General features: G+C 40.8%; 2 protein-coding genes across 4 annotated transcripts; one reads left to right on the top strand and one right to left on the bottom strand.

Moving 5' to 3' along the window:
- Window positions 1–1,014: 1,014 nt before the first annotated feature.
- Window positions 1,015–37,958, top strand: TXLNB (taxilin beta). 2 transcript variants are annotated; one of them, XM_030853326.2, is made up of 10 exons: window positions 1,016–1,110; window positions 3,340–3,792; window positions 10,336–10,427; window positions 15,711–15,881; window positions 19,858–20,052; window positions 21,870–21,989; window positions 25,725–25,799; window positions 32,973–33,065; window positions 35,196–35,291; window positions 36,529–37,958. In XM_030853326.2, exons 2-10 carry the CDS (start codon window positions 3,354–3,356, stop codon window positions 37,483–37,485), a joined length of 2,238 nt encoding a protein of 745 aa, XP_030709186.2. In that variant the 5' UTR covers window positions 1,016–1,110; window positions 3,340–3,353; the 3' UTR covers window positions 37,486–37,958. The 2 variants fall into 2 exon arrangements, with proteins under 2 accessions (XP_060139580.1, XP_030709186.2); XM_060283597.1 differs by lacking the exon at window positions 3,340–3,792 and having other exon boundaries at window positions 1,015–1,110.
- A 36,094-nt stretch (window positions 37,959–74,052) lies between these two features.
- HECA (hdc homolog, cell cycle regulator) lies at window positions 74,053–115,689 on the bottom strand. Of its 2 annotated transcripts, none has more exons than XM_060283689.1 (4): window positions 115,280–115,689; window positions 85,694–86,734; window positions 78,965–79,119; window positions 74,053–76,196 (listed from the first exon to the last, which is right to left on the bottom strand). In XM_060283689.1, exons 1-4 carry the CDS (start codon window positions 115,548–115,550, stop codon window positions 76,032–76,034), a joined length of 1,632 nt encoding a protein of 543 aa, XP_060139672.1. In that variant the 5' UTR covers window positions 115,551–115,689; the 3' UTR covers window positions 74,053–76,031. The 2 variants fall into 2 exon arrangements, with proteins under 2 accessions (XP_060139672.1, XP_060139673.1); XM_060283690.1 differs by lacking the exon at window positions 115,280–115,689 and adding an exon at window positions 113,063–113,105.
- Window positions 115,690–144,179: the final 28,490 nt, after the last annotated feature.

Raw genomic sequence — 144,179 nt, 5'->3', positions numbered from 1 at the left:
TAATTCTGGATAGTGTGTCTATCTCAAGATCCTCAACTTGATCACATCTGCAAAGTCTGTTTCACCATGTAACATAGCATATTCACAGGTTCCTGGGACTAGGATGTGGAAGTCTTTCTGGTGGCATGATTCTGCCTAACACAGTGGCTATCAATATGCCCAGCCAGTCCGAAGAGCAGAAACTCTGATGGGGGAACCCAACTTGGAAAAGTGTGGGAACACATTCTCCAGAAAGAGAAGAAAAGGGGAATGGACGTAGGTTAAGAGAAAGAGGCATTATATGGTGAATGAAGAGGAGGTTATTTTTCTGAGGAGGATTAAGGAACAGGTTGAAGGCTTGAGATGGTGGGAAAGACTTGGAAAAGTCACTGTGGAAGGTGGGAAAGCCTGCAACTAAAGAAAAAGCAACTGCTTCCCCAGGGCTTACCTGAGTAAAGGCAGTTACCTGAGTAAGACGTGGTGTCTGAGGTCACGCCAATTAGCATGTACATGAAGATGGCACTAAACCCAGTGCCAAAAGAGCTGTCTAAATTTTTATTTCAAATTTTAGGACAAAACCAAACAATGACATAAGAATTAAAGTGTTTCTACCATCTCCTTTTTGTTATGCCATGTTTCTTCTTTTTCCTTGATTCCTATAAGAAACTTGACACTAATTAAGCTAGCATAAGAAGGTGGTAAAAAAAGAAGATGAATCATAGACCACACTGGAAATAAACCAAGAAATAAGAAAAACTGATCTCTGCCCCGAAGAACAACAATGGTGAAAAACTGCGCTAGCAAAGGGGCTATGTACTGAGAGTTTAAATATTTTTTAAAGGACAAAACATGGAGTCTGATAAGATGTACCAGCTGCTTCTCTTTTCTAAGACATTTGCCCAGGAGACAGCTACTAAAGCTTGAGTGTATTTCTCTCTTGCTGTGTCACAGGATGTTCCTCTCCCCTCCCCACCCCCTCCCTGCTCTCCTGCTGCGTGTGTGTGTGTGTGTTTGGTTTCTCTCTCCCTGGTAAGAACTCAGCCCCCGCCTGTCTCCTGCTGTTGCTGCTGCTTGACTAGCTTGCTGCCTCTTGCCTCTCCTTTCTCTCTCTGCTTAGCACCTTGCCTTCTGGTAAGTATGAAAAACACTCCCCCAAGCCCTGTGAGATGATGTAGGGTGCGGTTTGTGGTGTTCAAAACTTGCAACTTTGAGACTGCCAGTGAACTGTTGAAGAACTTTCCATTGTTTTATTTACAATTAAAATGTGTTGCTCAGGAAGGGATGTGTGTGTGGTAATCTGTTGGGACTGCCAGGACAAGTGAAAAATTCTCTCTCAGAGGAGGCAAAAGATGGGCAATGAAGTTTATAGAAAATAAAACAGAAATAATTCCTTGCTGTAAAACTGATTGATATAGAAAGAGAATTTAAAAGTAACAGAGTTCTTTGTTTTTTTCCTCTTGTGGATTTGTCTTGAGGCTACTTTTAGGAATTGAGTTGTCCTGTGGTTTACAACAACTCAGTTATTCTGTTTTAAAGTAAATGTGGAGCATGAGTTTAAAGGAGATCCATGGACTTAATATTAAAAAAATCAATGATTATGGCCTCTGATGAATGAAGAATAAATCAAATACAAACAAAACGCTTGCATTTAGACTAACCACACTAAAATTCCTATGGACAATCAGTTTTAAATTCATTGCTTTAAAGTTTGGTTTACTTTAGATTTTATTTCATCCTCAGGAGGCTCCCTAACACTTTAAAACCCACATATGGATTTAAACCAATAAATGTTTACTGTTTTCAATTTGATTTAAAAAGTATTCTCTTCCCTTGATTTCCAAAGACGAAGTGCTAAAGGCCAGGGCTCCTTTTAGAAGAGCTTAAAATAACTTCTGGCTGGACAGCAGGTGCCACGTGTCTTTCTCCAAGTTCAGGGGAAGCACAAGTTATATATAGATGTGTGTGCCCAACAAGCAGGGGTCAGGATAAAGAATTCCAGTGATGAAGACAATGAAGCTGTTTACTGCATCGTTTGATAATAAAGATGGTGAATTAAAATAAATGAGAGAAAAAAGTACTTCCTTCAAAGTTAATGAGTATTTGGTGAGGGCCACAGGTAGGTGGCAATGTCTGTACATTGAATTTTCTGTTCTTGTTTGCATTCGAGCATTTGACATTGCCTGCCCTAAGAACCAGAGGAGGAAGCTGCATAGTACATGGAGCAGTATGTTTTAGTTTTCGCTTTCATGCCACCACAACAGCAAAACCTGTGTGTTATTAGGACCCTGTCGTAATTGTATGCTGCTAATTAGCAGCATCACCATTAAATATTATTTACAAATAAAGCGCACCATAACTTAAAGGTCTAAGCCAAAGGTACTGCAACACTAGAAATGGTGATAGCCAGAAACCCTCAGCCCATTCCTCACCCCCTATTTCCAAAGAGCCCATATTACACCTGGATTATTCCCCTAATTCATTCCCTCCCTGCTTTTTAGACATTTCTACTTCTTAAAAAGTATTGTTATCCTAGAGCTCCTTGACTGAGACAAGAAAGTTGCAATCTGTTTTTTTCCTAAAAGAAAGTCAGTTTTTATATCAGAACAAAAAGGTATAGAAACTCAAGGAATTGTTATTATGAGCATCACCATGTTTCCATACAAGTTCATTAGTTAATTTATACCTTTCCTCATTCTCTCTTATTCCAAAAATGAGGCTGGTTTGAACCTCAGAAAATAAAAAGTGTTTTTCTGATTGATAATTACATGTTGCTCATTTGGGAAAAGGAAAATACCAGACAAGCAAGTATCTCCTGTATCCAATATAATAATTCATTTATATTAATGGACTCATACTAATCAATATGGATTAAAATAGAGTTTAGAATGTTATCATTATGAATGATTTTAGTAAGGTCAATGGCTCTTGCATTCAATGTTTTAACTTTGGGGAAAAAAGCACCAATTTAAATTTAAACGTTAAATGTATATATCTATGTATTTATAACGACTGTAAATCTACATAGAATTATATAAGAGAATGGTAACACAAACTGGCTATTCTAAGCAAAATGACAAATATGACCATGAAAAACGGTATCTTGAATTACTCTGTTAACATCAGTAATAGGAGATACTATCGGAATTTAAAGACCAAAACCAAAAATATGCTAATTGTATGACTCGATTTGGAAAGATGCTTCTCACTGTTCCTACTCAACTAATTGCAATATTGACGGTTTGTGGAAGTACATTCATTCTATGTTAGAAACTGTAATTAGTAGGTGCCCATGTGGGAATAGCCTTACCATTTACCTGTAACTGGGTTAACCACATCAACGCTGGCTGTGCTTACCACCAGATACCACTCCCAGTATGGAGACCAATCAGTCTGTACAGCTGTCGGGGGAGCCACAGTCAACACCTGTGGGGGACAGTTCAGTATTGCCCAGTCAAAATGGCCTTGAGAAGCAAGATGATCAGGATTCCTCAACCCCACTCCTAGCACCTGAGGAGGAGGCAGATGTGCAGCCTGAACGGGGAGCCCATGATATCTCTGAAGAACTGAACCGACAACTGGAAGACATCATTAACACGTACGGGTCTGCTGTCAGCACGGCAGGGAAAGAGGGTCCCACCACGGCCAAGGAGCAGCCTGAGAACACAGCACCACCTGACAATGAGGACAGGGCCTGCGAGGAGGCCGCTGAAGAGACGGAGAGAGAACCTCCGGCCTCTGGAGAGCCGCCCACGTCCAAAGAGCCTGTCAGCAATAAAGAGCAAAAACTGGAGAAGAAAATTCTAAAAGGATTAGGCAAGTAGTTACATTCTAATGTATGACTTTTCTTTGAATTATTCCTAAAAAGGGGCACTTCCTCCAATCTTGCTAAGAGCCACATCTCATATCTGGATTTTACCACAATAGCTTCCTTCAGGATCACCAGTACCTTACTGTACATATCCTCAGCCCCTTAGTAGTGTGTTCCATTACTACATATATAAAATATTTTTTAATTTAACAAAGCTCTTCAGAAATGTATTAATTATAGAATGTTGAAAATCTCAGAAAACAATTTTACTCTCATTAGTTCACTGGTTCAGCAAATATTTACTAATGCCTAGTCTTTATGAGGTACACAAAGATAAAAAAGTCTTTGGTTAAGGAGCTCTAGGTCTGGAGAGAAAAATAAACATGTACACTAATTGTTATATAGGATAAGTGCTACAACAGGCACAGGAAAATTGTTAGGAGAGCACGGAGGATTGGTAACACCAAAAATGGCTGTGAAAGAAGGATGAGAGAGTTAATTTTTTAGCTATAAGTGAGAGCATGTTACTGCACATAGGAGCGTCCCTCTGCTTGTCTTGGTGAATTTCACTGAACCACTCACTGCAATCACCACCTCCTATGTGATACATTCCCTGACATGCCCAGGTAGAGTTAGCATCACCTTCCGTCTTTCTCCATGAAATTTTCGGCAGCAATCATTTGTTTATATACCTGCCTCCCAAGCTGGAGGGAAAATCTATTGAGACAGTGGTCCCATCTTACTCGTTTCTGGAAGACAGTGCGGGAGAGTAAAAGATCATGGGCACTGGAGTCAGACTCCAGTGGACAAGTTACGTGTAAACCCCAAAGTATGTCTATGCTGTCATAGGACCTCACTTTGGCACGTGAAACCACTGCTGGCAATGCTTTCAAGAAGGGCTAAAGGACACATTCAGACAGCTACTTTACCTACTTAACATAAAGATGAACCCAGATAACACCAAGTTCTAAAGTGCAAGATTAGAATCACTTTAGTGTTTTGGAACTCTGGGAAACAGAATAAAGTTGCTCTGTGTTACAGAGCTATTTTTTCTTCCCTATCCAAGGCATCTCAGAAATAACCTTTTACATTAGTCATTGTTAAACTTTCTGTAAGATAAAACAAAATCACATCGCAGAGGTGAATGATTTTAAGTATTCCTAACCAGGAAAGTTCTTTGGCTTTATCACTTTGAAACTACTTCTACATAGGAATTCCTATGTGTTATAATGGGGGGATAGGTATGAAGAAAGCAGGGGTGAAGTTAAACATGACCAATTTTGGTTTCTATTCTGTCTTCCATAAGTTATTTCAAAGTCTGTATTAACCGCATACTTACCAAATAATCAAAAAAATTCTTAAAGAAAGAAAAAATTTCACAACTAATTCTGCCACTTTCAATAAGTTACCAAAGTTCAACTGAATGTTTATCAGAACGAATGTTTGTGATCAGAGTGCCCAGGTGGGTCCACTCTAATTACATGTGTATAAGCTGCTGACACTTTCATGCTGTTCCTCTGAACACTATCAGTATATTCTTCTAAACATTGTACTATTTCAGCTATATTATGGGTTAAAACAATTTTTTTTAATTAATTAATTATTTTTGGCTGTGTTGGGTCTTCGTTTCTGTGCAAGGGCTTTCTCTAGTTGCGGCGAGCGGGGGCCACTCTTCATCGCGGTGCGCGGGCCTCTCACCATCGCAGCCTCTCTTGTTGCGGAGCACAGGCTCCAGACACGCAGGCTCAGTAGTTGTGGCTCACGGGCCCAGTTGCTCCGCGGCATGTGGGATCCTCCCAGACCAGGGCCCGAACCCATGTCCCCTGCATTGGCAGGCAGATTCTCAACCACTGCGCCACCAGGGAAGCCCAAAACCATATTTTTAAGCTAATTTAAATATTTTTAAATCATTTCAATTATCTGCAAGTGGTTTTAACAGGTTTCTTGGCTATTTTTCAATTAAATGATACTACACTATGGTCTAGACCAATGATTTCAAACTTACTGTGCATTGGAATCAAATGCAGAATTTGTCAAAAATGCTGTTGCTGAGCAGAGAGATTCAGAATTGGTAGGTCTGGACTGGGGCCAAGGCACCCTGGGTAATTTTGACACAAACAGATTGCGGAAGCAATGGTTCTGATGCTTCAGAAAGTTCTTCCTCCACCCATGTGGAGAAAATATAAAGTGCCGGCTGTGGTCTTCTTTTAGAAACTATTTGAAGCTTTTATAGAATATTAGTATGTCATTCAATCCATACCTGAAGATATATCTTTAGTCTTTGCTTACATATTTGATCAAAGATGAGTCTTTAATTATTGTATGTTTATCAGATAACATTTGCTTTATTGATACATTTGAGATGTATCAATGTTCTCACTCAATAACCCCAAATTTTCCAAAGTATATACTTTGGGATATTTGAGATTTCAGACCAAGCTTGTCTCCTAACTGCCAGAATTCTCTGACCTCTAATATATACAATAGTGAAAAATCTCCAATAGTGATGGGCACAGTTTACAACATTTCCTAAATTTATTGGACCAAAAACACCCATCTTTCACAGAACACCTCTGAATATCTGGGAAATGTCTCTACAACCCAAGCACTCAAGACTTGTTTTTCCTTTACAGGCTGCATATACTCCCACAGTTAACATATTATACACTGGAGCAGCTGGGGGAACACTTTAAAATCTCTTTAGTTGGTGGAGTCACTTTCTCCTTGGCATTGACCAAAACAAAAAACAGACTCCACATTAGACAGCACCATGACATGTCCTCTTAACATCTAAGTGTCCCCCTTCCTTCCCCCACCCCATCTTCCAGCTCACAAGTGTCTTATTAATCTCTTCTCTGTCAGCGTTACGTGGGCTGCACAAGTCCCACGTAGTAAGAAGCATAAAACAATGATAAAATGTAATATCCCTTCTGATATTTAGATCGATAACTGATTGAGTAGGAATTCATAGGTTTGAAGCATAAACCCACGAGAAAAACAAAGCTGATCCACAGGTCCATTCTGAGCTCAGAATCTATCTAGTCAACTCACTGATTTACTGAGAGGGAAATTAAAGCCTAGAGAGTTTTAAAGTCTGCCAAAAAAAAATTATTCAACTAATTGATGTGGTTGTGAGACTAGTCATAAAGAAAGCAAGGTGCAGACCTGAAGTCACTAATAGTACAGGGCCAAAGATATATAAAAATAATTGATACGTTGGTTGAGGAGCATTTAATTGAGCTACAGTTCAGTTAATTGGTTTCATCTTTCCAGTGACAGGTGAGTTTCAGTTCTACCTTCTGAGTAGCATCTTGACTAGGACATTGATTTTCTAAAATCTTTTTGGCCACTGACTTACTCTGCCTTAGAATGGTCACCTTCCCAGGCAGTCTATTTTATAAGATTTTAGCTTGATTTTTTTTCTAGTTTCACTCTGAGAAGGAAATAAACTGTTGCTTTGATATAAATACTAAATTTTCTGGAAGAAATGGTAGAAAACCAGAAGAATTTAGGAGAGAGAGGAATCCACAGAGACTGAAGGGTCTATGAGTAGATTCATAGAGAAGCTCAAACTTAGGCCAGATCCTGAAAGGAAAGGAGGGTTTGGAGGAGTAAGTGAAGTAAGAGAAAAGAAAAATTTGTCTTGGGAAAAATGATGAGTACTTTCTTCTGACCCAAGTTGGGAATGGATGTATTTATTTCTTACTGCTTTTTCTGATATTATTCTTTTTTATTGTAAGGTTTTGCTTTATTTTGTTTTCCCTGGAATAATCTCATTATTAGGCTCAAAGTTGTTTTCTTTTTAAGAAAGTTTTCTTTAGTTATAGCTAAGAAACTGCTAGCACCTTAAACACATAAAGCCGATTTTTCCTCTTGTGTCAGACACTGTCACCAAATGACCCCATTTCCTAAAATTGTAAATTATAGACTTCCTTAGAAGATGAGTGGGTCTCTGTCTATCCCCCTCAACATAATCCCACACAGCACTCTAGTCCAGTGAAACCAATGGAAGTTTACAAATTAAGCTCTCTGACATTACAAAGTTACGTATTCCATACATGCTTGTCTCCAGTTTCTTGGATTTTTTTGTTGAAATCATTTTTGAAGGGCAGACTGATTCATCTGAATGTTAAACTTCTATACAAAATAAGAGAATATGAGAGCAGAAAGACACCTCAGTGAGTGTGACAATTAAAAACAAAAAACACCTGTTCTCATCATTAAAGAAAACAAAAGGGGGAGAAGATACTGAATGTGGAGAGAAAAAGAGGCCCACTGGACTCACTCAAGACACGATAGGGTTTTCTACGTCGATACTCACGCTGAGAGGTATGCTAAGCATACATTAAATGTCACAGGGGAGGGGAAGACCTGCCTTTCCTCTAGCTGATCACAGAGCTGTCTTCTGGACAGCGTTTACCTGACTTACATGATATTAGTGCACAGGTTGGCTTTGTTCCATCATTACCAAGATTTACTAAACACTTGCCGTGGGCCAAACACTGTGTGGGGTCCTGGGCCGAATCTGGCCAACAGTGCAGGCTCTTGCCTTTAGTGGATGATCCTCCAACTCAGGACAGCAGTCAGCATGTGAGCACAAACTGAAGACAGGGTGAGGGGATGGCCTGACCGACACAAGTCTGTCCCTGCTGCTACAGAAATCACTCAAGGCCACGCCTGGTGGCGGCGGAGCGCAGAGCTTACCAGTTTAAAGGCAGCGTTATGCCACAGGCCATATTGGATTGCTGGTGGGGCACCACTCACCCCCACCTTCTCCCCTGTCTCAGACTGTGTCTCTAATCTGAGCTGATTCACTGGGCAAATATAGATGAAACCAGCTGTTAGGAATGAGGTCACTTTCTTCAAAAAAAGTTTCCTTTAATTTCTCTAGGTTTCCCTGGCATCAAAATTCCACATGGGAGTGGAGTGATTTAGAGCAAGTAGACAAACCTTGGATTCAAGCCTTGGCTCTGCCAGTACTGATTATGTAACTTTGGACTTCTCTGGGCTTTCGATTCTTAATCTATAAAATTAACCAGTTGTCTGGGTGCTCTTTGAAGTTCCTTCTAGACCTAAAATTCTTTGATGCAGTTAGAGTTATCAGTTTTAGCAAATGAAAATACAAGCTGCCCAGGGAACTTTGAATTTCAGATAAACAAACCATTATTTTTTACTACGAGTGTGTCCCATGTCCTGTATTTCATCTGGCAATCCTAATTCCATGATATATCTGCCTCTCCAGGATGAAAGCAAAAATTCCAGCGAAGGAGACATGGCTGTTCTTGGGGGAGAGGTTGTCAAAGTTGTTAATATTCTTAAGCAGATTTATATCAGGAAACTTGGGCTCCACTGTATGGTCTGACCTCCCAACCCTGATTAGAAAGGGTGGCTCTCACAGCCACCCTTTCCAAGGGTGGAAAGGGCCAGGTGGAGCCCTGCTCCACCTTGGCCCTACTGTTTGCAAAGATACATTCAGTGGTACATACACGTAGGCCTCAGGGTCTGGCTCCTGCCTACAATGCTCAGCCCAGTGGGCACTGAAAGACAAGATTTCCAGGCATCACAGAAAGGCTAACCAGGCAGTGTGAGCTGAAGAGGACAAAAGGAAGAACAATGGGGAAAGCAAAGAAAGAATCTGAGGCTCACTGTCAAATAATCAGGAACAGATGAGTTTTTAAATGTAGCATAAACTCCAGCTGGAAACAAAATGAAACTGCCAACAGAGATTAAGGCCTGGGTGAGAGAAGGGAAGACCCAGGGAGGCTAAATCTGCAGCCAGAGAGACACAAAAAGGCCTATGAAAAAGGCCCTGCATGTCTTGGGTCCATTTTCTCCATATTTTGACTTTATTCCCCACTTGTTAGGAAATACAATCAGAGTCATTCCACCCAGACGTCATGGAGCAGGCTCCTGCACAGAAACAAGAGAATTGGTTCCCCCCCCCCAACAAAAGAGCAAAGAGGTACTAAAGGAACAAAACCAAAAAAAGGGGCAGCCTAAACTGTCATGTTTCTCTGCTTTGGGCTGGAATTTTAACAGCTCCATGTATTAATGCTGGCTGTTTCACAGTAGTCAGATATTTGGATAGGCTGGTTTGCTTCTTTTCTTAGATAATTAACATGGGGAAGTGGATGATTTATTCTTTCATAAAGTCAGTGTTTTTTATTCTTTTGAATATTTTCAGAATGTTCAAAATCCCTTGGAATATTTAGAACATGGGGGAAGTAACAAGAATGGATTCTGGGGATGAAAATTTGGGGACTACCCTTATAGCAGACATTTATTGAGAATCTACCAGGAGCCTGACACTGTACCACACATTTTTACAAACTTCTCATCTAATCACTTATTCTGCAAAATAGGTATCATTCCTTCATACAGGGGAAAAAAAACAAAATTACATCTGCGGCTCAGACAAGTGAAGTGGCTTGGCCAAGGTTGGATAGCAGCTAACAAGCAGACAACCTGAGATTCTGACTCTTATCATTTGACATCAAGTTCAACACTTATTTTTTAAAATGTCTTTATGGTCTTTGTTTTCTTTTAAGGCAAAGAAGCCAATCTGCTAATGCAAAATCTGAACAAGTTGCAAACTCCTGAGGAAAAGCTTGATTTTTTATTCAAGAAGTATGCTGAATTGGTAAGTTCTTTGATTAGCCCTTTTTGTCAGAAAGATTCAAGCTCTGGTTAGAGCTGAGAAAAGGATGCTGTTAGTTTTTCAGGTATATCATTATAGCTGGTTACCTCAGACAAATCAAAGCCAGAATTCATAAAGGCAGAATTTTTAAAAAAGAAAGAAAGAAATAAAAAGAAACAGGAAAACTGAGGAATAACAGCAAAAGGAAGAAAGAGGATACAGTTGGAGTCTACTCCACCTTCAATTATGTGCATAATTTGGGAGATGGAAGAATCATAATTAAAAATTGTGAATATTTAAAAGTTCTTTTTGCCTTTGCAATAAAACAGAAATACACTAGAATAAAGGCAAACTTTCATCCGGTTCTTGTACACAGATTTTTTGAGGGGGTGGTCCCCTCAAGAAGGCAGAGGGTTAATCCCACCCCTCAGTTTGTGACACATTCTCATTTATTCTTGATGACTTTATTGATTGATTCATTCACTCATTCTCTTTGATCTACATTCTTCTCCTTGTCCCCCACGATGGCAAAGCATTTGACATGGATTGTTTTGTTTCCAGTTATAGGTCCTCCCATGCAGTCTCCCTCTCTATAAGGTAGGACCACTGGCAGGAAGGGAAGCCACTCCCAGACTTCAGAGAATCTGTGAAGTGGATGGTCTCCTCACCAGTACTCTTATAATAGGCCAGTTGGAAGAGAGAGGAGGGTTTAGTGAAGCCAGCCCCCCTAGTTTCAGTGAACCCTCACAAAAACTGGCTAAAGGAGTGGCACCTGAGCTCCGTGCACCACCCCTGAGGTGTACGAGACCCACTGAGGAGATGTGGTGTCCTCTCAAGTGAGGCTGGGCAATGTACCTCTCTCTCATTTCTGCTTCTTTCCCTCATTTTTTTTCCACTTTCTTATTTCTTTTGGAGAAGCAGTGACAGGAAAATGAAACTTAAGCCCCTACACACAACAAAACAATTCCTCCAGGCAGTAGATTGAACTGCCCCTGAAGGCAGATTTACCTTACAGCAAAGAAGCTTAAAGAGTCAGTGCCTCTCACTTGTATGGGCCCCTCTGAGGCCCTGAACATAATTCTCTTTTTTAAATTTTTTCCTTTTTTTTTTTTTTAAAGAAGGTCTCCAAAACTGAGACCCACAAACCCCTCAGGTCTCTGGCTGCATCTTATCCCTACTGATGGAGTAGAGTTTAGTGAGTGACTTGTTTTCCTTCTTTTTTTACTCTAATTTTAGCACTGTGATCCCTATTTATTCTTTCCTTTCTTCCTTGTACCTCGATGCGTCCTGTTATGCTGAATTGTCACGCAACAGACCCAGAGAAATTCTGAAACCCTGAATGACTACTGATTGCTTAACTCTACCAACAATACTTTTATTTTTTAATCACATAAACCACATCACAATAATATAAGGAAAATGCTGAATATACAAGTAAAAATATCTCTAATCCTACAATCTAAAACACAATCGTTGATTTATCTGTCTTCCTTTCCAGTTCTGCCATACATTCAGAGATACCTTTTGTATAACTACCATCATAAGGTGCATATAATTTAGTATCTGTTTTTTTGGCTCATATGACAGACATTTTCCCATGTACTTTGTAGTCTTCATAATTATATTTTGTCAAAGCTATGTAATTTTCCATTAATTGACTTTATCTACTGGTTCTCTAATTTGGGGACATTTAGACTCCTTCCAGTGTTTGTTTTACCAAACATTCATGCAGTGAACATCATCATGCATGAGATCTGTTCGTTCTCTTTTATGATCCCAGGAAAAAGTTTCAGAATTGGGATTACTAAATCAAGCAGTATAAATGCTTTTTTTAATGGCCATATTGTTTTCCAAAAGAATGGCAGAAATTTATAAACCAAGTATTAGTGTATCAATTTTATTGCAACTTGTTTAACATTGGCTGTTAACCACTCATGAGCAATTTCAGTGCCATAAAATGGTAGGTGTCAAATTTAATATTTTTCCCCAAAATCTGGCCCCATCCTCACCTGTCCGTCCTTGCTCTTTTCAATAATTACTACATTGATTTCCCTTTGCCCTTCAATTTACTCACTCATACCAAGGCCATTCATATTTAGTTCCTAGTGCCATGTTCCATACTTGGATGAACCGGGCATCTTTCTAGACTACTACTCTTTATGGTGCTGTAGCCCCACAGCAGATTATCGGGAAAAAACCACTTACCCAGTCTTTCCAAGATTTTCTTCATGAGCCAGGGCTGTTCACCCTGGTCTCCAGGAACTCCCCAAGCCCACTCACTCTCCTAGCCAAGAAGTCAACCCCACAGAGGTTATTTTTCCAGAAATTCTACTCAATTCAAGTCTTACTATACTTTGGCATTTGTATCATACCCTATAGTAAACTGTTAAACTCAAAATATCATTCTAGAAAAAATGAATAGGAGAAAATTGACCCCCAAACACCGTCACATATCCTTTTCAGAAAGGAAAAATTATGAAGAATTTCAATCTTTTACTTGGACACTTAAAAGCTATTTTCCCTGCTCACTGATTCAGATATTAATACGGAGAGTGTCTGAAATACAAGTGTTAACATAGAATAAATCATTAAATTCAAGGCTGTGAATCAAACTGTCACCCTAGCTCACTCATCCTTACAGATTCTAAATCCTGTAATATCATCAACTATTGTATTTACTAATAAATAAGGATAAGTTCATTAATAAATAAGGACACCTCATGACTAAATTAAGAAATGACCTGGAAGAAATATTTTTTGCAAATTTCCTCCATTTAAAAGTAGTTACAACGTTACTACTTGGCATTAATTTTACTTTTTTAACTTAATAGTAAAAAAAAGAGAGAACAAGAGAAATTCCAGATAAAAATCTTATATGCCTGTTAGAATTGTACAGAAGACACATGTCTAAGGGTATTATTAAATCACAAGGCCAGCATTTGACTGAAGTTGACCCAGCTGCAATACGTTTGCTTTCATTCATTAAGAAACCCCATATGCATTCACATAAATCTGAAGTATGGAACAAAATTAGCCACACTCTAAAAAAAAATCGTCAGCAAGTTAAGGGGTTCTATTTAGAGCAAAGCAAGACAGACCTAGCTATATTTCAGATGTGTATGATCCTGCCTTAAAACTGGAACATTTAAATGGCCAGTGAGGTATAGCACAAATCCTCTCTTCCAACTTATGAAACACATGCAAGGTATCCTCCTCCTGATGCTCAGATAAATCCACACATAGGGCAGTGTTCCCCCAAACAGGGGAAGTTTTGCCAACCGTGGGCCAGTAGGCAATGTCTCTGGAGATACTCTGGATGTCACAGTTCGGGGTGCCACTGGCATCCGGTGGGTAGGGGCCGGGGATGCGGCTAAACAGCCTACAATGCTAGGGGACAGCCTCCACAGCAAAGGATGATCTGTCCCCAAATGTCAACAGTGCTAAGGTTGAGAAACCCTGACAAATGGTTTAATCTTCCAAAGGTAAAGTCTGAACCAAAATGGCAATAACAATAATAACAACATATAAATGTCAAGAAAGGACAATAGGTCATGTAAAGTATGAACACAAGTATGAGAAGTTTCACCCCTGTCTAATAACTATGGTGCAACATGAGGTTAGCACGAGAAATATATAATAAAATATAATTGGTTTTCCAACTGAACCTCAAGAAGGATACCAATTTCAATCGATATTTATAGTAATACGGACTTAGTTTTTCCTGATGCTAATTCTCACTAATAAGTAAAAAATGTCCTGAAGTATGAAGACAGAACATCATGTATGAATAGCCCCAGCTTAATCTGGCAAGGGTTTATCACGGACATTTCAGGCTGATGGGAGGGAGGGAGGAAAGGATTAAAATAAGATGTAAACTGAAGAAAGTGTGACAGTCCTGTTCATCTAGTTCAGAAAGAACAAATGCTTTTTCAAGACAGGGTAAGTGAGACATGTATCAGGGCTCACGCTGTGTGTGTATCCATTTGCATCTGGCTCTGCGAGGTACCAGGAGCACCTAGGGTCCAGAAGCACCCAGAGGCTCCCAGGCCTTTTCCTCTTCATTAGCCAAGAAGGTCATTATTAGGATGAGTACCCTCCTGGCCTATGCACCATTCAGGTTCTAAGGGAACTAAGTGCAGCAGAGGAAATGGGTCTGGAAAAAGGCTCCAGCTTGTTCGTGGCCACACTGATCATCAATCTGGGATCCACACTCCTACTACGCTAGTCTCTGGAGGCTGAACCCCCAACTCCCCCCATTCCAACAAGATTTCCATAAAAATGTGTTGCCAAATTTACCAGACAAAAATACAGAACGCCCAGTTAACTTTGCATTTCAGGTAAACCAACAACATTTTTTTTTTAAGTAAAAGTACCTTCCATGCAATACTTTGGATATACTTTTACTAAAAACTTATTCACTATTTATTTGAAATTCAGATTTAACTGGGTGTCCTACATCTTACCTGGCAGCCCTACCTCAGAACTTTAGCATCCCGAGATGCAAAGCCCAGGGGTTCATTGGTTTCATTCTCCATGCCGCCCTTGATTTCGATACTTTAGCTGTGGCTGCTGGAGAAGTGAGAGAAGAGGCCCCACCTGTGCTCAGCAGATACAAGTGTCATGGTTTATTCACCATAAGTACAGAGGGTGAGGGAGATGGGCAGGGAGCAAGGCTTGTTAAGGACACCTGCCATGTGTGCTGTTGGGTTGTGCAGTGGCTATTTCTGAAACTTTGGTGACAGATCATCAATCCTTAAGTAGTCGAGGGGTACATTCTCCGCTCCCCCTTTCTCATAACCACAGACTTCATCTTCTGTCTGCTAGGAAGCTGCTTTTCACTTTCCTTTTAAAAATAGTTACTAAAGCTTGTCTTGAGAAAGAATTGTGAAAACTAAATGTAAACCAAGCAGACACACCACTGACTATCCTCCTAACGCAAGGCATTATCATGAATTCTGAGACATGCTTCTATACTGACTGACTTCATTAGACTCAAGAAAGATAAAACTGTTTCTAGACCACCAAGAAGATCAAAGCAAAAGAGATCAATAATAAGAATGATGAAGGAACAAAACCCATAAATGTTATGCTCTTAAAACCATATCTACAAGTACTGCCAACTTAACATTTATGAAGTTCTTTTGATTCCAGAGGGACAGTGATAATAGCAAAACATTTTCCAAACAACCATACAGCCGTCTTTAGGCGTTTCCTCTTTGGGTCCTTTTCTATCAACTCAACAGAGATCCCTGCCGTTTTCTTTCACATTTGCATCCCCACATCCAGCTGGATGAGCATCGCTCTGAGCAAAGGAAGTTAAAACTCCTACAGAAGAAACAGGCACAGATCCAAAAAGAAAAGGACCAGTTACAAGGTGAACACAGCAAAGCTATCCTTGCACGAAGCAAACTGGAGGGTCTGTGCCGGGAGCTGCAGAGACACAACAAGACACTGAAGGTATGTGTCACCGAGGCCCCACATAACACACCTTCTTGCATGCTCTGTAGGCACAAGCTTCTGCTACTTACGGTAAGGGTGTGAGTTTTAGAATCAGAGAGAATTGGGTTCAAATACTAGCCCTGCCACTTGCTCACCTGTAACTTGCAATAAATTATTTTACCTCCCAAGCCTGTTACCTCATCCATAAAATGAAGATTATACCAACTTTGCTGCGTGGTCAGGGAAAAATTAAATGAGGCCACACATGTAAGGTGCTCACATAGTACCTGATGTGGAGCAGACCTTTAGTAAAATGTGTGCCATTCCTCTTCCTTATGTTGAGTTTGTTTTGTTTTGTTTTTTAAGGTAGGCCTTAGTTCTACTCTTTAAAATACAAATTTATAAAAATTCAACATTTTTTGTACAATAATGAAATCTGCATGACATGAAATAAATTGACACAAAGCTAACTGACAGAATAAGGCAAGATTCAGAGCTAAAATGTCAATGGTCACCTGAAAAAAGAAGCTACTCGAAAAAACAGTGAAGCTCTTCAAGCTTAATTATTCAATCTAAAAATAATAGACTGATCACTTCAGTCAGTCTGCATGGGTTTCATTAATTACAGCGTAAGCCTCTAGCAGTGCGGTTAATTTGATTACACACAGACACTAGCTCCATCCAGTGAAGCAAGATGCAGGGCTCTCCAAGATAATACTGCATGCATCCACAATCCCCTTTCCAGCTGAAGATCCTAAAGCTTTTGACAAACAAGAATTAATTAGATAGCAATATTCTTGTGAGATAGTTATTATTACACGTGTTTAAAAGAAGATACTTTAAGAAACAGAGAGATTAAGATCATCGCTAAGTTTTTACAATGGAGTTAGGAAGAAAAATGGAAGAGGATAATGGCTCCTCATATCCCAAAACTGTTTTCCGATATCTGGGAAATGAGAGGCCAGTGTGATGAACTCTAACTCTCAAATTACGAGTTGTAGGAGATGGGCTTCTGACATCTCTTTAATCATTGCACTGGGACAATCGAAACCCAGGTTATATGGGAATGGGGTCATCATCCTCAACTTCAGATATGTAATCAAGTAATAGCACTCTGTGCTTACATAAATCTCCTGGCTTTCAGTAGCGTTGTATAGTAAGGAGATAAAAGTTAAATTTCCTTTAATGATGTGGATGGAATGATGTGGCTTGATCTCTTTGGACAGCATTCAAAGACAGAATGACGCAAGTGGCAGGAGATCCTGTAGCTATACCCACACACCCTCAGTAATGGCTTCCAGTTATGGAAATGGAATTAATTAGCATTATTATGCCAGGACTTGTGCTGAGTGCTTTTACATACACATTAGGTGTAATGTTCCATAAGTAACAATTAGCTCTAGATCATTTATGTCTTTACTGAATTTTTGTCTTGTTGCTCTATCAATTGCTGAGGGATGGGTGTAAAAAATCTCCTACTATAATTGTGAAATTGCCTACTTCTTTCTTTTAATTACATCAATTTTTGACTATAGGAATCTTCTAGTTCAAGCTATTCATATGTCTATATGTAAATTAATAATTTATTGATTCATTAAATAAACATATACTGAATACCCATGGATTGTGTCCCAGGCACAGCACTGGTTCTAAGATGCACAGTGATGCTTGAAAAGTTTTCTTAGTTATTTCAGATTTTGTCCCTCAATTTTCTTTGCATTATTAATTTTCACTTTGAATTTTGTGCATGATAAAGAAAATTTTATCTCAGACATTGTCCAAATGATTGCATTTTCTTTACCAGTGGACTCAAATTTTATGACTGCAGTACATTTATTTTTCTCTCATTGAAAAACAATGTAATGTAAAATGCAAGACGCCATTCTGTGGGCCAGGATTGGGTGCTATGATGGCTTGACATGTGTTTAATGCCATATTAACAGCCATACCTTCTTTCTCTAGCCAGTGGCCAGTGAAAAACTCAGACTTGCTGGGTAGCATGGGGTGGTCCTTTCATTTACTCATTCATTCATGGATGGAATAGTTATAAATGCAAATGACATTCAGATCATGGAGTATAATTCTACGACTAGGAGGTTGTAGGCTTCTAAACTAATCGGGAACAATAAGGAGACAATCACTATCACATGTATATTCAACTGCTCTTAACAGACGCCAAAATCACTTTTAGTGAAATACATATAGTAAGTGTTAGCATTCAAAGTTCAGGGAAATAACATCTCCAATAGTTAATTTCTTCAGATTAGGAAGTGTAGATTTCTTCTACAATATCCCTAAGAAATTTCCACTCAATAAATGTTTATACTATGAATAAATTATGATTCTGATATCAGGAGTCATATTAGAGTTAGAAAATATGCAAATATTGAAGAAAGGGGATACGTAATGATAAATTAAAATATTTCCAGAGCATGTATTTTCAGCATCAACTTTTATTTTGATCACATTATTCTACTGTAATAATAAAGATTTGCACAATTACTTCTGTTTCAATCGGCATTTCTTTTTAAAAATCCTGTTACATAATTTGATCATGGTAGGCAACTAAATGCAGTATAATTTTACTTGCCAACAATGAAGCAAGCTTTCATAATAACAATTAATCAGAACTAAAGGAATCCTAAAATGTCTGTAACACTTGTCAGCAGTGTCTCTATCTTCGGTATGATGTAGCAAGATTAAGCCCTTTTATTTTAAAAGAATGGGAGGAATAAGTACAACGCAAATAATTCTCAATATAGATATGGGGAAAATTTGGGTACATTGTCAGCAGTTAGCAATGAAGGGGGACTTCTGATTTAGGAGAAAAGAGAACAGCAATGATATAAAAGTTAATTTTCAATTCTTAAATGTTAACAAAGTAGAAGAGGAGAATATTAGATATTTCATTTTAGAGTTAAAGAAGATTTGAAACATAATATTGCTTTCAAATTCAAAATTTACACTGAACATTTCCATTACCCTATGAGACACATGGATGATTGTTCCTTCAAAAAATATCCAGCATAGGGGACTTCCCTGGTGGCGCAGTGGTTAGGAGTCCGCCTGACAATGCAGGGGGTATGGGTTGCGCTCTGGTCTGGGAGGATGCCACATGCCATGGAGCAAGTAAGCCCGTGTGCCAGAACTACTGAGCCTACTGAGCTCTGGAGCCCGCGAGCCACACTACTGAAGCCTGCGCGCCTGGAGCCTGTGCTCCGCAACAAGGGAGGTCACCACAAAGCCCATGCACCGCAACGAAAAGTGGCCCCCGCTCGCCGCAACTAGAGGGAGACCACGTGCAGCCACAGGGAGCCAACACAGCCAAAAATAAATACATAAATTTATATAGATAAAAAAAATATGCAGCATATTTTCTAAGATTTCCTTTTACATTCTTGAATTGCTGTAATTCATCTATGGTTATCTTAGTTTCCTTTTCAAGCTTTTTGATGAAAGTTTTTTTTTTTTAACTAAAAAAAATTTATACTGTGATCACTTATATTTAAAAAACTTGGGCAATACAATTATGTGATTAATATGCCATCATTTTTATAGAGGCATAAGATCTATTGTTCTTCTTTCTATACCAAACCAAAGGAACACATGATAAGTCCCATCAATCAGTAAAACCAAGTGGCCTTTTTTTCCAGGCTACAGCCAAGAGATCAGAACCTTAGGGCTGCATGTCTGTTAGAAATCCCTGCAGTTTATTCACTCAACAGGGGACCCGTTGTCTTTAAAACAAGTCTACTCATCACCAACTATCAAATTCAAGGCCCTTGCTGCACCTGCTCTGAGTGACCGTGTATTCACAGCTAAAACCTTTGCTCAAGCATTTATTTTGGGGCTGAGCAATGTTACCTCTAGAGAGCTGAGGAAAAAACATCCTTCTTACCCTGCACACTAATCTCCTTTCATTGACCAAACCCTGAGTTCTGTAAACCCTGGTGCGTGTAAACCAGCATAACAAGAGTTTGCTTTCTATCCACAGGAGGAAACCCTTCAGAGGGCACGTGAGGAAGAAGAGAAAAGGAAGGAGATCACAAGTCATTTCCAGAGCACACTCACAGATATCCAGGCCCAGATCGAGCAGCAGAGTGAGCGAAATATGAAGCTCTGTCAGGAGAACACTGAGCTCGCAGAGAAACTAAAAAGCATCATTGATCAGTATGAGCTCAGAGAGGAGGTGAGAACCACATCAAACAACTTAGAAGCACTGCATATAAAACCGGATCTGGGTTGTGAAGGTGGGGAACTTGGTTAATGACAAAGTTATGGCCAGCCCTCTCGATTGATTAATATTTAGGATTGGATTTCTTTTACTAGCCAAAATAAAAACAGACGGTATTACAAAGTACCTGGCTGAAAGTCATACAGGATTTCTTCAAAACTGGAATCACTGCAAAGCAAAGGTAACAAATAGAAAGTGGTGGGCCGTGAACACAGTTATTCTTGAAAATAGTATTTCTCAGCCTTTTTGAAACTCTCTACAGAACCAAGAAATACCTCACACACTCCCTCTTAAGAATTACTATGTCACCTTAATTAAAAGTCTGCATTGTATATACCCCACAATCAAATAATATATAAAATATTACTATATAGTAATTATAGTAATAATGGCATTATTATTTATGCTTAGCTTGTGCCAGGCAATGTGCTAAGTATTATACTTTACATACAATATGTCATTTAATTGTCTCAACGATCTTATGCACCAGATGATAACATATTATCCACATTTTATAGATGGGAAGCAGAGGCTACGAGATTCAATCACTTATCCATAGACACAAAAGCCAAAGAGTTTTGTTGTCAATGGTTTACATTAGGGGGACTATAAGGATCTTTTATTATTCCAAAATTAAACTTTAATATTCAATATGTTTTTAAGACTCCAGATGCCCCCTCAGGATTTTGATATATCATATCCCTTTTCCCATCCCACCCAAATTTTAAATATCTGCCTTAAAATGTAATATAACATAGTCAAAGTAGCCCTGTTGGCAACATGCTAAGGTTTTATCAAGAAAAAACCTGAGCCAATAGAAGGTGGTAATAGCAGTCAGGTAAATCAAGAAACTCCTCACAGTAAGCCATAATGCCATGCTACCATTTTATCTTGTCACGAAGACCAATCCTGCTCCGAAGTGGAGGTCCAGGAGAAAACAAAAGGGAAGGAGCTAAAAAGAAAATGTCCATACTCTTCAGAGAGATCTCATATGGGAATGGCCTGGTAGACTAGTTGTATATTCCAAGGATTGGTTCTAGGTAAGGCCCAAGGATGGAATTCCACATGTCCTCTTGCCAGTGGGACCTCCTAATGACCAAGAAATTCTCCACACTGAGGTAAAGTTGGAAGTTTCTCTTCAAGAGGTCAAAAGGCATGGAGGAGGCAGTAGCACATCTGCGTGTCAATTCACCTGTGACCCTCAGCCTCGTCTTGCCCACCAGAGAAACAGAGCTGATGTCAGGGGTTCCTGTTTCAGTCCCAGACCCAAGGCCACAGGCTGTTACCTCAGGGCTTCCTCACCACCCTTTGAGGCAAGCATGTAGAGGAGAATTCACCATGATAAAGTGAATTAATGTTGTGATTAAAAGTGGTTTTATATTCACAGAAAGCACCAAAATACCAAGTGATAGTGCTGTAGCCCTTGCAACATACATCATTGTCTGTGCTGCCTAGCATAATTACTAGCGCCATATCTAATATTTACCAAATTTAGAAAAATACTGTTCGGACCTTTTGGAGTTAGCACTGCTGAACTCTGGCACCTCCACCTTTTGCAGCCACTTTTGTGTAGTGCAAAATGCAGGGGACTCCACCAATTTATGACTTTCATATAAAACCATAAGCGATGCCAATGCATTTATTCTCCTCTTTTTTTTTTAAATCTTAAAACCCAGCGAACACGTGTTTATGTCAACATTACTTTTTTTTTTACATTGTTTTCAGCACCAATAATAAGTCAAGCTTGATAATGTGCACTTTCTTTTTCTTAGCACCTGGACAAAATATTTAAACACAGAGAACTGCAGCAGAAGCTGGTGGATGCAAAACTCGAGCAGGCGCAAGAAATGATGAAGGAAGCAGAGGAGCAACACAAACGTGAAAAGGAATATGTACTTATCACCTGAGTCTGTGTGCTTGTCTGGTCTGCCTTGGGGTCAGAGAACCCCTGAGAATGTTGTTTTTGACAACAGTCATAGAGCACTAGACTGATGGAGAAAGAGCCTAAGCTTCCCTGGAGAATGAAATTGGCTAGCCCAGTAGGAAACACTGTACTACACTGTTTTTTACCTAAAACAGTCATGCATCCATTCACCAAACCTTTTTCAAACACCTTTCATGAGCTATGCACCCTTCTAGGTGCTGGGGTGTAGCGGTGAACAAGAAGGAGAAGGCCACACTCCAGCATGAATCTAACTGGGAAGAGACGCAATAAACAACAAAACAAATAAGGAAGGATAATTTCATATAATAGTAAGTGCTACTAGGGAAATAAGGAGGAACCTCGAATGGGGCAGAAGGAGAGGACCTACTTTAGACTGGGTGATTAGGAAGGCCTACCGAGAGGAGGACGCTTGAGCTGCGCCCTGCCTGATAAGAGGGAGTCAGAGAGGAGGTCTCCAGCAGCAGTGTCTGCAGAAGAGACAAAAATCCTAATGCTGGAACCGGCATGGCATCCTCCAGAAATTGGAAAAGGTCAGGGTGGCAAGAGCAGGCCGACCCATGGGAGAAAATTTCAAAATAAAATTGCAGACGTAAACAGGGGCCAAATTGTATAGCTCTGTAAGCTTGAAATGTAGTTTGGATTTTATTCTAAATGTAATAGGAAAGTACTGGGTAGTTTTAGCAAAGGAAGTGACATGATCTGCTTTGCATCTGTAAAAGCTGAATTTGGCTCGTAGGTGGAGAGTGAACTAAAGAGGGACAAGAAAGCAAGAAGAGAGCTAGGCAGCAATCTGGGCAAGATCTGACGACGGCTTGGACTGGGGAGGTGGCAGTGGAGAAGGAGAGCTGGATGTGGATAAAAGTTATGTTTTTAATGTAAAACCAACAGGCAATGCTTTGAACAGGAAGATGGTGACAGTGAGGAAAGGAAGGAGTCAAGGATGACTCCTGAGTTTTTGGTTTAAGAAACTGAGTGGTGGCTTTTACTGACAACTCATTAACCCCAAACACTCCAAAACAGGTGAGAGAATTGAGGCTCAAAAAGGATATGTGACTTGTTTAAGGTCACACACTACTAAGTGACCGAGATGTGTTGGTCACGTCTCCAGTGTATCTGTCCCCAAAGCCCAAGCTCTGTGATAGTACATCACACTCAGAGATGTGTTTCAGAGGCATGAGTTAAAGCAGTGTCTGTTGCTGGGGAGAGAGAGATTTGACACAGTCAATGGACCAGTTGTTCAAATGTAGCCATTTAACAATTGATCACAAGCTCTGCATTTGCCTAAAATCAGACTATAATCATTTCAATTTGTTAGAATAGGAATTTTTTTAAAACTTCGGTTTTCAAACTTGGCAACAAAAGGATAAATTCTGGAGAACATAACCTGGTGGACGTTGCATAATTTCAAATCAGATGTCCATGTGCTCTTAATAAAAAGATTAATTGATTAAATCCATCTACAACCTAGCTCTCAAAGTAAGAAGTAAAGCATTTATTTATTATTCAGAATCCAAGAAAACGGATACTCCACTGTTGATGTAATTACTCTCAGGTAAGATATGCTTCCTACAGAATATCAGTACCTTTGGTATTTAATATATGAGGCATGAGAGAGGAACAACTAGGCAAAGATTCATGTGAGAGAGACTGGGGGGCAGACACAGAGTGACTCAACCTTAGCAAGAAACTAGCATGCTGCCCTCTTTTCCTTCCCTGATTTAGCAAAACAGCAGGTACAAGTCAAAGAAAGGTAGTCTCCCTCAGTTCTTCAAAGCTAGCGGCTACCTTCCTGGGTTCCAGCTCTGACACTTCTTTTTGAAAGTGATGAAATATCAAGTCAGAGCTGCAGGGGAGGGGAGGGGCCGTTCTTCATTTCAAGAACAGGCAGCCTCCTTCTTCCTTCTTCATCGGGAACCACCCATCACAACAGGGCCCCTGTGGTCAAGCAGGGGCCGGCCATGTACATTGCAGCCACACAGCTCAGATGGCCAGAGGCGGCGCTGCAGGTCTTCCACTCCGCGGCTGCCTCAGACCTCTCTTACAGTGAGTCAATTGCACTTCTATAATAATTGATCCTCACTGCTCACTGGGAGGCATGGAGGGACATATACAACCCCCTTTTACAAATGGAGAGGTCAAGACTAACTTGGATAAGAAAAAAGATGCCTCCAAGTTTTTACAAATAATGATTTTATTATTTTTGGTTCTGATACCAAAAATGAACATTATTTTTTACAACATGAATAAACAAAAAGAAATTTATATCAGCCTATCTTGAAATAAAATAGAAACTTCTTAACTGACAGCCACCTGACTGACTAACCAGGTTATCCATGATGTTCACCGTTCTCTGGAAGCACACTGACAGGTGGCCACAGCATGCTGAATCCTGGGGCTAGTTAGCCACTCTGGAATATCTACCCGTGGTTGCCCATGTTAAGTAAGATAGAGCTTACTAAGAATCGGGTCTTTGCTCCCAAACCTTTTCTTCCCAGTTATCCTTGGTTTTGTATTATGTAAATCAACAGAATGATACATAAACTGATGAAATATGTGTTAAAAGAAAGAGTTGTTTCTAAAAAAAACTATGCTTAATGAGTTGAAAGCCTAGATGTAGGCCAATAGCAAAAAAAAACTGTCAACTTAGATGTGAGCAACTATAAAAGACTGGAAGAAAGTTGTAAAACTCTAGAGAATTATCCAATCAAGCTGCTTTACAAATATCTTAGGTCTTTAGGTTCTAGCAGTATTGTTTTAAAAAAATTATAAATCTTATATGCCATATTATAGATATGATTTTTGTAAAAACAAGCAAAAACCCTCCGAATTCCAATCAGAAGATCCATACCCAAAACAAAGATCACAGCCCTACATCAAAATTGATAAATAAATGAACATACATCTTAAGTTAAAATAACATGTCTTACATATGTATGTGTCATTTTTACGCCTAAAACAACTTTTTCAATTTAACCCATGAGTTCCAGTTCTGATCGTACTTGACATGAGGGCCTTGGTTGTATTTGAAGGGCTGCCTTATAGAAGAGAGGTGAGGCTTGTTTTGTAAACCTTATATAGGATTTGGAGTAATAGGTCAAATTTCTAACCTGGTGTTTCTCAAAGTATAATCCATGGACCACCAATATCCAAACCATCTTGGGTATTTGCTTTAAGTACAGATTCTAATCACGCCCTAATACTTCCTAACTTATTTTCTCTGAGAAGGATTTGCAGTTTAACATGCCCCTGAGGAGATTCCAATGCATACTATGGTGGAGAACAGTGGTCTAATATAAAGGAACAGTTGGGTTTAATATAAAGGAACAGTTGCTCACAACAATGCCCCAGGTGGGAATATTATGGAAATGTTCAAGCAGAGGCTGAATGATAGTTGGCCAGAATTTCTACAGACGGGTCCAGAATTTGGTGGGAGGTTGAATTTTGTGTGATTCATGCTTGAGTTGGAGACTTTTTTCCTCTTTTTTTTTTTTTCCATTGGAATCACTAATTTTTAGTTGAGAATCAAACTTTTTAAACTAGTTGCTTTCTTAGCTTTCTTAGATTCTTTGCAAAGTTCCCCCAAAATTACTTAAGAGGATTACTTAGCAAGTAATTAAGTTTACACACAAGTTACAACAAACGGTAATCTAAATGAGTCTTTCCATGCATTCTCTTCTCACAGTTGCTGAACCAGGCAGCAGAGTGGAAACTTCAGGCCAAAGTGCTGAAGGAACAAGAGACAGTCCTGCAGGCTCAGGTGAAGTAGGGGTACAACAATGCATGGGTGTGCCCTCCTTGCTGTGAACCAAAGGTAGTCAGCAAGAGGCCTTCCATGTGGGAGGGGAAGTAGGGACAGAAGTTGGAAATGAAGAATAACTTCATATTTATTATTTTTAAGTAAAAATAAAAGTACAATGTTATACCTAAGAAAAATAAATGCTCTGCACCAACAACTTCCAGTCAAAAGGTCTGCTGACATATCAATACAAATGAGGGACAACCAGAATAAGCTGGTGGCCAGGTCCTTGCCTACCTGTTCATATGTCCTCTCTCTCCTCCCCCATTAACCTGTCAAGGTAAGGGTAAAATGTAACTGTCCAGATGCACCATCTATAACTGTCAATACTGAAAATGTCCTTACTTGTTTGACATTATTTATAATAAAAGGAAATTAGAAAAATAGAGTCAGCACCCACGTTTTTGTGCTATCAGAGGTTGGCCTTGTCAGTGTCACACGATTAAAGATGGCAGACATCAGAAACCATTTTGATTTGGCTTCGTGATGTTATGTGTATGTTTTGATTAGACTATGGGAATTCGTATTTCAGGCTCAAAAATAAAGCCTCATGCAACAGCTGGCTCTGGAGGAAAGCCAGACCTATCCATCTTTCTGGTGCCCTTGGGGCTCTGCCCCTGCTGGCAAACACTCCCTGTTAGTTTCCAGGAGAGCCATCCTGCCACAGGCCGGGCCACAGAGGGGCTCTAGCTCCCCTGCTGGGAGAAATGCCCAAGTGCTAAAGGGACTGTAAAATCTCACAGAGCAAATTCACAGAAAGCGAGAAAATCAGAAGCCTTCTAAACTGGGCAGCATTAATTTAAGATTTGAATAATTCACTTGTAAATGTTTATGTGCTGACTGCTGAATATTTGTTCATTGTGAAAAAAATTCACTGTATGAATGAACAAGTTCAATGAATACGTGTTCTTTTTTTTTTTTTACGTGTTCATTTTTTAAAAAGGAAAGTAGGAAAAACAAGAAACTTAAAATCACAAATTATACCACTACACAGACAAAAACAAAATAACATTTTGATATCTAACCTTCCTAAAGCACACCTTTCCAATGTGTGTACAAAACCCAATGATGAATTGTTTCCCCCACTAGTAGATCAAAATAGTTTAAAAATATTAATTACATAGAAATACGAACCGTAATTTTTTTTCACTATTAATAGAATCGAAGGACTAAACTCTAAAGTTACAAACTCAAGGTGATCCTTTAGGCAGTCACGGAACACATCATATCATGGTGTGGGGTGGGTGGCAGGCAGTGGCAGTTTTCTAACCAGAGGCAGGCAGGGGGGAAAGGAGGTGTGACCTCACTGTCCAGTGGGGGGGCTGTTGTGGGGGAGAGTCCAGAGAAGCAAGTCAGGGCTTCTGGCTCTATCCCTGTCCCATTCACAGCACAGAGCCTTGAGGGGTACAACAGGCAGTACTTGAAGCTATTCATTGTTCCATCTGTTATAAGCAATCTCTATTCCTCTATGTTAAATGAAGAATAGATTAATACCACTAGACTCTGGGCTAGAGAGTGACTCATTTGGCTGGTATCAGAATCTAGGTCTTTAATGACCTGTGAAATAACATAAAGGTGTGATCCAATTTCCCACCTATACCCACTCAAGTTTGAAAAAGTATGACCCAGGGTTCTAGACTTGCCAGTGTTCCTCGTTCATCCCTCAATACTGGGTCGAACCCAGGGACCAGGGTCAGAGTCCTGGCTCTTCTACTGTGAAGCTGTCTGATTCTGTGCAGCTCACCTAAACCTCCCTGGACCTAAATTTCCTGGTCTGTAAAATAAGGATGTTGTAACGGATCAATGATCCCAAGCTGGAGTCCTCTGACCTCTGGGAGGCCCATTACTTTTCAGTATTTCCAAAACCTAATAGCACATAAGGCAGCAGCTACTATCTAAAATGTAGTTGTTTCTGACATTATATCAGCTTTTGCTTAGCAGCATGGATGGCAGTTATTCATATGTTTGATTAAGTTTATAGAAGGAAAATGAGTTAATTAACATGTAGTATATGCAGTTTGTTTTCAAGTTATGCACTCAAAACACTTAGCTCAGGGCTTCCCTGGTAGCACAGTGGTTAAGAATCCGCCTGCCAATGCAGGGGACACGGGTTCGAGCCCTGGTCTGGGAAGATCCCACATGCCACGGAGCAACTAAGCCCGTGCACCACAACTACTGAGGCTGCACTCTAGAGCCCACGAGCCACAACTACTGAGCCTGTGTACTGTAACTACTGAAGCTCGCGCCTAGAGCCTGTGCTCTGCAACAAGAGAAGCCACTGCAATGAGAAGCCCGTGCATCGCAACAGAGTATCCCCCGCTCACCACAACTAGAGAAAGCCTGCTCATAGCAACAAAGACCCAACACAGACAAAAATAAAAATAAACTAATTAAAAAACAAAAGAGTAGACACATTCAACAATTAAAAAAAAAAAAAACACTTAGTGCCTGCCCCCATAGTAAGCATAATTAATTCAACTAATATTTATTGAGCATCTAAGTGCTAGGCATGGTTCTAGATGTTAGAAATATAGTACTTAATAAGAGAATCAAAAATCCCTGCCTAATTAAACTCACAATCTAGTGATAAATATTAATTAAAATGCTAACAACTGATTAGTGTATGCGCTAACATTAGTATTATTTCATAGGTAAAGATCCACATAATGATATATGAGACAAAAGAAGTCTTTATTTGAAAAAAAGTTTAAGAACCACTGGAAAAGATGATCTCAAAACCACGTTCAGCTCTAGTTTATGAATGTAGAGAATATCCAGAGCTGAAGAACTCAGCTAAACTAGATAACCCTGCCTCCTCCATCACCTTGCTTTCCATGGCACGTGGCTCTCTCTGTAAGGACCCTCCCTTGTCTATCTCTTTTGTCTTCAAGGCATTTTCAGAACTGCAATAATTACTTAATCATCACGAAGAATACAGAGGCCCCAAATCCCTACGTGTAATAATGTTTAAATGAGCTCCTCTTGAAAAATAACAGCATTGTATTTTTTAAATGTTTAAACCTTGAAAAACAAAGTCTATCACAGATGATCTTGCAAGGCATTCAAACACTTCCTTTGGTTTGACAATTAAAGGAGTTGGATGGGGCTTCCTTGGTGGCGCAGTGGTTGAGAGTCCGCCTGCCGATGCAGGGGACACGGGTTCGTGCCCCGGTCTGGGAAGATCCCACATGCCGCGGAGCGGCTGGGCCCGTGAGCCATGGCCGCTGAGCCTGCGCGTCCGGAGCCTGTGCTCCGCAATGGGAGAGGCCACAACAGTGAGAGGCCCGCATACAGCAAAAAAAAAAAAAAAAAGAAAGAAAGAAAGGAGTCGGATGGTAGGAAGGAGAGGCCTTAGTCTCCATTTCTATGGTCTTAGCAAAGGAAATATCAAGGATAGATTGTGTTTTCCTAGGCGGAAGTCACTTTTCAGTCATAAGACAACATGTTGCCAATCTGGGGCATGATTCTCACTTAGGGAAGAGATGTTTAGCTTTCAATTATACAAACCAAGGCAATAGAGTAAATGTCAGAGATGATCAATGGGATACAATTGTGGCTACAAATAGAGTGTTCATTGGATCGATAAGAATGAAGATGGTAGTAGATGTGGGAAGTCAGCAATACCCACAAAACACAGCAGCACGGACACAAAATACTACCCCAGGGGGAAGATCAGTGAGTCAACTGTTAAAGATGGGTATTCATAGTCTTTAATCTCAGAAGGCCTCACCTTATCTATATAAGATGAAAGGGGATTCCTCTGCAATTACTATTATAATTGGACTAGTTCCCAAACCAAATCTCCCAAGTTGGCTAAGACAATTCCTGGACACGTTTCTGTTTCATATATGCTATGAATGTTTGTAATTAAAATTTGTGCTCAGGTAAAAGAATGTGTGTGCCGCTCCGCCCATTTAAAAGTGAAATGTCAGGGCAACTGTTGTTGTTACTAACCCTAGAATAGTTTGTTTATATTTCTGCCTCTGGTAAAAATACTGAGGAAGACCTCTGGATGTCCCTTCCACGCTTCCCTGAAATACCAAAGTGAAAGAGGGAATATGACACATCAAACATGCATCACGGGCTTCCCTGGTGGCACAGTGGTTGAGAGTCCGCCTGCCGATGCAGGGGACGCGGGTTCGTGCCCCGTTCTGGGAAGATCCCACGTGCCGCGGAGCGGCTGGGCCCGTGAGCCATGGCCGCTGAGCCTGCACGTCCAGAGCCTGTGCTCCGCAACGGGAGAGGCCACAACAGTGAGAGGCCCGCATACCGCAAAAAAAAAAACCAAAAACAAAACAAAACAAAAAAACATGCATCATGTCAGCATAATAGTAAGAGGGAAAATATGACCAAACACATATCCATAAAGTAAACAGGAAGTGTGCATTTTAGTTCGTATCAATAAAGAGTGACAGAGTTGGTTACTTGAGAAAAGTACAGTCCATACAGGTTTTGCCACCTATGACAAAGAGGTCAAATAGGAAGAAAAGCAGACTATTAAAAACAGTCACTAAAAGGAAGAAATGGAGAGCTATCGTTTAACAGGTGTAGAGTTTCAGTTTTGCATGATGAAAAGTTCTGGAAATTGGGGTGTACAACAATGTGAACATACTTAACAATATTGAACTATATACTTAAAATGGCTAAGATGGCAAATCTTATGTTATGTGTATTTTACCCAATTTAAAAGATGAAAAGAGAGAAAAAGTTGATGGTCACTAGAAAAAAGCCAGAAGTGGTAATGAAGTGAGACACTACTCCTTGGAACTCTGGTATATCTGTCTTCTCCATGCCACAAGAAAACATGGGGAAGGGAAACAAAATCTGCTGAATTTATATACCAAAAGAACATTTTGCCCAAAGAATAAGGAGAGAGCTGGCCGGGATGCGTGTGGTTGCCCCCGTTGAGCCTGTCAAGGTTGTGCAGGCGAAATGCACCGCACACGTGCCCACTCCTTCCCTTCCTGTCTGCAGCCTACAACTAGAGAGAGGGTCTAGTTGTGCAGGAGAGGGTCTGGGAGGACCAGCTCAGGAGATCATATCTGCAAACCCCCTGTACTTCTGCTGGAATTACTGAAAAGCTGGAAAAAGAAAGAGGAGAAAGTAAGGAAAAGAAGTTAACAGGAGGCTTGGCCAAAAATACAAATGAATGGATTTTGTGATAGGTGAAGAGGATCAGCTGGGGGTAGCTGTCCCCACCCTATACCACTAGACCATGGGCAGTACAGGCAGCCAGTCCCACAGGAGCTTACACTCAAATTGAGGGACTTGACCTATTCATTCACCCTGAAATCAAGGTTCAGTGGATCTCAGCCAGTACTTTGGGAAAAAATGAAACAATTAAATAGACTATATCAAGAGTGCATTGCATATAATGATCAAGTACAGTTGACACTTGAACAACATGAGTTTGAACTGTGCTGATCTAATTACACGTCGATTTTTTTCAATAGTAAATACTACAGTACTGCAGTATCCAAGGTTGGTTGAATCTGCAGATGGGGAACCGCAGATATGAGCACCCGGGAGTACAGAGGGCTGACTATAAATTATACACAGATTTTGCACTTCATGGAGGATCAGTGTCCCTCACCCCCTGAGTTGTTCAAGGGTCAGCTGTATTGTCTTATGCACTATGTGTGTAAAACCCTAGGGTACCTTCCTGGCCATGAATTCCCTTCTGCCACGTTACCCAGTCTTTTTAAATCTGTATGCCAAAGAATCATGAGAAGAATTTTAGGCCACTAGAGTTACCTCAAGTTTTATCACATATCCACAGAGTTAATGATTGATTTCAAAATGATGGTCAACTGTTGTCTGACTTGGGAAAATCTGTGTCCTATGAAAAGTTTTACGTTATTTTGTTGTTCTTGTGTACTGCAGTAAAACCCTGCTATTCTGAATCATGTGAGAATGAGCCATTCTAGATAAGCAAATTTTCTTGGTTCTAGGGGTTGTTTGATTCCCACACCCTTCCTCTAACTCCCATCCCCAAGACTGGGAACTCTCCAACCTACTGGCTTTCGGTCAGTCACTCTTCTCTGCTTTTGAAAGGACAGTCTCACAAGTACCACCAGCCAGCTGGCGCCCAACTGAGGACTTGAGACTGTTCCAGACAGTCAGAGTACCAAAGTCTCATTTGAAAACGGAAACTTTCCATGTTAGTAAACAAGAATCATCCATATTAAATCTCCACTCACTCAAAATGTGCTATCCTAAAATTATTTTCAAAAGATTTTATTATTGTATCACTGTCAGTAACAATCAAGGATTTATGCACTCTCCTTCCCTATCCTGCCCTATTCCTACCCCAAATACAAGCCTCGGAATTAAGGATGTGGAGGTACAAAGCTTCTCCATACTCCCAGGCTAATCCTTATGATGTTTTATTGGTGCAAATTAGAAAAAGGCATTTCTCCCTCAAGACTCATTATTTCCATCTATAAAAAAATTGGTATCATAAACCGATTTTGTTGAAAAGGGACAACTAACTGCTGTTGGCTAGAACACTGTATTCATAAATACACAAAACCACAATGTCAAAAAGGGAAATGACGATTGCTTATGATAGCACAACCTGCATAATGCAGCAACCCTCGTCCATGTCTGGCCCATACTTGTCTTCATTCTTGCTTCCTTCAAGACCAGGTACAAGGCTCACCTTCTCCACAAAACTGTGGCTCAAATGATCACCTGCCACACTCACCTCCTTCTCTGATCAGTACTTAACTGACTTGGTACTTTGTATTCACTGTCCTATAATCAAGTTGTCTTTGGGATTATCTTCCTGTCAGGAGTGCAGGTCCCTCAAAAACAGGAACTACAGGTTAAATGCTTTTGTACACAGAGTCAGTGCTTATGTTCAATGCTCAAAAAATGTTTGCTGGTAAAAGTTATAATGAAATGGTGATGATGTATTTTATTATTTCATTTTTCTTTAAAGAAGTACTTCAATCATACTCACTGACCTAGGCTGATCTCGTAGTAAAAAGAATTGAACATATCACTAACATTGTATTAAAAATTACCTTATATCATATTTGTTCTCAAACAATAAACAATGACATGTTGTTTTGTTCTGGAAGCATTCTGAAAGCAGTCCTAAAACAAATCTACTCTTTCCCCTGTTTACAGCTTACTGTCTACTCTGAAAGGTTTGAAGAGTTTCAGAGCACACTGGCAAAAAGCAATGAGGTGTTTGCCACCTTCAAACAGGAAATGGAGAAAGTGAGTATTGCTTATCCCCCACGAAATACTGACATCTTCTAGTTCGACACGCAACACTCCTTTGGGTTCATTTTTCTCTTGCTAAGATATTTCAGTGCATTTCATGAAGTAATGAAACATTTATACATGCAAATGAGATTTGGACTGTATTTTTTTTATCGGTAAGTATCTGGTGAATTAGTCTTAGGAAGAGTCTGAAAACACTAGGATACATTTTCACTCTGAGGAAGAATATTTTCATTTTCTAGGCCATGGAGAGGTGTAAAAAGAAAAGATAAGAGCTAGAAATTTAATATTATGTTGTTTATACTGAAATTAAAAACTAATCTTTTAAAGATTAAAAAAATTAATTTTCATACAAATAAGCAAAAGCAGAATGTTAGAGTAGAAAATACCATTTCATAGGATCCTTCTCAGAAGAGAATATATGTAATAAGATATAACGGACAGGGCGTTGAATGAGGAGATGAAGTCTGGGTGTGTTTTTACTCATCAAGTAGCAGTGAACAATTCACTTAACTTCCCCCTTATCTATAAATTAAGAAACGATTTCCCTTGCCTACTTGACAAGATTGTGAAGTTCAAATAAGTTAATGTATTTTTAAGGGTCTTAAACTTTTTAAAAGTCTTTTACAGATATAAGGTGCTAATATTATTGTTGGACATACTGTTTATATTTTGTTTAATTCAGTGTCTTCCCAAAATAAAATCAGCATCAGAACTGTGTTTCTGAACAGGCACTGGCATTAACCCTTTTTAAGTGTAGAAAGCATTCTTTGAAAAAATTTTCATAAACTAATATGATAAATTTCACAATTCATGAGCAAACTTAAAGGGCCAACATTTGTTAAAAGTTACAGCTTTCTCACTCCACAATGGATCCATCCATTTAAAAAAATTTTTTTTAATTACAGAGTTTTAATTTGGAATAAATATTAGAGTAGTAAAAATGCTGTTATTTATTGCAAAATTACATAGTTTTAAGATTGGAATAAATATTAAAGGAGTTTTCTATCTGGAGTTAATTTATAGACTCTTAGCAGAATTAGCAAAAAAATTTGATATGCATATTGCATTTCTTTAGGTGTGGTCCCATGGATTTCATCAAATTCCTAAAGGTGCTGATGACTTTTAAAAGTTTAAGTCAGTTAAGAAATGATCAAAATAAAAAAGCACTCAAGGCTCACATAGCTTCTCTATAGGGCCCAGGGGCCAACTGCCTGGGCCCAGCCTCTAGCCTCCAAGCAGACCCGCCTCAGGCAGGTTAGCATGAAGCAGCCAGTGCCCAGGTGTGGTTCATCCAGGGTAACTGCACCTGAACACACGCCTTGTCCTTCAGGCAAGCAGAGAGGAGGAGGAGCTCCTATAACCAGGAACGTGAGTAGTTTCAGGTCTGAAAAAGCCAGGCTTCATTTTAGTAACTTCTGGATGCCCTACACCCAGCCCGGCCTGGCAACTAGCATGCACTCTGCACATGTTGCATTAAATGAAATAACTCCAGCCCTACTCTTCTGCTAACTCACCTGAATATTACTCCACCTCTCTGAACCTTAGTTTCCCCGTTTATAAAGTGGAAGTGAAAACAGAACCCTCCTTGGGGGACTGTCTCAAGGATGAAAGCAATAACGCATGTAATCACATTCTGTGAATCCTACTGCACTCTACAAATGTGAAGGCTGAGAACATAGAAAGTTGCCTTTGTGTGGCTACTTCTCAGATGTGCCCAGATATTATCAACATTTTAACATCTGAAAAGCCAGGCCGACCTTCTCACTAATAATCTTCCATTCAGTACAGTAAATAATCTAAATTTCAAGCTTATTCTTGGAACTCAATAAGGCTATTTTTATTTTAAGAAAAAGAAAAAGCAATGACAAAACAGAAAGGCCTTAAGTAGTTTTCCTTTCTCCTTAATTGGCTCTGGTGCAAGTAAGTTTGTTCACCACTGACCTAGATGATTCAAAAATAAATCATGACTCTCTCCACTCAGTCATCATTTCTTGACATCGAATTTTTGCTTGCTTCAGCAGCTGGTAATGAAAGGACTTTTCTTGAAGTCACATAGGGAACTGATAGTTTCTTTGATATATTAACTCTTCAGAATTAACATTAAAACACTCATTTTTGTAGACCACTAAGAAAATGAAGAAGCTGGAAAAGGACACAGCCACGTGGAAAGCTCGGTTTGAGAACTGTAACAAAGCTCTGTTGGACATGATTGAAGAGGTGAGGAAGTTTTTCCCCTTGTTCATCTTCCCTTGTCTAGTCAATATATTTATACTCAGAAAATAATTATGGTCTAATACCACAAAATAATTACTTTTGAAAAAGAGCTGAATTTTTCTGGGATGTGGTATATGATATTGTAATAAAAATAATTAGAGCAAACGTCAATTTAGTAATTTAGTCTTAGGTCCAGACTCATAAAGAGTGTTGTGACCCTAAGTCACACGCCTACTTGTTGATTCCAAAGCTGTCCCCAAAGCAGCACCACACCTGCTGGACCGTGAATTCCTTAAAGGCAGGATGAGTGTTTTACCTGTCCTTGAATTTCCCTGGTGCCTGACACAATACAGGCGCAGAATAAATTAATTAGTTGATTTGAACATAACTGAGAGAAGACACTAGCCCAAGCACCCAGGGTATGTGCTATTTTATAGACAGATACAGAGATATATTGTTTAATTCCTCCAACAGGCATTTAAATACTGATATTACATCAGGCTCTGGAGATTCTGAGACCATAAAGGCAAAGATACATGGTCCTTAACCTGAGAGGCAGGGCTTTCAAGTGAAGGCCTCTCCACGTAAAGAAGTGGGGGAAAAAAAGGTACAGAGTAGCACAAAGGTGGGGCTGAAGGAGTAAGATGATTTCATGCACAAACACACCAACATTTCTAGAGGAAAGGAGAATTGAACAGTTCAAGCAGCATCATGAATGAGTGTGTGGTGAGTTTCTCTGGATATAATTACTGTTCTAACAATTCATCCCAAATTGCAACCAATTCCAAAGAGATGTGCTTATTATTCATAAACATAAATCAAACAGTTGCTGGATTAGCATATAGCAGTTTATCTACAGAACAGATAAGGCATTGCTGATGGCCAAGACCCAGTCCATCTCAATCATTTTGTCATAAACTTCTACTTATGCCTTCTAAGTCTTAGAAGCAGGAAATTCATTATAAGATTTTAAAAGCCCTAGACTGAAGCAGAGAGAAGCTTTGCTATCTTTCTTTTCTAAAGAAAAGAATACGTGGCTTAAAATTCTACCAGAGTCTCCAACACAGTACAAAACTAGAAGTGATGTCCCTGACAGAGTATCTGTCCAGCCACCACCCTGTGGTCAGAGCCTGACAGACAAATTCCTGGACAAATGGTTTTGCTTCTCTCCATAGAGCATCCTGGCAATTTTGCTTTTCATGTCGTTTTATAAGTGTGTGTGTGTCTGTTTAAATCACAGAAAGCACTGAGAGCTAAAGAATATGAGTGCTTCGTGATGAAAATTGGAAGGCTAGAGAACCTCTGTCGAGCTTTACAAGAGGAGAGAAACGAACTCTATAAAAAAATTAGAGAAACAAAAATGCCTGAAAAGGATGACCAAGGTCAGCTCACCTCTGACGACGACGAACCGGAGTCAAATACCTCCGTGGGTGAAGAGGCAGATGCGGAGGAAGCCAACAGTGTTCACAATGCTGTGCAAAATCTGACCGCGGCCTTCATGGTCATTCATCGTCCAGAGTCAACCCTCGATGCGTCCAAAGAAATCCAAACAGAAGTCAGCAGTCCTCAAGGGGGCGGCGGCACGGCCCTCAAGGAGCTGGAACAATCCCCTCTGAGCCCAGCATGCCATTCAGGGAGTCCCCTGCAACCCCCAAGTCCTCAGGCTGAGGCGGAGGGAGGCAACGAGGCAGAACCTCCCCTCAGATCAGGGTCAGGAGCACAGGCCCAAGGCAATGGCCCCCCTGCTGCACCACAGGCTGATCCGCAGCCCCGGAAGCCAGAGGCAGCATTTTCCAGCCAGGCGCCGGAGCCTCCGGCAGAAGCGTTTCTACGGGAGATGGAGGCCAACGAGCAGCCCCGGAAGCCAGAGGCAGCATTTTCCAGCCACGCCCCGGAGCCTCCGGCAGAAGCATTTCTACCGGTGATGGAAGCCAACGGGCAGACCCGGAAGCCAGAGGCAGCAGCTTCCGGCCAGGCCCCGGAGCCTCCAGCAGAGGCTTTTCGATGGGTGATGGAGGCAGACGGTCGTGCCACCCCGACCGCAGCGGGAGAGCACGTGCCAGCTGGGGAGTCTAGATGTGAGCCCAGGAGGCAGCCCCCAGCAGCAGCAGCAGCAGCAGAGGGGCTGCCAGGAGGGGCCTCAGCTGGGCCCCCGCTGCCCAAAGTGGCCGACACCAATCTCGAAGGAGTCGACTAAGCCTCCTCTGCCTTCTGAGGCTGTTCTTCCCGACTTTCCATCGTCCTAACAGATTGTCTCCTGAAAGAGGCGTTAAGGGCTGGGGACGTCTAATGGAAGAGACTTATTTAGAATCAAGACATTTTAATATGTTATGCGGAGTACCTTCAGCCTTTGCTATTTGTTCTCAACTTATAACTGATTTGGAGCTTTTCTATTTAACACTAATAGGATAATTTTCTCAAATGGCAACAAAACATACGAGTAGCAAATTTATATTAATTTGCCATTAAGATGGTACTTAATTCAATTTCTTAACAGTAAGATTTGGTGTTTAAAGACTCCCATCACAATATAGAAATACTGAAAATGTGATGCTTTATTTATTTCCATAGAGTTTAATAAGTGCCATAGTAAGTAATGGATGACCAGGTTCCATTTAAACATTATATACATTGTGTGTGTGTATATGTATATGTATGAATATATACATATATGTGCTTATGCACTTATATACACGTGTATATTTTATACACATGTATGCAAATATATATTACACATATATTCTATCATCTCTTTTTGGCTTTCTGTCATGCAGAATATTTAGATGCTTATCAAAAAAATTATCTCTTACTTGCACCTGGGACTACAGTAGACTAATGCTCTGTGAATTAGAAATAGGTTCAGAACACAAATATTAGGCTACATAATGTTGGGTAAAAATAAGTAACCCAATGGTAGGTCAATAAATTCAACCAATGGATTAAATGACAGAACAGGATTGGGTTAGATTGCAAGGCTATACAGAGCACATAGACACAAAGATGGCCAAAAGAGGCCCTAAAAAATGGGGGAACAATCGCAGCAGTAGACTGCTCACCTCTTGCAGCTGCTTCTCCTACACAACTCGGCCCCTTGCCTTGCAACACCCTCATGTGGTGAAGCAGCCCACTCACGCCTTCCTGCAAGGAAAGGGTTGGAAGTGGGAAAGGGAGGTGGGAATAGAGGGATTGAGGGCCCTCAGGCTGAGAGTCTGTGCTCTGGTCCCCGGCTTTTGAGCTAGAGGTCTGGAGAGAGCATATTCACCTGGCCCTGCCAACTCTTCAGTTGCCTCCCTGTTGTCTACCACTCTCTCCAGAGGGTTTCCCCACCACCTCCTGCTGTCACTGCCCTAATCTATATTCTCAAAGCTTCTGCTCCTTCTTTCCAACCCTCTCCTTGGCAGCAGGAAATTACATTCAGCCCTCATCTCAATTATGGCTTAGTAAAAGCTATCATTTTTCCAAAACAAATCCACACAGGGTTTAAATATGAGTGATGAGGCTTGCAAGCCAACACATTTTCTGCTTTGATGAATTCTGTACAGCCAGAAGTTCAAAGCAAAGGACAAGTGGGTCCCTACTCAAAATGACTTGAAAAATAGGTGAGGATTTAGGAGATGCAAAAGCTAGAAACACCTGGGGTTGTCTACATGAGTATTACATTATTACTGCGTGACAAGAATCTCTAATGATACTGACAGCATGAATTACTCTATCTAGAGTAAAGAGAGACTGCAACAAAGAAATAGGAGGGAAGAGAGGGAGCGAGGGAAAAAACAGATCTAACCCAACCCTACCTTAAAAGTTGAACTCAAGTAGAAAAATGGTTTAAAGCAAGATTCTCTACTACTCATCCAAGAAATCATTTTTTAGTGTTGCATGTGGCTGTCTGCTAAAGCACACAAAGTGCTTGTAGGCAGCAACCATATGCTATAAGAATTGTAAACTACATAATATTTGTTTGAAGCAGACAGTGAGGGTAGTAACAAAATGCTAGTCAGGAAAAAAAAAAAATCAGGAAGATAGCAGAACCCATGTATTTTTAAAGGCTTAAAATTTTATAACCACAGGGTATCCAGCCAAATTCAACATTAACTGAAAATCTTAGCTATTTAAACATTCATTTAATTCAGAGCCAAATATGTACTACAGCAATCCAGGAGGGTCTCCTTTCCCATTATTTACAGAGGCTGAACTTCTAAGAATGGGGTAAGATTAGATAATCATAGTAAAGTCTCACTCTGAATGTTTAGCAAGAGAAACAGGCAGGAGAGGAGCCGAAATCCAGTAAATCAAATATTCTAATAAATATTCTAAAAAGTCCATTTTTTTTCAATCCAAAAGCTTTCATAGCAACACGTTACTCACTAGGGTGTATATCTTGGGCAGATTTTCAGATACAATAACTTGCCTGAAATTTGCAAGGCTTAATATAGGCTTTGGAAGAATTATTTTAATATTCAAAGAATGTTTTATTATAGTCCTTTGGCCTTACTAATTATAACAATAACTCATAAGGCCCAAAAGAGTAAGGAATTTCTGTTCTTTATCAAGGTCATATAACTATTTCTAGAGATGCCAAGTCTACTTTCCAGAAACACTGAAGTTATTGGTGTTTTCTAAATTAAATAACTATAATTTATGTATTTACTAAAAAGGCACTTCTCTTCCCAAATGCTGCAGTAGTGGTTTTATTTTAAAATTTTTCACTTATATTTATTTTTACTTATGTTACTTCTATGTTTCAACAATACCTAACAAAGATTGTGGTTATATTCTCTTGGTTGAATTTTTGGTCTATGAGTAGAATGTACATGGAATGAACACTTTGAAAATCTTGGTGTGGATGTGTGCGCACACGTGCGCTCGGTGAGAAAAGAGGGAAGGAGGAAGGGAGAGAGAGAGAATGTGACGGCCCAGGCCTAATGAGATAGCAGAACCCAGGCTCCTCGGCCTGGCCATCCGCTGCTGCAGACCTATCACACTTCAGTTCCAGTCTCCCGTGAGACCATGTTTCCACAAACTTCTCTGGCATGTGCCCTCACAGAAATATTCTGAGGAGTAAGGGAGGGAGTGTAGAAGGTGTCAGCTCATTTTCTCCTTTTTCTACCTGCTTCAAGACTTTTCTCTAACAAGATCGGAAGAGGCCCACTGTTCTGCCTTTTGCTTATTCCCTCTCCCCAACCCATCTTGATCCGGGAGGGGCTTCTGGAACGCAGCATTTCCTAGTATGCTTGGAGAAGAGGGTTGCTTAGCTAGAATGAAAAAAAAAAAGATTAAACCTTGCTTTTTTCATATGGTATAGATACACATTTTTAAAATAGCTCTTTTTTTTAAAAATAATGAAAATATTATGTGTATGTTGCAAAACTGAAGCTGCTTTTCAATAAGACTAAGAGATAGCGAGGAGAGAGATCATTTCAGGAAAATTTCCTTAGCCCCTGCTCTAACCAGTAGTTAAATCCAGTATTTAGAAAAAAATGAAAGTAATTAAAATGTAAAGGATTCACTAAAAGAAGATATGAAATAAAAATGATAACTCTGGTCTCTAAAATTTGTTCCCATCATAAACTGGCAAATAGGATTTAGGAAGTAAGTAGGCAAGTAGAGTATATAGGTTAAATTTTCACAAGGCTTAACTAATTTCCGTTTCTGAACCTGAAAATTAAAGTTATCATTAGATCAACCATGAGAGCATTCCGTGAGAATAGAAACATTCATAAGTGATAGCAATAAAGGTTTTCCTCAACACTGTTCAGTTGTATCCTCAATACCTGAAGTTGCGTCTCCTTGGTGGTATCCCCTGATAGAATTTCCACAAATGCTAGTTACTGATGCATATGTGTGTGAATGTACACACACATATGCACACAACACACATGTATAAAATTTGACACAGATTTAATTCTGTTCCTATAGGTGAGTCTTTACACCTGTATTTTCAAAGGATACCTACTATCATTTTTCCTGACAAGGACAAAGTATAAAAAGGAATCATTTTCTTCATGAATAAGGATATTTGACAGAAACATTTAACTAGCAAAAGCAACCTACAAATTCATCGATCCATGGCAGAAAAACTATTCACAGAAGCTGATTCACTCTATCTAGAGATAAGAAACAAGACAAATCACTTCAGCAGGACAATCAACCTTGGCAAAATCTGAATGCAAGTCCTTCCTGCTGGATATTAGAGCCTCAGACTTTCTATTAACACCGGCGTTGATCCCATTTAATTAACTTATTTATTTGCAATATATGCAAATATTTTTGAATGAATGAATGAACTGTTTAATATTAAAAACTTTTTTTACTCTTTTTTGACCCCAAATTAATTTTTTAATTAAATCCACTTTTTAAAATTTTTATACAGTTTTTAAAGGTTACTTTCCATTTACAGTTATTACAAAATATTGGCTATATTTTATATTTTAACTTTGAATTTTTTTAAGTGGCATATCATAATGTTCAATTACCTCATATCATAATTAAAAGATACCTAGGTGTCAGATTGATTATTTCAGAACTGACAGTCAATGGATGACATAAAAAATAACACAAAACCACCATAACAAGAAAAGCACGAAGACATATGTTAAGAGAGGGGAAGAAAGAAGGAGAGAGAGCTATTATATAAAAGAAAAAATAAAAAGATAAAACTTTAAGACTATTAAGAGCAATAAAGGAAGTGGCACATCAATTGGTGGTCCCTTTTGTGAAAGCAGGATTATAATAAAGGGCAAGAACCATAATGACATTCACACACCTCCACACTGTAATGTCAACTTGGGGAAATTTTTACAAACATGTTTCTCAGTGTTGTTGTTTTATTCTTTCTTCTTGTTTGCCTTTCTTTTAAAATAATAAATGTGGTCTTTTTAGTATTAAAATAATAAAATTATAGAACATTTAGAAAATAGAGAAAAGTGAAGATTTACCCAACTCTATCACCCTAACAACCACTGTCAGCATTCACTATATAATAGTGTATTTTATTTTATTATAAATTTATTTTATTTATTTATTTATTTTTGGCTGCATTGGGTCTTCGTTGCTGCGTACAGGATTTCTCTAGTTGCAGCGAGTGGGGGCCACTCTTCGTTGCAGTGTGTGGGCTTCTCAACGTGGTGGTTTCTCTTGTTGGGGAGCACAGGCTCTAGGCGCGAGGGTTTTAGTAGTTGTGGTGCACCAGCTCAGTAGTTGTGGCACACAGGCTGAGTTGCTCCGTGGCATGTGGGATCTTCCCGGACCAGGGCTTGAACCCTTGTCCCCTGCATTGGCAGACGGACTCTTAACCACTGCGCCACCAGGGAAATCTTATCATAGTGTATTTTAAATTACCTATCTTTTTTATTTAACGTTGTGTTAGTTTGTCTTTGGGGGAAGGTGCAGTAGTTCAAGTGAGAGTAATAGCTGTTAACAGCTGCCAGCTTTGTGCTTTCACACTGTTATTCATATTTTATATGCTTACATGGAAGCATATTATACTATTTTTAGAATAAGCATGACTGTGCAAATACAGATACACAGCACACTTATATGTTGTTTGAAAAAGTTATGCCATGCAATGCACTTAAACGTCCCACTGCACATACACAAATTTCCAAGTAAATCTACTGGACATGGGCTAGAGTAAGACGTCTAAACTTAACACAGCTCAAAAAATTATATAAATATCAGAAACCAACTCTAGAGAAATACAAATGCCTTAAATAACAAAACAAAAAAAAGTCCAACTCCAGTTTATGAAGCAACAGGAAACATATGATAATACCATAAATCATTACATTGGCTAAATAAAGGTCAATGATCTAAAACAAATCTAATCTCTTTAAAGTTAATGAGACAGTTAGTGGCTTTGTTGCTCTAATGAAATGATGGTCACCGTCACTGGCTATAGCATATCTATTAAGTAGGGCAAGGCTAAAAACTGTTGTGACCTGAGATTGTTCTAATAACTACCAGGCAGATGCAACCAACCATGGAATATTCAGGGATCCCATATACTAAGAAAGTCAGAGTTGAAATTTATAGAAATAGTACAACAGGGATGCTTTCATCACATCTAAAGTCACAAGGTTAAACATATGTCAGATTGGAGGACTGGCAGTGTGATAGTATAAGCAAGATTTATTAGAATACAGCTAATGCTCTACCCTAACCAGTATAATTCCTCATAGACTACTGTAATATAGTGTATATTATACGTTAAGACTTGTTTTCTTAAGAGTCTTATCAAGAAGTTATTCCCTGGAATAAAATCAGTCAAGTCCAAAGTGAAAAGTGTAGGATAGCTCTGGTCCACGAATCAGGCTGTTGAGTCCCTTGTCCCTGTTCTGCTACCAACCAGCAGGGTGACTTTGGAGAAATCACTTAATATCTCTGGGCCTCAGTTCACTCATCTATAAAATGACAGCCTTGGATTAGATGAGCTCTAAGGTTCTGACAGCTCCGATTACATTCTCAAAAGACTTAGGAAGTTATGTGGGTTTTCTACTCTCCAGAGAGGGTTTTAGTATAAGAGATCTGCATATCACCTTGGGCATGTCTGTTAGAGGTTAGGCAAGAGGAAAGAGACAAGAAATTACTCTAATAAAAAGTTGTTTTTAATTTTAAAATTTAGACAAAGAAAAGGTTATGGGGTAAATCACAAATTCTTTGATTTTTCTCAATAAATATTGAAGTCTTTCTGTGTGTGAGGTTCTGTGGTCGCCCCTGGTCAGAGCACCAGTCAGAGCTCCCAGTAAGAGCGCTTGGTCATCTGACTCAGGCCTGAGTGTCCCTCCCACTACTTGTCCCACAAATTTCAGCAGCCAAACAGCAGGAAGGAAACTTCTGGGAGCATTTTTATTACAAATGCTACCCAGATCTCCAGGTGAGAAAGTGTGTGTTCCTGGTAGAGAAGGAAGGTTATATGAAATGTGTGTGTGGTTATTTGTGTGTGAATGTATAATGTGTGTGAGTGCGTACCTGTATGTGAGGGCATGTATGAGGATGTATGTGCAACATGTATCAGTGTATGTGTGTAGTTTTGTGCAGGTGTGTGGTATGAATGTAGTTCTATGTGAATGTTTATAATTGTATGTGACTATATTTCTGCATATTAAGTTGACGTGAGCCTACATAAGTGTGTGGCTGTGTGAGAGTTTCTGGCGTGTGCAAGTTAATGGTGTGTGCGCGATGAGGCTGGGAACGGAAAAGCTGAAATACTATAGATGAGGTTTTAGGCATGTGGCTGGCTTGTTTTTCAGAGGATCATGTCTTGTTGCAGATTTCTGTTTGCACAGCTAATCCTTTTTTTGCTTGCAGTGTCACAGGGCTCATTCTTTTTTGGCTGACAATCTGCCTCTGAACAAACATGCAGGTAGGTGAGGCTGTAAGTGGTAGTGGCAGCTATTCATGAAATACATGCATACACCACCAGCCCAAGGTGATGGCCACCACTGACTCACAAGTCCCATCCTCAGGCAAGGCTATGGGTATGTCCGGGGAAATTCACAAAGACCAGCCATAGCTTGAGCAAGGAACATAAGCAGTGGCAGCAGAAAGGCTAACTTTATTCTGGTCTTTCTACATGCAAAAGAAAGTTCTCACGTGGTCACCGTTCCTAACAAAGGCGGCATCCTTGGAGGCAGAGTTATAATCTCCTCTACCAACCCCCTGAATATCAAGAAAGTTTCTCTGAACTAAAAGCCAAGATCCTGCCCAATCTATTTATGCTTTAATCAGTGAGTCAGAGGGTAGCAAACCAGAGTTGATTGCAGATGCTAGCAGCCAGTCAGTCATGCCCATGACTCATCCTTTGCGCAGAGAGATTTTTTGCTCTGATACAATTCATCTCCCCAAAATATCTAGTATTGACGAGCTGTGCTGTCATAGCTAGACCATCTGGCTGCTCCCTTGTCAGTCATTAGAAAATGGATCCAGAAGTCCTCCAATTCAGTCTGGGAGTAATTTAAAGCAATGCCCAAAGGAAAGAGAGTGAGAGTTTTTAAAACAAATTAATTGCCTACCATACAAGTTAACTGATGATCTTCAAAAGTTAAAGGGACATTTTTTTCTTAAATTCCATATATATGTGTTAGCATACGGTATTTGTCTTTTTCTTTCTGACTTACTTCACTCTGTATGACAGACTCTAGGTCTATCCACCTCATTACAAATAGCTCAATTTCGTTTCTCTTTATGGCTGAGTAATATTCCATTGTATATATGTGCCACATCTTCTTTATCCATTCATCCGATGACGGGCACTTAGGTTGTTTCCATCTCCGGGCTATTGTAAATAGAGCTGCAATGAACATTTTGGTACATGACTCTTTTTGAATTTTGGTTTTCTCAGGGTATATGCCCAGTAGTGGGATTGCTGGGTCATATGGTAGTTCTATTTGTAGTTTTTTAAGGAACCTCCATACTGTTCTCCATAGTGGCTGAACCAATTCACATTCCCACCAGCAGTGCAAGAGTGTTCCCTTTTCTCCACACCCTCTCCAGCATTTATTGTTTGTAGATTTTTTGATGATGGCCATTCTGACTGGTGTGAGGTCATGAAGAACCTAGGGGTAAAGCAGGAATAAAGACGCAGACCTCTTAGAGAACGGACTTGAGGTTATGGGGAGGGGGTAGGGTGAGCTGTGACAGGGCGAGAGAGAGTCATGGGCATATACACACTAACAAACGCAGTAAGGTAGATAGCTAGTGGGAAGCAGCCGCATGGCACAGGGATATTGGCTCGGTGCTTTGTGACAGCCTGGAGGGGTGGGATGGGGAGGGTGGGAGGGAGGGAGACGCAACAGGGAAGACATATGGGAACATATGTTTATGTATGACTGATTCACTTTGTTATAAAGCAGAAACTAACACACCATTGTAAAGCAATTATACCCCAATAAAGATGTTAAAAAAAAAAAAAGTTAAAGGGAACAAAACACCTAACCATAAATAAAATTAAAAGACAAGAACAGAATGGGAGAAGATAGTCACAATAAATACAACAAAGCATTAATGTCCAAAATACAAACAGAAAAAAAAAAGAAAAAAAATACAAACAGAAATCATACAAAGCAATAAGACAAACAACTCAGAAGAACGTGGGAGAGACAGTAGGAGCACCCTACCCAGGCACCAGCGATGAGGGAGAGGGGGCATTGTCTATAGAGAATTTTAAAATGGTAATAAGACCAGCTGCAAGCCAGTCTTCTTTTTATCATCATCATGCACAGCAATCCTGAATAGCATCAGTGGTAAAATTGTCCTCCCTGGCAGAGATGATCACTCTTGCTGTGTGCCCCATCCCCCATTTGTACACCACTGGCATGGAATAGGATGGGCAGTTCATAGAAGAAGAAATGCAAATGACCGAAACACATCAGGCCGATAAAAAGTAAAACAATGAGATGCTATCACTTTTGCTCATTAGACTGACAAAAATTTCAATATTGATAATATCAAATATTAGCAAGGATGACGCAAACCAATAGTCATAACCTGTGGGTACAGTATTGGGTGTCTGTCTTTTTCTTGTCCATTTGGGCATTTTGGCAGTGTGCATTACACTTTTTCTAATGTGCAAAAGTAAAAATTATTTAGCAAAGAGTGGACACATGGCTCTTGCCTGCCCGCATCCTTTCTTTGGAGGAAGCACTGTGTCCTGGATACATAGAGTCTAGGTGGGGCCGTCAATCACAGACCCTTAGGCCCCCTCATCCATCCTAGCCTCCGGGGCAGCCTGAAGCACCATCACACTCCATATGGTATTTAGTTCACAGACAGCAGCAGCTCCAGGATTTCCACAGAGGAGGGGGTTTAATCTGCTGTAAAGAGGGGCGGGAGGCTACTTGACATGTCATGAAGTTGCATTTGCTTCATGGCAACCACACTGTTTTTACTCTTATGTTATCTTGGGGTTTGTGGGTACTGAAGCCCCTTGAATTCAGTGTGCCTAAGTTTACCCAGAAGAGCCCAGTGAAATCTACCTCTTGGTTCTTTTTGCTGGAATTCTGTCTACCACGTGAAGATAGTCTTCGTGCAGAATAGTGTCAAGAGGAAGGGAGTGAGGGGCTTCCCTGGTGGCGCAGTGGTTGAGAGTCCGCCTGCCGATGCAGGGGATGCAGGTTTGTGCCCAGATCCGGGAAGATCCCACATGCCGCGGAGCGGCTGGGCCCATGAGCCATGGCCGCTGAGCCTGCGCGTCCGGAGCCTGTGCTCTGCAACAGGAGAGGCCACAACAGTGAGAGGCCCGTGTACCTCAAAAAAAAAAAAAAAAAAAAAAAGAGGAAGGGAGTGGAGTTGCAAGATGAGAGAACAGAAATAATCCTGATAACCATATTTGAGCCCCTGACTCCAGTTGGCCTTTACAGATCAAACATTTCCCTTTTTGTTTAAGAGGGTGTGAGTCAGGTTGCTGCCCATCTGCACTCAGAGAGCCCTGGGAAAGAAGGATGAGGAGAAAGCTGAAATAATTGAAGTGCGGCACACCAAAAAGAAGAGTTTACAATGATAATCATTGAACTTACATCAAAATGTTTTAAAAATCTCATTTTTCTCTTTAATTTCTCAACATATCTTTAAAATCTGTTTATTGCAAAAATACTGAATTAGTACAATGAGAATTCTTTCGTGTAAACTACCACCCAGGTCAAGAAATAAAACACAGCCGAGCGTCCTAGAAGTTCCCTCACCTCCACACCTCCAGAGGGAGCGACCTTCCTGACGTACAGCAACAGGGATTTGTTTTACTTCTGTGTGTATATATGTGTATGTATGCTGTTGTGGTTGTTGGGGTTTTTTACTTTATAAAGGTATTCTTCTGTGTCTTCTTCTGTGATCGAAACTATATATGTGAGATTCATCCATGTTACACACCCATGATTGTAGGAGTAGTTCATTCATTTTCCCTGTCATACAGTAATCTATTATATGACTATTCCACAATTTATTTACCCATTCTAATGCTGGCTGACATTTAAATTGTTTCCAATTATTGGCTGCTACAAATAACTTTGCTGTGACATTTCCTACCTATATACTTAGGAGAGGAATTGTTGGGTTATACGGCATGCGCCTCTTCAGCTGTAGGAGGTACTACCAGATCGTTTTCCAAAGAGATTGTACCAATTATTTCAACCAGTGTATGAGAGCTGCTGTTGCTCTATGTCCTCCTCTTGGTATCATCAGGCAGTTTAATTTTAGCCATTTGGGTGTGTGTAACAGTATCTGATTGTCATTTTAATTTGCCTTTCCTGGATGACTAATGAGGTTGAACATCTTTTCTTATAGTTACTGGCCAAGTGGATGGATATCCTCTTTTTAGACATGCATGATTTTTTTCCCTTTTTTTCCCGTTGGGTCATCTGTCTTTTTCTTGTTCATTTGTAACATTCTCATATTTCTGGAAAGAAATGCTTTATTAATAACTGTAATTGCAAATCAATTCTCCTATTCTGTGGCTCTGTGAATTTTTATTCTTTTAATGATATATTTTGATAAACAGAATTTCTCGATTTTAATGTTGTTCAATTTATCAATATTTTACCTTTTGACAAATACAAGTGTGTCCTCTTTAAGAAACCTTTGTCAACCCCCAAATAATGAAGATATTCTCTCACATTATCTTACAGAAGCTCTGGTGTTTACCAGAATTACCAGTCTACCCAGAATGAATTTTTGAATAAATATTGACATAGGGGGCAGATCAATTTTTTTCTACATAGATAGCCCATTCATCAAGCACCACTTATTTAAGCAAAACATTTTTCTCCATTGCTTTAGTGCTATGTTAGTCATAAATTGAAAGTCCATATGTGGGTGGGTCTTTTTCTAGACTTCTGTTCCACTGATGGATTTGTTCATGCTTGCATGAACACCACATTGTTTTAATTACCATAGCTTTATAATAAGTATTTATAGCTGATAATCTATGTCTTCCTACTTTGTTGTTCTTCAAGGTAGTATTGGCTATTCTTAGTCTTTTATTTCCATGTGTAATTTAGAATCAGCTTATCAATTTACACACACATGTATGTACACATACACACACAGGGATTTTTCATAGGGATTGGATTTAATCTATAAATCAATTTGGGGAGAATTTATATTTTTACCATATTGAGTTTTCCCGTCCATGAATGTAGTAAGTATTTCCATTTATTTCAGTTTTCTTTAAATATTTTCCAATAACGATTTATCATTTTGGGGGTGTTTTTGCTCATTTTTCATTAGGTTTAATTCTAGGTGTTTGGTGTTTTCTGATGATATTGAAAACGACATAGCCAAGTTTTACTTTCTAATTGTTTGTTGATTTTACATAGAAATATAATTTTTTTTACATATTGACCTTGCAGCTAGCAAGGTTATCAAATTCACTAGCTAATTCTAATAGGCCATTTTTAGATGCCTTTGGATTTTCTGAGCACACAATAATGTTATCTACAAATAATGTCATTTATTTCTCACTTTCCATTCATTACACCTTTTATTCATTTTTCTTAAGTTATTGTACTGGTAAGGACCTCTGATAGAATTTGAATATGTCTGGTGATAGCAGTCTTCTTTCTTTAGTTTCTGATCTCAAGGGAACACATATTTCACTATTAAATAGGATGTTTGCTGTTATGACTTCTGTAGACATTTTCTATAAGATTAAGTATGATCCCTTCTATTTCAAGTTTGCTATGAATATTTATTGTGAATAGATATGAATTTTATAAAATGTTTTTTCTGTATCTGTTCAGACAATCATGATTTTTCTTGTTTTCTTCTGTTAATGTGATAGATTACAGTGACTGATTTTCAAATGTTAGGCTAAATTTACATTTTTGGAATAAATTGAACTCCATCATGAAGTAATATCCTTTTTACATTAGTAGATTCGGTTTGCTAATGTTTTGTTTAGGATGTTTGCATCTGTGTTCATGAGAGAGATTGCTTTAACTTTCTCTTCTTATAATGTCCTTGTCATTATGAGCTGGGGAGTGTTCCTTATTTGTCTATTCTTAAGGAGAGTTTGTGTATGTTAAGTGTTCTTCTATCTTTAAATATTAGAATTCTTGGGTTAAGTTATCTGGGTCTGGCGTTTTTTGTGAAAAGGATTTAAATTATGGATTTAATTTTCTTTAATAAATTTTCCCATTGTTTCTATCAGTTACTGAATGCCATATTTTCAAGAAATTAATCCATTGCACCTAAATATTCAAATTTATTGCCACAAATTATTCATGATATCCTCTTAAATTTTTAGAAAATTTTGTAATATCTGTAGTATTTTTCACTTGTGATACGGGTAATTTATGCCTTCTCCCTATGTCTTTTATAAGTCTTATAAGAGGGTTATCAATCATATTGTTCACAGAGCCAACTACTGGCTTTTTGTTTCATCTATTTTATCTTTTTTAATTGCACATTTTGTTTTGTTTCATTAATTTGTGTTAATTTCTTGATGTTTCATTTGCTGTTCTTTTTCTAACTTCGTGAGATAGATGTTTAGATTACTTTCTTCCTTTCTTCTTTTCTAACATATGAACATATGAGTTAAAGACTACTTAAGAATATCTTTAACTGTATTCCACAAGTTTTGATCTATTATATGGATTATCATTCAACATATTTTCTAATTTTCACTAGTTTTTCTTTGACATATGTTTAAAGGTATATTGATTCATTTCTAAACAGAAAATTTTCTATTTATCTTTTCTTAAGCTTTTAATTAATAGTTGAATACTGTTATGGTCATAAACCATATTCTGTAGGATTTAATTCATTTGAAATTTGTTGAAATTCTTTATAGCTCAGCATAGGTCAATTTTTGGTAAATGTTCTGTGTGTAGTTGTTGAGTGCAATGTTCTATATATTCGGTATACAACAGTTTGGTCAATTTTTTTAAAATTAATCAATTAATTTATTTATTTTTGGCTGCATTGGATCTTCATTGCTGCACACAGTCTTTCTCTAGTTGTGGCGAGCGGGGGCCACTCTTCGTTGCAGTGCGCAGGCTTCTCATTGAGGTGGCTTCTCTTGTTGGGGAGCACGGGCTCTAGGCGCGCGGGCTTCAGTAGTTGTGGCACGCAGGCTCAGTAGTTGTGGCTTGCGGGCTGTAGAGCACAGGCTCAGTAGTTGTGGCACACAGGCTTAGTTGCTCCGTGGCATATGGGATCTTCCCAGACCAGGGCTCGAACCTGTGTCCCCTGCATTGGCAGGCAGATTCTTAACCACTGTGCCACCAGGGAAGTCCCAGTTTGGTCAATTTTGTTAATCATGTTGTTCAAATCTTCTTTATCCTGGTTGACTGATCGATTGATTTTTGGTCACTGGTTCTATCAGTTACTGAGAGAGGTATGTTAAAATCTCCTACTATAATTGCAGATTTTCATATTTCTCCGTTTTGTTCTACCAAGCATTACCTTATACATCACCAGGTGTATATAAATTTACAATTGTGATATTCTTATGTTGGAATGACCATTTTCTTATTATGAAATGTCCCTTTTTATCTTTATTAACACTTTTTGCCTTAAAGTCTACTTTATCTGATATATGTACAGGTAAATGAGCTTCTTTTGGTTAATATTTACATGCTATGTCATTTTCCATCCTTTTACTTTCAACTTTCCTGGATTCTTATACTTTGCAACATGCACTTGTGCACAACGTAGAGCTGGGTTTTGTTTTGATTTGGTTTTTTGTTTGTTTATTTGTTTTATTTATTCTGATATTTTTTCTCTTTTAATTAGAATTTTTATTTATTTACATACAATAAGTGATATATATAAAATCAAACTCACCATCTTGCTATTTGTTTTAAATGTGTTCTTTCTGCTTTATGTTTCTTTTTTCCCTTTCTTCTTGTGTCTTCCTTTAGACTATGAATTTTTCTTATTTTTATTATCCCACTTCTCCCTCTTTACCTGGCTATTTTTAATTATACAATGTTGCATTATGTATTTAGTGGTTACCATAGAGATTTCAGCATTCATCTCTGACTATTAAAGTCTAATAAATAGTATTAAATTTACCACTTTCTGGCCAAAGCAGGGCCTTAGTCCAGTTTAACTCCATCTAATCCTTGTCTGCCTTCCCCTGATTCATCTTTCAGTTTATGTTCTCTCTCTTCAACTATATCTAAGCCATTGTGAAACGAATCCATTGAAATCTTAATTTTAGATATTAATTTTCAAGTTTAGATATTCCATCTGATTTCTTACAGTTTCCTGTGCAATTTCTCTCATCATTTCAATTCTTGAACATACTAATCACAATTATTTTAACCTCCATGCCTGATAATTGCAATATTCAAATCTCTTGAGTGTTTCCCCACTCAGTTTTCAGTAATTTTCCCTTGAGGTACACTAGATAATTTTTGTCTGAATGCAGGGCATTTTCTATTAAAAATTTTTGAGATAATTTAAAGCTCTAGATTGTATTATCTTCCTGAAGGGAGTTTATTTTTGCTTCCAACAGGCATTTAACTTGGAACAGATTATCTTACCCAATCATAAATTGAAGTGATTTGAAGTTGGGCTTCTGACTTTTTTTAAAGAGTCTTCTATTTCCTATGGTATAGTAATTTGAGGGTCCCAACCTAAAACCTGAGTGGTGCCAAGACCCTAGATCACTGGCTGTCCCTAAACACCAAGTTTTGCTCTTCGTGCCCCATAAAACTTTTGGAAGCATAGCTTAGCTTCTCAGCCTCTAAGCCACAGCTTGGATATTTGCAAGTGCCTTGAGGGAGAAAACCAGTCCAAATGTCACTTCATTTCTTTTTTTTCTTAAGGGCCTTGTCCCTTCAAATTTTTGCTGTCTGAGTAGCACTCCAGTGCCTTCACACAGGTATTCTATGCATTTTCTCCATCTTTGCTAGTTGTTCTTAGAGGGAAGGTTACCCTGCAACAAGTGATTCCACCCTCACCAGAAGCAGAATTCTCACCCAGCTTGTCTTTTGAGCATCAACTTTATCATCTTGAGATTCTGGAAATTCATCATACTTCCTTTGAGCTCTAAAATTAAATGATGCCCTATGGCTTTCCTTAGAGTTTCTGTTTCTTTAAAGAACCAACTCTAAGGCATCTGTTTTTTTGTTTCAGCTAATATTTTGACCGTTATTATTATCTAATATAATGAAAATATTAAAGATCAACCATAGTTGAAACCAAACAAGTTTTTTCCCACGTGCCAAAGCACCTGAAGCCACAACGGGTCCAGCAGGAATGTGCCACGATAAATGAATAATGCCCACCCTAGAGAGAAGTAGTGGCAGTGTATTTGCCAGGCATTTGTCAGACACAAAGGAGATGATCCACAAGTGGATTCATCTCTCTGAGAAGTTGCTTTGTATCCATTCAAATTTTAAAAGACAGCTACTGCCTCTCTCTTCAAGGTAGACAAGGATTTGCTAACATGGCAGGTACTCATCCCATAAACTGAGACTAGCAAAAACCAGATCCCAATGGCTGATGGTTTCCCATCGTCTTGTATAAGAGTTTAAGTTTGAATTAGATAGGAAGAGGGGGCAAGCCAGCAACTGCAGAGTTTGACATAGAATACAGTTGTCTTAGTTCATTCAGGAAACTATAGCAAAATACCTTAGATTGAGTGGCTTATACACAATATAAATTTATTTCTCACAGCTCTGGAGGCTGGGAAGCCCAAGATCAAGGTGCCACCAGATTCAGTGTCTGGTGAGAGCCTGCTTCCTGGTTGATAGATGGCCATCTTCTCACTGTGTCCTCACCTGGTGGAAGGGGTGAGAAAGCTCTCTGGAGCCTCTTTTCCAAGGGCATTAATACCATTCATGAGGGTTCCACCCTTACGACCTAATCGCCTCTCAAGGGCACCACCTGTAAATACCATCACATTGGGTATTAGGATTTCAACAAAGGAACTTGGAGGGAACACAAACATTCAGTCCATAACATTGCTTGAGACTCAGCTGTCAGAAAATGGAGGGTAATTATGGTGACCACATTTTCTATACCCCAAATAGAGGGAGGCACTGTCTGAGGAGGGCTAATGCTCTTATACTGGCAATAAGACAGAATGCTAGAAATTAAGACTGACCAGAAGCCAGCACATAGGTATAAAAAATATAATTCTGTCACTGGTTCAAGATGCTCTTGATTTTCACTAATTTGGTTCCAAGACAGGACTTTAGAGAGTTGGCCACATTGATGAGATTTTCCAGAACAGAGTTACAGGAGGGAAGAGCCTCCCTGCAACGTGGTCTCAGCCTCCAAGCTGCTCCCGGACTCTCCTACAGGGAACCAGAGAGCAGACTCCTAAGCTGCTTATTTTAGACAGTGGCTTCGCTTCTTGTCTCCAGCCTCACAGATTCCAAAGGCCTTTACTCTGAACCAGCCTGCGAGCAGGGACAGTCAGAAGCGGCTGCCACCGCGCCGATCATGGGTTTGTGCAGCTGCTTGCCCAAGGAGCTGCTTTGAGTTGACCATCTGGACCAAACCCACGGCCTCCGCGCTGGCTGCCGCCGGCTCCGGCACAAAGAGAGCACGAGCGCCACCTACTGAGCACTGCAGATGTAGCCGGCGTCGCGGCTAGCCGGGTCGGCCCGTCACCCAGCCACGGGCCTGAACCACCTTTATACAGAGGTTAAGGTGGCCTCGTCTTCTGCCAGAGTTAGTGATTGTTTACCGTGGTTAGGCTGAAAAAGTCTCAAGAAAGTTTATTTTGCTCTGAACAAACGAAACTAAACTACAGTTGGGATCCAGGCTGTATTCCACTTAAGTGAGCCGTGGGCAAGCCAGCCAGGGCAGAGTTAGACATAGACCAGTTATTAAGGACTCACCCTGAACCAGATGCTGGGTGAGGCACTAGGGACAGAAGGATGAATGATCTACACTAGACCAACAACAGAAAGATGATAAAGCTGTATCTGTACTCCACAACTGGCAAACCCACTCGAGGAGCCCAGCCACAATTCACTCCACAGAGTATATCTCAAAGTATGGAACTGGGGGGAATCCGGGTTTCCCATCTTTCCTTGTGTTCTAAATAACCCCCTGTCACTAAACTTAGATTAAGAAGTCATGATGAAAAAAAAAAAAAAGTCATGATGACTTCTTTTTTGTTTTGTTTTGTTTTTTGAGTTACCAATTAACAAATAAAATATTTGGAATTTTGTTCTCAAAATAACTGTTTTGCAGATGCCCTAAGCATCCTCTTGGCCTGCCTTTCAGAAAATCTTGCCAGGAAAACTCTCAAAGTGCTAAATCCTTTCCCTGTTCACAAACTCCTCTACATGCGCTAATAGGACATTTCTGACAATGATTAGTAAAATACATTTTTAAACGTTTTTAGTGCCTAATGACATCAGGAAATCTTAAAATACAGACAGACATTAGGCTAGTTAGTAAGTAAACACCCTATTAAGTCAAGACCCCAACACACAGTGATGCGGTCACACTTTTGCAGCTGGGCAGCAGAACCTGAACACCCCGGGGGGCCCCTTCCCTACAGAGAGATCCTGGTGTTTTAGCCATGAGGCACAGCCATCATCCGGGCATATTCTAATAAGCTGTACAGGTGAGCCTCCTCCACTGGGAGGAGACCAGGTAAATGCAAATGATAGGAAATGGGCAAAGGAGTGCCCTGTTGGATGCAAGATACGTAGACTTAAGGGAGAAATGAACATTCACAAACTAAAACTTCTTAAGCTACTAGTGTGAGAATTGTATCTGAGGCCCTGCTAAAGTTTCTGGTATTATACTATGATTTTACTTTTGAATACAGTCCAGGTGAGCAATAACTTGAGTATTAGGTATTAAATATTTATGTTAGCTCCTATTTTTACCCATAAAGATTCATTCATCATGTTTTCCATCCATCCCAACCCCCTTCTTTTTGCAAGGTTCTGTGCAAAGTAGTTTTGAAAATGTTTCCATCCGATCATTTTGACTGCTGACCTGATAAAATTTCTTATATGCCTTATTCCTACAATTCAGTTTAGACAGGGCACTTACAGCAACTATCAGCTACTACAAATCCACAGTTAGCCATTAGGTGAGCTGCTGGGAGGACAGGCATACACCACTCTGGACTTCTCTCAGAACCTGCCACAGAACCCTAAGGCTGCTCTGGCCCTCGTTCTTTCCAGAATACCTGCACTGGTCTGAGGACTGGCCTTATGCTTCTCTAGTCTCTTTTTGAGGAGTGCCGACTGGTGGGTACTGGGCAGGACCCAGAGGCTGAGGCTCAGCCTTCATTCATCCTCCTTCCCTCCCTTCCTCTTCCTCCTGCTCCATCCCTCAAGGTCAGCAAGAAAGTATGAACTGTCACCTGACCGAGTCAAAAATGCTCAAGACTTGGGGACAGCCTTGGTGAAAATAGACAGAAAATGAAACAAAACAAAACAAAATAACCGTACATGCTTATACAGGAAGGAAACGTAATACTCCAACTCAGCCTCTTACTCAGAGCTTCAGTGCCCTTCATACCCCCTGCCCAAAAATTGTCATCACATTAAACATCTCCAGTGATGGGAACTTATAACCCCAGAGCAGCTCATTCAGTGTTTAGATGAACTTCCTTATATCAGCCAGAATATGACATAATAATACTAGTTAACTTGTTAGATATTCAATTTTGTATATATAATATTTTTTATTCTCCTCAATAAAGCAGTGAGGAAGATACTAATATGGTCCTATTCTACAGATGAGAGAAATGGAGCTTAGAGAGGTTACATAACCTGCCCAAATTCATCCAAAAAGGAAGATTCAGTGCAGGATTTGAACACAGGCTGTCTGACTCCAGAACCCCTCTAAATTATTGAGTTTGCATAGCATAACGATTCCTGCTTCCTCTAACGTCCACTAATTTAGTCTTTGGTTTACCCCTTGGGCCATGAGGGCAACTCCTTCCTCTTCCTCATGTTAGCCTTGATGTTCAGCGTAGAGGAGGTACTGTCCCTTCTCCTAGCTAATTACCCAGGTCCTTCAACGTGCCTCGTAGGGCATGATTTTCATTTCCCTCATTTTCCAGGCCCTCTAATCTCAGATGCTCTATTTGGTCTATGTCCCTCTGAAATGTGTTACTCAGACCCAGCATAACCATATCCTTGATGTGGTAGGACCAGTGCATGGTATAAAGACGTGACCACTGCCTGTACTCTAGACTAGCACCATCCAACACAACTTTCTGCAATGACAGAAATGTTCTACAGCTGCACCGTCTCACTCAGTAACTACCAGCCTCCCTGGGCTAGTAGGTGCTTGAAATGTGGTTACTGAAACCAAAGAACTAAAATTTGTGTTTTATTTTATTTAACTAATTTTATTTTGCACAGCCCGGTTTGTTAAATGGATACCTTGTGGAGAGTGTAGTTCTAGATTCCACATTTCTGCATCACATCCTAATCCATGTTGAGTCAAATGTTCCCAATAAGTATGTCATCTCCATCATAACATGTAGCTGGCTTTTGGGACCCTGCACACATTTTACATTTATTTTTGACAGATGTCTCCTCGCGATCATTCCAGCTGTCAACTTAAAGAAAAACACACAACATAAGAGTTGTAAGTTTAAGTTCTATTCTGGGTCTTGCTGAGGAGTATAGCCCAGGAGACAGTCTTTCAGTAGCTCTGAGGGAACTGCTCTGAAGACGCGAGAGAGAAACCAGTTTATATATGATTTTTGGCAAGGGAATACGTTCAGTCAAGCATACATCTTGGTAAAAGGCTACTACTGCTAATCACAAAGAATCAATATCTCACGTTAATGATTTTAGTGCTTTTCTATGTATGGGAAGATGCAAGAATCTGGGTTCATTCAAATTCTTCCTGAGATATGCATCTAACTGCCTAAGGGGCCTTCTTGTCCAAAGCACAGAGGGCCTCACCCTGTCATCATCTTAACTTCTTCTCAGGGTGCCTTGTCAGTTAGCAACTGCAGCTGGTTATGACTTAACCCTTGTAGAACTGGGTGCTGAGTAATGCAGACGGAAGCAGTGTTGCTAACCAGCTGACCTTAAAATAGGGAAATTATTCTGAATTATTGGGTGGGCCCAATGTACTCACAAAGGTCCTTAAAAGTGGAAGAGGGAGGTAGAAAATGATGTTGGAGTGATGCAATATTAGGAGGACTCAACTCACCATTGCGGACTTTGAAAATGGAGGGAGTGGGCCTTGAGCCAAGGAATGTGGACAGCCTCTAGAAGCTGGAAGGGCAAGGAAACAGTTCCTCCTCTGGAGCCCCCAGAAAAGAATGCAGCCCAGGCAACACCTTGATTTTAGCCCAGCGAAACCTGTGTCAGGCTTCAGACCTACAGAACCGTAAGCTAATAAATTTATGTTGTTTGAAGATGCTAAGTTTGTGGTCATTTGTTATATCAGTGATGGAAAACTAATGCAAGTGGAAACACATTGGTAAGTTAGAGAAATAGCAAGGAAACATCACTGAAACAAAGTAAACAAGGGAAGGAGTGGTAACATATGCACTAGAGAAGTAACTGGGGGCCAGACCATGTAGTTTCTTGTTGGCCAGTCTAAGAATTTTGACTTTTACTCTAAGAGAAAGGCGGAAGCATTACACAGTTTCAGGTGGGACTGTTATGCTGAAAATTCACTGAGAGGGCAAGGCAGAAGCAGTAAGAGGGACTGGAGGGCTACTGCAACGAGCTGAGCAAGAAACAATGACTTTGTCTCTTGACAGTGACATTGACAATGACCAAGCAGCAGCACTGGGCTGTGTGAAGTGATTGGATTCCAAACATATTTCAATGGCTGAGTCGACAGTACTTTCTAAAATATTGGATATAGAATATGCAGAAGAAGAGCCCAGCATGATCCCAAGGATCTTGATCTAAGCAACTGGAGTTGCCAGTAACTAAAACGGAGAGGGATGTGGGAGGAGCAGTTTTGGAGGGAAAGATCAGAAACTCGGTGTGGGACATGTGAAGCCTGAAATGTCTAATAGACAATTTGGCTAGATTGTATTGTTCGACATCATTCTCTCCCTTTCAGCTGATGGAGTATACTTCCCTATTTTATTGACTTTGGTCTTGGCCATCAAAAATCCCCACCTACCCTTTCATTCCTGCTCTCTGCTACAAGAGAATAGACCAGACCAGACAGAGGTGGTGCCTTCAGACTGGTACCTAGAATGAGAAGACAGAGAAGATCCAGCTATGGAACAAGGGAAAAATCTGAACCCAACCTATAGCCTGGAGCTGAGATGCAGCTGAACTACAAACCCACGAGCAAGAAATAATGTGTGTCAGTGTAAAAGCCACTGAAATGTGGGATTCATTTGTTTTTGAACTAATGCAGCCTAGAGTTAAGGGAAGAAGTCTAGGCTAGATATGTAATGTAGGTATCCTCACTATATGGTTAGCATTTAAAGTCAGGAGACAGGATGAGACCACGAGTATAGACAGAACAAAGAAGAGGGTCGAAGAGTGACCACTGGGTACTTCACGGTTAAGTGAGTGGGGAGATGAAAAGAGCCAGGTGGGGAAGGATTGAGAGGAAGCTAGCCAGTAAGGTAAGAGGAAAAACTGGAACCTGTGGCATGGTGCCCTGACAAAGGGAGTGAACGCTGTATTAAATGCTCATAATTTAAGTACAGTGAGGGCTGAGAAATGTCCACTAGCTTTAATATATGGAGGTCACCGATGAACTTCGCAATAGTCTTAATGGAGTGATCAAATGAAAACATCACTCTTTGTGATCCTGGTCACCTATTTATTCATTCATTCAATAACTACTCAGAGCACCTACTCTGTGACAAAGCACTATTCTAGACATTTGGCATTTACCAGCAAAACAGACACCCACACCCACCCCAGAAAAATACATGCCCTTAAGGGGCTTAGATTTTATTAGAGACACACACAATAAACAATAAGCATAATAAATAAGACAGAAGGTGAAGACTGCTATTAAAAAATAGTGCAGGAAAAGGGAAATCAGGGATGCCAGAGGATTGCTGTTTAAATAGGGGGGTCAGGGTAGGCTTTGTAAAGGTGACATTTGATTAATAGCTGTAAAGAGCTTTCTGAGCTAAAACTATACTCCAAGATTTTATTTCCCTCAATGTCCTTAGTTTACATCCCTCAGCTGACATTAAGTAATCAAGTATATCTACAAGACCTGTGACTTTAAAGGAGTCCCCAGATGTTAATTAGTTGAATAAATAAACCAGGAGTAAAAACCAGGATTCAGCCTCCACTTATTTCACTGTTACTCAGGATAATCCAATTAGTACCGTGATCTATCAGAACCACTCAACAAAGAAAACTCATCTTGGATTAAGTCTTATGAAGGTTCATAAGAGATTATCAACTCAAAAAAAAAGCCATTAATGATAGATTATCAAAAACTGAATTACGGGGACTTCCCTGGTGGCGCAGCGGTTAAGAATTCACCTGCCGATGCAAGGGACACGGGTTGGAGCCCTGGTCCGGGAGGATCCCACATGTCACAAAGCAACTAAGGCTGTGTGACACAACTACTGAAGCCTGGGTGCCTAGAGCCTGTGCTCCACAACAAGAGAAGCCACTGCAATGAGAAGCCCGCACACAGCAACGAAGAGTACCCCCCTCGCCCCCGCTCTCAACTAGAGAAAGCCTGTGCGCAGCAACAAGGACCCAACGCAGCCAAAATTTAATTAATTAATTAATTAAAAATTAAAAAGAAAACTGAATTACGTGTACGTTTAGCTACTCATAGAAGAGGCTTAGTTAAGCAGACTTGCTAAATAAGAACACCAGCATTAGGAAGTTACTTTCACATGACACAGACCTGAAATTAAACTTGGTGTTTCACATGAGGCAGGCAAGGGCCAACAGCCAGTTTCCATTCTGTCTGGGGAACATGCCCTTGATTGCTCATTCAAGACTGTTGATGTCTGAACCACACACACTCCATGGGGCTCCCGGGTACACCTCCCTCCTAGGAGAACCAAAAATGCATAATAAGTAACAGAATCATTTCACGCAAGGTTTCATTTCACACAAGATTTCCAGTCTTAAATTCTTTATTGAAATATATGACCCAGTGCTAGGGGCCAATCCTCAGGAACCTGTACATTAAGGTTTTTCATGGTGGAGAGGAAAGAGTTGTGTTGAAAAAGTCTAGTCCAGCAAGGTCCAACAGAACTTTCTCCAATGAGGCAAAAGTTTTACAATTGGCCCAGCCCAGTATGATAGCCACTGCCACACATGGCTATGGAGAACTTAAAATAGTGCAACTTGGGAAGGGGATTTTTATTTTAAATATTTTAAAATTTAATTAGAATGGCCACTTGTGGCTCTTGGCCACTGGACAGGATGGGACGGCTCTGAAGCCCTCGATTCTAAGTGATGCTTGTATCTGTTTCCCTTTCTATAGGAGGCGGATTGACAAAGAGGAATTTTAAGGTGACTTCTATTTCTGACATTCTCTAATTCTGAGTTTTTCATCGTAACCACTTAAACAATCATAAACATGATCGCCTTTCTTCTAAATATGTGAGAGATGAAGTGACTTTTTACCAATGCCCCAGAATAAATGTCAGTTCTTATGACCTAGGTATTTCTTTCCTTTTAATGTTTTGATATTTGATTTTCTAAAAGGAATTCCCAAAGGAGCAGGCATCAAAAACACAAAACCAGGGAGCACAGGATACTGTGTGCTATGGTATAACATGTGAAAAGAAAAACTCTTCGAATTCTCCCACAACTAGCTCTTTCGTGTCTCTGGCATGCAGAGCTGCTAGTACATTCAACTGTTCATTTAGTTGATGGGTAAGGCTCTGTCCTGGGCATTATGAATACAAGATGTTGAAAACAGAGGGCCGGCCCTCAGGGCATAATCAGAGTGGTATCTGCCTGGAATCCTATCACATGGTTTCCAGAGCACAACAGTCTAGCATCATCTCTGTACCCCACATCTGGGCAACTTCATAACAATAAGAGCATCCTTGTTAAATGCTGACACTGCAATCGTATAAAGCTCTGTTTTCATCTGGCTCTGCCCTCCCCGCTCCTGCACCCCCTGACAGCTGCAGAGACAGTATTGTTTTTGAAGAGTTGAAAGCCTACTTCCTTGGCCCACATTAGAAATCTGACCCGGAAGTGTATACTTTCAAAATGAGCACATCTTCACAAGCAGACCATTTACTTCAAGACATTTCTGATTTTCTTTCTTTGGGGTTTAATGATAAATTTGGAATTCTTTACATTCATAATTAGTATCTTGTTAATTAAAATTATATGTAAACCAAGAAAACTAGTAGTACCAAAGTACTTGTTCCAATCTCAAAATAGAAGTTCTAAAAGAAAAAACTTCAACTTGACTATCTTAAACATCATTCTTCTTAGATAAAATCATCTCTTTTGAATTTTAGCAATTTTGAATACACTTTCTTCCATAGCTTAGATGATTTGCTAGAGATATTTTCTTAAAACTTTCAACTAGTGCAAATCCAAATATGCACATCAGCTTTAAGAGAAATCATAAACTTTTTAGCAACAGAAACAATATGCCTGTCACCTCCTTTGCAATGTTTTTACCTCGAAAGCTATAATAAAACATTAGTACTTCTTACACTAAGCATCATATAAATGCTTAAAGTTAAAATCCCAATTTCAAAAGAATAAGAACCAGAGCCTATATCCCGCCTACACAGACACCAGATTAAAGACATCTGGAACATCACTGCAATTCCAACACAATTCTTCAAAAAGCTCTTGCTTCCCTGCACACAAAATGCTACATATGCATTAATAAACCTGATAAAAATGTAAGCAAGAGACATGCCAGGAGTGAAATTTCTCTTTCAGAATGTTTTCAATCTAATAAAATTCTTATTAATTGAAAAACGCAAACCTTGTAAGTCAAACGCTTTGTTAGAACTTCAATTCATTATTTTAAAAAGGATCTACATTTACAATTTCATTTCAGTGTTAAGGTAATCACAGATGAACTCAGTAATTTTGAGCAAGAAGTATTTTAGTTGTACATACCTCGAGGAGTCTTGTCACCTCTCACGGAATACCACCACTTCAAAAGTAGAATTCAGCAGAGTTTTCAAAAGATGTTCACAGCTATTGAAGGTGATCAGCCTTCTGAACAAATAATCATGACTCCTTTTGTCTCCTATGCCTGCACATAGTATGTGCTCAATAAATGCTGAATTGACTAGCATTTAGCATGTCAAGAATGACATGTGAAAGATTTATTTTAGTGAGAAAGTCACAGATGTTTAACACCAAAAGTTAAAGGCAGGGATAGATGCTTTTTTTTTTTTTTTTTTGCCATGCGGCATCCAAGATCTTAGTTCCCTGACCAGGGATCAAACCTGCACCCCTGAAGTGGAAGCATGGAGTCTTAACCACTGGACAACCAGAAAAGTCCCAGATGCTATTTTTTTTTAACATCTTTATTGGAGTATAATTGCTTTATGATGGTGTGTTAGTTTCTGCTTTATAACAAAGTGAATCAGCTATACAAATACACATATCCCCATATCTCCTCCCTCTTGCATCTCCCACCCACCCTCTCTATCCCACCCATCTAGGTGGACACAAAGCACTGAGCTGATCTCCCTGTGTTATGTGGCTGCTTCCCACTAGCTTTCTATTTTACATTTGGTAGTATATATAAGTCCATGCCACTCTCTCACTTTGTCCCAGCTTACCCTTCCCCCTCCCCATGTCCTCAAGTCCATTCTCTATGTCTATATTCCTGTCCTGTCCCTAGGTTCTTCATAACCATCTTTTTTTTTTTGGATTCCATACATATGTGTTAGCATATAGTTTTTTTTTTTTCACTTTCTGACTTACGTCACTCTGTATGACAGACTCTAGGTCCATCCACCTCACTACAAATAACGCAATTTCGTTTCTTTTTATGGCTGAATAATATTCCATTGTATATATGCGCCACGTCTTCTTTATCCAGTCATCTGTCGATGAACACTTAGGTTGCTTCCATGTCCTGGTTATTGTAAATAGAGCTACAACGAACACTGTGGTACATGACTCTTTTTTTTTTTGGCGGTACACGGGCCTCTCACTGTTGTGGCCTCTCCCGTTGCGGAGCACAAGCTCCGGACACGCAGGCTCAGCGGCCATGGCTCACGGGCCCAGCAGCTCCGCGGCATGTGGGATCTTCCCAGACTGGGGCACGAACCCGTGTCCCCTGCATCGGCAGGCGGACTCTCAACCACTGCGCCACCAGGGAAGCCCCATGACTCTTTTTGAATGATGATTTTGTCAGGGTATATGCCCAGTACTGGGATTGCTGGGTCATACGGTAGTTCTATTTTTAGTTTTTTAAGGAACCTCCATAGTGGCTGTATCAACTTACATTCCCGCCAACAGTGCAAGAGGGTTCCCTTTTCTCCACACCCTCTCCAGCATTTATTGTTTGTAGATTTTTTGATGATGGCCATTCTGACTGGTGTGAGGTGATACCTCACTGTAGTTTTGATTTGCATTTCTCTAATGATTAGTGATGTTGAGCATTCTTTCATGTGTTTGTTGGCAATCTGTATATCTTCTTTGGAGAAATGTCTATTTAGGTCTTCTGCCCATTTTTGGATTGGGTTGTTTGTTTTTTTGATATTGAGCTGCATGAGCTGCTTGTAAATTTTGGAGATTAATCCTTTGTCAGTTGCTTCATTTGCAAATATTTTCTCCCATTCTGAGGGTTGTCTTCATCTTGCTTATGGTTTCCTTTGCTGTGCAAAAGCTTTTAAGTTTCATTAGGTCCCATTTGTTTTTGTTTTTATTTCCATTTCTCTAGGAGGTGGGTCAAAAAGGATCTTGCTGTGATTTATGTCATAGAGTGTCCTGCCTATGTTTTCCTCTAAGAGTTTTATAGTGTCTGGCCTTATATTTAGGTCTTTAATCCATTTTGAGTTTATTTTTGTGTGTGGTGTTAGGGAGTGTTCTCATTTCATATTTTTTTAAAGTAGAAGCAAATGGAGTCATTACTGACTTGCTCACTTTAATAACCTCTTGTGTCTATTTCTCATTAGAGTTTATAAATTCATGAAGCTATTAATTCATTAAACCTCACTCTAAGAATGCTAGAAAGTTGGTATTTACGTTTTCCTGTTGTAACAGAAAGCACGATTCCAAAGGTTAAGTGATGGGCCTGAGTGTGTGAGAGGCACAATTTAAACCCAGGCTTCCTGCCTCTGAAGCCAGGTTACTGGCCCTGGTCGGCTGAGTGAGTTCAGATGCCTGTCAGGGGTTAACGACCCTGCAGCATGTCAGCAGGTGCATTGCAACTTGGATCCCTCAAGCTGCATCGGGCCAGTAGAGGCAAACACCAGTACCGAAGGGCATCATCCTGGCCAGCACTGGGTGACCATGATCTGTTTCCGTCACATTCCAAGTGTTAGCATTTGCAAGTGATGTTCACTGCACCAAGTCTGGAGTGTGGATGCCAGCCTCCATGGGCAAACTTCAGATGAAAAATACAATCCCTATAGCACAACTGGTAGGCCGGTTTGTTTTCACCATGAAGGGGAAAAAATGGATCATTTTCCAGCCCAAGAAGGCGTAGGTCCTAGTTTGAAGCTACACCCAAGTGGGAAAAAGCAAACATGGGTTTCATAAAATTTCTAACCCACCTTATTAAATCAGATTTCATCTGTTTATTAGTCCCACAACCTCCTGACTCCCTTCGCAGCTCACTGAGGCCTGGTTTTAGCTCGCTTCACACACCCACTGATTTCAGCTGTGTGAAGGAATACCGACACTTCAAAAGTAGAATTCAGCAAATGTTTTTAAAAGATGTTCACAGCTATTGAAGATGATCTGCCTTCTGAACAAGTAAGGCTGCTCTCAAAAGAAGTTCTTTTATGAGTCTGACAAAGTGTGCAATTCCTCCCCTGGTATTAAAGAACTCTCTAGATTTTCAGAAGCCCCTTAGGAAGAAGCCTCCTGGGAAGCATCCTGAGATTATCAACTTGTTGGCGATTGCGCGACCTTCAGCCCTGCTTGCCAATGTGTGTGTTGTTCAGCCACTTTCCTCATCTGTAAAATAAACGGATTGAGTCAATCTCTAAGGTCCTTCCTGCCCTAATGTTATAAAGATGGTTTCTGAAATAACACACATGATCAAAATTAGGCACATTTTTAGCACTTACTACATGCCAGGATAAGTGCTAAAGCACTTTATTGCACTAAGCACTTTATTTACATTACTTCACTTAAACCTTAATAATACCCCTATCCCCAGGCAGAGACTCTTAATACTTACAGCTGAGGAAAGTCAGCATTAGCATGCTTGAGCAGTAGAATCTTCCTCAATCAACTTTTCCTTAGCCAATCCAGCAAATGCACTGACTCCAATTCATTTTGTAAAACTGCACTGCGATGAATGCCTTCAGTACAGTGGATGCTAGCGGCTGGTAGCTTCTAGTAGGCAGGGTCTGCATACAGTTTCCCCCTGCAAAGCTGTGTGCTTACCAAAAGTTACTCATGTTTGTTCCCAACCTTGTTTATGCCAGTTACACTTGGCACTGCAATAATGTAATTTAATAAAAATAGTACATAAACCACTGACATATAATTATATAAAGAAAATACTATTTCAGTAACTCAGTAGGATGCTTTGGAACGATAGGACAAATCATACACACACAAAAACACTGTTGAGTTAAACATAGGAGATAATACAGTAAAAGATTAGGGGACAGAAATCCCCAAAGTCTAGAGAGTTGGTAAATTTACACTGTTTCTCATATGTCTTTAAGTTCTTATTCCATTTTGAAGAGAACGAGATGGGGGGTTTCTTAGATAATGCATCACAAAAGGAGATTTTGCAAGAAAGGCAGCATGGCCCTACAAGTGCAGGAATCACACATGAAAACTAACAAAAGAAGCAAATCTGTCCAATGAATGTGTATTCCTGATTTAAATAAAATGTTTATGGTACGTAAGTCATTGGGGGTGGGACTTCTTTATGGAGGGGTATAATTAATGTAATAAACTACACATATTTGAAGTATACAGTAAGTTTTGACATATATATAAGAAACCATCCTCATAATCAAGATTATGAACACATTTGTCACCCCCCAAATTTCCTCATGCCCCTTTGTAATCATTTTCTCTACACTCCCCCATTAATATTCCTCCGCCCATCCCCAGGCAAAATTGATCTGCCAATACAGGTTCATTTGCCTTTCCTGAAGTTCCACATAAATGGAATCTTGTAGTATAGACTTCCCACACCCATCCCGGCTTCTTCCTCTTCAGTGTAATTATTTTGTGACTCATCCCTGTTGCTTGTATCAATAGTTTGTTCCCTTTTATTGCTGAGTAGTATTCTACAGTACAGGTATCCCATATTTTGTTCATCCATTCTCCTGTTGATAGACATTTGTGCTGTTTCTGTTTGGGGCTATTACAAATAAAGCTGTCAGAAACATTCATAAACAAGTCTTTTTGTGGACATGCTTTCATTTCTCTTGGGTAAATACAGAGAAGTGGAATAGCTGGGACACAAAATAGGTATATGTTTAACTTTTTTTGTTTTTTACATCTTTATTGGAGTATAATTGCTTTACAATGGTGTGTTAGTTTCTGCTTTATAACAAAGTGAATCAGTTATACATATACATATGTTCCCATATCTTTTCCCTCTTGCGTCTCCCTCCCTCCCACCCTCCCTATCCCACCCCTCTAGGTGGTCACAAAACACCGAGCTGATCTCCCTGTGCCATGCGGCTGCTTCCCACTAGCTATCTGTTTTATGTTGGTAGTGTATATATGTCCATGCCACTCTCTCACTTTGTCCCAGCTCACCCTTCCCCCTCCCCATATCCTCAAGTCCGTTCTCCAGTAGGTCTGCGTCTTTATTCCTGTCTTACCTCTAGGTTCTTCATGACATTTTTTTTTCTCTTAAATTCCATATATATGTGTCAGCATACGGTATTTGTCTTTCTGACTTACTTCACTCTGTATGACAGACTCTAGGTCCATCCACCTCATTACAAATAGCTCAATTTTGTTTCTTTTAATGGCTGAGTTATGTTTAACTTTTTAAGAAACTGCCGAACTGTTTTCCATCAGCAGTGTATGTTTCTTACTTTGCTTACATCTTTGCCAGCAATTGGTATTCTTTTCTTTAAGTCATTCCAATGGGTGTGTAGTGGTATTTCATTGTGGTTTTAACTTGCATTTCCCTAATAACTAATGATGGTGAGTACCTAACAATGTGTTTGTCACCTTCATTTTTTTGGCAAAGTGTTCAAATATGTTGCACTTTTTTTTAAAATGGGTCATTTGTTTTGTTACTACACTTTAGGAGTTTTTCATTATTTTCTGGATACAAGTCCTTTTCTTCCAGTCTGTGGCTTGTCTTTTTATTTTCCTAACAATGTCTTTTGAGAAGCTCTTAATTTTAGTAAAATTCAATTTATCCATTTTTTAGATTTTACATTTAGATCTATGATCCACTTTTAATTTTTTTTAATGAGGTATGAGTGTGGATCCAGGTTTGGTTTTCACAAGTGGTTATCAAATTTTCCAGCTCCATTTGTTACATTATCTTCTCTTCATCGAATTCTTTTTACACCTTTGTCAAAAATTAACCCATATATGTAAGTGTGGTTTACTTCTGGACTCTATCCTTCCATTGATCAACTTGTCTATGTCTGTGCCAACTGGAGGAATCTACTCTTTTTAACTTTTTTTTTTAAGGTTTTTTTTGATGTGGACCATCGTTAAAATCTTTATTGAATTTGTTACAATATTGCTTCTGTTTTATGTTTTGGCTTTTTGGCCCCAAGGCACGTGGGATCTTAGCTCCCCAACCAGTGATCGAACCCGCACCCCCTGCACTGGAAGGTGAAGTCTTAACCACTGGATTGCCAGGGAAGTCCGTAACTAACTTTTTTGATTTACTGACCAACTCATGTCTAGGTTTGTCAGGTGGCTTTTACCGTATTCCAATGGTTAAGAAACTTGATACAACAGGAGAGGCAGGAGAAAGGACAAGATAGGAAAGAGAGATGGGTGGGTACAAAAAAGATAAAACAGAGATATCACAACAGGTAAAAGGAAAATGATTAGGAAAAGCAGACACTTTCAAAAAATGGCTTTTTCCCAACTCTGCCATCACCAAAGACCACCCCCACCTAATACAACTCTATCTTGTTTTGAAAGGTTACCTCTGTAAAATAAACAACATTTATTAGGTATTAATTCATTTATGTTCTCATATATTATTCATCAAAGGCATATACTACTGCCAGTGTTTCTGAGCAGTATGAGATAACCAAGGTTGCTACAACTCCTGCCAAAAATAAACTGACCTTTTAGATATTCTGTGCAGCTGTGACAGGCAATGTCCTGATCTCCTTTAAGCTTTCTGAATTATTCACAATAGCCCCCGGGACTACCACCATCTCACTCTCAGCCCAAACTACTTTCTTCTTAGAGCCATGAGGCTCTGGAGCTTCAGACAAACCCTAGTCTAGGGGCTTCCCCTGGCTTTACTTTCTTCATCAACCACTTGCTGTGTCATCAGAGTTTCAGAAAAATATGTGATTCGTTAATGTGATGCAAATAACAAGAAAGTGTAAGGCACTGATTGCCAACCCATGGTTTTGCAATAACTAGGAATATCACTAATTATTAGCTCAAGAGATAACCCCTACACCATGAAAAATTTTAATTGTCTCAGACATGTAACCAGCACTACAAATAAATAGTGACCAGGTTTAGCAACTCAAAAAAGTCTGAAATACCAGAGCTTCAGACAGAAGAGTACTGAAGAGAAACTCAAAGTGAAACACACCAAGGGCAACTGTTTGAAAAGTTTGAAAAGGAAAACTCTGCCCCAATTGGGTTGTCAGATCCGACAGCCTGACAGGGTTGAATCCAGAAACATCTCAAAGTCAGATCCCAAAGTGAACAGAATGATGGATTCTTAGTGTAGATTGTTAAAATGTCACCTTACACTAAGACGCAGTTCTCAAGCAATGACTGATCTTAACAAAAGGGAATAGAAGTCAACAAATGAATGCACAAAAAATGAGGTAAAAGACACAACTATTGATTTCAAATATTATTTCTCCCTTTTAGAAGTTAGAAGTGTTCCATTTGTTTTCTTCTTTCTAAAAACAGGGGTGCTTTCAAATGTGCTCACCCTCACGCAAGGGTCTCAGCAAGGCCCCTCAGAATTAATTCCACCGGGGCTGCTGAAGCAAGGGCTACTGTACCTTTTACATCCAGTGCCTTGTAAAAACAAACCCAAAGTTCTCAACCAAAAACAAAGTACCTGGGCTTCCCTGGTGGCGCAGTGGTTTAGAGTCCGCCTGCCGATGCAGGCGACACGGGTTCATGCCCCGGTCCGGGAAGATCCCACATGCCGCGGAGTGGCTGGGCCCGTAAGCCATGGCCACTGAGCCTGCGCGTCCGGAGCCTGTGCTCGGCAACGGGAGAGGCCGCAACAGTGAGAGGCCCGCGTACCGCAAAAAAAAAAAAAAAAAAATACCCTCCCGCTGATGTCATTTTGAGGACTAGGAGAAGGAATCCAGACTTAATTCCCAGTCAGCCGTGAACTACACGGACTTATTTATATAGATTTAAGTTCTCTGGGCCTCAGTTTAACTCTACAATGAGTACAATAGTCAATACGATTTAAACACACAAATGAATGTAACAAAACAGAGAACCAACTAGTGGTTACCATCGGGGAGAGGGAGGGGGGAGGGGCAAGATGGGGGAAGGGATTAAGAGGTACAAACTACTATGTATAAAATATATAAACTACAAGGATATATGGTATAGCACAGGGAATACTGCCAATATTTTACAATAATTTTAAATGGCGTATAATCTATAAAAATATAGAATCACTGTTGCACACCTGAAACTAATATAATGCTATAAATCAACTATACTTCAATTAAAAAAAATACACACACACACACACACACACACTATGTGAATACGACAAAAAACACAGTCCCTGCTTTAAATTCTGGTATCTCTAACTCTATGGCTTTATGGCTATGAGTTTTCTATAATACTTTGAGGCTTGTGAGAAATGCAATTAGTTCCAAACTTGACTTTCAGATATGATCTAAACTTTCAAACAAGTGTATCAGAACCACTTGGCATGGTGTCCATCACCAGGAAACAGTGCTATAAGGGCAGATTCCATTTGGACACTGACAAATGTAATCAATGTTTTTACTGAACACCATGAGACAAAGTACTTTGCTTATTTTTACAATGTTTTTGCTGTCCCTGAGGCTTAGCAATACCAAATCGAGCTTATATAAAGTGATTATCACAGTGCTAAAGGCTGCCATTAGAAGAAAAGTATTCTTTAAAAATACATTATTTCTAGTACATCTATACAACACTTTACTATCTTCAAAGATATTTCACATTCAGTAGATAACATTTATCCTGTGTATAGAGAGCTGAAAGAACATGAAAAGAACAAAAGCTCAAGAAAAGCTTTTTTTCTTCCAAAATTTAACTCTTTACTAGAGAAACAGCCTATATAATTAGCAATCTAATTGCTGCTAAATTGAAGTCAAAACAATATAAGCAAGGTTTAAAGAAATGGAAACCACTAAGAACAAATAAGATTTTCTTCCATTAAACTTAATTCTTAATAATCACTGCTTAACTTTGGTTTTTTTCTATAATAGTAAGAACTGTATTTTCTTTTCAATTGCAAAGGAATTTTGTTGATATAAATTACACTATCACAAGTGTAATATCCCAAGTCGTTAAGGCTTTAAATGAAATAAAATTTACGCCTCAGATGTCTGTAGTAAATAATGGTAAGACAGGCTGGGAATCCACTGGAGACTCTTTCTTCAACCATGTTTCCTGTGTTCTTATGACTTTGTGGATTTCAATCCATTGGCTGAGTATAATACCTGAAATGAAGGGGATGAGGAAATTTGAAAGATAAGCTAAACTAGATCACAGTGCAAGTCAGCAAGAAGTTTAACAGCAACTCAGTTCTCATTTTCTTATAATGAAGAAGGATATAATCCAGTCTTTTTATTATGAAAACTGTTACAGGCCTAGAAGCAACAACAACAAAGTGTACTTAGTCAATAGGATTCCCTATAACCAGAACAATAATTGTGGATTATCCACATGGAACCACCTTTGTTATACAGAATGCTTATTTTGTTGCAAAGGGAATTTACACGTGGTACATCACTTTCAAACAGCATAAAAAGTTCGTAGTTTTTATTAGCTGCAGTAGTGACTTTGAAGTGGCTACCTGAATAGTGGTCAAACCCTCAGAATGTCTTCTCTACTACCTTTTCTTATCAAACAATCCCAAGTTCAAAAACCTGGAATCCCAACAAAAAATAAAGTGACACACTAAAGAGAGAATACAATGTTAGTTTCTGAAATTTTATTATTTTTAATACATACATTTCACAAACAGAAACCTTCTAACACCACACAATTCCATAACCAAATGTTTCAATTTTATCAACATTCTTTAACTATTTACACTGTCTTCCCTCAACAAAAGTGCAATCCAAGACATTTGACAAGAAATCTTCACTGATAAGAATACATTTTTGAGCTGGTGTTAATGATGCCCATTCATTATATTTTCTTGCAATTACCTGGAATAATAATAAAGTCAACAGGACACAGAGATGAGCTGGGTTAGGCAGCATCCTTTTATAGGAAACAAAACACTGAACAAGAGCACTTTCTCCTCACCTCCTCCCCAACCTCCAACTAAAATTACCCAACAGCTGCTACCATGAGACTAAAGAGAACAGCAACCTGGAGTTACTGACCTGGGCACAGGAGGAGAGACTGCATGTTAAGCATTGATCTTACAGGACAAAACAAAAGATTTCAGCAAGTCAGTTTGGGTGATCTAATAAGTTACGTTATCAGTTTAATCTGTTAGTTTTAGGACTTAAACACCTAATAATATTTTCCTGATGAGTTAATTTCCCCCCAGACAGATACGAAAATACTTTTTACTCAGAAAATGAATGAGCTTCTTCTACAAAAACTGGGAATTAAAGACTGTTTGGGGAAAGCTCTTTCTTAATTACAATGGGATAATTCACCCCACTCCCGAACTTCACAGCAAATGTCTATCTTTTAAGGTGTAAACCCAGTATATCAACTGCTTCAAGCGCAACCAGAAGAGAGTGAAGAACTGAGCTGGCCTGAGAAGAAGAAGATGAGATGCTCAGAAACAGTCTTCCCATTAAACTAAAGCAGGTGATTTTATTTGTTCAAGGTATAACTCTTAAAACTAAAACAAGTTAAAGCAGATAAAAATCACTTATTAGTCACTCATGAGCAGGTTCATGTTACTGAACACTGTATCAGACAAACAGAAAGTGGATCTCTTGGGTGACTAATACCCTTTAATATCCAAACCACAACAAAAAGAATCATCTTTTCTGATATATTCCAATTCCTATCAAGGTACTCAGAGCAAAGTACTTTGAGAAAGTGTGGAGAACATATTAAGGTCAGCAGTTTCCAAAATGAAATTTAGTCTTCACATGGCTGCATACTCAATTACATTTTATTCTCAAATCAGCCAAATTTTCCATTTTAGACAAGAACGCAATGCCTTAAAGGCAAAAGATACTCTTGGATATGATACCTGTGCCTCTCCTTTTATATCAATTCAGCAACCATAGAATCCTAACTTAATCATCAAAATAAAGGCCCAAAGCAAATTTTACTCACTTACAGTGAAACTTCCTCATACTTATTTCTCAGAGTAGACAACAATATGAGGAGAAAATAGTGAACGCATCAGACGCTACACTTGCAGAAGCTATAGGCTGAGGAGCTTGATGAACGTGATCTACACGTAAACTTGAAGCTTCAGAACAACAATACAAGCAGGTTTCTCTTTAGAAATTGAGGTGGGTTAAAGAACAAATATTTTACTATTCATTTTAAATTCAGAAATAAAATCCAATGGTACTCTGAAGACAAGAGAAACTCACCAAGTTTTATAACTGGGTACGTGAGAGAATCAATAGCGAAACAGCTAGTTCAGTTACAGCTTTGTGTATTAAACATAAATTTGCAAGGGATGTGTCCTATAGACCTCTTTTCCTTGCATCAAATACTGTGAAAGCAATGACAATTTGCTGCTTCTTACAGACATTCAGCATTTCCTCTCACTGTGATACTCTTCAGATCATCAAACATCAAACTGGATGTTGTCAGCCGAATTACAATCATGCAAACCGAAAGATAAAGAATATTAGTCAATCTCTCACAGTCAGCTGTGTTCTTTCTAACAAAACATCAAATATTCCATGTAGCAGAACTGAAACTCACTTGCAATGATGCCTGAACACTTCTGAGAGGAAAAACAACTGTTTTTCTGAGGAAAAAAAAATGGTATAAACGAAATAATAGAAAATATTCACATAACCCCAAATTTAGCTGCCCATAAAAGGATCATATTTTCAACATTCTTTTAGCATATATGTGTATTATAGTTGAAATTATCAAATTCATTTTTGAGAACTCATATTCCAATCCCAGTTCTCTAAAGGTATGGGGTGTCAGTCTACTTAAATCAGAAAGCTCTAATAAACAGAAGGCTGGGACTTTGGAAAGCTCAATGCTCTGACCAATCAAGTTCTGTAAAGTATCATCTTCTTCACCAATGGTAAGGTATCATGGAGATCTTCAGAATAATCTATTTTCAAACATATTGTTGTGCATTATAATCAGTGATATCCCAAAATGAAACACTTTAAAAAGAAATACTAAAATTATTCTTTTCCTCAAAGGTTCACAAATAATTTTTTCCTTTCCTTCGTAGGGCAAAATCTTTGATTTGGGAAACGCAGCGTTAACGGGGTAAAATGCAGCCATAAGCAATTTGGGGGGAAGGCAAGTACGGCAATTGGTTCTGAAACTCACCAGTCCGGGTCTGTGGCTGTGAGATTTACCTGTGAGAAGGATCTGACGTCAAATGGCACTTCGACAGTGCAAGCTGTATAAATCAGTACCGCTCAAATCATGTTATTCTTGGATTCTCCTTAAGAGCTTGTTTGACCAACTTCAAAGACACAGTTCAGATGACAGCGTTCTGCCTGTTTGCCCTCTTGAGTCAGTCTGCATCATTTCCAAATTCATTTAGCATATTCTCTTTGTTATAGGTCAGCTTACCTAAAAATATATACTTTCATATGCCTTATAATTTGGATATTATTTTCAGTATGAAAACTGGCTGCTAAACTACAACAGGGATAGAATCAGGGCTCATGTCCACCTTCCAATGATCTGTCAGTGAGGGGAAACTGCAGGCCAGCATGCACTGCGGAACACCAAACCAAGGTGGACAAACACACCATCAGCTCTCCAGGCACAGATTACATTCACTTGTCACATGTTTTTCCCAAGGCCCAGAGAAGATCTAAAAGTGGGTCTTTAGACAGTTAACATTTTAGTAAGAGTTTCTTCCCAACTCCTACCGTGCTCTCAGTTTACGACCACATAATCCCTTTCCTAGATTCACCCCATCTTCCCCACCACCCTAAAAGCTGCCCGAGAGACTCTTAGTGATAGTTAACCGCTCCCCCAAGCTCACAGGAGTACCGGCTGGGCTCTGGTCATGACCACAGACTAACACTCGGGAGTCAAGAGAAGGCAAGGGGCAGCCCCCCTTTTAGTGGCACACATACACAAAGGAACTCTCCTTTCAATTAGAAAAGAAATGAATGTCACGGAAGGCTTCCCTAGAAAAGATATGTAATAAAGTAATAATATCAATAAAATAGCTATTACTAAAGCAAAGCTTTCATCAATAAGCTTCGAGAACTTTGAAGGAGGAAAATGGCTTCACGAAATGGTAGTCCAGGTTGCCACAGTGTGGACACTGCTGGACATTGCTGTACTCGGAGAAGTACTGCATCCCAATCCGCACGTCGATCACTGGCTTCCCGCAGTGCTTACAGTTCAGGCGGGCCTGGGGGGGGGAACACAAGATGCCGTGAGCCACAGTACCCCTCTACCTCCCAGCGCTGCCAACGTCAAACCAACGAAAACGTGAGACTGCTCTACCTGGGAAACTGATAAAGAGTTTAGTAAAGCATCCCTTTTATTACCCAAAACAGGGTACGCAGAGCATCAGATAAGCATGAGATATAGCCTGACAGATTAATGACTCTTCTCTCCCGATGTGCAGCACTGCTAGTAATTACTACTACTGGTGGGAAGAAAATTCTCAACTTGTACTACCTAAACTTCTCCGGTAAAGTTCCCCTAACAATTGGAAATCTCTACCCCCTGGATTTTAAAAAGTGACTGAAACCAACTTCCCTCATCCAAATCTGCATGAAATTTCTTTGAAGACTTTTTTTGTTTATTTTAAAAATCCATATACATTTTTCATTCTACTGGTTACTACATTTCTGCTTTCTTTGGGGTAAAAATAAAATTTCCCTAAAATACTCTAGTAAAATTGAGGATCCAGGAATAAGGGCCACCTTTACCCTGAGGCTTCTGGAACCTGCGAGCACACCGTACCTTTATTCATGCCCCAGCCTCCCTCTAACAGCACAAGACCCAAGCTTTCAGCAATAGGTCCAAGGACTTCAGTGAATAACCAGAAATTATAACAGACTCTCAATTCAGACTCATTCTAAAAAGGTAAGAGAGAAGTATCATCTCATTTTGTCCTCAAAACGCTCCTGTAGGTAGGTAGTAGTACATGAATTTTAGATGATGGAACTAAGGCACATGGTGATAAAGCAGAAAGGCTGAGATCTGAACCACAGTAGCTTACTCCAGAGCCTGCCCTCTTAGCCATTACACGGACTACCTTTCTGTAACCTGAGAAAAACGCCCTTTTAACTGACTAATCTCTCTGAACAATATTAAAAGTGAGATTCTAAGCAAACCGCTCTCTTTAACCTATTACTCCTTTCTAATGATGAATCCCTGCTTACTTTGGTCTCGAAGTCTTATCGGAAGACACTCCTTGATGCCTTAATAGTGTCTAACACTTGCACCTTCTCAGTGAACATAGTTAATTGATATGTTTTTAAGCCAAAAGTAATCAAACCTGTTTTCCATTTCAGGAAGGGGCCAAAAAGGAAGTGTTTGGGCTTAAATTGTTTTAAGGAAGAAATATATAGTGAGGAACAGCAGGCTGGGTGTGGCAGGATGCCATTCTGCTTTTCTCCCTGAAGATGAGGAAATAACCCCAGTGCCTTTCAGTGGTGGAGTAGAAAGAGCACCAGACTGGGAGTGACAGAGGCTGTGGTCACGGCTGTGACACGTGTGGGTAGACCTGGGAAAAACATTCTAATTGTTTAGGCCTCCACTGTACGTGGAAAATACGAGTCTTTTCCAGTGCTAACACTCTATGAGTTACAGGCCCACACATCCTTGCACTTCCTTACTTCTTTAAAAGATAACCCTGTCTGGTGTGTGTGGGAGAGGCATCCCTTCCTTTTGTTCCTCTCATTTCAAGAGCTGGCATCGAGGAACAGTGGGTATTATAAAATGCTACAGTGAATAACTAAAAGACGGTGATATCTCACTTCCAAGGCTAAGTTTTAAATGGAAATGTGGTCCATGTATGAGAATAGCGTAAAGGAGTCAATCCTATCTGGAATCAAACGACAGGCTACAGATGGCCATTCAGGTCTCTCACGACCATATTTCTCTTCTAAGATCACTAGTACAGACACAGCATAGCTGAAATACCAACTGTGCCAACCTTTTAATTCAACCAACACAGCTTATCTTCTGAATAAACTAATAATGGTAAGGATATTCTCTTTATAAAAGTCAAACCATAATGCTAAAGATATAAAACTGTGTAATAAAACTAATGAAATGTTTATCAGGTATTTATATTAAAGACTTAGCCACTTAAGAGGGAAGGAAAATACCTCTCCAATCCATGAATATCAAAGAATTATATAACAAGTGTTTTCTTTTCCAAAGCACTTGGAAATAAATCAAGATACTTCCAAGGATTTTGTTTTGTCTCCTGTGTTTCTATGGACTTATGTAAGGCATTTTCCAATGTTAATACTTCCCTCTTTTCCTCATGACAGCTAAAGTTCAGATGCTTTCTTAGCATCAGAAGATGCCCCCCCTTAGCAGAGCTTTAAGGACTACAAATCTTTCAAGTCAACCTCAAACACCTGACAGGGCAGGCAGTTCCTGGATAACTGCACTGTCCCACAGAAAGGAAACAAAAAGAAAATCCTGTCTATTAAAGAAAGTGAAACTTTCTTCTTTCCTTTTAAATGACAACTTTTTCTTACTAGAAACTATGTTAATCATATAAAACATTAAAAAATATAAGTAAGCAAAAAGAAAACTAAAGGAACCACTCAGCACCCCACAACCCAGAGACAACCTCTGGTAATAGGCTAGCGGGTTCCTTTTCATGTTCACTTTTTACAAATGGAAGCATGTTATTCTGCCATTTAAAGGCGGCTTTTTTTGACTTAAAATACTGAAGATATTTCCCACATAATTACAAGATCCCTTTTAATAACTGCCTAGTATTCCAGTAACAGCAGCACCGTGCTGCAGTAAATCAACCGTCACTGCTGGACTCTGGGGAGTCGCACGGCTGCTCACTCCTGAAGCATGTTCTCCACACCCTCCCACCTCCTCCAACATAACCGCAGTGCTGCCTCTAACTCCTCTGCATTCATCTGGGGACAGAAGCCTGAGAGCACCCACTACTCGCTCTGAGGGGTAAATACCAACCTGACAACATGGAGAGGCGGCCAGGATGTCATAGGTGTACATGGTGCCCAGCTGGTGCCAGCTGCCATCCCACCGCGACTTACACTTGATGCAGATGATCTTGTGAACCCCTTCCAGGCAGTCCACGCACACTGCGTACAGATGCATGAGCCTCCCTGTACACAGAAGACACGATGCTGAGAGTGGCTGGCCAAGAAATCACCTTTTGTCACCAAAGGGGATTAAAACAATGGCTCATCTAACAGTTATAAGCAAAACTTTATCATTTGAATAAATATATAAAACAAAATAGATGATATTTATCATATATTCCCAAGTTGTCCTTTTACAATAATGATGGATTACTAACTATTGTCAATGGGACACATACTTTAAGTTCAATCTTATTAAATACCTGCTTCAATTCATTTTTCTGAAAAGTGCTGCCAGGTTTATAATACAGACGTCCAAACTCAAAATGACCAAGCCACAGATGCTCAAAAGCAGCTGTGATCATGCAGGACTTTCTGCTCAGAGATCTACTGTGGATTATGGAGGCTGAACCAGCAATGTTGGTCTGTGTTCATGGGCTCTCATCCATCAACAAGTCCCATCATGAAAAAGTCCAAAGTCTGTCTTGGTATTGGTAGCCCAGAATTACACCATAGTCAGAATTAACATGTTAACTGTTCTTGTCTCCAAAATTGCTCATCCATCACCACATCCAATTTAGGAACCAGAATTATATCTTACTTGTGTGTGTTTTGTTTTTCTTTTCAAAGGAGTTCAATGTCTTGTTATTTACTGGGCTCCTGAAAGTCATAAGCCCATTCCTCCACTATTTATCAATATCTAACGCTTGTAAAGGAAAGATGTCACGCTAGTTTATATGGAAGGGTTCAGGTTCAAATCGGGGAAAAGCTGGAATGTCCAGCATCTGTCTGGGCAATGTGTAACAACAATAACACTGCTCTCTATGTGGGGATCGGGGTCCCACTGTGATAAAAAACTACCAGCGGCAGAATACATACTCCTAAGTGACTTCTTATTCAGAGTGTGCTGCTCGTTGCCACCAGCCAGACCATGCTCTTCATATTTTCAGTGGTTAAGGACCAGCCTGCTCCTTACACATTAGAAAGGGGTATACAGTACTCACAGGGAAATCTTTCATTTCATTCATTTACGAGACTCTCTCTCCCTCTCCCTGAGGGCAGGAACTATGCCCTCCTTGAAGGCTCAGTGTCTTGCACAATATCTGGAACGCGGAAAGCACTCCGTAATTGTACATTACATGAATGGATGAGATATATTAACAGCCTAAGACGTTAAAACCTTGGAGGTCTCTATGCCAAAACATGGGAAGGGTGACAAGAGCTTCTTACAATACTGCCCACCTCTGTTGTAGGGCACTGAAACTAAAACAATCTCACACTCAGAGTGGCCTGGGGCATTTCAGGATGTCATTTCAATATCTAGCAGCCACTGGAAAAGGCTTCATTTCCAATCTCCGTCCTAGACGGAGTTCTCAAACACTGCAGATCTCAAACATTCAAAGACATCAAGGTGGCTGCTAAGAAGGGTGGGGACAGGGACAGACGGAGAAGTCACATGTTGGTAGCAATGACCATGATGATGAAGTTGACAGGGAACTTTCACTGAGTGCTTACCAAGGATCTGACACTGTGCTAGGAGGCTACGTGAATCCTTTCATTTAACCCTCACAACCAACCCTCTAAAGTAGGCGTTACTGTTATTCCCACTTCAGATAGGAGGAACTGAAGCTTAGAGAGCTGGAATAGCTTGCCCGAGCTCAAAAAGATAATAAATAGCAAAGTCCAGACTTGTCTGACTCAACCTCCAGGCTACATCACGGGAATTCCTGGCTGGAAATTTGTTTCAGTTACTGTTATATATTGTCCTAAATACTGAGAATTTAAAATTTCTAAATTCTAGGGTTGTGAGTTCAAACAAAAAGCAGATTTCTGAGAGAATAATTACCTATGGTTCTAAGTGGTAAAGAACTATTGTACCAAAAGAAATTCCTAACTCGATCAACCTTAATAAATCATTAAAACCAAACAAGAACATCTTCTTCTGGAAAAATGAGGGAAGAGAGGCTGGAGCTGGAGGCTGGGGAGGGCACTGAGGGGGAAAGGGCCGAGAGCAAGGGAATGACGATCCACACGGCCCACCACTGGAAATTACACATTATTTCAGCAGCGTGTAATCAACTGCAGCCTGGAATCCTGTGGCCTGGAATGTGCCTTCCTACTGGAACTGAAAATGCTTTAAGGAATACATGGTTGAAACTCTGTGATGGAAGAAGTTATTGACACTGGCTTGTTATAAAAGAAGATGGCATGGACTTCGAGATGTGGCAATAAAAACACGGACATATGCCAAGGCCCCACTTACGGCATTGACTTGTCTGGTGCTGATAAAACAACCAGATCCTCAGATTTTATCGTCAACAGTTAAACTTCTCAAGACTTCTGTAGTGCACACCTAACGCATCCATTATCTATTTGGATAATGTGTGTATGTACTTAGGTGTGTACACACACACACACACACACACAGAATTTTTAGGCCTGTCCAATTTTTACCTTTCTCCATCCACTCTGATGGGTACCCTTAAGATCTGGTCCTGGGCTCTGTCATATACTCCTCCTTTTCTTTCTCTTTTCTCCCCATTCAAGGCCTCTTCCACTCTTTTACCCACTAATTTTATAAAATAAGCTTCAGTGTTCATCCTAAATATTTATTTCTAATAGCGCTTGTGAAAGACACCTCCACTCAAAAGTTCCAACATCTCTTCAAACCCAATACACACAAGTACCCCATCTTCCTTCTTCTAAGATCAGGTCCCTTCCCCAACTTTCTCTTCTCCTGTTCGTGACAATACTGTTTACCTGGTCTAGAGCCAAAGCGAGCCAACAAGGACGCATCTTTATCCCGTAGAGTAAAGCTGTCTCCAAAGCTGTGATCTTCCCTTTAATATAATCTCTTACAGCTGTTCCCACCTTTCAATTCCCACCATCACCACCCAGCTGTCTCTCTTCTCCTTGCATCTAGAATACAGATTTCAGTTTCAACTGTGTAGCTTCCACCCCTTTAAAACAACTTTTCCCCCAAGCAACCATTGGCTTTAAAAAAAAAAAATTGTTAAACCCTTCAATTCATCAATATGGCAAAGCTCTTTGTTATGGCTTGAAAGGACCCACAATCTGCTCTCCACCTACCTTACTCATTTCCTACTCTAGAACCTCTGCTCCAACCAGATGGTGCTCTTCGGTTCTCTCACTGTCTCCTGACCTTTTTATGAACAACTATTCCTTTGCTTACATTACTCCTTATCAACAAACCCCCAGTGTAGTTAGACCGTGTACTTATCAAAGTCCAGTGCCCCTCTTGACATCTGCCTTCACATTACCTCCTTTGACTACCCAGGCCAAAGTGTCCCCTTCCTCTTTGGAAACGATAGGTTGCTTCACGTACATAATATCCAGGCGATACCAGTTCCAAAGGTGGTACTAGTGCCTTAGGCCTGGTAAAGTTAGTTACACTTTCGCAAATGCATCTTATATCCTAAGATTATAGACTGATGAGTGGCAAGGACTGATAGTACCCAGTACAAGTATGCAATTCATAAGTTTGATTGATTGGTGAACAGATTAAATGAAAAGGATTTGTCCATCATGAATAGAAAAAGGACAACTCTCCTCTCATGTACCCTGTACCCTTGTACCCTCATTCATCTTCATAAAGAATATTTCCAATCATAAAATGGTGAAGTGAAGATGTTTCCATCTACTTCCCTCTAAAATTATCCCCACGTAGTATAAAGTACAAGTAACAAAATACAAATTCCATCTTCCATGAAACTATGAGGTACTTGCAAACCTGAATATGAGATCAGAAATTAGATGGAGAAGTAATAAATGGTTTAGCTCTGAAACTGGAAAACAAGCACAGGGGAGGTTGAGATGAGGTGCTGAAAGAGAAAGCGTGGGGTATAACAAATTACTAAATAACCACACATTCTATACAACTTTTTTCATCAAGAAGCAGAGTCTGTTGAATCATCCCCTGAATCTGGGATAGCCTTACAACTTTATTTTTGAAGAACAGAATGTGATGGAAGTGATGTTACTCAGTCCCAAGCTTAAGCCTCAAGAGAGAGAGGCCAGCAGCTCCATTCTCACCATCTTTAATGCTATCCTGAGAACACCATGTGAAAAAGCCCAGGCTAGTCTACCGGCAGATGAAAGGATATATAAACAGGGATAAGCCATTCTAGCGGAGGCTCCCAAGGCCAACCAGACTGTCAACTGCTAGACATGTGTGAGAGGCCATCCTAACCAACCAACTCATAGAATTGTGAGAAATTATAAATCATCACTGTTTTACACCACTAAGTTTTAGAGTGGCTTGCCCTATAACAAAGGCTAAAAGACACAGGACAGTAGGCAAAACTCTAGAAAATGAATGAGACCACCCCTCGCAAATTCAGCTCCCTTCCCCTGCTGAGAAAGATGAAACAGAAACAGCATGCATGAAACAAGAGCAGGATGCTATTAAAAAGAACTTTTGGAAATTACAAATATAATAGATAACAGAAAATCTTAAACTCAGTAAAAATACTGGAATATAAAATCAGAGAAATCTTCCAGAAAGCAGAATAAAGATAAAGAGATGAACAGGGCCAAAAATATACATAATAAAGGATCTCCCCCCTCCTCAAAAAAAAAAAAAAAAAAAGGATCAATCTAAGAGGTCCAACATCTGATTAACTGTTCTACAGAGAAGAAAGAAAGAAAGGAGGGAAGGAAGGAAAGAAGGGAGGGAGGGAGGGAAGGAAGGAAGGAAGGAAGGAAAGAAGAAAGAAAGAAAGAAAGAAAGAAAAAATGAAAATGGGAGGAAATCATCAAAGAAATAAATCAAAAGAAAATTTCCCCAAATTGAAGACTATAAGTTTACAAAATCAAAAAGCCAAGAAAGCATCCTGCCCAACAAATGGAAAAAAAGACATCATGGTGAAACTTCAGAATACTAGAGAAAATCTAAAAACCTTTGGAGGATGGGAAGGAGAAAAAAAGGGCCAGGAATAAGAATAATATTAGATTTCTCAGTAGCAACACTGGAAGACAGGAGACAGTGAAGTAATGCCTTCAAAATTCCAAAGGGAAAATAATTATAACTTGGAAGACTATGGGAAAATATTCCAAAGGGAAAATAATTATAACTTGGAAGTGTGAAGATAGAATCAAGATACTACCAGACTTTCAAAAACTCAAAACATCTATTCCCATGCTTCCTTTCTCAGAAAGCTCCTAGGGGATGCTTCTTAACAAACTGAGGAAATTTACCAAGAAAAAAGAGAGTATGGGATCTAGGCAACAGAAGATAAAAAATAGGAAAGAGATGAAAGAATTCCTAGAAGGACAGCTATGTAGTACAGCAGGCATTAAGTGCAGCAGGACAGACAGGAGCAGGAAGATGAAAGGCTCCATGAAAGAAATTTCTAGAAAATAATTCATAAAAATGTTTGACAGGTATGTGGACATGTTTTTGAAAGGTGGTTTGTAGAGCTGCTGGAGAGTTAGAAGCACCAGCCAAAGCTTCAAAAAAAAGGCTAAGCAAATGAAAATGTGAAGCAATTATTAACTTTGATAAAAACAAAAGGAGTCCCAGAACATACAGTTCTCTAAATAGGAAATACATCTATACTTCTTGGCTCAGCACTAAATATTTATATACTCATAGTAACAAAATCATTAAGGATTTAACTAAGAATTGTGATGGATTATCCTGAGAGAAAGGGGAAGATGCAAGAAAGCATGAACCATCATCCACCTTAAAAGTAAATCTAGAGGTAATATGTAAAATCGGAGAATGAAGATAGCAGCTTTAAAATTATGATGGTAAAAACCTGAAGAATCAGTTAAGATTTGAAAGTGTCTCACTCTGAGAAGTGAGACAGCAGGGGTGGGTGGGAAGAAGATAGGTGGGGATATATCATTTTTACTATAGGCTTTTTAAAGCACACTTTTAAAGTTATAAACGGGTTATATGTCATGGATCCCATATTTATATAAATTCAGTAGTTTTACATGAATTGACAGATTTCTCTGTCAACTGACCCACCCCATTATTCATTTTCTGGCTGAAATGTCCCAGTCTTTGTACGTCATCCACAGCGCTAATAGTAAGAAGCTCCCCACGCCTCTCCACCAGGGTAATATCTGAGCTTTCATTTTCCTTTTGCTGCTATCAAGAAAGTCTCACCTTTCATACATTTCAAGATTAATTCAACTAATCTAAAAACACATTGACCCTTCCCTCGCTGTGTTATGTTTACAAGGATCAGAGAGAATACACAGCTTGCTGGGCACAGTAACATAGGTTTCAAAGGCACCTACTTTATAGCAAGTGAAACATTTTTATGCAACTCCTTCTCTAAAGTTCCTCCCAATTATGAAAAACTATACACCTGAATCCTCTCTTCAAATTACAGCAAGACAGAAACATAAAATTACCCACCAGGACCACTGTACTTGGTATAGTGTGACATCAGAGGAAAGGACACCACCTCACTGGGCAGAGCTGAAACATTCAAAAGTTAGCTAGCTCCTGACTAGAACAAAAACACGTCATCAGTTAAAATTAAGCCCCAACAGAGCCATCCCTTCTTGTTGGCTTTTCACTTCTCACAAACAGAAAACAGGCAAGGTGAGCGAACACCTGTACCTTGGAGGTGACAGGGAACATCGTATTCGATCTCATCGTGTCTCGAGGGGCTTAAGAACAGAGTTCCGTCCACCAGCGGGAACTGCTCGAACACCGGGAGTGCCCGGTGGCACAGGGCACAGTTCACCACGTTCCTGTGGCTGGCGCTGAGGGCCGCGAGGATGAACTTCCGCAGATCCTCGCCCTGGCCCATCTGGGCATCGTCCTCCACCCGCACGTGGAAAGTGTTCAGCTTGTGCCGGGGGATGTGAGTGAGGAGCTCGGACAGGTCCAGGCGCCGCAGGAACTGCACGGGCGCGTCGAAGTGGCCCCCCCTGTGAACTGACAACCCGGCCGGACTGTAGTCAAAGTGGGCGTTTCGGAACACGTGGCCCCCCGCCAGGGCCTTTTTGTGAGGCTCCAGGTGGATGGCGTTCTTTAGGAACTCCCCGAGGTACCTGGAGGAGCGGGGGCCGCTGAAGTGGGCGGGGGAGAGGATGGAGTAGCCGGTGGGCGGGGACTGGCCCGGGGAGCCGCAGGGGGAGCGCGCCCCGTAGGCTGCGGCCCCGCCGCCCTTCTCCTGGGAGTTCTGCCGGTCCATGGAATGCCGGCGGGGCAGGTCGTGGCTCAGGCCTTTCTGGGGCTTGGTGGGCGGCCGGCACTTCTTGGCCTCCTCCGCCACCTCACCGGGGGGCCTCCCGGTGTTCCTCTCCGACCCCGACTTCTTCTTTTTCTCATCCTGCATCCGCTTCACCTGGTACCAGTCCGTGTCCTTCTTCAAGTGGCCCTGGCCGCAGCGGCAGGAGCAGAAGCGGAAGGCCAGGTCGTAGCCCTTCTTGGTCCACATGTTCTGGCGGCACTGCTTCTCGTTCCAGCTGCGGGCCCGGCCGATGCAGTTGAACTGGACCAGGATGCTGCTCTCCCACTCGTAGAAGCACTGCAGGTGCATCCAGGTGCTGTGAGGGCAGTGCTCGTTGTTGCACACCACCTTCTGGTAGTCGTCCTTCTCCAGGTCAACCGGCCTCCCGAAGCTGCAGATCAGCGGCGTGGCACAAGGGGCTTCTGGGGAGAAACAGAGAGAGAGAGAGAAAGTCAGCTAGCGGTCTGTGGGATTCCAGCCCACGGCCAAGTGTGAGGTCAAAGCTACCATCCCACCTTAGCCCATTCACGCCAAAGGTACGATTTTTCTGGTGTGGAGATTTCTACTACTGGAATAACACCAGACAGGATTCAAAAACATTCACCATTTTCTTCTGGTGTGATGTTGTACCAAGGGAATTTATTTTCTGATTATCCGTTCTCTGCTGAAAAACATACCAGTAAGCTTCAAAAAGTCCAAATCCTTCACAGTGCAATTAGCCATATGTCAGTACTTGTAACAGTGTAGTATGAGGTCTTCCTGAGACGTGGGTGTAATGAAAGGCAGTTTCAGGGTTTTTTTAAAAATGAATCACTCCTGGGGCTTCCCTGGTGGCATAGCAGTTAAGATTCCGCCTGCCAATGTAGGGGACACGGGTTCCAGCCCTGGTCCAGGAAGATCCCACATGCTGCAGAGCAACTAAGCCCGTGCGCCACAACTACTGAGCCTGCGCCCTAGAGCCCGCGAGCCGCAACTACTGAGCCTATGCGCCTAGAGCCCGTGCTCCGCAACAGAGAAGCCACTGCAATGAGAAGTGCAAGCACCGCAACGAAGAGTAGCCCCCACTTGCCACAACTAGAGAAAAGCCCGCGCACAGCAACAAAGGCCCAGTGCAGCCAAAAATAAAATAAATAAAATGAAATTTTTTTTAAAAACCCACACCATTCACTTTATAAAAACAAACACACAAAATGAATCACTCCAGTGAACTAGGAAATATGATGGAGCCACTGAACCAACAAGTTCAGGTGGTAGCTCCAAAAGGGCCCTCGAAACACTATCACGGGATTTAGTTTACACTGAATACCACAGAGAAAAGAAGACAGACTCGCCTCATATAATACAACATGCCACCAAACGAAGCGGCAGAGATGATGGGACCCACAAAGCCTATGGCTATGTTACAAATCATCCCCTTCAGTGTCGGATTCCAGGAACTTAGCAAAATGGCCTAAACTGACCTGTCTATCCCCGTGATCACCGTGGCTTCCCCATCTACCTCCCGGGTGTCACACGCTTAATCTTCACTTCTCCAAACCCCAACCGTCCAGTGTAGCAATTCACAGCATGGACTCTGCAACCAGACTACCTCGGTTAGAACCCCAGCAGTACCACTGATGAGCTGTGTGCTCAGTGAACAAGTTACTTTACTTCTCTTTGTGTCAGCTTCCTCTGTAAAAAATGCAGGTAACAACTGAATGTACCTTATATGGCTCTTAAAAGGATGAAATATACAGATACACAGGTGGTGCTTAGAGCAGGGACTGGCACGTAGTAAACCTCTTCCCCTTCCTCCCAGTCTTCAAGGCCCATCTCTAGATGCCAGGACTCCCCTCTTCCCTTGCATCCTGATCTCCCCACCCCCAGGAAGGTTCTGGACTGAACCTTACTTGAGTCCCCACTGTGGTTGGTCCCCACCGGGTGATGACTCAGGAAAGGACGCCTGTTACTCAGCTTTGTGCTCCTGGCACCACTGGGCTCATGCCTTGCACACATCCAGTGCTGAATAAAGGTGCATCGAAAAGACACTGGCACATGAAACCCACACATGACAAGCAGAGCAGAAGGAAGAGAGAGGGCTGTAATCCTAGGCAGAAAGACTAGCGCAGGGAAGCACACTGAAAAGTAGAAGAGTGGTATGTATACTGGGCAAATTAACTGTAGTCACCTGAAATGTAGACACCTTTAGTATCTTAAAATGTTAGTCAATTAAACAAAGTTCAGTTGCTTTTATCTTTAATCCTTCAGAGGAACAGCCTCAAAGGCAGTGACTCTGTAATGCAATGGCAATAATCAAAGTGATATTAACCCAGGACTAAGGAAATCAAATTTAAAGAATGACCTAGCAGTACCTTTGTATTCACGATACCCCAAATTTTAAATTTTAAATGCTGAGATGGACTTGATATTTCTTTTAAAAGTATTTTCACATTTCACACACTAGGTGTTTAGAAAGTAAGTAAATGAATAACGTCATGCCTCTTTTTCAAATTCCTAAGTCTTACAATTTACAGAAACATACAGGAAACTTTTTTTTTTTTTTTTTTGCGGTACGTGGGCCCCTCACTGTTGTGGCTTCTCCCACTGCGGAACACAGGCTCCTGATGCTCAGGCTCAGCGGCCATGGCTCACGGGCCTAGCCGCTCCGCGGCATGTGGGATCTTCCTGGACCGGAACACGAACCCGTGTCTCCTGCATCGGCAGGTGGACTCTCAACCACTGCGCCACCAGGGAAGCCCAACGTTTTTTTAACTGTAAAAAACAGGACTGGTGGCATTCAAAAATCACACCTATAACAAATTAGCCATATTATAGAAATGTATTTGATTGTTTCCTGAAAGCTGTTTCTAAATTTACAAAGTTCCTAGCTCTTAAGAATAGCAGGCCCACAAAGGTATAAATGGAGTACAAACACCTGATACAACCAAACCTTTAAGGGGGAAGTGGAAAGAAGGGAATCCCACATTCAGTGAGGTCCTCTGTTACACACCTCCCCTGGGACATTAGTCTGGGCTGTGATAGCTTGACTAACAAGCAAAATGAGAAAAGGTTCCTTTATACAAAGTCAGCATGGTTTTAAAAAATGTATAGGAGGGCTTCCCTGGTGGCGCAGCGGTTGAGAGTCCACCTGCCAATGCAGGGGACGCGGGTTCGTGCCCCGGTCCAGGAAGATCCCACATGCTGCGGAGCGGCTGGGCCCGTGAGCCATGGCCGCTGAGCCTGCGCGTCCGGAGCCTGTGCTCCGCAACGGGAGAGGCCACAACAGTGAGAGGCCCGCGTACCGCAAAAAAAAAAAAAAAAAAAAAAAATGTATAGGAACACTCCAGTACCTGTTTCTACGGCTTCACCGCCAAATATTCCATACTCAGCTTGTATTTCTCCCTGCCCAAGTGAAAATAATCAGGGCTCACCTTATTCTGGGCAAAAATCTCAAGTAGTTTCAAGTCTGGACAATAAGATAATGAGGCTGACGTCACTTGGGCAATGTCTGTCACTCTCTTTCTCATCCTGTATCCTTCCTCCCCACTCAGGCCTCGGTCCTCCCCCACCCAGTAAAAGGGAAGGACCTGACTGTAGTCATTTACACTGGCTGCCCAACAAACCCAAAGCCCCTGACACACTCATCCACGCTAACAGGAACCCCCCAAAGCAGACACTGCCATTTTCAGCTTCTCAACTGTGAAATTTACTGTTTTCACCACTCTTAAAGTAGTTTCAGGCATCACAAGAAGATGGGGAGTTCGGCGGGGTGGAGGGGCGAGGAGGGCCTTCTGAAGTCACATGAGGCTTCCTAGACAAAGCCTAAGGTAGGGACTCGCTCATTTTCATCATTGTAAACCCACTACCGTGAAGATTGTATCGTGCCTAACAAACGTCTTGTTGAAGGCAAGTACGGCCCAGTCGGATTTAGGACTCTGCAGCGACTGGGTGCTGGAGGAGGGGCAGGGGAGGAAGGTGGCCACTGGGGAGTACAGCCCACTGCTCCGCCCCTGAGTCGCAGCAGGCCTTCTAGACTCAGCACAGGATTCTCTCTGGGGCAGAGCCTGGCCCTCACCCTCACTTCCTCAGACTTACCATAATCTATTCTACCCTCCTTTGGCATCCAGCTACCAAGTGCAAACTTTAGGGTTTCTGAACAACTATTTTACGACAGGGATCTGTTCCATACAGTAATTCTTCTTACATGGGAACACATCCCCTTGTTTGCAGAGCAAGTTCCCCTCCGGGTATGACGGTTCTGACCAGAGGGTCCTCATCGCTGAGCTTCCTGCAAGGCCAGAGCATGGTGACTGCGGATACCGACTCTGGAGCCAGCCAGCCAGCCTGCATCGACTCTCAGCTCTAAACTTGTTAGTTTTAAGACCTTTGACTAGTCACTTAACCTCCCTGCGCTTCTATCTTCTCAGCTGTAAAATGGCAGAAATAAGAGCGAGCACCTACCTGAAAGGGTTGCCATGAAAATCAAAGGAGTTATTAAGGCAGTTTGAACAGTGTCCAGCACATAATGAGCACCAGTTAAATGTAAGCAATTATTATTAACAGCTTTATCACTTTATATTACCTGACGGAAAAACCAAAGGACTTTGAAAGTGTTTAGAGCAAAGCTACAACCAGGAAGTGACCGTCCTCCTTTCTCCGTCTGTAAATAAGTGCAAGAAATGTTCTGCTTCCCTACAACGAACAAAGCAGGGTGGTGTGCGTAAAATAATTCACTAAATATCTACTGACAAGTTTTAAAGAAGAAGGAAAATTAACTTCTTCTAACCCCTTAAAGATTTTCTACTCAGTGTCAGACAAATAAGTATCTTGCTATGTGTATTTTTCAACCTAAACAATCTTTTCCAAGCTTGGATAACAGGGATTCATAAAAGGCATGGCTGTATTTGATTCATGAGATGTGTTCCTAAAGAACTCACATAATTCAAGACTGATTATCCCCTAGTCTGGGGGTAGAGTGTGGGGAAATGCATCCTCAGAATGCATAAATCTGCAGCCGTGTGCTGTATTTTTGCTTTACTGGTGCTTTTTAATATCAGCATTACCTCTAATATTTCTCAGTTGTGCCTCATAAATTGACAGCATGGCATATCATAGTGTTTTATCACATTTCTGTTCCAAAGTTACAGATTTTCAGGATGTTTTTCAGCACCAGTATTAGCATACTTGGATATTTTGAAAGCTATAATAAAGGTTTAAATTATAAGTTAATTTTAAAATCATAACACAAATGTCACCAAAATCCATGAAAAAGTTCTATAAACAACAAGAGTTCACATAATATTGCCAAGGGTTAGTAGGTATTTCTCTTTAAAAGAAAAGGTAATGACATTGGGTAACAAAGCATTTTTATAATTCAGTTGACCTGCTGGCTTTGAAAATATGAGATGGCTTGATGCATAACTTGGGGGAATGTGTCTGTTGAAATTTTCCATATAATGTGAAGCTTTTATTATTATTTATGTGTCATTAGTTGAAATTTGCATAATTCAGTTCGCATATAATGGGATCACACTGTACTAGGAAATAAATTAGCAGCCTGCCTTCTCTCCTGCTTGGAGATTTAGATCTTGAGCGCGCTGTATCAGGGAGAACTACACAGCACCCTAGCATTTCATGTACTGCATGCACTCACCCTGAAGGAGACGTCGGTCCAAGAGCCCTCGGAACCAAACCACAATACCATAGGATGGGAACAGAACTCCAGATTAAGTATATGTGTATGTGCACTAGTGTGTGCATGTGTGCCTGTATGTGTGCACGCATATAACTGCAAAGAGACTGCCCAGTTGTTAAACTATCCCACTGTCAAAGACTCCAGAAAAGACCTCACGTCATCCTCAAGTACTATAATCCAAATTTAAAGCATTTTCCTTGCTTCTCTGAAACACTCTAGAACCTGATTTTGATTATCCTTGTCAGTGGCCTCCCCTTTACCTGCACAAATACTCAAAATATGGCCATAATCAAAACTCCTACATCATATTTTTTACATGTAATTCCCATTTTACCACCTAAGTTATAAGCACAGTGTGCTCAAAACGTTGACCTACTTCTCTCTTGATGCACCCAGAATGGTGCCTGGAGACCAAAGGCCACAGTGGAGTTGGCCCCTCCCCTTGCCTCTGGATTCCCAAAGCCCTCAGCTAAAGACAAATGGCTTCACCTCCCCTCAGTCTGTCCAACAGGTAAAACATATGGCTGCATGATTAACTGGCAACATGGGTTATCTGCAGACCAGGTACCTGTCAAAGAATACGATCCATAACTCACTGCTGTTCAATGTCTTCCAAAAGCTCAACTGAGAGAAACAATTTTTAAGAAAGAGTCCATAGATGATGTCCACATATTCCTCTAGATCAGAGTTCCAGTGGGGTGGTCTGGCCTGCAGTGCCTTATTAAACCAGTACAGGGTTTTTTGTTATGAAGTGTTAAGTGCATTTTAGATGTATCATGCCCTCTCTGGGTCATCCAGGCCTCCACTCCAGCCCCATTCATATACTTACTCATATGCCAGGACCCTAGATTCATTTGGGTGCGTGAGCCCTGCGTTAGATAAAAGCTATCCCTTAGTTAAGCCAGGTGTCCCAGAGTTGGTTACTTGGACCACATTGTTTTATTCCCTGGACAGGCTGTTTTGAATGACGTGAGCAGGCCTAATAAATTTGTTTTATTTATGAAGGGACATTGTCATGGACATTGCTCAGTATTTTATAACATCTTATAAGTCACTGGTTTTGTTTTGCTTCATTTGTTAATCTGATGGACACTGTAGTGCAGGCCACTTCTTCTGTTTGCCTCTTTCCTCTGTGTGCTACAAATCTGAAAGCCACATTTGTGACCTACCTCTTGTAAAGCCTCAAGACGTCCTTTATTTTTCCCAACAGTATCATCTCTATTACTAATATTCTCACTTATTTATTATTTCTTATAGTATTACATGTATTTTTGAAAGCCACTTTATTTTTAGAAGAAGGAGGCTATAAATGATCAAAACAAAAATCCGTTCCCCACCTCTCCTCATAACCTTCAAACCAGCTTTGCCTAATACGTGTCAAAATTTGGACTTGATGGGGGCCCAGGTGTTCCCCTCCCTTCTCACTTTCCAAAGTCGGCCATAGCAGGGTGCAAAGTGAGAGGGGAGGCCAGTGCTGACCCACGACCCCGGGAGCCCCACAGACATAGCACCTTCAGGAAAGGCTGCCCCCTCTGCCTTGCCTGCGGCACAAGCGGTGGGTCCTGGAGCCACTCTGCTCATCGGCTCCGTGCCTCTCCCCCATCCCACAGCCCATGCCTCTCACCCACTTCCCCTGGGCCCAGCTTCCCACTCTGCTATTCACACCCAGGCCTCTACTGTTCCCAGCCCACCTGGCTTCTCTCAGACACATCTCGGGCTGGCTCTGCCAGCCAACCTGGCCCCTCTGGCCTCCTTGCCCCACCTGGACCGTGCAGGTGCCTCCCCCATCACCTGCTCCCAGCCTCACTGGTGAAATTATACATGGTGAAGTGGGCTCAGACTCCCCCCCAACTCCACCCCGCCTTGTCTTCTTCTGGGGGTGTGTGGAGGGGGGTCTCTCTCCTGGGCTCTAACCCACAAAGTCTAGACTCTTCCGGGCATTGTCATCCTCATGTGGGCCCAGTCTTGCCTCCGCTTAGCTCTTCCCAACAGCAGCCTAATTACCTCCCCTTCTCCCCTTCTCCCCCCTCACCTAGCAAACCCAGGAATTCAGTTCTGGAAAATATGAAAAGGAGAATCCCATGTTCACTGCAGAGACTAGCTCTAAGGGGAGAGGCAGAAAAGAGAGCAATGAACTGAGAAATTGCAAGTATTACAGATGTGGCCACACAATCTGAACCTGCTGCAGGGTCACATCACCACTGACAACTACAAGAATCCAACCAACCCCATCTTCCTAGGATGGCTACTGAAAAAACGCCAATGTAAAAACTTAATAGCAAGAATAGCAGATTACTGTAGTCATCTCGATTTTATTAATGGCATTAGCAGTTATAATGACAACTTGTTTTAATCATAAAAGTCATATTCATTGGTAAACTAATCATAGATACATGTACTCACATATAAGAATATAAGAAAAAATAAGTTTATACCAGGTGCCAAGTGAAATAAGGCACATGTGGTCATATATATGTGTACATGAGCATATCTATGAATAACTAGATATCACCTTATCAATGTAATTTCATACACATGCACGTGTACACACGCACACGCCTACTCTAGATGCAATATTATTTCCACAGTGAACAACAACAAAAGACCCTTGCTTTTGCTAACCAAGTTCTTAAACGGTTAAATTTGAACCTCGAGATCCACAGTAAACCCATCCTTTTGGCAATTACAATTGCCAGTAAACAACTGTTTGCTTTATGGGTTGCCCTTCCTCATGTCACTCTTTGAATACTGGCCAGCTCAGCATTAGCCACGGCAGGAATCTGTCAACACCTTTTGGAATTCTGACCACATTCTCTAAGATATTAATCATCCCTTGCCCCCCTGCTTAGCATCAAAGCAAATTCAGTGAACATCTTCTCCTTGCAGTGACACAGGGCTTTGAAGCTTGCGGGTCCAGCAGGTTTGCTTCATCTTTTTTACAGACACTGGAACAAAAAAGAAGGATGAAAAATATAGAAAAATATACACAAATGAGTATTTGGAACCAGGATATATTGTTCCACTCTGTGCACAGATGTGATGCCATCAGCATTTCTGCTTTCCTCCTTCTGCTCCTGGAATGAATCAGGGAACATCAATACAGTGCACGACAACCCTGAATTTCTTCCATCGTCGCAATTGATCATGAAAATGGTAAAGGTTTTTCATCTGCAAATATTATGGATTTGAGGCCAGATTTTTTTAATCAGCATATCCTGATAAGTAGACTTAACACCAGTTTACTAGGTCTGACACACTAAAATCTTCTGAATCTTTACTATAAAGAAGTCAAATACAGGATAATATGAGTATTTGACTACAGGTCTCTAGAGATCTGGACATCTGCAAAACAGTACAATAGTTATATTCTCAAAATGCTGTAAAAACTCAAACTATACAGATAAACTTCATATAGGAACTATTTCTAAGTGATCTGGTCTCTGAATAAGTCAGTTTTCTTAGCAGGTTTATTATACATAATTACCTAAAGAAAGAGCCTTCAAATTTTCCAGGATACTAATAAACACTCATTTGGGCAAATGTATGGCTTCTTTTAGTAGCTATCATTTAATAAAGACCCTGTTTTAGAAGACGTAATAAAAACACCAGGGTTTGTCTTAGGGTTAAACACTTAACTGCAGAAGAAAGAAAATACATGGGGTCTCTGAAAATCAGCTAATAACAAGTCAATTCAAATAACGTTTTTAAACACCTGTTATGTGCCCCGTTCAGAGTCTAACATAGAGGCTGCAAGTGTTGAATAAATTTGTAAGCCATACTTTCCTATATCTTTGAGTATCTTATACTTTTTTGTTGAAAACTGGACACTTTAAATAACATAAAGTGGCAACTCAAAATCAGATTCTCTCTCCTTGCAGGATATGCTTCTGTTGTTGTTACTGCTGTTTGTTTAGTGACGTTTAATTCTGTAAAGTCTCTATTTTTCGTCACGTGTAGCCCCTGAAGTTTCTGCTCAGTTAGCTTAGTGGTCAGCTAATAACTGGACAGAGACTTCCTTAAATGCCCTAAACCAATAAGTGTCCCATCCTTCGCCAAGGGGCTGTGTGTGTGTTGGGCAAGCCTTCAATGCTTCAACAGTTTACAACCTTTCTTAGCCTTTACTCTCTGCTTACTCAGAGCCTCAAGGTCAGCCAGAGGTGAGAATGAGGGCCTCCTCAAGTCTTTCCTGGACATGCTCAGAGCGCTGCCATGTGCACAGTCCTCTAGAGCACCAGGAATACACCAGAGCTTCTCAAAGTCCCTGACGGACCTCCTACTTCCAAGACATTCTTTTTAAGTTTTTTGACCCATTTCTTGTTTGCTCCAACTGGTATCACTGCTGCAGGCAGTTGCAATGATAAATAATTGCTGCTGAGTGTTTTCAGCAGACAGCCTAAGAGGGCTTAGAACACTGGGTGACCTCTGAGCCAGGTCAAATGGTGAGAGTTCCCTAGGGCTAGGGCTTTTGGGGAAGCTCCAAACCTGTCCTTCTCCCTCTAGTGACTACGAGGTTGCTTGTTTTAAAGCTACCATGCATACTACTATATAAAAAATAAACAACAAGGTCCTACTGAATAGCACAGGGAACTATATTCACTATCTTGTTAACAACCTATAATGGAAAAGAATCTGAAAAGTATATACATATACACACATACATACGTATGTGTGTGTGTATATATATATATACACACACACATAGACACACACACACACATATATACAGCAGAGTGATTCAGGTGTCACTCTGCTGTATACCTGCAACTAACACAACATTGTGAATCAACTATACTTCAAATATATATATAACTTTTAAAAAACAAAGCTACCACAGAGCTAGGGAGAAGGAATGGGAAAATAAAGCAAGTTAATAGAAAACAAAATTCACTGTTCTTACTACAATTCAATCATTTCCCCAAATAAACACTCCTAGGATTACTGCAAGCCTTTAGTTAATTTCTAGAATTTTGAAAAGTTGATTTTGATCATTTTTGCCAGTGTTCTCATTGTTTCTATGGAAAGGCAATTTCTAGATGTCCTTCTTCTGTCATTCCAGAAGTGCTTCTTAATATAGATTTAAGTTTAAATACATATTTTGTTACAGAAAAATGATAAGATGATCAATAAGAGAGTTTCAAGCAGGACGATACTCTTTCTTCAGATCAGACAGATTCTGGGTAAGAATTTAAAAATAAAGAAAAATGTAAAATTTCTGACCATTATCTTTTAAATGGCTGATAATGGTTAGCAAGTTACTATGATATTTGGATTCTGTTTAAATACATTAAAATGACACCATTTACAATAAACTGGAGACTGTATCCTCTGCATTTACTTAAACCTTTTAAAAAACTGGGTGTGACAGTATTAATATGCAAAAGAAACTTTGTTTTCTCAAATTCTTTTAGAGGATACACAAGCAAAAAAGTTTTATCACCACCTTCAAGTCAGCCTTCTAAAAATTACACTTTGACGACATCATACACACATTCAGGAACCTCGGAAACTCCCAGACTGAAGCCCCATGTCCTTTGGCTATGATCAAGGAGCTCCAAAACTAGGTCCCCAGGCTGGATCTCCCACCTGGTCACCCACCACGCCCTCGCCCCAAGCCTCTGCTTCAGCTGCCATCCCTCCCTGTGGGGCAGTGCAGAGTGCAGATCAGAAAGGGAAGGAGTGGACCCGGACCACTGTGCCCACACCATACCTCAAACTCACCAGGGGGTTAAAACTCATTTCTTGATTAATTGGTGAGTATTTGAAGTGAAAACTAAAAAAGTTTTAAAGTAAATGTTCTCAAATATTTTGAGATCTTTCTCTACTAAAAATTTTTAAAAGACTCTTAAGTCCTGTACAAAAGGGAAGCTAATACTTTCAAAACATTTTGTCAACTTGTTTTAATTAGTATGGGAGCTATAGTAAAGCTCACTTAAGCATATCTGTCTTAACCTCTGATTTAGTTTATCCTCCCTTATGTTATTTTAGTGTGTGAGACTGTTCCAAAGAGGGTAGCAAGTTGAGTACAAGGAGATTACATTCAGTTAAACATGTTTTTATGCTTTGAGTAGGATTTAAACACAAGGCTTTTCACTCAGACAAACTCAGACAAATCTATCCAAATAAACATGGAAGCCTCACATTCTCCCTCAACCAAAAAACAACACAACAATGTGCTCTTCAACTATATTTAACAACTTGGGGTTTTAACATTCTCTTAATATGTTGGATTTATTCTTCTAGACTCACTCTTTTCTTACATTCAGTTAAACTCACAAGCCTACCCAGCCTCAAGTTCAAACTAAACAGAAAGCTACAGCCTTCTCTTTTACCCATTTTTAAATTTCCATTCTGGCTCCAACACTCTGACATCAGTAAGAAATCTGTATAAATAATGACTTTAAAGTAGAAAATTCATATTTTTCTTGTCTACCAAAGGCCATGTCAAGACCTAAAAGGACATGGACCCAAAATATGTCTGGTTTAGGCTGAATATCAGGATGAAGATAATGGTTTCATAGTTCTCCCTGAATGTCTCTTAAAAATACCAACTAGGGCTTCCCTGGTGGCGCAGTGGTTGAGAGTCCGCCTGCCGATGCAGGGGACACAGGTTCGTGCCCCGGTCCGGGAAGATCCCACATGCCGCGGAGCGGCTGGGCCCGTGAGCCATGGCCGCTGAGCCTGCACGTCCGGAACCTGTGCTCCGCAACGGGAGAGGCCACAACAGTGAGGGGCCCACGTACCGCAAAAACAAAACAAAACAAAATACCAGAATAGAAATAAGACAATCCCTTGGTTCAGATTCTACAAACACGTCCTGAGCCCACAAGAGGATTCTTTAGTGATCTGCCCAAGTCATTCAGCTGGTAAGGGGCCTTCCCTCTTCCATTCCCACCCACACTGCACACAGATCAATAAAGAACACAGAGCCAGTTTATAAGGAGAGGAGGCAGTGACCAACAGCTTTGTGTAACCAGATCATAGTAAGTAGTTCTATAATTTGGAATAGTGTCTCATTCAAAATTATAGAACTGCTTACTATGATCTGGTTACACAAAAGTTTATTCAATATGGTCAGTGTCCATATTAATCCTCAGAATTATTTAAAGACTAGGTCTACAGAAAGTCAAGTTAAAGAAGCAAGTGCTTAGGGCTTCCCTGGTGGCGCAGTGGTTAAGAATCAGCCTGCCAATGCAGGGTACACGGGTTCGAGCCCTGGTCCGGGAAGATCCCACATGCCGCGGAGCAACTAAGCCCATGCGCCACAACTACTGAGCCTGTGCTCCGGAGCTCACGAGCCACAACTACTGAAGCCCGCACTCCTAGAGCCCGTGCTCCGCAACAAGAGAAGCCACGGCAATGAGAAGCCCGTGCACCGCAATGAAGAGTAGCCCCCACTCGCCGCAACTAGAGAAAGCCCACATGCAGCAATGAAGACCCAACACAGCCAAAAATAAAATAAATGAAATAAATACATTTATTTAAAAAAGCAAGTGTTTACACCCAATTACAATATAAAGGTTTCCCAATCTTTGCACTCCTTAAAAACAAAGATAGACAATGAGGTAAATCTACTCTAGCTAACAGAACTGCTAATTTCAAAAAATAAATAAATAAATAAACCATGAGCAAAGGCTTACTCGTTTCTTAATGAGAATAAAGCAACTTTTTTTGGAAAGCATGTAAAGAAACGACACTCTATCAGGATGGAGACTATCGAATAGGGCAGCAGAAAGAGCACTGATGTTGAGAAACAGAAGCTCAACCTGCTTCTCCTGAATCCTGTTTGGGTCAACATGCCAACCCCCAAGAGGATTTTTAGGGTTACTACTGTATGTAAATCAATAAACCCCCAGCACAACATGGTTAAATTCATTTCCGTACTCTATCTGTACCCTAAACTAAACTAAATCCTTACACTCCTTTGTTTTCCACGTGCCTTTTCTGTCCTGCTGAACTCCCTGAAAAATATACTCTTTCAGCTCCCCTGCCTTCCCATCAAAATAAACCTGGGAAAATACTTTATAGCAGTGGTCCCCAACCTTTTTGGCACCAGGGACCAGTTTCCTGGAAGACAATTTTTCCATAGATGGTGGGGGGGACTGGTTCAGGCGATAATGCGAGCGATGGGGAGCAATGGGGAGCGGCAGGTGAAGCTTTGCTCACTCATCCACCGCTCACCTCCTGCTGCACGGCCCAGTTCCTAACAGGCCGGGACTGATACCAGTCCACGGCCCGGAGTTTGGGGACCCCTGCTTTACAGCAATCCTTCCCACACTGGCCGTCCCTCTGCTGTGATCTAGGGAGAAAAGACAAAACTTTTGCCCGTGGGCCACACCACTCAGCCTATTTCTAAAATGATGCATCAGCAACCAACAAGCAACTTATAGAATCTGTTGCAACAAGGAAAGACTTGTCAAAGGAGAGGCGTGTCTAAGTCTTATACAGACCTCAGTAAAAGTGAAAATGAAACTCAAAAATAAATTATGTCTATGTCCAAGCCCAGTAGTTCACCATATATACACACTCAACACAGCTGATATAATATGACTTGTTTTCAGGAGAGCATGCCATAAAAGTTCCTACTGCAGAGGAAGCTCGACGTTTAGAGCCCAGTGATATATTAAGCCAATGATGTCATTATAACTAGACATTCATTCCTTTTCCAATTACTAACTTTTGTGGAACACAGATATAATTTCATAGTATGACTATTTTCAAAGACTCAAAACTATTCATTTCTAGGCTTCCCTGGAGGCACAGTGGTTAAGAATCCACTTGCCAATGCAGGCGACACGGGTTCAAGCCCTGGTCCGGGAAGATCCCACATGCCACGGAGCAACTAAGCCCATGCACCACAGCTACTAAGCCTGCACTCTAGAGCCTGCGAGCCACAACTACTGAGCCCGCAAACCTAGAGCCCGTGCTCCACAAGAGAAGCCGCCTCAATGAGAAGCCCGAGCACCTCAACAAAGAGTAGCCCCAGCTCACCGCAACTAAAGAAAGCCTGCACGCAGCAACTAAGACCCAACGCAGCCAAAAATAAAATAAAATAAATAAATTTATTAAAAAACACGATTCATTTCTAAACTATTCATTTCTAAACTCATTTATAAAAGAGTTACCAAAAATATCCAGAAGGGATTCCCTGGTGGCACAGTGGTTGAGAATCTGCCTGCCAATGCAGGGGACAGGGGTTCGAGCCCTGGTCTGGGAAGGTCCCACATGCCGCGGAGCAACTGGGCCCGTGAGCCACAACTACTGAGCCTGCGCATCTGGAGCCTGTGCTCCGCAACAAGAGAGGCCGCGTTAGTGAGAGGCCCGCGCACTGCGATGAAGAGTGGCCCCACCTCGCCGCGACTAGAGAAAGCCCTCGCACAGAAACGAAGACCCAACACAGCCAAAAATATCGAGAAATTTGTCTTTTGCCATAAGAGAATTTGTCCAGTTAAATATAGTTCTATTAAAATATATAAATATATACAAATGTATATGATTATATTGCATATGAATTCTAAACAGTTTTTCCAAATCTGTCAAGAGAAAAACATTTCAAATTAATTCTTTAAAAATTCTTCCAAGTCATCTTTAGATCACATATCTCATGGAACATTAAAAAATAAATTATGAGGAAAACTGATATATTCCAAAGTCAAAAATTTCAAATCTGACTATCTCAAAGAGGAGGCTTGTTTTTAATCGACCAAATCCCAAGAAAAACAATGATTTTAAAAAACACATCCATACATTTACATAAACACACTGATACAGATACATACCCAGTATCACGTGCCTGAAGAAGTTATTTTGATAAAATCCATAATACGGTTTGGTACATTCACAATTCTTTAAACATTTAAAACGCAAAATGTGAAAGGGAGGTAAGGAAACAACTGAAAGTCTTAAGTAAGCATTCCACGTGCTTTTACAACACAAACTCCCACTCCATAGGACCCTAGAGGCAGATAAAGAGCAGAAAGGCCTGAAGTGAACGCAGATACAAACTAAAGAAAGTGTGATTACAGATACAGGCACACCAGTGTAAATCATGAAGTACAACAGGCCAAGAGTAAGGCTCTGTTAATCAAATGGTTAACATCACAATACAGTCTGCGGTTATAATGAAACCTGGGGACAGATGATTCACAGATCACAACAAAACCATACACAAGTCAGCTCTCCTCAGGCTGGTGAAAGCATCCTCCCAAAGGCTTCAGCCTCCACAGTCCTTCCCCACAGTGGGGTCAGAAACTCTAGAAGGAGCTCACTCAAGGAGCTGGGCTTGCCCTGAGACCAGCAGGTGAGCACTGCATATTCTCTGGGAAAATCCACATAGCGAGAGCTCCCAGACCTGAACTTGTAGAGAAACTAAAGGCTCCCCCAAGGAAGCAGAATAAGGATTTTGGAAGAGTAACATTCACTTCAAACTCTGTGGGGCAAAGCCCAGGTTGGCCCTGGGTTCTTTCAACAAATCGGAGTGTGCATTCATCACTAAGGGAAGCAGCCACACCACCACATGACAAACAAAAAACAAACACCCAACTAGAAAACACTAAAAAAACCCCAAATCATGACACAACCATTTGCTTTTTCAAACAGATCTATGGTTTTTTTGCAAAGAGTTAGTCACAAACAATAACATGTTATCCTCGTTTTCCACAGATAAGAATAGTTGGGGTCAGAAAGGTTCATCAGCCTTGCAAAATGGCAGACCTCAAGCTATGACCTGTGTCTCTCAAATCTCACACTCTTTAAACAAGCAATGCGTTTGGGAACCTCTTCCAAGCCACAGACATTTGAGAAGCACAGGGCAGACTGGATCAGCGTGACACACAGGGTGCAAATAAACTCTTGGTTCAATTCAGTACCACATTCTCATTTTACTAACACAGAAATGTAATTTCAGCACAAGTGCCAGAAAGACAAAAGTGAGAACTTTCTTATGATTCAGGATTTAAGTTCATTATCACAAGGAAGTTATGGGTAATTTAGCCTTAAGAGGCCTCAGTTTGTAGCAGAGGCGATAAGTAAATAACAAGCCTTTATCTACAAGTTTCAAAGTCCTTGGAACTGGCTCGAATAAAAACCGCAGGGGATTTTAGGAATGCGCAGGAAATGACAGGTGTTGAGCACAGGAGCTTCAGCTGTCAACCAGACAGCAGTGGTCAGGGAGTAGGTCAAGGAGGGCGGCAGGAACTGTAACCAATTCCGAGAAACAGAGCTTTGCAAATTAAATACAAAAAGGAAACAGACCCTCACAAATGTAACAGCATTACTGTGCACTGATACCCAAATGAACTCAGTCACTACCCTGACGCCAGGCCCAAACTGCTTTTCCTACAAGTAATTTCACAGACAACTTTCTCCACTCTCCCCTTTCTCTTGAGGTTCTATCTCTATGTGGATGTTCTGTGATCATACAAAATTGTAACATGTCTAATCAGCAACACCTTAAACAAGGCAAAAAGATAAACAATAAGCCAGGGGAAACATATGTCAAAAAGTATCCTAAATATAAAATGACCTTGTTTAGAACAATAAGAATACAACTATCCCATCAGTAAAATGGACAAAAATCACAAACGGAAAAAATACAAATGAATCATATACATATAAAAAGACATTCATTTGGCTGGCAATCCAATAAATGCAGATAAAAATTACAGCGAGATGTGATTTTTCATCTATCTGATTGGCAAAGGTGAAAATGGCTATCAGAATCCCTGTGCAAGGGTGAGAAGAAAGAAGCACTCCATGCAGGGCCAGCGTTAGTGGAAACAGGGAAACCCTTTCTGGAAAGCGGTTTGGCAACATGTATCAAAGCCTTGAAAGTCACACGCCTGCTGACCAGTGATCTCACTTCTAGGACTGTAGCCTAAAGAAGATAATCGCATCCTCACTATGAACTGTGATCCATTAAGAACAGGAAGTGTCAGTTCAAATGTTCACTATCGCCACAATCCCAAGACCAGGAAGTCCTCGTGTCATAACGAGAAGGATCAGATTGACAGGAGCATACGACCAGGAGCGTACGACGTGTCAGCTAAGTGCTTCCTTGGTCAAGTGTTTTCATGTTTCACAAATTCAATTTCAGTTCAAGTACCAGAATAATAAGCATGAGGCCTTCTAAAAGTAATTTAAATAGCCCTATTGCCTCCTTAATGGTTTTATACTAAATTTAAGCCCTCTACTTAAATACTTGTTCATTATTCATACACATGTCTGCGTATCAGTCAAGATGGAGCCAGTATCACATAGGATCCAACTGCCACAGCAGGGTCAGGCACATCTCTCGGACACGAGTGTGCCTTTTCTGCAAAAAGGGAAGGAGGCTTCCCTGGAGCTCAATGCCACCATCCTCCAATGCAGACCGCAGACGGCTAGGTGTCCCGCTTGGCTTCCAGTCAGCACTCCATAAAGGGAGTCAGCATCATCACTGTTCCTGTCGCTGGCAACAGCTTCTCCTCCTTCCTATGGGTCCATGGGTTCTGTAGCCCCAACACACCTACCATCCAGGTATCTTACCTAATTTCCTACTGAACTGCAACACATCGTCGGCATTTGTAAAACTAAATGCCTAATACAGTGGAATCATATCATTATAGGGCTAACGTTAACTCCAACATATAAGCACTGCCCAATAAGAACAGATCTGAGGAGTTGGGAACAGAAGAATTCTTGGAGCTGCCCTGTGTATCAGACGTGCTTGCTTCTGCCTCTACCGCGGAAGCATGCTTCCCGTTTCCCAGTGTCAGGCTCTCTCCATGGCTTCTGGCAGCACTGTGTCTGTTCGTTAACAACAGTCACCAAGCATCCCAGACTCAGCCTCTCAGATTACAGACTGCACCTGCTGCCAATCAAAAATAGCCAGACCTTGGGCTTCCCTGGTGGTGCAGTGGTTGACAGTCTGCCTGCCGATGCAGGGGACACGGGTTCGTGCCCCGGTCCGGGAAGATCCCACATGCCGCGGAGCAGCTGGGCCCGTGAGCCATGGCCACTGAGCCTGCGCGTCCGGAGCCTGTGCTCCGCAACCGAGAGGCCACAACAGTGAGAGGCCCGCGTACCGCAAAAAACAAACAAACAAACAAAAATAGCCAGACCTTGATTCCCCCCATACCCCAGTCTCCATTTCTGCCCAGACACTGAGGTTTGTCAGGCATAACAAGTAATGTGTCACTTTAATAAGAAGTTATGTTGTAATACTACAGTTCTACTAAATATTATATTGACATAGTCATCACACAGGAGTGCTCATTTAGAAACCTAAAACAGTTTGTGATTTAGTTTCAACACTAGCATCAAAAGACTCTCCTGAGATGCTTTTATAACTTGAAGGGACATCATCTAAGATATCAAACCTATGCTAACCCCTGGGAAAAACATCCATTTTTTAAGTGAGGGAGACAAATATCTCCGTCACTTATAGGAGCAACTTGATACCCTGCTAACTTTTGCCTACAGTCATTCTATCAGTTTTATAAAGGCATATGCCTTAAGGCCATCTATTTCTAATAAATTTCCAATAAAGTGAAAAATAGAAATCCGGATTTATGACACTATCTTTTGCTATCTATCTGTAACTGGTATTACAGGGGTGATACTGAACTGCAACAAATTTTGAAGGGGTCCAGAATATGCCAGTGTGGGCTAAAAATTATTTTGAACTTAAGGCATTTGAGTTCCTGAAATCGCTTATCTGCCTAAAAGCAAAGCCTCTCAAAAGAACTCAATTGTCATAAAGCCCCTCCCAAAAAGCAACCTGGGAAGACTGACTTTTACCACCAGAGATAACTCTCCACACCACACCTAAACAGACATTGTCACGAAACTATCATCACCCATCTATTCTCTTAGGGCCCATTTATCTTTTCAAAAAGTCATTTGTGGGCTTCCCTGGTGGTGCAGTGGTTGAGAGTCCGCCTGCCGATGCAGGGGACACAGGTTCGTGCCCCGGTCCAGGAAGATTCCACATGCCGCGGAGCGCCTGGGCCCGTGAGCCATGGCCACTGAGCCTGCGCGTCTGGAGCCTGTGCTCCACAACGGGAGAGGCCACAACAGAGGCCCGCGTACCAGAAAAAAAAAAAAAAAGTCATTTGTTTTCTATAGGTGTCCTTTCTCCCCCTCTCCTACTCTAAGAAGCCACTCATTTTCCTAGAAGTGCCCTTCTCCCCTCCCCTTCACCTATGAAGATGGTATATAAGCCACAAATTATAACCACCCCTTTGAGTCACATTTCTTCTGTGAGTAAATCTGTCTTTTCTCTTGCTGCTCTGTCTTTTGTCAGTTTAATTTGCAGGCCCCAAATCCATAAGCCTAAGAGGGTAAAGTTTTTCCTCCCTGACAATTTAATTCAGTGAAATACACTGCACTATATGTGCATATGAGAACCATGCTAACATTTTTATTAATTATTCTAAACAGTTATAAGATTAACAGTTAACACTTCATTTTTAGGTTTTCCTCTTCCTTCACTTTTCTTTAAATTTCCTCTTAATATCTTTCATTTCTAATTCTTATTGTTTTCAAGTATTATCCTCTTAAGTATAATTTAGCAGAAATAATTTGTTTTTTCTTTCTACTTCTGATAAATCAGAACATATAATTATTAAGTATTAAAAATGCTACTTATTTTTTGCCAGTTTATAAAAACCTCTCAAATACAATCAAGCTAAAGCATCCTGTTGATTAAATAAAGCAAGTTACTATTTCACCAACCACTGTGAAGTGAAAGCCTTCTGAAACACACAGATTTAAAACACATAGTCAGGGCTTCCCTGGTGGCGCAGTGGTTGAGAGTCCGCCTGCCGATGCAGGGGACACGGGTTCGTGCCCCGGTCTGGGAGGATCCCACATACCACGGAGCGGCTAGACCCGTGAGCCATGGCCGCTGAGCCTGCGTCCCGAGCCTGTGCTCCGCAACGGGAGAGGCCACAACCGTGAAAGGCCCGCGTACACGCCAAAACAAAACAAAACAAACAAACAAAAAAAACACATAGTCACTTTGTAGAAAACAATGACATCCCCCCTCACCAGTTTATCATTTGTTTCTGTTTTTTTTTTTTTGCGGTAGTACGCGGGCCTCTCACTGTTGTGGCCCCTCCCGTTGCGGAGCACAGGCTCCGGACGCACAGGCTCAGCGACCGTGGCTCATGGGCCCAGCCACTCCGCGGCATGTGGGATCCTCCTGGACCGGGGCACGAGCCCGTGTCCCCTGCATCGGCAGGCGGACTCTCAACCACTGTGCCACCAGGGAAGCCCCAGTTTATCGTTTTAAAACTGATTCGATGAGGATAAAAATAAAATGACAAAGATAATTAGTCCAACCTGGCACAGAGACAGATACTCTTCTACCAAGATATGAAAAATAAACCACAGGGACAGCCCCTCCCTCCAGAGAAAGTCCTTCTGTTCAGATGGCCCCAAGTCCTCCCTTGGCGTTAGGTTCTCTGAAGTTCACCTCAATTAGCTAACCTCCCATGGCTCGCAAAGCATCAGGATGCTGGTGCCCACAAATTAGGACGGACTTTCCAAACAGCAGCCTTGGGTGCTGTGACACTTTCATCTTGCTGTGCAGAAAGGCAGTGTGTGCAGTGTGCCCACTACTTTACTGAAAAATCACAATCAACAGTCTGCAACAAGTTGTACCACCAAACCTTGATTAGCTGTATTAAAAGGAAGATTGCCAAAAGATACTCATTCTGTTAAAATATACAATAACTTTACAAGCTTGCCAACAACGTATGATTATCCCCCCTTGCAGGCTCAGCTGACCATGCCTTTGCTTATAAACCTCAGGGATGGTTCTGCACTGGTGACGAAAACATCCAGATTTGACTGTCTGGCCCCACTCCCTTTCCAGTCCCATGTCCTACCACCGTACCTCAAACCAGCCACAGACTCCTGGCAGCAACCAGAACTCAAGGCTCTTTCCCACCACCTCCTGCTGAAACATCCTTCCTCTGCTTTCAGAGCTACTGCGTCTCTTCCTGCAGCACTCAGCTCAAATGTCCCCTCTTCCAGGAAACGAGTCCTTTCTTCCACTGGGCACCCATAACTCATTATCACACCTCCCGATGTTTGTATGTCTCTGTCCCAGCTCCACCATAAGCCCAGGGGGGTGCAGATTCTGAGGCCTCCAAGTATAATTCGACATTACACTTCCAGTCATAGAAGACAGTAGGCACATAATAAATGTTTAGTAAATGCATGAGTGCATACATGAACAAAATAGTGAATGAGCAAACGAAAGCACAAGCTAATGAATGAACTTTCAAGTTGTTACCTGGGGAGAGAGGAGGGTCTTTTGTTTACTTCTCAATAATATTAAGCCCCGGCTCATCCCGAAAGAACACCCTCAGTGCCTCACCTCCTCTGAGCTACCCTTCACTTCCACGTGCTCAGTTCACTTGCCCCTGTCCTCAGACACAATCCCCAGCTTTAATCCAGTATGTGACCAGCTCACAAGCTCCTGCTCTTTATTCCACAGCTGCCCTTGTGTAGTACACGCAATAACCTACTTGCACTTATTTCCATAAAGACTCCCAACTAGACCGTAAGCCCCCGGGCCCAATTCTTCTGTCCTTGTAATGCCAGAGCCTGACACAGTGCCTGACAAATAGCAGGCACTCAAAACATATGAGATGGATAAATAAATGAATGAAGAAAGGAAGAGGAAACTGTTCTCACACTATGTTTTTAACTTTTTCCTTTTGGCTAAATCATCTGATTTTTCAAGGTAAACTATGATCAGAGAGAGATGATGAGGGAAGAAGAGAAGACCCTGTATAGTCAAATCAATGCCTGAATAAGAACCTGTATGATACCACAGTCTTTTTCTATATTAACACAGAAACCATCTTACTGTCTCTCAGTGTCTGTTTTCAACAGGATAGTTTAACAAGCTTTGTAATTGGATAAGGCTGAACAAATCACAAAACTTATAAAAGATATTGTTGATAGTGTCCATATCTGCCAGACCCTATGCCAAGATCTTTCATATACACTGTTTTTCTTAATCTGCAAAAATATTCCAAAGGGTTGCATTTACAAAATGAAGGCTGAGAGAGGTTAAGTCACTTGCCCCAAAGTCACTCTGCCAGTAAGTTGTGGCACCTTGGGTTACACCTAGGTCTATTGAAACAGCATGCTTTTTGACTAAAACTTTAAAAATTCTAGGCCTTACTTCTTAAGATTAGAATAATGGTGCAGACAGAATTTCAAAGGCTTATGCTTTCATCTTCACTAACTATCACCAGTTGCTAAAATGTCATTCACCATTATTAGGTACTTTGTTGAATCCTTGTGAGCCAGCAAATCACTAGAGAGCACAGGGGAAATAAATGCAGCCTTCGAAAAGCGTGGCAGCATCTGCTCCAGGCTCTTGATCCACATGGGGCCTTCCTACTGCTGCTACATTTGGGGGTATCAGCAATTCTCCAGCATGCCTTTAAAACAATAAGAACTAGGAACTGAAGAGGCTGTGGGGAAAGGGCACTCTGGCCACAGCCCTTCCACAGGGCAATCTGTAAGCATGTATTCATTAAAAGTCATAAAAATGTGCATATTCTTTGACACAGCAAGTCTACAGGTAAGAATTTATCTTAAAGAAGTAACTGAATAATGCCCAGAGATGTACAAATAAGAACTTAAAGATCAAACAACAGCAGAATGATCAGTTTATCCAAGATGCAGACATAAGATGGCATATGAGGCAATCATTAAAAATAGTGATGCACCTGCATTTACCGCTCTGCTAAAATGTCCACAAAATATTACACGTGTTAAAAGCAGATTATAAAATATATGATCTGATCTTTTTTTTCCCTGAAAACTGTATATGTACTTTTAAAAGTCTGTAAGAAAAAAATTTAAAAGGCTATAAGAATATGTATCACAATGGTGATCTAAGTGGTAGGATTACATGCTTGACTAGAAAGTCAAAGAGAACTTTGCCTACCTTCTCTATTTAAAAAAAATTTTTTTCCACTACACCCATTCTATTACTGGCAAAATAATAAAATAACGAAATATTTTTAATTAAATCAACTCCTTAAAAATTCCAAGGAGCTGGTGATCAAAATCAATCAACACAGACCTTTTTTCCTAAAGTCTTCCTTTTGATACCTTCAAACTCTTTAAATTGTACATAGCTAACAGCCTGCAGTAAGTTCATAGGAGGATTAAGCTGCAAGATATTTCCCACTTTATCTCCTGTTTTCAATTCTCTATGGAATGATATATATTCTTGGACTTATAAGAAAGCTGACATTGAAGGCTCAGGTCCTGTAACAAGTAAAAAGAGAAAGAGTAAGGACTGTGCATAAGACACCATTAGCAGAGCATGGAATGGTTCTTACTATAATATACAAAGTACACAACATGAAGCTTTGATGGATGAGGGAATATTTTCTACCAATCTCCATTACAAAGGTGGATTTCAAAAGACAAGGTCTAAAGCCAGCAGATATTTTTAAAGACATAAAAAACTAACTTTTAAATAAGGTAAGAAAACTCCAAGAGGACAATGGTGTTCTATATATCTTAGACCCTCAAATAAATATTCCTTGATTTTAAAATAAATAGCAGGCAAACATTCTGCATTTTCCTTCTGATGGATATAGGTAATTTAAATGTAGTAAAGAGGGACTTCCCTGGTTAAGAATTCGCCTGCCAATGCAGGGGACACGGGTTTGAGCCCTGGTCCGGGATGATCCCACATGCCGCGGAGCAACTAAGCTCGTGCGCCACAACTACTGAGCTGGCGCGCCACAACTACTAAAACCCTTGCGCCTAGATCCCATGCTCTGCAACAAGAGAAGCCATGGCAATGAGAAGCCCGCGCACCACCGTGGAGTAGCCCCGGCTCGCTGCAACTAGAGAAAGCCCGCAGCAACGAAGACCCGACGCAGCCGTAAGTAAATAAATAAAATAAAGAAACTTTAAAAATAAATAAATAAATGTAGTAAACATTTAAGTAAACACCTGAAAAGAGAAACTATTTAAAATATAATACAAACCTAGGACTATAAAAGTGTGTTTGATGGCCTAAGTATGAGAAAAATACAATTCGTGTTTACGGGGAAGAGGTGGCACTCCAAAAATCTATTTGTAAGCAGACGTATGAAATTCAGAACACATTTTCCATCAAAACAATGTTACTGTATTATGATGGTTACCTCCTGGCCTGTTCTGCGAAGATTTAGTCGCTCCTGAGAACTATTTGTCCCACGCCTGCATTTTAGGTGAATGGCACTAGTGGTCTGAGTGAAGAACCTAATATGACCAGCAGCTCTCCTTCACTCACTGCTGAAGGCTCTCAGCTCCCTCTGCACGGAGGCCCTCTAGCTAAGAGATGCCACCCCCCAGGTCACTCCCTCTTCTCCAGCTAAGAGATGCCAACCCCCAGGTCACTCACCAGTCCATGGCGGGGGAGGGGGAGGAGGGCCCGCCCTCATGCCTCAAGGTAAGATAACTCTGCAGGACCATCCTAGCTCCAGAGCTACCTGTAATCACTGCATCACAGTTCAACTCCTCCCTCTGCCCGGCCCTGCTTCCCTCACTCCCCCACCAGTAACGATTCCAAGAACACATTCAGTAAACCTCTGGCAGGTAAATCTTTGTCTCAAACGCTATTTCCAGAATCTAAGACAAGTGGCTACCCCTTAGCAAGCTCATATCATATAAGTCAGTCACTGTGTGTGTGTGTATATATATGTATATATATATGTGTGTGTGGGTATATATGTATATGTAAATAATACATAATAGATATAGATATCTTGTTATGTATGTATGGGTAGGTACTATAATCCCATTTTAAATATGCAGAAACTGAGGCTCAGAGAAGTCAAATGACTTGCCCCAGATCACAGAGCAAGTAATTTGAGGAGCCAGGTCTACTGAATGCAAGGTCAATCACCAGGTAAACTGACTCCATCTACTACAAAGAACTGTTGAATGAATGAAGGCAAACTCAGCAGCCCAGGGGTTCTGGTGGCAGTCAGGAATGAGTGGAGTGGTGAACCATGGTCATCCATAAAACAGGAATTTATAAAAGGACTTGGGATCCAGGCCCATTAAAAAGTAGATACTACGACCAAGGTTCATATATTTTTAGGCCTCAAGCAAAAAAGCAGTGGCCTAATGGAACCAGAATTCCAGAATGAAACTACGCGGGTATAACCCACTGCATGATTACTAGATCCTAAAAATAATGACTGGCAAGTCTTGTCCACCTACAATCAAAATGCTGCAGTATGTGCAGACAGGTGTTTACTATATCGGAAGAGGACAGCGCTTTTACTCCAGTCCCCGCAGAAATCTTCATAAACCTTCATATCTAAAAACAAAATAAACCTTCATATCTAAAATAAAGCTTCATTTCTAAAAATACTAATAAATTTCTTTTTAGGGCTATAAAGTCCCTACAATTGACATGCAACTTACCCAAGGAGCACAACTGCAACTAGTTCAACTCCTTCAATTACAACCCCGCCCTGGCTTCCCCAAGCTTTCCCTAACTAGCAAATCTTTTTTTATAGAATCAGTAGTTATTTATAACTACTGACTAACAGTGAAAAACTAAGAACTAATATTATCCTACCCTGGTGTCCATGCTGCCCAAGAACCACAAGACATAAAACCATTCTATAAACTCCATACAACTACAAACAAACACTATTAACTTTAGGTGAAGTCATTAAGTTTGCATGTTTGCAGATGCAGATCACAACTGACTCGAACAGTGAGAACAAACTGTTTAAAAGATTAATAGAATGTAGATTTACTACACCCTTGGAATAACTGTTTGATTGGTAATATTTATAATCACAAAATCTAATGTCACAGCTAAATAAAATATTGAAATATACTTGGAAATACCATAATAGTTGATTAATGTCATTTTTAAATTTAAAAATAATTGGGCCTTATCAGTTGATTCTGAGAGCTTGCACATATCAGTTGCCCCTTCCTTTAAAAATTCACCAATGGCACCTCTCCCACCCCTACATTATAAAGCACAGCTTTAAACAGCAAAAAACAAACAACAGAAAAAAGCATTTATAATTTCCTTATTTACCAATTTTGCACACAGGAGGCCTCAGCATCTATGTTAATTGTCATCAACTGCAGTGAAAGGTTCTTCAAATTAAGGTGCATCATTCACTGAGACTTCACACCAGGTCAGAACCAAGAATTTGGCAACATAAAATTCAACTCACTGCTCTAACATAACTCAAGTTTGTACCTTCTCTAACTGTAATTACTGCAGTGTTTGCCCCATTTCTTCCTTCCCCCCCACCCCATTCATTTAATAAAACAAGCTCCAAATCAGAAATACATACCTTCACACAGATATATACAGAACTGCTAAATATACCTTAGATTGCCACTTCAGAGGAGAGCAGTAATAGGGACACCATAACCAGTAGCTTAATGTTTACGAATGAGGAGACACCACCAGCCCGAGAAAAACACTTCCTCACACCGCCTTAAAGTGGCCTAATCTTTTGGAGAAAGAAGAAGAGGAAACAGTCAACCTGAAGCTTCCACTCGGACAATAAAACAGCAGGGTAAGCCAGAAACACCCTGGGAATACCAGACCCATGCAGATGTCCTCTCTTGATTGCCACCTCTCCTTTAATACTTAACACAGCACTTGTAACACAGTAAATGTTTAATATTTTTTGAATGAGTGAATGATAGCTATCATTCACTGATCACTTACTTTTCTTGAGAAACTTTACTAAGCTTGTTACAAATGTAACAAGCCTTTAAAACAAGTACTGGGGGCTGGGTAGGGAAGGGACACTCTGAGCCTCACAACCTTATGAGGGAGCCAATACAATGAGTATATAATTCTTTTCCCCAATTTTACAGGTGAGGACATTGAGGCTCAGAAAAACCATCCTTCCCAAGATGACAAGACTCTAAATGTCTGAGCCAGGAGTCTGTCTTCTTTCCTTTTGCCACATCAATACCAAAATGAAGTTTAGAGCGAGGAAAACAAAAGAACATGGAGAATACAGTCTGGCCAAAAGTTGTATTTTCAAACATTCACAAATGGGATGTTTCTGGAAAAAAAAAACAAAACTTCCCATTTCAAAATTGCAGAGACACAGCCAATGGGGCCTAAGGTTCTGCTCCTAACAGGCTACCTTTAATCTCCTCTGTTCAGATCACTGTCAGGTTCTTCTACGTGCAGGTAACCTGTTTAAAAAGTGAGTGATCTGCGTAAAGAATGGCTTCAAAAGCTGAAACCTACAAGTTAAAAGCCAGATATAAAGAACCTAATCTCCCTTCATTAAAATACACCTATATTCCCTGTCCTGAAAAACTGCCTGACCAGAGGAATTCAAAGAACAGTCCAACTCCGAAAAAGTGTTTGCCCGAAAAAGTGTTTGCCCTATAACTAAAATTATGTCTCTGCAGTGACAACAGCAATCCTGTTACATCTTCACTATTCCTTAAATGCACCCTCAAAAGGTGCATTCAGGCACTACCTAAGATTATTAGGCTTCCTTCTAAAAATGTGAAGCAGAATTAAATAGAGGATGATTTTTTTTTTAACTCCGGGCTGAGAACGGAAGTCAAGTTCAGATTCTCTTCCTTCCTCAAGCGAGCAAGAGAATTAAAGAGCACACCCCCACCCCCAGCGACACACACACACCCTACAGAAAAAATGTCTTGGGGCCTCTTCACCTGTGGCAATCGACACAACAAGCCTCGGTTTTCTGGGATTTTAGGCTCTCCTTCACTCTAGGGAGGGGAAGGCGGGTGGGTGAGGGGAGCAGAGGCAAGATGGAACTGGTGCCTAAGTTTTCAATCGGACCATTCTTCTCAACTTGGGCAGCTCTTTTTTTCCTTCCTTCCTTCTTTCCTTCCTTCCTTCCTGCCTGCCTTCCTTCCATCCTTCCTCCCTCCCTTCCTCCCTTCCTTCCTCTCTCTCTCCCCGGTCCGGGGCACACGCTCGGCTTTGCCAGCGCGGGCACGAAGGGCAGGGCCCGAGCGGAGCGCCGCCGCAGCCAGGCACCCAGGAGTCCCTTGGAGTCTGGGGCGCAGGCTGCACGGGGCGCGCGACCTGTGCGCCGCGCGGACACCGAGCCGGGGCCGCCGATCGATCGCCGCCGCCGGGCGTGGGGACCGGGAAGGGGCAGCCGCGGCGGGGCGGAGGGGCGGGGTGAGCACTTCCTGACTCTCGCATTGTCCACGCATCGCCCGCGCCACCCAGGGCCCCGCCGACGCGCCGTCCCCGTCGGCGAGTAAGTTGGCGCTCGCCCCTCCGGCCCCGTCTTACCGTTCTTGGCGTCACCAGCGGCTGCAGTCCCCGCGGCGGCCGCCGCGGCCGCGGCGCCGGGCCCCGCGCCTCCCGCGCCCGCCGCGCCCCCGGTGCCCGGCACGCCCGCCGCCGCCGCTCCGCAGCCGGCCGCCGCCGCCAGGGCCCCCCCGGCCACCGCGCCCGCCGCGCCCGCCGCTGCCAGGGCGCCGGCTCCATTTTCCTGCTCGTCCCCGCTGCTGTTGGCGCGCTTGTTTTTGCGGCCGCCTTTACTGTTTTTGGGGTTGGGCATCTCGCGAGTGTCCAGGTGCCCCGCGTCGGCGAAGGCGGCTCCCAGCGGCTCGGCGCCCGGTCCGGGAGGCCGAGAACGGAGGGCGCGGGCCGGTGGCTCCTCTGGCGCCCGTCTAGCCGCGCGGCCCGCGCCGCGCCATCCCGGCCGCCGCGCCCTCCCCGGCTTCCTGGAGCCGGCGCGCGGCCACCCGAGGCTCGCAGCCGCGCGGGCGCCGCGGGCTCGGGGCGCAAGCTAGACGCTCCCGAGCCGGAGGGAAAAGGCGGGTCTCGGGCTTGTTTTGATTCGGCTTCGCTGACACGCTCTGGCCCCGCCTCCTCCCGTGACGACACTGGGGATTCGGCCTGGCCGCGCCCACCAGGTGACCTCACGGTAGCCCGGCCCGCCCGCGTGACGTCACGCCCCGCGCTGAGCCGGCCACCTTGGAGTGACGTCATCGGGGCGCCCTCGCTCCCGGGGCCCTGCTGCACCCCGGCGCCTGCGGACCGACCTTCCTGAAATGGCCCCGAACGCCAATTCAATGGCATCTGGAGTTAGTCGGGGGCCTCCTGACCTTCATGCAACTGAGGCTTAGAACAATATGGTCTGGGAAAAATAGGCGGGCAACCAGAACAGGAATGGAAAGCAGAGGTTTTCTAATTAATCATCCATCGAAAGGCTTTGCCATTCAGAAACAATCGTAGATTCAGAAATTAAAGAAATAGAGTTGAGTTCCTAGACAATGGGAGAGCACAGCAGAGTCCGTGAATGGAAGGCCGTAACAGCCTAGTGGTGAAACCGCTCTCTCAAACAGGACCCACCATTCAGGGATGTTACTGAACATCGCAGGTAGTTCCTGGAGGTAGTGCCTGGAGGGGAAACCCAATCCCCTTGGATAGGACTGAGTTGTCCTGAAAGATAGGTGGCCACCGTTGTGAGCAGGTGGAGATTAGAAGGTGACACCTGTGATAAGGGGCAGGTGGACTTGAGGGGCAGGGGACCCTGGGAAGAGTTTCACATGGTCTCTTTTTCTGCAGCTCTTTTTCTGCTTTATGGAAAACCAGCTCTTTCCCAACCCTCCGGTCTCAGCTCAAACACATCACTTCCTTCATGATGATATAACTGACACACCTCCCCAGAAGAGCTATCAGAAGTATCACCTCATCCATCTCTAATTATGTTGTCAAAGTATAAGTTTACTTATTTCCTGTCTATCTGCTTCTCAAATGAAAGCTCCATAGGTAGGAGATTTTATGTGTCTTGGGCACCCCAGCGGACAGCTAGCATATATTTGTTGAGTGCATAAATTAAGTACTCTCCCCATAAACTATGGAGCGAAAACTATGTTAGCTGACAATTTACAGTTCTCCCTTCCTATGTAGTGTGATCTTCTTTAATTAACTCAGCTCTCCAGTAAAGAATCTTAGGCTGTGTTCTGAAGCATAAAGAGGTAGACAGGGAGGTACCCGCAGAGACTCTGACTGGGAACTCTGGGCATTTATAGCATGTATAGCATTTATAGCAGAGTCTGTTCCAGAGCCTGGAGCTACAGGAAAGAGCACTGGATACTCAGGAGCAATTGGTGGTTGGACTTTTCAGTAGGGAAGTGATGAATCTTTTAATTCCCTAATTTTGTTTGAGGAAAGTGACTCTTTATAGAGGGCCACCTCATAGTTATAATAGATATTTTGTGCCTATACTTTCATGTCTATTTCTCTCCCACCCCAACTCCCCTAAGCACTAGAAGAGCCGGGATTGTCTATCTTTCTAACTAATTCTGCAGAGTCTAGCATAAAGCCTGACCCACAGTTAGTGTTGAATAAAATTTTGTTGAATGGAGGATACCTAAAGCATTCTTCTTCTGGATATATTTTTCTGAACCTTAAAGTCTCAGCTAAATCATCAATTCTCTAGGAAGCCTTCTCTGATACCCCAAAGTTAGATTCATCCCCATGTGCTCCCTGTACCTTGCCCACCACAAGAGCTTGCACACACAGTATTGAAATTGCCTATTTACTTGTCTCTTGTCTGGGCCCCCACTGGACTATAAGCTCTGTGATGGCAGAAGCTGTTTGTCTTAGTCTTCACTATATCCATGGTACCTAATGCGGTGCATGGTACACAGTAGGTATTTAATGAATGCATGACAAATACATGAATAACTAAATGGACAAATGCTTTGAAGGTAGTAGATGCAGCAGGATTTGGTGGCCACTTGGACGTGAGGGATGAAGGAGAGAGTTAAGAAATTCCGAATACTAGAGGAAAGGATGATGGTAGTTAATGAAAGGAAGACTTCAAGGGGAGGGTATTGGTGCTGTGGAGAAATGTAGTGAGTTAATGTGGGCCACTGGACTTAGATTAATTTCATTACTGATATCCCTCACTAGACATGGCTGAGAGATCTCAAAATATTTTGGTAACTTTGGCTTTGACTTTTTTTTTCTTTAAGTGTTTTGAGTTTTGGTTTTTTCTTTAACGGTGAGGATGAAGAAGCTTTAAAGTACAGGAAAATTTAGATAATTCTTTTCTTGAATAAGCGCATTGCTCTCATGCCATATTTAATCAGAGTAATCGTGCATGTACCCTGCAGACAGACATTCCCACCAGCTGCCTCCCACCTCTACATAACTGAGACTTCAGAATTGGAAACTTTCCCACAAAAATATCATAATTGGCTCAAAGCACACAGACACCCAGCCAGTTGCTGTTCTTGTTCATTGTGTAAGCCACCTCCTTCTCATTCAAACTGAAACAAAATGAAAAGGAGGAAGGAGAAGCGGGCCACTTCTTCCATGCCCAACCTTGCTAGTCTATTTTTAGCCTTAGTCAAATTTGACACACAGGCAATAGTTCTGATTTTATTGCAACAACAAAGAAAATGTACTAAATTCAAGATGTTAAAAACAAAACTTAAGTACAGTTAAAAGATTCCATTTTCTACTTTGCATAAAACATGCGGAATTTCACAGGAATCCTACTGTTCTAGCCCTTTTATCTTTCCCTTTTCCCCACCATTTCTGAAGGAGAAAGAGAGGGAGGAGGGAGGGAGGGACGGAGGAAGGACAGAAAGAAAAGAAAGAGAGAACCAGGTTAAAAAGCACAAGATGGAAGAGATGTCACAAAGCCCTCCCCTCAGATGCTTCCGGGGGAAGAACTCTAGGAAAACTGAGGAAGCCACTGAGCTCTGTAGAGCCACACTTGGCTTCTCTTTCTTTAATTTCCCTGATCAACTCATGTGCTCTGAAATGAACTTCAGAAAAATCGTACCTCTACCCAAGCTTTCCTTTCTCCAAACATCATCACTCGCTCCATCACCCAGGTCTTTGCAAAATTCAATAAAACACAGCAACAAATTAAGGTCACCGAAAGTAAACAATTTACACCCTGGAGAAAAGGAACAAGCTAATCTTCAGGGCTGGATGAGACTAAGTGGTCATTGTTTCAATGTTCTTATTCTGTTTGGTTTTTTTGTTTGAAATTTGTCCCTGTCTTCTGAACTCTCAGGGTGAACTAACTCATCTGGGCCAGAGTTAGCTTGATCTGCTAACATCACTTTAAGTAAATATAGCTTGAACAATGTATATTATCTCTTTGCACCAGTTTCTTCCTCTGGAAGTAGCTTCTCCTTTGCCCACAGGTTTACTTTGAGGAATAATGATAATTGTGATTACAAAGAACTTTGACAAAAATGGAATACTAATATAAATAATAATATGGATTATTAAATGTCATAGATCTGCTCTCCTATTAGGTCATTCCCAATTATCAACAGTAATTTTTTCTCAAATATGTCCCCTCAAAATCTCTGTTCAGGCCTTTAGTTTGACTTTTACATTATTTCCATAATATACAAAAGCAGTCACATAAAAGGTCAGAATTCTGCTCTCAGTGACCCCTGTACTGGTTGCTGACTCCACTTCAGTGACTTCTTTGCTCATACTGTTGTCGCAACTCAGCATTAACACTGTCTTGGACCCCAGTAATCTAAACAGGATGCTCCTTTCAAGGAATAGGTCAAGTATAATCGTTTGCAAGACAGATTTCCCTGGACTCATACCACCCCATACTCTCATTTTCCACCTCTGTGTGCCTACCACCTGGCTCCACCAATGTCTTCCAAACTGTGGGTCATATTCTCCTGACAGGTTTTAAAATTAATTCAGAGGGTTTCTCTAAGGATTTTTTGTAAATTGGAATAGAAGAGAAAATATCAGAATGCATTGCATATAGAAATTAAGTATTGTTTTGTAAAACATACATATTATTTTGTAAAATTTAGTTTTACACACACACAAACCCAAACAAATATATATATATATATATATATATATATACTGAGTCATGATGTAAAGTCCATTTCTCATTGTGGGTGCAGACAAATGAACAATGACAACAAAAAAGTCTGAAAGTCACTTGCTATACCATACCATGAAGTATCAGATTTTATACAGGCTCTCTTTCCAAGGTCTTCTCACCACAGGGAGAGCATTTTCTCTCTCCCATTATATTTTAAATTCTCTGAAGATAGGCACCATATCTCATCTTTTATATTTCCTCCGATGAGCCTACCATCAAGAGTGCTTTGCTTGCAAGTACAACAAACACATATGAAACAAACAAAAAAAATTAATCACCTATTAACCTGAATGGAAACACTTCTTTTCTCATACAGTGGTCCCCTCAGGTCCCCAGGAGATAGGTTAGCAGAGGCTAGCATTGTCAAAGAAGTCTTCATTGGAAAGTGTTGAAGATCAGCCTTTTTAAAAGGCATGAAAGCAAGAATAAGTATGGAGCATACAAAGGGAAGAGAGGAAGGTGTAGACACTCTAGTGTTTGTCAGGTGGAGCTGGAACAATCAGATCACAATGGGCCCAGTGCAGCAGTGGACACACAGCTGGTTACAGACCAAACCTTGATAACTGCTAAGAAAGCTAGAACTCACCCGCCCTCTTTCCTTCCCTTACTTTCTTTTTCCCCAATAGTACTTAATTACTATGCTACTTTTTTTTTATTTTTATTTTTATTACTTTTTATTTTTATTACTATATGATATAGTAATACTATATGATATATTTTTTATTACTTTTTTATATATTTTTATTTTTATTACTATATGATATATTTTAATGTTTATTTACTTTGTTTACTGTCTTTCCTCACTAGAATGTAGATTTCAAGAGGGTGAGGATGTCTCTGTTGAATCCTCAGGGCCTAAAACAGTGCCCCGCAGATAGTAAGTGTTCGACACATATTTGTGGAATAAAAGAACATATAGAAGAACACCAGAAAAGAATAGTTCAAACCAGAGGTCAAGTGGGGGAAGAAAGAGTCTTCTAAAACCATAGTACTATGTTCTTGGTAGACATAACATCCTTCTCCCGTAGCTAGTGTAATATTTAATCCAAAGGAGACTAGCTTTTGTATAGCAAGGAGCCCTATGACAGCCATATCTTCTTCAGCAATTGCAGTGACCACGCTAATATCACTTTCGACACCTTATATCTCCTCCCAAACTGGCACTGAAAATTCCAAGACTCTTTCATCACCTAGATTTCATCTTCAAGATCCTCTTTGTTTCTTCCCAATTAAATCAGTATTTTTCTACACTGCCACCCTAAAGCACGATTTCACCACTATGCTTTTGTCTCTCCTTCAACTGTCTACAAGGTTTGATTTAAATAATACAGCATTGGTCTTCTCTAAATACCTCTTTTAATACTGCACTAGTTCTATTGCTGCCTACCAAATTACCCCACAATTTAGCAGCTCAGAACAACAAACATGCATTATTTCAGTTTCTGCATCAGGAATCTAGGCATGGCTTAGCTGGGTCCTCAGGCTCAGAGTGTCTCACGAGGCTCCAGTCCAGGTGTCAGCAGGGATGCAGTCCTGTCAAGTCAAAGCTTATCTGGGGGGAGGATCGCTCCTGAGGTTGTTGGCAGGATTCAATTCCTCAGGGCTGCTGGCCCGAGGCCTCTCTCATTTCCTTGTCATGTGAGTCCCCACAGAGGGCAGCAGCTTCATCCGAGTGAGCAAGTGAGACAGCAGGAGAGAGTAAACAAGACAGAAACCAGTCTCTTGCAACTTAATCTCAGAAGTAACATCCATCATCTTTGCTGCACTCTGTTCCTTAAAAGCAAGTCCCTGGTTCAGCCCACGCTCAGGAGGAGAGGATCACACAAGGACATGAATACCAGGAGATGGGGATCATTGAAAACCATCTGAGAAGTTGCCCACAAGTATGTTAATATATTGCTTGCAATCCAAATTCTAATTCCTAAGGGCTTCAAGTTTAGTTTATAAGACAAGAGGGGTGGATTGTGGTAATCACTTCATAATGTATACGTATATCCAAACATCGGTCTCTGTACACTGTAAATATAAACAATTTTTATTTGCAATATGACAAAAAGAGTGAGAAAAGGTACTGACTTGTTCTGGTTCTTTCTTTTTAAATTACTGTTTCAACTAATCAATCTTTGATGACTAAATTTCACGAATTTAAAACTTTTGCAAAATGATTTTTGTTTAAACTGTTTCAGTCGTCTTATTCAAAACACTACTGACGGGGCTTCCCTGGTGGCACAATGGTTGAGAGTCTGCCTGCCGATGCAGGGGACACGGGTTCGTGCCCCAGTCTGGGGAGTTCCCACATGCAGCGGAGGGGCTGGGCCCGTGAGCCATGGCCGCTGAGCCTGCGCGTCCGGAGCCTGTGCTCTGCAACGGGAGAGGCCACAGCAGTGAGAGGCCTGCGAACCACAAAAAAAATAAAAACCCACTACTGATGTTTAGAACAAACACACAGTATAGTACATTATTGGATCCGAATGCCTGCTTCAAGGACACAACTTTTTTAAGTGCTAAGGTTACTGCGTGCCTGTTTCCGGAGTTAATTTTGATTGATCTTAAATAGAATTCTCTCTCAAGATTCCTCTTCCTCCTTTATTTCCACTTAGAACAATTTCTACCAAGGGTATCCTGAGAAACACTGCTTATGAAAGATGTGCCTCTATTTCTATGGTTAAATAAGTGTAAGAAACACTGCATGTTTTATGAGTCATGATATACATTGCTATAGTAAAGACCCTAAGACGTCCAGCAGTAAAGAAACCTGCTTACTCCTAACTTAGAATTTCCCAAGTCTATACAACCTATAAATTCCTTTACATGTAATACCGTTAACATCCTGTAAAACTAGAGTTCTGCTAAATAGTTTTTTGGGAAAATAGTGCCTTTGAGCAAAAAATAACTACTTCTAGCATTAGCATTCAAGTGAATAAATACAATGGTGAAAATTCAAATGAAAGGTAGACAATGGATCCCTCTTGTATGCAACCAGTTCTTTGGAAAATGTCTTGGGAAAGATCTTTAAAAACTCTATAAACTCCAGCTGTTATAATGATAAGGATGCATTAAGTACTAATTCTAAATTATGTAAAACAGCTGAACATTCACGATACTGCTTCCATTTTCAGAAATGTATTTATGCTATCATTATTCCATTGAAGAACAAAACAATTAGTGTCCACAGCCTACTAAGGACTACTTTTTTTTCCAATGGGGAGACATTTTTACCAATATTACAACCAGAAGTAGCGTCCAACTTTTGTTCAGAACTTTTGCTATAATAAATACTCTAGAATCTGAAAATAAATCTCCTGTACCCTCTGAGGATGATAACAGTTCTTTTCTTTGCCATCACATGAAGAATCAGTTTCACCTTTAGTCCAGTTATAAGGGTTGTTATGTATGTTGCTGGAGTTAATTTTGCTTAATAGTGAATAGAATTCTCTCTCAAGATTTCCTTTCCTTCTGCAGAATATTCATTCTGAGTGCTTGAATGTAAATATGGTACTGCATGTATTGAACATGACCACAAGTTTGCTACTCCTCTCTTCAAGAGGCCAAGTCTATTTCCCTCCCCTTGAGTCTGACTTGGCCTTGTGACTTGCTTTGGCCAATTAAAAATGTAGCAAAACTGATGTTGCTGCAGTTCCCATCCCAGCGTTTGCTCATCCTCTCTTAAAGCCAGACATTATGCTGTGAAGGAGCCTGAGCTAGACTGTGGAATGATGAGAGTCCAATGGAGGAGGTGACAAAGACTCTTTGCTTTTGACCAACCTTGAATCAGACTCCTCAGGGTCCTCTTGTTGATTAGGCCAGTTTATCAAAAATATCCCACCCTTAGTATCTTATTGCCCTGGCCTGCCCTCAGCAAGAATCCTATCAAGTTGGTTTAGCCAGACTCTCCCTACCCCTGATGTTTTCTCTCAGTAATTTTCCATCCACTGACCCCCACCGAGCTCTGCGGCTATAAACTCCTAGTTTTTCTTGTTGTGTTTGGAGTTGAGCTCAATCTCTCTCCCCTTGTAGTAGTCCCCCTGAATGAAGTCTGCCTAACCATCTTAAACAAGTTTCAGGAATACATTTTTCCTTAACAAAGGATCTTGGACAGCTGGAAGATAAGAAGCTGTCTTCCAGCCTCAGCTAAGCTCCTAGCTCAATGGTTCTCAGCCTGAGCAGTTTTGCCCCCAGGGGCATTTTTGGTTGTCACTTCTAGCATCTGGTAGGTAGAGGCCAAGGATGTGGTTAATCCTGCAATGCACGGGACAGCCTCCACAACAAAGAATTATCCCAGCCCCAAATGTACTGCCAAGGTTGAGAAATCCTATCCTAGCTGAATGCAGCCGTGTGAGTCACCACAGCTTCACCATATAGAGCGGATTGTCCAGATGAGCCCGTTCAAGCCACAGGATTGTGAGAAATGGTACCTAGCTGCTGTTCTAAGCAGCTCTTGGGGTAGTTTCAATGCTGTGCTCTTGTTTAACCACTGAGGAGGGGAAGGGAAGGAGTCCTGACTTGCAGTGTTTGCACCTGCCCAAGGTATAAATGCTCCTACCATGGCCAAGTTCAGGCTGCCAACATGAGCCACTGAACACAAGGCTATAAAGAGGCGTGACAGTTGGCTCTGTGAATCAGTAGGACTTGGTTAGACTGTCATAGGCAACTGAGGTAACATATGTAAAACGTCCTTTTATATCTGAATTCTAGGCAGGGGCTTTCCCATGTTCCGTTGACCACCTAGTCAGGGGTCTCTACTTATGTACTGTCTGTGATCACATTTCTATCAGAAGCTTCTTGAAATGCCGAGACATTGATTCCAGTATTTCTGGCTTGTGCCATTTTTTACACCATTAAAACTGTCAAATTGGGTTTAGTCAAGAGGCTCCCACAGAGGATCACAGCATGGGCTCCACTCCAAAGTAATGCCACAGCACTCTCAAATCTGTAGTCCTGAGGCGAACGGTCTGATTTGGAATAAAATATTGCTCTCCCTAAACTGTGGGTTTTCTTTGTGAAATGTAACTTCTGAACAATAACTAGAGGATCCAGGCTAAAGTGGAAGCAGGGGTGGGGAGACAACCACCTAGGCCAGCTTTGGGCCCATGCTAAGGCATGCTTTTGTTCAGAAAAAAAAAATTTTTTTTGGCCACTTGGCTTGCAGTATCTTAGTTCCCTGACCAAGGATCGAACCCTGGCCCCTGGCAGTCAAAGAGTGCAGTCCTAACCACTGGACCACCAGGGAACTCCCCAGAAAAAAAAAATTTTTTCCCAGATAGATGGAATTGCTTCTAGCACATAAGCCCAAAACATTCTTTGTTATTTCCTAGAGCACCCATTCGTCAGGTTTCAGGGGACACTGGATTTAGGTTCTATTAAGTGTTATTAGAGCTGTGTGGTTAGGAGACTATGCACAGAGCCAAACTTCCCAGGTTTCAGGCTTGGCTTACTAGCTGTGTGACCTTCGGCAACATATCTGTGAAATAGGGATAATAATGGTATCTATTTCAGAGTTAAGACAGATAATTTTTGTGTAGTGCCCAGCACATAGTAAGCTCTCAATAAACAATAGCTATTATTTTTATTAGCAGGAACATTTGAAGTTTATATTCACTGTTGCTACTCAAAGGCCCTCCTTTTAACTGTAAATGCTATTTAACATTCTACTTTTTTAACTGTAAACAAGTTTTTTTTTTTTCTAAAAGCAGTGCTGGTTCTAGGTCAAGGATAAACTGTTTTCAGCACACAACTTTAGTCTCATCCAAGAACAAACCACACACTACTTCCTGTTGTGTGCAAATACGGGTACCTTAAAGAGACAGTCAAAACCAGGGACACACACGGATGCGAAGATTGCAACAGAGTGCACTCTGGTGTACACAGCTGGCAGCCAGAATGGGAGAAGATAATAAGAAGCAATAGTTTCTTTGCCCAAGAGTTTGAAGTTGATTTGTGTGGGTATAAGAAGTTATTGCAAGTTACTAGATTAAAAAATAATGCAATGAAAACAGTATTTTTGGAAGAATAGTCTGACATTCAATAACATTCAGGACTGATAGGATAGAAAAAGTGGTGACTCAGAAGCCAGCAGAAAATCTACTGTATCATTTTGGGGATGAGATCATGAGAGTTTGGGATTAGGAGGTCAACGGGGAAACCAGAGGAAAGGATGTACATGACAGACATTTTGAAGGAAGAAATCATAGGCCCTAAAGACAAAAATCTTTGACCTTAAAGAAAGGCAATCTCATCACTATCTTATTTGATTTAGATGGATACCATGAATTTCAATACCCACAAATAAATTGGTAGCACATTCCATTCTGGGAAAGCCCATAAGGGTAAAAAGGAACCCAATATTTACCCTATTGGTTTTTTGCTTTTTTTTTTTTTTTTTTTTTGCGGTACGCGGGCCTCTCACTGTTGTGGCCTCTCCCGTTGCGGAGCACAGGCTCCGGACGCGCAGGCTCAGCGGCCATGGCTCACGGGCCCAGCCGCTCCGCGGCATGTGGGATCTTCCCGGACCGGGGCACGAGCCCGTGTCCCCTGCATCGGCAGGCGGACCCTCAACCACTGCGCCACCAGGGAGGCCCGGTTTGTTTGCTTTTAAAGAACAAAATTAATTTACTATTAATCAAGATTTGAAAGCTCTAGTTAACACTGGGCATTTTGCCACTAAAAGATGCTGCCCAGTGAGCTAGATATCTTTTGTACCAACTCTGGATTAAGCCAACAATCCTGGGTTCAATGGTTTCTCAAGACATTTTTAGGTTTCAGTCTGAGATGAAAGAAGTGCCAGACATTTCCTGCCCAGCCTCCTAGGTGACTCTGTTTCCTAACCTAGTATCCAAAGAAGTAGATGTAACTACTCAACATGTATTTTTCTGGTACCAATTTTATGCAAAGCTCTGTAATAGATGGCTAGCAAGCACCGTTCATTTATAAGTCACGAAGGTGTCATGACCATAGCATGAACAGGTTAAACAGAAGGAACTTTAGATTTGCTCCGTCTATTTACCTTTAACTCATGTGTGGGATATCTTCTGACTTCTTGTCTATAGGTGACAATTTGATTCACAGTCTTTTCCCTTTGTCTTACCACAGAAGAGAAAACAGGCATGGATCAAATTACCAGCTGATTCTTTTCTATTTTATAATGACAACTGCATTTGGTTTATTTTCAAAATATTTACTGAGCATATAATGAAGGTCTGTGCCACATCCAACTGCAGTGATGAAGAAACAAACCCAGTCCACTCTAAAGGAGTTCAGAGCCTGGTGAGAGAAGGCCACAGATAATGTCCTTATTCTCATGTCTTTCTTCAAAAGGACTTACAGAGAACAAAGAGATGTGCAACATAAGAAAATGAAGTATATTAGAAGAAAATGAGAAAGATAGGGCAAAGGGAAAGCAATGATGGGATCATACAATAGAGGTGGACTAATACACAAAATAAATACAATGAAGGGGCTTCCCTGGTGGCGCAGTGGTTGAGAGTCCGCCTGCCGATGCAGGGGACACGGGTTCGTGCCCTGGTCCGGGAAGATCCCACATGCCGCGGAGCGGTTGGGCCCGTGAACCATGGCCGCTGAGCCTGCGTGTCCGGAGCCTGTACTCCGCAACGGGAGAGGCCACAGCCGTGAGAGGTCCGCGTACCGAAAAAAAAAAAAAAAAAAAATACAATGAAGGCCTACATGTATTTGCTAAGGATCCACTAGGAATTTGGCTCTAAGCTTTTTAGCAATCTCTGTAAAAGAAGAAACATGGTCAGTCACACAATCCACAGCTTCCACCAGATAAAAGCGGAATAACTACTCAAGAAAAATATAGCTAGTCCTGATATAAGGCCAAACAATCAAACCCCCAAGGATCCTACAAATGCAATACTATTGATATCCTGAAGAGCATCCTCAATAATATCCTTGTAGTGAAGGAGTGGGGCTATTTCTTATAGCACATCTCAGTGTGAGCTGATGTCTTATCATCAAAGTCCAGTTCAGTAAAAGCAATTTTACATGGTTTTGCCTAAGCAGAAAAATTCATTATAATGTGATAGAAATATGCATAAAGTTCTATGGGAGAACAGAGGGGACACAACTGCAATTTCATTGTTCAAACCGTTGGAGCGTGGGACTTCCCTGGTGGAGCAGTGGATAAGACTCCGTGCTCCCAATGCAGGGGGCCTGGGTTTGGTCCCTGGTCGGGAAACTAGATGCTACATGCATGCCGCAACTAAGAGTTAGAATGCCACAACTAAGGAGCCCTCATGCCACAACTAAGGAGGCCGCATGCCACTCCTAAGGAGTCCAGCTGCCAAAACTAAGACCTGGTGCAACCAAGTAAAAAACCCCCCAAAAAACTGCTAGAGCAGATGTCATTATTGAGGAGAGATTCTGGGAACTTCTATTCAGTTTCCAAAGGAAATATGCAAGTTTTGCTGCAAACACCTAACCTTCTTAAAACTCGAATTTTTATTATGGATGCAATATTGTTTTAAAAGGGCATTCTCACCATGGCAAAATTCACATTAAAAAATCAAGACACTTTCAATTGAAAGATTCTCATTTTCTCTACAGGGTACATATCTCAGCTCACCTTTAATATTAAATATAATGAACAATAAATTGAGGGGAAAAAAAGAGTCTACTAACCTGAGGGGTGGGTGCCCATAGAATCGATGAGAGGTTAGAGTTATATCAAGTTTATAGTAGGTTCCCCCGGAAACCCAAGACCACAAAACAAAGGGGGTTCTTGGGAGATGAGTTCTGATTCCATGTTAAACTGCATTTAAAAAAAAATGATATGGTCAGGAGTTAGATTTCTACCTGATAATAGAAAAAGAAAGGACACACAGAAAAAGAGGTTGTCAACATAATTCACACATCTGGTATCAAAGAGTCTTAAATTGCTAATCCACTTAATGAAAAGGGGTGACAAGATTTGTCTTGAAGGGAAAGAAAAGCAAAAAGAATGTAAATGCTTCTATGGTTGGTTTTATGAAGGAAGTATTTTTCTTCAATATTCAAAGAGGTGTGAAAGGGAAGTGGCATTTTCCAGCTCTTTGTACCATGACCAGCTTCCTCATCAACAGGTTCAGGGCAGCCTGGGTGAACCAGTCAAGTGAGTGACAGCAGGGTCTCCATAGCTCGGTGATTGAGACTAACACCAGATAGCAAAGGATAACGTTAAATCCCCACAGATAAAAAGGCACAAAACGAGAATGATTGGCACAGATGAGAAATCTACTTGCCCAACACCAGTCAAAGAGCACTGAGAACCATTTGCACTGATGCTCTATCTCCCAGTACCTGTGATTAGCTGCTGAGATTACAAAACAATATTTAAGATCTTCACCCAGCAGTGCTTTCGATACTAAGGTTGACAACATTGTGTGCGTGACAGAAATAAAAACCGAGTATTTCAAATCCATCTGCCACCCTGTAAAGAGGGTGGATCACTCAGCTTAAGAATCTTTTGTCTGCTGAGCACAAATGAAGTCATCCTTGGTACTACAGACACTTGGAGACAGTATTAAGTGATGGGTGAGGAGGCGTGGGCGTGAGATCTATTTCTAAGCAGAGAGAGGGGAAAGGTGGGCGGGAAGGAAACTAGGAGGGTAGGAAGCTGGAGGTGTTATGAAAGGGAGGGAAGAGGAAACACAGGGTGCTAGCGACGCATCAACTGGCGGGAGCGAGAGGGAGAGATCTGGGGGAGAAAAGAGATTTGAGGAAGGAGACTCGCCTCTTCGAGGAAATGTTTTGCCCTGTAACCAACTGCCCCAGTCACCATATACGCGTATATCACAATGTAAAACCTCGTGTAAAATACCAGCCTCTCAACACTGGCTTCCGGGGTGGATTTTCTTTGGGGGAACCAAAAGTCATGTTTGATCCTACTTCACAGCTGGAGTGGGTCGAGAATAGAGGCGGCCCCGAGAGGACAGGCACATCCATCCAGTGTATTTTCCTAACTCTGTGACGAGCCAATAAAAATCATTGAAAGCCTGCAGCCATCTTTGTCTCCACATCACTCTTCCCACTTCATCCACTGAGTGTCCAGATCCTGTAGATTCTGCCTCTCCAGTCTCCCACAAGTAGACCTCCTTCCTTTCTATTCCCACCACCATTTCCCCTGTATAACCTTCCCTGACTTCTGGCAGGGCTCAATCTCTCCCAGCCCTCAATACCCGCCACCCTTTTCTGTAATTCACTTCCCCCTTGGATCTGTTCTAACTTATATTTTGAATTATTGATATTTAGGCAGACACTGACTCTCTGAGTACACCGGTAGCTATATGAGAGCTGCGTTCTCCTCAACTTTATAGATTTGACAAATAGTGTTTAGGAAATCTTCGTGAAAGCAAGGGAGAGAGAAGGAAAGGGGAATGAAAAGGGAAGTAGAAAGGGATGGAATAAAATGAAAGGGGAGAGAAGGAAGGGAGTGGAAGAAATTCAGTAGCATCTTTTTATCTGGGGTATGTAATAGGTCTTCCGTACAAGTTTAATTTTGTTTCTTCTCAAAATAATCTTTTCCGTGCTTTTTCTTTTTTCATAACCGCATCCCTATTTTATTTGGAATAGGTGACTCACACAGCATTTATACATATTCAAATGCCAGTGTTTAGCCCCACATTTCCCTCTTACCCTAATACCTCTTCTACTTTGATTTTCTTTACAATCAATGTTCTTTATTCTTCAGATAGTAGAAAAATAGACTAAAAAGTTTGGAGGCTGTTCTAAATAATTTTATTCTACTGTATACTTCATTTATCCTTTCTGAGTATCAGAGGTATTTCATGAGGGCCAGTATGTTATATATTTCTAAAATGATTATTTTTCTCATTTCTCTGGCTCAGAGAAATCTGACAAGAACCTCTGCAGCTGCACTGGTTATAGTCTCAGACTGATCCCCAGCCAGGTGCAAGGACAATGGCTGTTTATTAATATACCCCAGGCCAGCTGTTGTCTTAACATGTGCAATACCCAGGCCCTGGGGATGAGGACTCTATTTTATCTGCAGCCTCCCCCTTTTTGGTAAGGAATAAACTTTGCTATCGGTTTTGAAATAGCTTCTAATAAGTTAAAAGAAATAAATTTTTTTATGCAATATATTTTTCACCCAAAGCACCAATGATAGACCCTAATGTCTGCTGTGAAATGATGAGTGAAATGATGTATGTGATTTCACTCGAGTCTGCCATGGAAATCAATCCTCCATGAAAGTACCCTATAATCGGGTATAATTGAACATAATGAACAGGTAAAACATGAAACAGAAGAACACATTGGCAGGTAATATGTAAGAGGACCAAGCGAATACTCGTAAAAGGGAGACAAGACAATATAGGTGATATTTCAGTTTTTAAAACTACTAACAAAGTTCTCTAAGGAACCCCCAAAATAGCGAGAGGGGCTCCAGCTTGCAAATAGGCCATACTCTCCATTCTGTCACTTTTAAGTTTGTGCCTTATTCATAAATACTTGATCATCATCATTCATAAATACTTATCATCTAAAATCAGAAAGGCGGCAGAAACTAAAGTATTCTGTGTCAGATTTATTTTATCCAAAGTCATACAATCTTACATTGGGAAGAGACCTTGCAATCTGAACTCCCGTTGAGCCCTGGAATTCCTTCTACCAAGTCCTGAAGCAGATGATCATTTAGCCTTAGACTGACTCCAAACTTGCTTCATCATTTAGCCTTAACTTGAACTCTTCCCATGACAGTGAGCTAAGGCAGGCTACTTCATTATTGGAGATTTGTGTTTCCCAGAAATTTCCTTCGTATGTTAAGGTGAATCTTGCTTCCTTATAATTTCTCTCGATTGATCATAGTTTTGCTCTCTGGAAGATTCTATGTTATCATTTGTGGAGAAACCCTTGAGTAGATAGAGTGACAATTTAAGATATCCTAGGTCTGAAGAGTAGACAACTAAGAGAGGTGAAATAAGATACATACTTATATATCCAACGATGCCTTTGGATCAAAGTAAATAGCATAGCTCGTTATTCCAACTTACATTCACAGTACATAGTGTATACAGTTAAGATTTAAAGGTATGTCACCCTCAAGTACAATGTGATACCTTCTCTAACTAGACTCAGTCGTCATCCCTCAATTTGTTATATTGTTCCAATTTCTGTGATCTCCCCAGCCTAAAATCAAGCAGGTGAAAGGCTTTGGGAATGAGAGACATAGGAAAATAATTTTTCCAAGTATTTTTTTCCCTGAAAGTATTCGGGAATGGCATTTCTTTTTGCTTAGTTTTTAGCCCAATGAACTTGATGTTAAAATTTGTCACATATAAACAGAGAGGCCTTGGGAGACATCTGCATCACTCCAGACTCAGGCAAAACTACAGACTTTGCAAACAACACCTTGAAACTCTACCACTTCCCCTGCTTCTGAGGTTAAAAGCAAGCGCTTGCCCTCATTACTCTAGTTAAGATCTTATCTTCTGTTGTTTTTCTTCCTCTGATAGGCTGCCCTGGGCACAGTAGAAAAGTGCTTTGATATTTGCTTTCCTCCAGGCTCAAACTAAAAGAAGACCATCAGGAAAATACACTGGCACTCACACATACACACGCACGCGCCCGCGCCGCGCGCACACAGCATTAGTCTATGCATTTCTAACTTTCCTTCCTCATTTGTGATGGGTAAATCACCATGTCCTCTGCTTTGGGTTTTTATAACCATAACTTCATAAAAGAGATTTGTTCACTTCAAGTAATTAACTTTTTCTTCCTCTAAACAAATTTCGAAAGGGATATATTTTCAACACTGTAGATTAGTTCTCTCATAAGTTACTAATATGTTGAATTCCTTTTGAACAACAACGGAGCATATATTTCTATCATATGCTTCAAAGAATATAGCAGACTGAGTTCTAGAAAGCAGGAGTGCTTTCTAGAAATGGATACATTTTTTAAACCAAATGGCCAAATTAAGCCAGATTATGCTGGGAATCTGAGATATTTAAAGATCATTAGAATTGACAGAATAAAGAAATACCTATTTAGGGCTTCCCTGGTGGCGCAGTGGTTGAGAGTCCGCCTGCCGATGCAGGGGACACGGGTTCGTGCCCCGGTCCGGAAGGATCCCACATGCCAAGGAGCGGCTGGGCCCGTGAGCCATGGCCGCTGAGCCTGCGCATCTGGAGCCTGTGCTCCGCAACGGGAGAGGCCACAACAGTGAGAGGCCCGCGTATCGCAAAAAAAAAAGAAATACCTATTTAAATGCAAAATAATTCTTTTTCTCTTTACCTTTTTAAGGTCAGTGAAAGAGAGTTCTCACAATTTTACAACTGTTAAAAAAATTAAACTATATAACATCTACTTTCATAAATATTTATCCAGTTTAGTCTTAAAAAACAAGCCAGGAGGCAGTACTTTCCACATGTTTGCAAGTAAGGAAATAGGCTGAGGAACGAAGAGCTGAGACAGCCTCAACATCCCAGGAGCCAAACTTGGCGTCTCATGACCTCAGAGCCCAGGTGTGTCCACTACAGCATCACTATTCTACTGATCTGTGGGTTCACTTTGGTCTGCTATTCCAAATAAAGAAGACCCTTGCATTTGCTTTCTAAATAGTTATATTCCAAACATCGTTAGCTTAGTAAATCTTGAAAATTTTCAGATGATTCTTTATTCATGGACTAAGCCAGGTCCTTTGCAGGAGATTTCCAAAAATAAAAAATAAATTGGAACAGATGAACTAAAAGACAAGTTTTAATTTTAAAACTAGTAATTCTAGGGACTTCCCTGGCAGTCCAGTGGTTAAGACTCCAAGCTTCCACTGCAGGGGGCACAAATTCAATTCCTGATTGGGGAACTAAGATCCCGCAGGCCGCACAGCATGGCCAAAAAATAAATAAATAAAATAGTAATTCTATGAGATTACACACAGACACACATCAAAGCAAGAAACAAACATATACTTAAATAGACAAATTAGGGTATGTGAGAATCCTGCTTTATGCAAGACAGACAAACATTAAAATGACCTGGAATTTTCAAAAAATAAACTGTGAGAGCCTCACCCTCAGAAATTATGATTTAATTAGCCTGGCAAAGAGCTCCCAAATTAAAAGTTTTTCTTAAACTTCTTAAAAAGAACTTCTTTAAAGGTCCCTGGGTCATTCTAATGTGCAGCCAGGACTGTGTCTGTGGGGAATTTGGAGAATGGAAGCCAGGCAGAGGACAGTTCATACTTTCTCTTCTTGAGAGTCAACACTTCTGCTTGTATTAAAGAGATTGTGGTGATAAATACCACAAGAGGCATCCACTGGTATTAGTCTTGGAAGGCTTTTAAAGGAGATGAGGCTTAAGCAGAATTTTGAAAGAGAACAGAGTGTAATTTTACTATGAGAATAGAGGAGCCCACATTAGGTCAGGGAGTTAGACGTGTAAGAGTGAATTATGTTCAGAGCTGAAACAGAGCTTTTAACTGAGAACAATTAAGGAATACCAAGAAACCCATGATCAAAACTTTGTTTCTTCTAGGCACTCAGTAAATAGTAATTAAATTTCATTGTAATTGAATTGAAATCATCTTAATGGAAGATCATTAAGTGGCTCAGATTAAGTTCTATATTTATCACTGTGTCCCTGTGTCTGTTTAATCCTGGATCTGCTCTCAGAGATTCAGAAATATTATGACCCAAGGATCATTCTCTTCACTCTCCCTTCCTACTGCATATTACCTTTATTTGAATGGAAATGCATACTCGTAGTAACATCTCCTTATTTTCAGCAGACCAAATGTTACCCTGACCCCACTCAATTAAAGATAATTCTGAGATAATATAAAATTTCCCATTATCCCAAACATAGTGGGTAGCTCTTAAGGTCCTATGATGATGGTCCCATGACCATGGGGGGAAATGGATTATGTTAATATTTCACTAAAACATTTCCGCTGAACTTTAGAATCTAATAATACCGTTAGAGTTATACCTAGTTCCTTGTTAAAAATTGTAAAATATTTCTCATCCTGTTTTAAATGTTACTTTTGTTTCCAAGAGAGGGTAGAGCAAAATAAGGATAGTTTGTGAGGTATATAAAGAAACTATTCACTGGCTAATTAACTGAGAGTGAAATTTTAATGAGACTTGCTTGAAAATCCAACACGACCTTCCTGTACCATCTTTCCTTGAGGACCATGCCATCAACGCTTAAAGATCAGTACCTGTAGCTTCAATAGCAAACATAGCAGCAGCTGTCATCAACAGGTAGCAAGACATGGCAGGATTAAACAGAGCATCCTTATCTTCAGGTGGAAACATGGCATAAGGTATGCTGGACATTAATAGGATCTGTGGGAATGGTGTAATATCTGACCTTGCAAAATATTGAAAGAGTCACAGGCTGTCTTTGAGGCCACTACCCCTCAATCATAAGTTTATTCATTCACCCATTCATTCATTCAGCAAACACTGAGACTGCACTATGTGCAAGACACTGAATAGGCCAGGCTACTGTCTGCTCTCACAGGGCTTCGTGGGGGAAAACTGTCAATAAACAAGTAAGCAGATTTAAAATTATAATTAGAAATTGAAAAATAAATATCGTGAAGGCAATAAACAGCGGGTAACATAAGCGACTAATGAGAGGGCACCAGCCCTGCACACAGTCAGGAGAAGGAATTTAAGCAGAGGGAAGATTCTAGATGAGGCTGGATGGTAAGAAGCTCAAGGCCAGGTTGTACGGGAACTCTTTTCTGTTCGGCCCGGATCCTCTCTGCTGCCCAAGAACACCTTCTGCAGGATCCAAACCGAGTTGGTGCCTCACTGTCTCCTTTGTGAGAACTATTCTGCAGTAGATTCAGCCTTGTATTGTGCATACGCACATGCGTGTATGCGTGTGTATGTGTTGGGGGAGATGTTGCTAGCATAATTCAGGTTTTGAAATAAAGTTAATTATTTTTTTTCTCCCGCAGTTATAAACTTAATTTTTCAAGAAATCTACATGGGCAATTACTGTTGAGTATTGCTCATCTGAAGAGCCCAAACTTATGGACAGTGAGAAAGCTACCCCAGTGAGACCTCTGAATCCTCTAATTTGCTGAGTTTGGGGGGTGATTTGGGGTGGGGCAGGGAATAGGAGTGCTATAACAAGAGCTTAAAAGGCGGTGATGCATGTCCGCTAGTTAGGGAGTATCTCAAGGGAACTGATGTAAAAAGTCAGTTGTGATGGCTACACCATTTAGCTTTGATGTTCTCAACCATTTGAACCTAATATCTACTTTTGATAAATATAAAAAGCTCATATACTCTGTTATGGAGTGAATTGTGTCCCCTCCACCACCCCGCCCCCAAAATATGTTGAATTCCTAATACCCAGTATCTGCAAATGTGACCTTATTTGGAAACGGGGTATTGGCAGATGCTCAAGATGAGGTCATTAGGGTGGGCCCTAGACTAATATGACTATATCTTCATAAAAAGGGGAAATTTGGACACAGACACAGTCACACAGGGTGAACGCCATATGAAGATGATGGCAGAAATCAGGGTGATGCAGCTACAAGTCCAGAAATGCCAAAGATCGCCAGCAAACCATTAGAAACCACGTGGGAGGTACAGAACAGGTTCTCCCTCAAAACAGCCAAACCTGCTGACACCTTGATCTTGTACTTCTAGCCTCTAGAACTGCAAGACAATGAATTTCTGTTGTTTTAAGCAACCCAGTTTGTAATACTTTGTTATGGCAGCCCTAGCAAAACTAATACACAAGACTTTCCATATTTTACCTCTTTATTTTTAAATAATTATAGATTCATAGGAAGTTACTTTTCCATTTATTTTGAAATTTCAAAGAGACTTGTAGGAATGTGTATAGGTTTATCAAAAGTAGATGTTGGGTTTAAAAGTTTCAAAACTTCAAAGCTAAAGGGTGTAGCCACCACAACTGACTTTTTACATAGGTTCCCATGAGCTGCTCCCTAACTTGCTGACATGCTTTTCAAAAATATGTATCATAGCCCACCCATTCCTGGGCTGATATCCATCATGGTAAGAGAATATGTATCCCACCTTCACACTGCACAGGTGAGAATCACTATTCTAGCTTCTCTGAATTATTGGGTGGGCCAAAAAGTGCGTTCGGTTTTTAAGTAAAAATAAAAGAAACATTTTTCATTTTCACCAACAACTTTATTGAACAACATATTCACCCTTTTGTTCCACTACCTTCTGCCATTTTTCAGGCAACTTCATAATTCCATCTTCCAAAAACCTTTCATCTTTTTGAGCAAAGAACTGTTCCAGGTGCCTTTTACAGTCTTCCAGGGAATTAGAATTTTTTCCATTAAGAGAATTTTATAAAGACCAAAATAAATGGAAATCCGAAGGTTGATTTCCAGTGTATGGAGAAGCACCTTCTCCATACACTGCACAAATCTTTTTTTGTGTTTCAGTTGCATTTTTACCTTTCTTGAAATAATAAAACATAGTATGCCAAAGATGTAGCTTTTTTTCTTCCATCTTCAGTATTAAAATGGCTACACAAAAATTCACTAATTTTGATGTCTTTTTTAAAATGCATGCTGATATGACAGCTGTCACGTACAATCTAACAGAATTGTTTCGAATGAAGTTAAAGACAACTATGTGTGACTAGAGCCATCTTACGGAAAAAACCAAACAAAACTTTTGGCCAACCCAATATATAGGAGTAGGGAGGGAAGGCCTGGGTGCCAGCCAGACCTCTTCTCAACCCCAGAGGAGATCTCCACCAAGATATAATATTGGGGGGAGGTAGTAGAATGCTATACAATGCCCCCCCTGAAACCTCCACCTGGTGATGTCCAGAAAATACTCCAATAGCAGGCTGGACAATTATTTCCATCCTTAGGCATGAGTATCTGGGAAACCACCAACTTAACAGAGGAATGGGAACCAGGAAGACCAGGAATGGAGACCAGGAAGATCTTTATACCGTCTTGGCCCCAATCCTAATATGCTATGGAGTGACGGAGTTTCATCTTGTCTTGGAACTAAAGTTAGTTATAGGTAACGTATCAGCTTCCTGGGCGCAGTGGGGGGTGGGGGTGGGGTGGTCATAACAAAGTACCACAAACCAGGTGGCTTAAAACAACATAAATATATTGTCTCACTGTTCTGGAGGCTAGAAGTCCAAAATCAAGGTGTTGGCAGAACTTGTTCTTTCTGAGGTCTCTGAGGGAGAATCTGTTCCATGCTGCTCTCCTACCTTCTGGTAGTATGAAGCTTGTAGATACATCCCTCCAACCCTCTCTCTTCACGTGGCATTCTCCCTGTGTGATTGTGTCTGTGTCCAAATTTCCCCAAGTCATAAGAACTGTAATATGAACACCAGTCATATTCGGCCATGACCTCATCTTAACTTGATCTTCTGCAAAGACCCCATTTCCAAATAAGGTCATATTCACAGGTACTGGAAATTAGGATTTCAACATGTTTTGGATAAAGCATGTAATTCAACCCATAACAGGTATCAACCCGGCTCTTTATACTGTGAGAGACAAAAAAGTGTCTATCAGTAAGGTTCTCAGATCAGGACCTGATCCCGCAGGATCAACTACTCAACCATTGGGAAGAAGCTACCATGAGGATGAATACTGTCAGTGGGCTCCCCCTACTGGAAGAGTCAATGATATGTTCAAACCACTTTCATCCAGCTGCATTTGTACCTGTGACTCCAGGTAAAATTAGCCAATAATTTTCCTTTCTTGTTCAGTCCTTAGATTCAAGGTTACATTATTCTCATAACATGAATTGGAAGATTGTCCCTACTTAACTATTCTTTGGAATATCATGTATAAGATGAAAACTATCTGTTCTGTTGCTTGAAGATTCAGTAAACTTGCTTATAAAACCATTTTGGCCTTACGATGTTTAGTTTTGTTTATAGGCAGGTTTTTTTAAACTGCTGATTCTCTTTCTGTTTGTGTGTATGTGTGTCTGTCTATCTCTTTCTCATTCCCTGCTTTATTTTTTAATTTTATTTATTTTTTATAAATTTATTTATTTATTTATTTATTTTTGCCTGCGTTGGGTCTTCGCTGCTGCGCGTGGGCTTTCTCTAGCTGCAGTGAGCGGGGGCTACTCTTCGTTGCGGTGCGTGGGCTTCTCATTTCGGTGGCTTCTCTTGTTGTGGAGCACAGGCTCTAGGTGCGTGGGCTTCAGTAGTTGTGGCACATGAGCTCAGTAGTTGTGGCTAGCGGGCTCTAGAGCTCAGGCTCAGCAGCTGTGGCGCACGGGCTTAGCTGCTCCGTGGCATGTGGGATCTTCCGAGACCAGGGCTCGAACCCGTGTCCCCTGCATTGGCAGGCGGATTCTTAACCAGTGTGCCACCAGGGAAGCCCTCCCTGCTTTATTTTGAATGAATTTGGTTTTATACATTGTCCTTTATTCTTCAACTAGTTTGGAAGTCTTACTTTATATTCCTATTACTTTACTTTCACTTTACTTCTTCTTAAATGTTAACATGCTATGGCAGGTTCTGGTCAAGCTTGTTGTACCTAATTGTTCTTCAACTTTGAAACCCAGGAGACAACTGATTGCATAGCCTACACATTATTACACAACTTCTGTACCTAGAACCAGATGTTCAACGACATAACTATATAAAGGCAGCTTTTGAAACCATAATAGCTAATTATGTTGAAATTTGAAAAACTGGGGGTACAAGAAGCTTGATAAACATTGCTTTACCTGAAACAGGCAGAATTCTATTACCCAGTTCAAACCTGTCTGTGAAGCCTTTGGGAAGACTCAAGAAGCCACGCTCACTGAATATATCTTCGTGTCTCATGTTCTCTGTTATGCTTAGAGCTTATCACAGTAAAATGTACCTGGTACACAATTTATTTGTCAAAGTGCTCACTTTCATCAAGACCTAGAATCAGTCCTCAGCAGAACTAATCTGCCTGGATACTTAACAAAGTCTAAGTACCAGAACTTAGAATACAACACTCTAAAAAAATCCTCCCATCTATCTCACTTACAAACTATTCTCTAGAATTTAGTTTTAACTTGTTTTTAACTCCATAAATAGACATTATTATTTGTTTTACAGACTTATTTTATAATCTTTTTCATATTTCATTTCATTTTTCATCTTGCATTTCAAATTCCTGAGGGCATGTTTGTTGTATCTACTGACTCTCACTCATGGTAGATCATCTCTCTGTTTGTTTTGTGACATTCTGTGTATGTTAGTGACCTTGTTTCACCGGGTTTTATCCTGTGGGAATCCCATCCAGCCTGGGTTGTAGGGCAGTGTCTCCAAGGAAGTTTTGTGTTTTTCTCTGCTCTGACAGGAGATCAATTTTTATGCTAAGTTCTAGATTAGGAGGTTCATGTACCATACAGATGGTGAGCAAAGAAGCAGATAATAGTAGACATAGAATGTAATAAATGATAAAGAAAGCCTTACAAATTAGATGTGAAGAAAATAATTTTTTTTAAGTAACCCTGGAAACACAAAGAGTGCAAGAATGACTGCAAATTAAAATAAAACTATCTAGGAGGTATGTGGCGGCATAGACCAGAATGGAATGCAGAATATGACAAAACAATCTAACTATATTACAAATATATGAAACAACCTCACTGAAGGAGGTTGGGGCCAGAAGTGGAGGGAGGCACAAACTTTGGAAACGAGTGGAGTCTGTAAAACTAAAGGCAAAAGAAACTGTATATAGACACTACTCTAGCTGATAAAGCTGTTTCCCACAAAATTTGATTTAACAATTCTGCTACTGCTATACATGTATACTGAATTTAAACAATTAAGTAAAAGGATGGCGGGTGGTGGCACCCTGATTTCTCACTGTTGCAGTGAGAGATTACAGATAAGCAAGGAGAGGTACCTAGAATGATGCACGTGTTAATGGATTAAAGTCGGAGACGGTATAAATTTATGTTTAACTTCATATAGATGTAGATGGTTACATATAGAAATATGTATAAATATGAGTATATACATGGGTTATTATACACATATATATGTCCTTGCACAATTCTCTCTACTTCTGTATATGCTTACAATTTTTCCATAGTATAAAGTTAAAATAAAAGTTTCACCTTACTAAAAATGACTGCACATTTTTAACACAGATGCCATATCTGTGAAATTGGATAAGTTTTGTTTGTTTATTTGTTTAATAAAATCCATTTGTGGAGGTGCTATTGTGGAATATTACTCTGATACTCAGCAAATAAAAATATAAGTTTGTAAAACCTTCATGGAAAGCAGTTATGTGTATCTATGTATAATGTATATTTTTATAAATATATATATATGCATATATATATATGCATACACACACAGACTTAGAAAGGTCTCGTGTACTTAAACTTTTAGGTTAAGATGGCAGACTGAGTGCATCTTTATCATCATTTTATCCCATATCCCACTGAACTGTATAAAAGATACATGGAAAAGAATACATGAAAGAGTGCAACTAGCTGTCTAGAAAGTTTAAAGAACTGGGAGAGAGTATAAAATCAAATTGACAAAGAAACTAGAATTAAGGACATGTAACAAAATAGGAATTGGATTGGAGAAGTATGCTACTCTCTGAGAACCTACTGGAAGACTAATAGAACTCCAAGCTTAGAGTAAGAAAATGCAGTGAGCTAGAATAAATCATGGGGCAATCATCATGATAATTACTTAAAAACTTGGAATATCTAGGCCAGCTTTCTCTACATGTATCTCTCTTCCTCTCTTAATCCTCTTCCCTGGAATATTTGGCCCTAGAATAACAACTCTTTAAAATAAGTAAGATTTTGTGTCATGGGCCAAAGAGAAACATAGAATAAGCCTGCTTTGAACCCATATGACTCATATGGAAGACTTTCACACCCAGGAGAGAAATTCACTGAACACTTCCCACACTGTCTTGGCCCCTAAATGAAATTTGCTTCATCTGACAGTTGATGTTGTTCTAAGTCCAACTGCCTGAGTCCCTCCAAAGGCTCTTATGATTCATGAAGAGAAGCTTAGTATTGGTATAACCTACAGAGAACCCTACAATCAGCCCTTCTATTTGGGGGACAGTCTGCTATGGAAAGAGATTCACAGTTGCTAGGCAAACACAAGCAGACACCCTGAATGATCAACCATGTTCCTTATGACAAACAGAAACAGAAATCACCAGACATTTGAGGCATGTAAAGGTTAGGTCAAAATGAAAAAACAGCAAGCTTATCCCAGAAGAACCCAAGGTAATATAGGAAAAAGAAGATAAGGTTGAGGACACCTTTTTCAATATAGATTTAAAAGATTGATGAAGATGATAGAAAAGCAACATAGATAATATATCTAGTTGAGTAAGAGGTGTTTCAGAAGTAACAAACATCAAGAGTAGAAAGAAACGTCTAAGAGATTAAATATAAAATGATTTCCCTGAACTGAAATATGGAAGCATCATGTCAAAAGGACCACTAAGTATCAAGCAGGGTAAATGAAAAAAGACACAGGGAGGTGGCCAGCTGCTGCATTCTTTCATCAGGAAAGAACTGACTGTTCATCTGCCTGGAGTGCAATTAGCTGACAGTCTCCAGATGTTGGAGCCTTTAAGATCTATTTTTTAGCTTTCAAGCAGAGCCTTTGCCCTTCCCAAGTAGTCCCCAGCCAATGAATGCACATGGCACAATTTTTTTTCTTTTTTCTTTTTGGCCTCACCGTGTGGCATGGGAGATCTTAGTTCCCCAACCAGAGATCAAACCTTAGCCCCCTGCAGTAGAAGTGCAGAGTCTTAGCCACTGGACCACCAGGGAAGTCCCTAATAGACACCTTGGTTTCAGAGCCCCTTGCTGGGTTGGCCAAGGCTTGGTTCAACCTGTCAGATGACAATCTCACTCCTTTAGTTTCATAAGGATCAGATCCGTATCGTGATCCAAATATTCTCCCTGACCAATTCTTCTTCCTCCTCATTATATTTTTCCTAAGCATTACACCCTAATAAGTCTCTTATACTCAAAACACTTTCTCAGCTTCTGGGCATGTATCTGGAGAAAACTCTAAATCAAAAAGATACATGCACCCCAATGTTCATAGCAGCACTATTTACAGTAGCCAAGACATGGAAGCAACCTAAATGTCCATTGACAGATGAAGGGATAAAGAAGATGTGGTACATATATACAATGGAATACTACTCAGCCATAGAAAAGAATGAAGTAATGCCATTTGCACAAACATGGATGGACCAAGAGGTGATCATAGTAAGTGAAGTAAGTCAGAAAGAGAAAGGCAAATATTTGATATCACTTATATGTAGAATCTAAAATATGACACAAATAAACTTATTTACAAAACAGAAACAGACTCACAAATTCACAGTTACCAAACGTGGAAGAGGGGGGATAAATTAGGAGTTTGGAGTTAGCAGATACATACTACTATATATAAAAGAGATAAACAACAAAGTCCTACTTATAGCACAGGGAACTATATTCAATATCTTGTAATAAACTATAATGGAAAAGAATCTGAAAAGAATATATATATAAACTGAATCACTTTTCTGTATACCAGAAAGTAACAAAACATTGTAAATCAACTATACTCCAATTTAAAAGAAAAATTTTAAACAAAAAAACCAAAAATCACTTTCTCAGGTCTGTTTCTCAGAGGACACAACTGAAAAAGCTACACAACTGATCATGAAATTTCTTTTTCTTTTTGTTAATTTTATTTTTTTCCCTAAATATAGTAAAGAGTGTTTATTAGAAAACAATAGCAAATATATTGAACAAATAAAAATATCAAAGGCATTTTCTCAAAAATCAAGACTCAGGGGGCTTCCCTGGTGGTGCAGTGGTTGAGAGTCTGCCTGCTGATGCAAGGGACATGGGTTCGTGCCCCGGTCCGGGAGGATCCCACATGCCGCAGAGTGGCTGGGCCTGTGAGCCATGGCCGCTGAGCCTGCGCGTCCAGAGCCTGTGCTCCGCAACGGGAGAGGCCGCAACAGTGAGAGGCCCGCGTACTGCAAAAATAAAAAATCAAGACTCAGAAAGGATGATCATCCTTGCTACTGTTACTTTGTTTTTGCAATAAGAAAAAATTATCAGTGATGTAATAATGTAAACGAAGAGATAAAACTATCATCATTTACATAATATGATCAAAACTGGGCAAGTAAAAAGACTCACTTAAAAATAGAGACAATATGGGGGCTTCCCTGGTGGCACAGTGGTTGAGAGTCCGCCTGCCGATGCAGGGGACACGGGTTCGTGCCCTGGTCCGGGAGGATCCCACATGCCACGGAGCAACTAGGCCTGTGTGCCATGGCCGCTGAGCCTGCGCGTCCGG

The sequence above is a fragment of the Globicephala melas genome, chromosome 14 (assembly GCF_963455315.2).
Source record: "Globicephala melas chromosome 14, mGloMel1.2, whole genome shotgun sequence".
NCBI classification, from domain to species: Eukaryota; Metazoa; Chordata; class Mammalia; order Artiodactyla; family Delphinidae; genus Globicephala; species Globicephala melas.
The sequence above is the reverse complement of the archived record's forward strand: the minus strand, read 5'-3'. Positions and strand labels throughout refer to the sequence as shown.

Excerpts from the sequence above, each read along its gene's own strand:
- TXLNB (XM_030853326.2), top strand. The coding sequence starts at position 3,354 with ATGGAGACCAATCAGTCTGTACAGCTGTCGGGGGAGCCACAGTCAACA. Across the intron at positions 20,053-21,869 it reads AGTATGAGCTCAGAGAGGAG|CACCTGGACAAAATATTTAA; the intron begins GTGAGAACCACA and ends TCTTTTTCTTAG. Across the intron at positions 35,292-36,528 it reads TGTTGGACATGATTGAAGAG|AAAGCACTGAGAGCTAAAGA; the intron begins GTGAGGAAGTTT and ends TTTAAATCACAG.
- HECA (XM_060283689.1), bottom strand. The coding sequence starts at position 115,550 with ATGCCCAACCCCAAAAACAGTAAAGGCGGCCGCAAAAACAAGCGCGCC. Across the intron at positions 86,735-115,279 it reads CGCTGGTGACGCCAAGAACG|AAGCCCCTTGTGCCACGCCG; the intron begins GTAAGACGGGGC and ends GTTTCTCCCCAG. Across the intron at positions 79,120-85,693 it reads TGTTCCCTGTCACCTCCAAG|GGAGGCTCATGCATCTGTAC; the intron begins GTACAGGTGTTC and ends TTCTGTGTACAG.